Here is a 140,224-nt window from a genome sequence, read left to right on the forward strand (position 1 = left end):
CATGTGTTTTGTAATCGCAATTCGCACATTTAAAATCATGAGAATCGCTATGTTTTAAAATGTGTCGTTGAAAGTTGTTTCTGTAATTTGTCTCATAATCACAATTGGCACATTTAAAATCTTTCGAATAGGTATGTTTTAAAAGGTGTCGTTTAAAGTAGTTTTTGTCATTTGTTGCATAATGACAATGGGCACATTGAAAGTCTTTATCGGTATGTTTTAAAAGATGTCGTTTAAGACATTGTTCATTATTTGTTCCATAATCACAATGACCACATTTCAAATCTTTAGAGACCTTATGTTTTAAAAGGTGTCGCGTAAAGTGGTGTTTCGTATTCGTCTTGTAATCACACTTAGCACATTTCAACACCTTATGTTTCAACAGGTGTCGTTTAAAGTGGTATTTTGTATTTGTCTTGTAATCACAATTGTCACATTGTAGCACATCACGTTTGTGTATTAAAATGTGCCGTTGAAACAAATGCTTATTCTTTGTTCCATAATCACAATGAGCACAATTAAACCCTTCTGAAACAGTATGCTTTAAGAGATGTTCTTGTAGCGTTGTGTGTGGACCAAAGTCACATTCAAAATCCTTGGAAATTTTGAAATCAGTTTGTATTTCTTCATTATCGAGTGATTTGGAGCATTGTGCAGTGATGGTAATTTCTTCGTCCTTAATTGCAACCAATGCTTCATTGCTTATTAAAATGTTTGCTCCAAGATTGGAATGGATTACTTCCTCTTGTTTTGGTTCGATTTTAATGAACTGTACATTATTTCCGTCCATATCCAAAAGAAATAAAATTTATCTTACCAGTCCCAGTCTATTTATAGCTCTATCCTCTGGGTACAGATGCAATTTACTTTGCGCTGGAGACTACTCTATTCCATTTAAAATCAACCACAAGAAACTTGCAAGCAAGTAGTAAATTTTGTGAGGTTATAGTTGTTATCTTTATTCATTGTTTACACCTTAGATTTACACACCAGAAAATGAGATACGGGCGATAATGGTGGGCATGCGTCTGTTAAGTGCCCATTTGCTTCAACTTTTTTTTAACGAATTTTGTCCACAGGTTCAGTCGAGTATTATATGCCACAGTGGGCAAGTGGCTAGAATACTCGGCTTGCACCCTGGCAGTTAGGGTTCGAATCTTTGGTACGAAAAATTTTTTCCACAAAAATGCGTAGGTAAACAATTCAGCGAAGTTGTTTGCAGTTTTAAATTAATTTTTTTGAAAAACAAACAAAAACGAAGGGGTACATATATGCGCATGCCCACCGTCACCGCAGTTACTCTCTGTAGCCGCAGTGTTGTCACTTTTCTACAAATTCTATAACACGCGCTGTTGCCAATAAACTTTGTCTTGCTTCGAGATACTGGATATTTAAACGTTTCTATATCGGCAAACATTTTAGATTCGTAAATTACAACACGTCACCTTACTCTTTCCCCTTTACAAGACATTTGTTCCGGAATGTGTTGTTTAAGACATAATTTGTTGTGTGTTGCTTCTTAGTCTTATAATTACAATTAGCACATTACTAGAGAAAGTTTGTGTGTTGAAAGATGTCGTTTAAGACAATGTTTATAGCTTGTTCCATAATCACAATGAGCGCATTTAAAATGTTTGCAATCAGTATGCTTTAAAATGTGTTGTTTAAAGTGATGTTTGTTGTTTGTCTCGTAATTACAACTAGCACATTTAAAATCTTTAAAAGTGATATGATTTAAAAGATGTCGTTTAAGACATAGTTTATCATTTGTTCTATAATCACAATGGGCACATTTCAAATCTTTGGAAACTTTATGTTTTAAAAGATGTCGTTTAAAGTAGTACTTGTTCATTGTCTCATAATCACAATTAACACATTTAAAATCTTTAGAATCGCTATGTTTTAAAAGGTGTAGTTTAAAGTGGTTTTTGTTATTTGTCTTATAATCACAATTGGCACAATTAAAATCTTTAGATTCGATGTGATTTAAAAGATGTCGTTTAAAATAGTGTTTGTCATTTGTCTCGTAATCACAACTAGCACATTTAAATTCTTTAGAATCCGTATGTATTAAAAGGTGTCGTTTGAAGTAATATTTGTTCATAGTCTCGTAATCGCAATGAGCACATTTAAAATCTTTACAATCGATATGTATTAAGAGGTGCTGTTTAAGATACCGTTTATTCTTGGTTTCATAATCGCAATGAGCACAGTTAAAACCCGAAACATTACGCTTTAAAAGATGTTGTTTAACTTGTAACTTACTATTTGTTGTGTGTTGACCGAGGTCACATTTAAAATTGTTGGAAATTTGAGTTTTAATATTCCATCCACAATCGGTTTGTTGTACTTCACTATCGAGCGCAGTAATGGTAATTTCGTCCTTTATTGTAATCAATGGTTCGTTGCTTACTAAGATGTTTTCTTGAAGATCGGAGTGGATTTCTTCTTCTTGTTTTGGTTCGATTTTAACGAGTGGTACTTCATCCATATCTATTAGCATCACTAACTTTATCAAGCAACAATTACGTTTCTGTTTATCACATATAAAGTCTGGTATTAAACCTATGAGCATTATTTTTTACTGGTAGTACACAATACAAATTTCTCAACTGTCTCCAGGAACAGACCTAACCTAATAAAACTGGCTGTACCTCAAGTATCGGTTACGGTTACGTTCCAGGCTCGTAATCGTCTCTCCAGTGGCGTATCAATGGTTTTTATTTTAGAATGTCACCCCAAACTCTGCTTTTTCTTAAATTGTAAATAAATCTTTCGGCTTTGTGCAATTACTTTATTACTTTAAATGGCTTTCTATTACTTGTAGTGTACTTAACCTCTAGGTTCCACGCTAACTTCACACTACAAGAACACGGAACTAAAGCCAACCCGGCAACCGGGAATCATAAATCCGATTATGATTCCGTCCAAAACTAAACAAGATCCCGATTAAATTTTAAAAATGGCGCATAATAAAACACCGGAACTGTGAAAAGTTTGTTTAATAATGATCGCAATTATCATTGATTGTAAAAGCTCGGAAATTTAAGTCGAAATAAATTACATTGCAAAAATAAATTTTGAAATTGGTAGTTTGCCGAATAAAAAAATAGTGTGGGGAAAAAAGAACTTACCCAGAAAAAAAACCAGTCGTTAAATTAATATTAAATTGCGTAGTTAAATTAATTGTTTGTAATGATGTGAAACAACAATATCCACAAAATATGTAGCCTGTAGGCTTCAAGAGAGTATAAATGGTTAATCAAAACAAGTTTTGGGAACCATGGGTCAGGTAAGCAGGTGCCTAGTTTCTGAAAAAGGGTGAAATCCACAGGATGTGACTTATCTTTGGTACAATACAATCCTTTTGTTAAGACCAAGATGGAAAATTACACGACCTTATAGGCAAATTTAACTAAGGACAAAATATGTGAAAATCATTGAATCGCAATATACCACATATCGATTCTAAACCGAAGAGTTTTTGATTAGCGTAATCTACCAAATATGAGATTCTACATTAAGGTTATGGTTATTACATCAAGTTAATTTCAAAAACAAAGATTTAAACTCACAAAAATATAAAATGCTGCATAAAAATAACAAATACGATATAAAGAAACGCAAAAATTACTACCTGCATTAAATAACACAAAAACAACAACAAACATTTACGAGGCGACGCGTTCGCAACCGCCATTAAAGACAAAATGCCAAAGATAATCAACGTTCGTGCTCGCCAGATGGCGCAGGCCTCATTTCCCCTCCTAAAAATTAAAAATCACGTGGTTGCCAGCTTTCAAAAATGAGCGCATCGTCGTAAGTTGTATATATACAGGGTGGAACCTCTCATCAGTGTAATTACGCTACAATTAAGCGTTCGTTTAAGTGCAACCTTTTAACACCCACAAGCTCTCCCACATTTGATGTGTGAACAGTGTAATTGCGCTACTCACGGTATATCCACACTGAAGGATGTTCGTGCACTGTGCACACAGAAATAGTCATTTATTAAAGCACGACACATCGAAAAGCACTGATTGTTCAATTTGTGATCGGTGTAATTATGCCACGAATAGTAAAGAAAGGCTGTTTTAAGGCATAATCGACGTAAGGGAATGCCGGCGAGTTGTAAGAGTGCGTCGAAGCAAGTGTGAAAGGTACATAATGAGGAGGGGAACGCTTAAAGTAAACGAGCGTGGATTTTTAAGGGTTGCGCGGTTTTAGTTGGTGAGTATATTAGGGAACGTCTCTTTCGAACAAAATTGTATTGATTCTACAGCAGGTTTTTAATAAAATTGGCACTTAATTTGGTATGTGTTACTGGTTGACGTCAGTTCAAGTCTGAGAAGAGTCAGGAAGGTTCCAAATTTGTTCGACAATCGGATATGTGAGCCATTGATTAGGAACTCGTTTTTTTTCCTATAATTTGGCAATGAGGGGCCCTTTTCTTTATTTAATTGGTTGCATTAAGCCAAATGTCATCCAAAAGTTTAGTTGTAGTACTAAGAAAAGTAGCGATTTTTATTATGTTGACAAAATTATCTGTACCCACGATTACGCCATCGGTTCATTATCATTAAAGTGATTTTTATTGGCGTTTATACAAAGAAAAACACTTATTTCTCCTATATATCTATAATTTGAAGATAAAGAACAAAGATAAAGATTGAATGTTGTGTAAATACACATTTACAAGGTTGTGATTATTATAAACCAACCCCACTTAGAAACATAATCATCGGTGACTCCCTACAAGAGTGGTGGAACATTTTCCCGATACTTTCCCTTGAAATTTCCTCGAGGATCGTAATTGGCAACGACCCATACTTTTCCATCCTTTGCCACCGTACCGACGCCGAGCTGCTTCGAACTTTTCCAAATGACCTGCGTGAAATGTCCGGTTCCGGACTTGGTCGGCTCTTCGCCGAACGTGTACTTGCTTATCTCCTTGTACCAACGGTCAACGGATTTCTCCCCGTTTTCGGCGTAGCCCGCCTTGGACGACGACGCGTAGCTCAAGTTTTCTCCGTACTTGGGGGCCGGACGATGTTTGGGCTTCGGCATCAGCGATATTTCTTGGGCCCATTCCTGCGCGTAAGCCGAAAGCTGCAATTCAGAAAAAAAGGTCAAATTGCTCAATTCTAGACCTAGAAAAGCAATTTCCGCGATAGTAAACAAGGACGACCTTGACTCCAACAATTCAAAATGGCGGACCTATTTTTAAGAATTTGCCAAATGGCCAAATTCGTCATCGCGCCAAAATATGGCCTTTTCTCGTTGTTGAATTAGTAAACTTATTAGTATAGCACTTACCGTGTCATTTAGTACCAAGGGTGGACAACCATGGAGTTTTCGGTAGTGGTTATGACGGTCCAAAGATTGTTTTCTGAAGGCAGTTAAATCCGCCGCCCTTGGGTCGAGTTCTACAACAGACGCATCATTTGAGTAACAAAATTTATAGTCATATATGAACATGCATAATCAGGAAGTGTACTTGAACGTAAAAGTAAACAGTTAATTGTGTCTTACCTGCCGAAACCACCCCCTCAAGCACAGCTACCGAGCACAACACGAAAATTGAAACCTGAATGAGCATGTTAGCGATTTCAGCTTAATACCAGCTTGTGTCCTTTTATATATTTGGCTCAGTTTATCAACAAGTACCTGCACACTTACCTATGGGTTTATCATGAGATAATAGTTGAAATCTCATATATTTGCCAAACATTTCGAAATTATGGAAGTGTTTTGCGATTCACGCTGATGATAAATATATAGATAGACAGATAATGTTTAATTTGGGGTCGAAAACGAAAAACAATGTGAAATAAGATTAAAATAAGTCTTACGGAATATTGTATATAGTCTATTAAAAAAACAACACAAAGGAAAAAGAGCACACGGAAAAAAAGAGTATGACCGAAAAAAACCTTGATATCTAATTAATAAATCCAAGAATCAGAGTAATTTGTAAAATCAATTGTATAGTTATACCAAGTTTAGGGCACAATGGGTGCGGTAAGCAGGTAGCAAAATTTTGAAAGGGAAGAAGTGAAATGAAATTCTCTGTGAAAACTGAAAGAAATTTGTATGATCTGTGAGCTGTCCGTTTTCAAAATTTCAAACCACAAGTATTTCGGATGGAATATAATGGTAATGGAGCACTATTTTACATAGTTCTACGTTTTCGCAAAGATCGCCGACAGTATGACGTTTAAATTCTCATTTTGAGGAAAATGCTCCTCTTCGGGACGGCGAAGGGTTTCCACATGTGCGGATTGAAATTTTAAGACCCCTCATGGACGTTACCGCATATTTGTATTTAACTCAAAATCCCCCAAAAAACGCTTCACTGATGAGGTCATCAGTGCATTTTTTAAGGGTTTTTTTTTGCAAATTTAGGGGCGAAAGTTAAGACTAGATTCCGTCGATCACAAAATGCCGTGGCCACGTTCGTTGTATAGAATTATATTCTTTATATTGAACAAGTACCGTTGGCGTATATTGAGACACCGCTGGAGTTACATTAACCTTGAAATACAATGCTGCCATTCACGTTCAACTGGAAAATTACAGAGTTCAAATAAGGTTCAAATGTTGTTCATATCCACGGTCATTGCCTCTGGTGCATTTACGTTCATGTCCACGGCCACAGTAGTTTGAGTAGGTAGGTGATTTTCTTAAATCGACCGCTGTGTTTGCAATTCCAGTAAAAGCACTTTGTAATTATAGATTGATCACTATATTATCTATTACCTCATGATAAACTTGTGTATTTACCTGTTGATAAACTGAAACAAATAAATGTTGGCTTTATTTTGTAGATTGAATTATAATAAGAGATTAGATCTTCTGAATCTGAAAAATACAGATCTCACAATTATAGATTTTTGTTGACAATTGATAAATTATCGAAAGCGGTGTACTGATCTTAACCCACCCCAGGCTCGAAGTGAAGATGACAGATTTCACGGCAAAGTGGCAACGTTGCAATCCCAGTATCAAAACACGGTTCCCGCTCATTTCAAACAAAAGAATGGCGCCTGATTGGATCGTCTAAGGTAGGGCCCCCTTACGTTACACGAAGCTAATGCAATGACTCGGGACCCAGTCGGGCAGGAACACTCAAATAAAACGCTTTAATGTCTGCGAGTTTATTTATTATAAACTTATTCTGAAAACCCGAGAATTTGGATGCGATACATAAAAGCAAAGCAAGCAAAACCTAAAGGTGCCGAACTCTCGCAAAAGCAGCCTACCAAGGGGAAAAAGAGCGCGACTTGAGAAAAAACCTTGGCGTTGTATAAAACCCAAACTATGCTAATCACAAGCAAATTAAAACACCAACCACCTAAGCAGAACACGTAACTCTGCCTTAATTAATGAATGAATTCAAGTAGCAGGGTACGTTTGAACAGTATGCGTAGAGTATTAGTCACAACATGTTCCTTTAATCCCGGCTAGAAGGCAACTCACTTTTTAGTTAGTCGTTGGGTGGTGAACCTGGTTATTTGTTAGGTTAGGGCCAGCGTCTTCGCTTGATTGCCCTCCTGTTTCACGGTTATATGGTTAGGAATTGGGCTGGCATATTTGCCTATTAACCCGTAGCGCAGTTAAGATTGTTAGGGGCAACACATTCACGCATTTATTGATATGTCACCTTGCTAGTTATTCGTATCATTGTATATCGAATAGGGTGGTGTGAAGTTTGTAAAAACATGTCTGATCTATTATTCATGTTGTGACGTAGCAATAGGCAGTTATGACAATACACAGTGTGCTCGTGGAGCCCTCAATTATGCTCAGTTTCCACATAATGACATTGGTATAAACCCCAGACTTCCGGAACTACTACCTGTGCTTCGTAACACTCCCCTGACATTTGTCACGTAACGACACAAAACTGAAGATGGTTAAGAGATGGGTCGCCGCCCATGGGTAGGATGGCCTTGGTTACAGCACTTCATCCCTAATGTTGGAGGTTCGAGGGCTCTCGGATCCTTTTATGCCTTAGCTCTAGAATACCTTTCTATTCTAGCGTCCGAGCTCCCTCTCACGGTAGATAGATATGAGTTACATACAACAAGGCACACGCATTCGCGAATGTTACGAGTCACACTAAACTAAATACACCTAGCATTGCATGTCCTACTTCACGGAAGTCGAGGTTCTACATAGGTCCACACCCGTACACCGTGTAACTGAGTTAAACGTGGTCTAAACCTAAGATATCGTAGACTTCCACAACCACATGGATATTAGTTAACACCTCGCATGTAGTAAATTACATATTAGCACAATGGTAGATGGAAAATATCTGATATAACAAATGGCATAATTCATATAAGTACATAAGAGTAAACTACATAAAATGCTTTACCCGACACCAAAGTGATTGAATCTTACGCACAAACACAAAGCTAAACTCTATGAATACAACTCAAAATACAATAATCCCACCACCAACAAGCTTTAACAACCAACAAGTGACGCCAAGCCCCCAAATCCCAAACATCCTCCGGAAATTACGAAAAAAATATCGACAGGTGGTGATGGCGGTGGCTCATGTCCCCAGAATCTCCAACTACTTGACCGGTTGCATTCGACGTTGAAATATACAGGGTATTTAAAGGGATATAGACATCTCAGTTTCAATAGATGTATTATTTGCGTACTACATTTCCGATAGTAAGCGCTTTGCTCATATATACCTATTAAAGATAAAATATTCAATTTAATGAAATGTATCTAATTCTCTTATGTTAAATCGACATGACTTTCCACAAGTAAAGAAATGTCTGTGCTTAATTCTAATATCTTCTAACAGCTCGAGTTAAAATCTCGGAGTAAGAGACAAAAATGAAGAAAAATACGCTATGGAAAAATGAATATTATTTTTATGTTATGTTAGATCCCAATAAATTGTTAAGTGATTTGCTGCCTACAATAAAAAGAACGGGCCCCAAACATCTCTAAGTCTTGCTCTGAGATAATCAACACTTAAATGTTTCCAAATCCACTAAAATCCCTCCTGTGAAGCTACCACACTACAGAATTAATATTTAACTTAACGAGAAACTTATTCTTTGTGTGTTAAAAGGTGGCGTTTAAGCAAATGTTTATTATTTGTTCCATATTTACAATGAGCAAATTTAAAATCTTTAGAACCGGTATGATTTAAAAGGTGTCTTTTAAAATAGTATTAATTAGAAAATTTAAAATCTGTAGAAACTTTATGTTTTAAATGGTGTCGTTTAAAGCGGTATTTCATTTGTCTCGTAATTACAATTGGCACATTTAAAGTCTTTAGGAACTTTATGTTTTAAAATGTGTCGTTTAAAGTGGTACTTGTTATTTGTCTGGTAATCACAATTAGCACATTTAAAATCTTTAGAACCGGTATGATTTAATAGGTGTCGTGTAAAATAGTATTTATTAACTGTCTTATAATCACAACTAGTACATTGTTTATTCTTTGTTCTATAATCACAATTAGCACATTTAAAATCTTTAGAAACTTTATGTATTAAAAGGTGTTGTTTAAAGTAGTATTTGTTATTTGTTTGGAAATCACAAGTAGCACATTTAAAATCTTTAGAATCATTATGTGTTAAAAGGTGTTGTTTGAAGTAGTATTTATTATTTGTCTGGTAATCACAATTAACACATTTAAAATCTTTAGAAGCAGTATGATTTAAAAGGTGTCGTCGAAGACATTGTTTATTCTTTGTTCTATAATCACAATTAGCACATTTAAAATCTTTAGAAACTGTATGTATTAAAAGGTGTTGTTTAAAGTAGTATTTGTTATTTGTTTGGAAATCACAAGTAGCACATTTAAAATCTTTAGAATCATTATGTGTTAAAAGGTGTTGTTTGAAGTAGTATTTATTATTTGTCTGGTAATCACAATTAACACATTTAAAATCTTTAGAAGCAGTATGATTTAAAAGGTGTCGTCGAAGACATCGTTTATAATGTGTTCCATAATCACAATTAGCACACTTAAAAGCTGCAGGCTCTTTATGTTTTAAAAGATGTCGTTTAAAGCAGTCTTTACCATTTGTTTCGTAATCACAATTAGCACATTTTAAATCTTTAGAGACTTTATGTTGTAAAAGGTGTCGTTTAAAGTTGTATTTGTTATTTGTCTGATATTCACAATTGGCACATTTAAAATCTTTGGAAACTTTATGTTTTAAAAGGTGCACTTTAAGGTTGTTTTTGTTATTGGTCTCGTAATTACAAGTGGCACATTTAAAATCTTTACAATCGATATGTATCAAAAGGTGTCGTTTAAAGTAGTATTTGTCATTTGTCTCATAATCACAATTGGCACATTTAAAATCTTTGGAAACTTTATGTTTTAAAAGGTGCACTTTAAGGTTGTTTTTGTTATTGGTCTCGTAATTACAAGTGGCACATTTAAAATCTTTACAATCGATATGTTTCAAAAGGTGTCGTTTAAAGTAATATTTGTTACTTGTCATGTAAGCACAACTAGCACATTGTAGCACAATAAGTTTGTGTGTTGACATGTGCTGTTTATGTTTATTCTTTGTTATTTGTTTAACTTGTAGCTTATCTGTTGTGTGTTGGTCGAAGTCACATTCAAGGTCGTTGGAAATTTGAGTTTTAATATTCCATCCAACTTCTTCATTATCAAGCGATTTGGAGCACTGCGCAGTAGCAGTAATGGTAATTTCGTCCTTTATTGTAACCAAAGCTTCGTTGCTTACTACAATGTTATCTTCAAGATTGGTATGGATTTCTTCTTCTTGTTTTGGTTCGATTTTAATGAGTGGTTCGACATCGCTTCTGTCCATAGCTAACATCAATAACGTTATCAAGAAGTGTTACAATTAGATTTTGTCTATCATAAAATAAAATCTGGTATTAAACAAAGTAAGAAATCTTACACTGAGCATTGCTTACTATCATAAACCATGCATCAGTCTTAGAGAAGGATAGAGATATACTCACCGTCTATTTATAGACCCTCTTAAATGAATAACGCCCAGGTTGTAACTCACGTACCGGTATAGGTCCAATTCATGGATCATTAGGCCGGATGTCCACCGAATCGGGGCGACGAAGATCGGTTCAACTGTAGTCGTATCCAGATTGATCGGGCCGACTAAAATTGGCAATTCATGTCCATAGGAAGATCGCCTTTCGAACGATTTTTATCGGGTTGACAGTTGACATTAAATAAAATGTCAAGTGAAGCAGTTGTCATGCTTTTGCACCACAGGCAAAAGATAATTCACCACCACAGTTATTGGGTTCTTCCGTACATAACTAATAAAAGAAACAGAGGTGCTTTCATTTGTGCCCATGAACTTGCGAATCATGAACACAAATTTAAATGTATGTATCGTATGTCCAAGAGTAGTTTTTTTCCTTTGGCTGACATTGCTCGACCATTAATTGCCAAAAGGGACACCAATTACAGAAGATGTGTGACGGTAGAAAAAAGATTACCAGCACTTTTGATTATTATGACACACGACTGCCGACAAATCGTTCAAGAACGTCAGGTCGGGCGAAAATAGTCGGTTGCGATTTCGATAGGTCCCTGTCCCTGTGGACAGGCTTCAATAGGAGCACACGCGCGCAATCTTTATCGGGCGATTCAAATCGCACCGATCTTGGTCGTTCCGATGCGGTGGACATCCGGCCTTAAGCTGCATTCACAACCTCCAATTAATGTTTATTATTAATGAGTGAAATTATTACGTTAACTTTACGCAATCATTCGCAATGCCTGAAATTAATACGTGAAATTAATGTTTAAGCAGTGTCGCCACCTATGTACCGGCGAGGCAATTGGTTAATTGTTTATACAACAACTTTCAACATAACCTTGTAGCGCAAGCACAACAATCAGTGTTAGTGTTAATAGTGTCTTTTAACTATAACTAGCCTTATCCTAAAGTGGCAAGATACTTTTTTCTGTTCGCCACATTCATTGTATATGTAAACAAAATCAAAACAAACAAAACAGGGTTATGTCGGCTGTCATATAAAAGCACGCATGCATACCTCTGTTCATTTCCGTAAAATAAAGCGACGAAGATTGCAGTTTGCAAACTTCTGCGTTAAGTATTAATTTCGACGATTAATTTTCTATATTGTGAATGTTACCCAAATAGCTTTAAACATTTACGTTAATTTTCGATTGTTAATTGTAGGTATTAATTTTGAGGTTGTGAATGCTACTTTAGTGTATCTTCAATTACGAATACATCTTTCGTCGTTATTGAAGAAAAGATGGTGTTTGTGAAAATGTTAATTAATTTCGCTCGGTTAAAGTATATATCTCCTCTTTTTTGTGTAATTGCACTGTTCACAATTAAAACATTTTTGAACGGCGACGACGATTTCTTAAATTATCCCTTATTGTTGATTGCACTGATCGTAATTTAAAATTCTTAAAGGTAACGTGATAAAAGGTTCCTTACATCATGCTCGCCAACTTTACAAACATAGCAATTGGGCCGATCATAATTAGACTAGGTCTTCCTATTACGCACAGCCGCACCCAAAACAAGTCAATTTCACCTCGAGCGAAACAAACGCAAATAAGATCATCCTTAGTTACGTAACTGGGAAACCCCAGAACACCTCCTTGCATTACAAAACAAGTTGCCTAACCGGAAAAATCCCCTGGGCACGACGTTGTGATGTCACAAAAAGTGGTGGGGGATAGTGTATCTTTTCTACTCATTGCATTTTGGGTTTCGGTTTTTATTACAATTAGTCTCTACAGTATTGTAACAAAGTAAAAAAAAAGTTTTCTCTGTTACCTGTTGGTGATCTATACCGGGCGATGACTTGAACAACGCACCATAGGAGCGCTCTAAGTGCCAAAAATTCGGCCACAACTCTTCGGACTGTTGCAGTGATCCTAGTAAGATTTGTTCGGAAGGCACGCTGGTAGCTGAAGTAGTGACTGCAAGATTCTAAATAAAATTGCTTACCGCACAAATTAAATTTATTTTATATATGATAAATCCTGTACATAAATTGTTAGAAATAAACTAGCGTCGGCGGGAGCTACCGTCCGCCATTTTAAATTTTTAACTTAACGAGAAACTTGTTTTTTATAAGAACGGGTCGCGTGTGTTAAAAGGTGGCGTTTAAGACAGAATTTGTTATGTGTCTCAAAATCGCAATAAGCGCAATTAAAATCTTTAGAAACTTTATGTTTTAAAAGGTGTCGTTTAAGATATAGTTTATTTGTTGTTTCAAAAGCACAATTAGCACATTTAAAATCTTTTATTTGTTACTCAGTTGTAAACGTTGATTAACAAGACAAAACGCAAACGGGTAAACGTCATGTTTAAACGCTACTGACTTGTAAAACTGACAGCAGACCTGTGTAAAAATTTTACAAGTTAGTAATCTAGTAATTTCATTGGCCAGAATTAATGCGAAGTCTCTGTTACATGGATCACATGATATTTTAGACATTTCTTCAAGATCAATTTAAGAACTAATTATTTACGTTTACAAATGAGTAACAAATAAAATATTGTACATTATACGCCAGGTAATAGTTTTTACTGGCTCTAGGAGATGACAAGCTCGCCTAACGGCTCGCCAGTCAACTTCTCCTATCGCCAGTAAAAACTCACTTACCTGGCTAATAATGTAAAATACTATAAAATCTCTATGTGTTAAAATGTGTTGTTTAAAGTAGTATTTGTTGTTTGTTTGATAATCACAGTTAACACATTTAAAATCTTTAGCATCCTTATGTTTTAAAAGGTGTAGTTTAAAGTAGTATTTGTTATTCGTCTTGTAATCACAATTAGCACATTTTAAATCTGTAGAATCTTTATGTTTTAACATGTGTCGTTTAAAGTGGCATTTATTATTTGTCTGGTAATCACAATTAGCACATTGTAGGACATAACGTTTGTGAGTTAAAATGTGCCGTTGCAGCAGTTGTTTATTCTTTGTTCCATAATCACAATGATAACAGTTAAAGCCTTCAAAAACTTTACGCTTTAATTGCACCGCACTGTTTGTTGTGTGTTGACCGAAGTCACATTGAAAAGTGTTGTAAACATCATTTTTAATATCCCAACCACGTTCAGTTTGTTCAATATTGAGCGATTTGGAGCACTGTGCGATAACGGCAATTTCGTCCTTTATTGTAACCAATACTTCGTTGCTTACTAAAATTCTTGCTTGAAGATTGGAACGAATTTGTTCTTCTTGTTTTGGCTCGATTTTAATGAGCGGAACGGCATCACTTCCGTCCACATCTAGCATCAATAACGTTATCAAGAAATGTGTGTACAGACTGTAGCTCAAGTACTGTTATAGGTCACTTAGCATGCACGTTAGAATCTCACTTCCAGTGGCGTATCGATGGGTTTTATTTTATACTGAAAACACAGTGTTACTTACACACTACGAGTAAAAAATAAGAGGAGAGAATATAACGGTGATGGGAAATAGCATAACACGCGACGGAAGTCGTGAAAATATCACTTCCTTTGCGCTGGTCAGTTATAACGACTTGACTTATCATAAAACAGAAGAGACGATGTCAGTTTTGTTTTATTACACCACTGCCAATAATGACGCGTTTCTCCCCACTCTTCTAGCAATTTTATAACTTCCTTTTTGTTCATTTCCGTCAAGTCCCCTTTTAATGCAAGGTTCTCTCCTTTTATTTTTTACTCGTAGCTTACACATCAAACACCAACTCGCGCGCGAAATCGTGCTAGTCTTCGCCTGGTGAACGTAAGCAATGTTTGTGTCACTCATTTAGAGTGATTAATGGCCTCAGTTCTTCGTGTATGAATTTGCCTTTTTGAATGTCATTTGTTTCGCCGTTGTAAATGCCGAAGTATTTAGCGCCATTCCTCTCGAAATACAACTTTAGTTTAAGGTTACCGTGTCCAGTACCTTCTGGACTGAAGGTGGTCCGGCTAATTAACAATGTATTGCATATGTACTTTGTGTAAGAGACTTACCTTTCACAAATGAGAAAGGAAGGGAGTCGCTTTCAAATCTATTTGAGCGGGTAATTCTTTGGCTTATCACATGTATTAAATTAACGTCCGATTTCAATTATTCAAATTTAAAACTTATTGCAGATGTGATGTAAAATGTATGTTCTGTCTAAAATAGTAGGAACTCTTTCGGCATTTTGATTTATTTATTATTCAATAAACTTCCTTTTGCCTTTCAATAGATATATTAATTATTATTTGCGTACTACATTTCCGATAGCAAGCGCTATTAAAGATAAAATATTCAATTTAATGAAGTTTACCTAATTCTTTAATTTTAAAAAACTGAAATCCCTCCCATGAAGCTGCGACACACTATAGATTACAGAATTAATATTTAACTTAACGAGAAACCTATTATTTGTGTGTTAAAAGGTGGCGTTTAAGCAAATGTTTATTATTTGTTCCATAATCACAATGAGCACATTTAAAATCTTTAGAAACCTTATGTTTTAAAAGGTGTTGTTTAAAGTAGCGTTTGTTATTTGTCTCGTAATCGCAATTGGCACATTTAAAATCTTTAGAATCGGTATGATTTAAAAGGTGTTGTTTGAAGTTGTTTTTCTTATTTGTCTCGTAATTACATTTAGCGCATTTAAAATCCGTAGCAACTTGATGTTTTAATAGATGTTGTTGAAAGTGGTACTTGTTACTTGTCTGGTAATTACAATTACCACATTTAAAATCTTTGGAATCGGTATGATTTAAAAGGTGTCTTTTAAAATAGTATTTGTTATTTGTCTCATAATCACAATTAGCACATTTAAAATCTGTGGAAACTTTATGCTTTAAAAGGTGTAGTTTAAAGCTGTACTTGTTACTTGTTCCATAATCACAATTAGCACATTTAAAGTCTTTAGAATCGATGTGATTTAAAAGGTGTCGTTTGAAGTGGTATTTGTTATTTGTCTCGTAATTACAATTCGCACATTTGAAATCTTTAGAATCGATATGTTTCAGAAGGTGTCGTTTAAGATATCGTTGACTATTTGTTCCATAGTCACAATGAGAGCACTTAAAATCTTTAGAATCGTTATGTGTTAAAAGGTGTCGTTGAAAGTGGTATTTCTCATTTGTCTTGTAATCACAATTAGCACAATTGAAATCTTTAGAATCGACATGTTTCAAAAGGTGTCGTTTAAGATGTCGTGCATTATTTGTTCCATAATCACAATGAGCACATTTAAAATCTTTAGAATTATTATGTGTTAAAAGGTGTTGTTTAAAGTGGTATTTTTTATTTGTCTCATAATCACAGTGAGCACATTTAAAATCCTTAGAATTGGTATGTTTCAAAAGGTGTCGTTTGAGGTTTGACTTATTGTTTGTCATATAATCGCAATTAATACACTTGAGGTCTTTAAAATTGGTATGTTTTAAAAGGTGTCGTTTAAGACATTGTTTATTATTTGTTCCATAATCACAAAGAGCACATTTAAAATCTTTGGAACCAGTATGAGTTAAAAGATGTTGTTTAACTTGCAACTTACTATTTCTTGTACGTTGACCAAAGTCACATTCAAAATCGTTGGAAATTTGAGTTTTAATATTCCATCCACAATTTATTTGTTGTCCATTATCGAGCGATTTGGAACACTGTGGAATGGAGGTAATTTCGTCCTTTATTGTAACTAATGCTTCGTTGCTTACTAAAATGCTTGCTTGAAGATCGGAATTGATTTCTTCCTCTTGTTTTGGTTCAATTTTAATCAGTGGCACATCATTTTCGTCCATATCTAGCACCAACTTCATCAAGAGATGAGTTTACAACAAATTTCTGAGACGTAACAAAAGATATGTAGTTTATGTCTGGCTGTAGCTCAAATACCGGTATAAGTCAATTTCAGGCTCATTAGTGTCTGGCATCCAGTGGCGTATCGATGGGTTTTATTTATTCTGGTACTCTCAACCTCTGGTTTCTCTTCAATTGTTATCTCTCCTGACTCAAACACTCACAAAATACTTTATTCAAACAAACCATGCAATATATTACATCTTAAAGGGCGCGGTCAGCAGCGGCTTAATTTTGCACGCAGCAAATCCGCTGAACTGCTATGTCGCTGTTGTCCGCTTGATCGCGCCCAATTCATACAGCTACCTAACTTCATAACACTTAAAAACAATGTTGTCACTCTATAAAATTATACAGAAGCGCTGTTGCAAAAAACATCTCTTTCAACTCATGATCGCCTCCATACATTAAGGAAAAATATTACAAGTAAAACATTACTTAAGATGCGGAAGGTTTGATTTCGAAACCAAGATTTTATTCGAGATGATTCCAAGATACCCTCAGATGGGACACTTTTTACAACATACCTATTACTGATGCAACATAGGGTCCTTTAAATTTCGGCGGAAGTTTCTTATTGTACCCAGGCCTACAGAATATTTCGGCGGTGACTTAAGAGTCACTCTACTCCTGATATTTAACAATTTTTTTCATCTAAATTCCGTTCACCGTTATATTATCATAAGTCTTACGCACAATGTTATTTAATGCATATTCCCCACCATTCTCTACCTCATTCCAATGGTTTGGTTCGTTACAAAGTTTTGCCAACACTCTATTAACACGTTCTACCTGCCTATTAGCACGTGGCATACCTGCAACTTTTTTTAATGTACCTATCATTAAAAGCTAAAAATAATCTATCCCTGTAAAGGCATTATTCGTCACATAAGTTTTCCTAAGGTCGATAGCTACATGTCAATGTTGCTAAATTATAACTTGTTTTAGATGTGGTAAACATGGACATTTTAAGAGAGACTGCCAAGCAATATGAATAAGAAATTATTATTTCTTATTTCCTAGGCGTATTTCACATTCCAATGTCGTGTGCAAATCCATAAAGATCAGTAGATTGAAAATTGTTATTCCTTCATTGTGTGATGGGCTTTATTCCTATGGTGGAACTTTTTTCTAACGGTGTCTCTATATACGCCAACGGTACTTGTCGTTTTTACGGTGCCTCTACATACGCCAAAGGTACTGATCCTTTGAAATCAGACATCTGAATACTGTTGCTGTCATGCTATGTGAGTGTAAGTAAAGCCCGCTTGACATGGAGCAATAAAAATTGCAATTGCATGCAAGTTGCAATAAAAATTGCAATTGCATGCAAGTTGCAAGAAAAATTGCGAAAGGCATGCGCAGTTCAAAGCCAGCTGATCAATTGCTGCAAGAGACTTGCATGCAATTTTTATAGGACAGGTGCTATTTTTCTTGCATGAATCGTGCAATTCTAGGGATAAATCTAGTTGTTTTTGTGTCACCAACCTAGTAAAATACAGCGGCGGCAACTATGATGCTGAGAGACGCACTCATTACTTGTTTTTATTAATCTTATTTATTTTTGTAATTTTTATGTTTCTTCAAGCAATCAAAATTTAATTTTCATTTGAGGTTAACTACTTTGTTGACAAATCCATATGTTTCTTCTGTTGGCAGACATGTGGCAATTGAAATAGAATTGCACCATGTCAAATACCATGCAATGCTTATTGCATGCAAGGATTTGACCTTGCAATTTCTTTCTGCAAGTTCTTGCGCGTTGTATTGCTCCATGTCAAGCGGCCTTTAGAGATAATGAAAACTTCCATGTTAAATTATACTTCTTGCTATCATTCTTTACACCTGTTCACCATTTCATTTGGGTCTTCTTTATTTATTTAACCACAGATCTCATCAAATATTAACCAGAGGTAGGATGAAGTGGAATTAACATAATTACAATTGGGAATGTGGCGTAGACACCTTTAAATGCAAGTCTTTAATATATAAACAAGAATAAATACACATAAATTGATAAAGTCAATCTCATAACATGCAAAATCCATTCATGTTAACTTATGGATCCCGTATTTTGGCCATTATTTAAAAAAAAAGCTTTGTAGCTACATTATTAATAATTATATTTACCATTTTGTTTCTTTTACGAAAAGGCAAGTAATTCAACATGAATGTCTACAAACCTTTTTTCTAATCAGTCATCAATCTGCAGAAAATTAGACCGTAAGAATCTTTGGTATTGGTTTCCTATCCACGACTGCATTTTCGCCAGATCTTTGATGTCGTCCAGTGGTCCGTGCAGTTGCCTTAAACCAACCGTATAATTGTCGATCGTGTCGGTAGCGAATTTACCTGTACAGAAAGATTTGTCTCGCCGTCTTGGCACCGACGGACGGAAGTTTTTGAAGCTCCTTTTCGTTGCCTTTGTTTAGTACGCTTAGGATGTGGGCGTGGTGCGCGTGTTTGGCGTCCTGAGTCGACGGCGTTTTGCGTGGCGTGGGAATGGGAGGGCGTCTGCAACGAGAAGTGGGTTTACACGGTGACCGGGGGTGAAGTCTGGGTTTATACTTCGAACTGCTCCGTCGAGGTTTTGGTGAAACCTCCGTCCGATTCTTGCTGATTAGCCTTACGCTTTGCCGTCTGGGCGGCTGCTGGGTAGGTGGCGGGGGTGAGACCTTCTTTGACAGGCGGGCACTTCGTCGAGTTGTCGCCTTTTTCTCGGCAACCTTTGGAGGCGGTTTCTTGGGTACTTTGAAGACAAAGGCGTCATCGTCGTCGTCGAACTCCAGGCGTTTCGCAACGTTGGAGCACTGAATGGGACTGCTGCACGCCCGTGAGCGTTCCGTCGTTAGTTGCACGAACTCGTTTCGCACGATTTGCGACACTTCCGCGTGCAAACGCTGCCAGGAAAATCTAAACGTTGCGTAGTAAGCTGAGAAAGACAAATAGCGATCGCTTACTGTTGCTCGTCGATTTCCGCGCTGCATCGGGGCGCGTACGACTTCATCAGCAGCGGGAATTTCTCCATGATTTTGTTCTCGACCGCTTCCGTGCATTTTTTGACGATGGGACTGAAAGACGACAGTACGATCGTGCCGTCTCCGAGCGACGAGGCCACGCTCAACGCGGCCAAAGTGGGCGGAGTCTGAACTCCAGGCGTCCAGGTATGATTTACCTTCGGCGTTTTCGCGAAGCTCGGGGTATTGGGGCAGTCCATCGATTGATTTTGGCGCTTCAAGGGCGTCGGGCGAACTTTTACGGCCGAAGAAGGCGCGGGACGCTCGAACAGTGTGGGGTTCTTCTTCTGCAATGGTAATAGGGGAGTTCTAAATAGGACCTCAACTAAAGAGGGGAAAAAATCTAGGCTTCTAGAAGACTCGTAGAGATTCTTCCGGGATCTTGGAAAACGTTTCCAACCTTTTTGTTTGAAATTGGTGTATGAAAAGTTGCATAACTATTTTATTTTAATGGAAATCGCGTAAACCTGTCGGCCGCTCATCAAAATAAAGAAAGAGAAATTATAATAAGCTTTGTTCTTTACCTTCACAACACACAGTGCATTTTGACGAATCACCTATCCCTTTCTACTTAAAACCAATGAATGAGCATAAGCTCGCTCCCGGCTTCACCGTTATAACTTATGCACAAACACTTCACTTCTTTGATTGCACTCGATTTAGACGACAGATGTAAAATTGGCTCTTTGATGGTGGAAAAACTCCCTTTAACGGGTACTGAGAAAGGCTTCATATAAGCTTGATAAACACAACAGTCCGACTAACTCCTTTTTAGACTTTACTGCTTCAATCCGACATAAACATTCACTTTAAATGGCATAATAAAAATCGCCTTAACCACTCTCTAACTTAAATAAGCGGCTACGTTTCAAGGTCCACTAAAAAACAAAACAACAATTAACGTCCACCACCAAACAAGTGTTGGCAACAGGGAGATTGTGGGACTGTAGCGTGAGACGAGACACCACAGCAGCTGACCGTTTTAACAAAATAAATAAAAAGACAAGCGAATGTGTTTCGGTTTGGTTGTGTTCGCCTTTTACACAAACAACAATTAACGTTCAGCTCCAAAAAAGTGACGATTCACATTTTCCCCTGCCATTTAAAACCTTCTTCCTTCTCCCAGTTTCCGCCTCTCCTTGCGGCTTCTAAATTAAATACCTGTATTTTGCTATCAGCGCAACCTGCCCATCTTGAAACTAACTAGCTCGCTGGACGATAACCAATGTCTTATCGCGACGACCGGATTTAAACGAGATAACTTTAACAAAGCCCAAATGTCCCTTATCTTTATAAAATCAAAATACGCGACCATTTAAACAAAGTTAATTCTTCAAAGTCAAATACCATGATCGAAATTGAAAAATTGAAATTCAACATACAGGGTGACCCAACATTATTATGGGTGCAGATACCAAATAAAGTCCGCACTTTAACAATACATAGGGGGAATAATAACCCGCAACACATATGTCATAAACCTGACGTAGACGTAAATTCAATATGGCGTCCATAAGAAGTAGTAGCCTGTAGCTTCTACATCTAGCATGTTATGGAAATTCTGATAACAGATTCAGATTCTCCGAAAAAAAGTACCTTAGAAGGTGCTAACGGATTTGACCCACCCTGTACAACTGTAATTTCTCTTTAATCTAGCCGTGACTAAAGACACACATGTTCAGATTCAATGGGTCCCACTCACCTTATACTCCAAAATGACATTGTTCACCTCAGGCCTGTTTTTCACCCTCTTCGTTCCCTGCGCGAATTCGAGCGTCTGAATCGTCTCCTGAACGTCCTGCAGATCGGGGCTGACGCACGCGACGAGCGTGATAAAATTACGCTTACTCAAAGAATCCTGCAGCGTGGTCGTGATCATCGACTGACGGTACGGTACGTGAGCCACGTTCGTCGTTAACGCGTTAATAACGCGACCGATGTAGAACAGGCCCTTGTTGATGTTGACGCCCTCCTGAAACTGGGAGCCCTCGGTTCCGGTGCGGCGGACGCTCTCCGACCCGGCCAGGTCCACCAGATTTAACTTCGCTTCGGTTTCGTGGTTCCTAAAACACGCCCGGTTAGCGCGGACGACCAACAAACCACCGACTTACTCATTCTTAACGACGCAAGTCAGTGTGAACACGGCGTGCGAACGAGAACTGAAACGATTCTGCTTCGTCTCGCCCGTGTGACGATTCAAACTACCGACAGCGAGTAATTGGGCCGCCTCCTTCTGATTGTGCACTTGTATCGTTTCTAATCCATCGACTTTAAAACCTGAAACGTGTCCCGTGAGATTCGCGTGACTTCGTCGAGTAATCACCTTTCACAGGGACGTGCCCCTTCTTGTGGCTCAACAAATCGAGGACTTTCTCGTTGTATATTTCGTAAAAGGTAATCGAGACGGCCAGATCTCTGTAATCTTCACGATTGCTGAAGAGCTCGTCGCACGCGCGAGCGATAAAACCTGCTTCTGAATCGGACTGTAGACGAACAGTTTTACAACATATCTACGACCGATCAAACGTACCTTCGGATTACTGCCAATGGTGTACGTTTTCCCCGTACCCGTTTGACCGTAAGCGAAGACGGTGCAGTTATACCCTCCCAGCACTTTCTTAACCAACGGTTTAACCATAGCATCGTACACCTCCTTCTGAGAAGCGTTGTCGGAGAATATGTTATCAAAAGAGTACAGCTGTTTATTGGTAACATGGAGGACCTACAGTAGGACACTTAGAACAGGTTCATCGCGGAGGGGGAACCTACCGGTGGGTTATTGCTCACTACCGATACCGCAATTGATTTCTCGAAGACATTCGACGAAGGTCTAACTCTAATCGCCACGTTCACGCTGTCTTCCATTATTATTTAATTCATCGTGTGTAAAACTCACATATATGGTAAAACTGATAAAAAATTGTACGTTAAAATTCAAAAATTCGAAGAGTAACGGACTTCTGTCAAAAATTAGCATTACCAACCCTTAGATCATATATATTTTAAGTACCAACCTAACCAAAACCAATGGACGCAATCAGAAAACTTATACAAGGTGAAAAAATATAAAGAAGTCTTTCGAAATGATATTTACAGTTTTATCCCGGAAAGATTATAGGTGCATTCACAACCTCTAAAGGCCGCTTGACATGGAGCAATACTACGCGCAAGAACTTGCAGAAAAAAATTGCAAGGTCAAATCCTTGCATGCAATAAGCATTGCATGGTATTTGACATGGTGCAATTCTATTTCAATTGCCACATGTCTGCCAACAGAAGAAACATATGGATTTGTCAACAAAGTTGTTAACCTCAAATGAAAATTAAATTTTCATTGCTTGAAGAAACATGAAAATTACAAGAATAAATAAGATTAGTAAAAACAAGTAATGAGTGCGTCTCTCAGCATCACAGTTGCCGCCGCTGTATTTTACTAGGTTGGTGCCACAAAAACAACTAGATTGATCCCTAGAATTGCACGATTCATGCAAGAAAAATAGCACCGGTCCTATAAAAATTGCATGCAAGTCTCTTGCAGCAATTGATCAGCTGGCTTTGAACTGCGAATGCCTTTCGCAATTTTTCTTGCAACTTGCATGCAATTGCAATTTTTATTGCTCCATGTCAAGCGGGCTTAATGAATGTTTATAATTAATGAGGGCAATTATTACAACTTTAACTAAAGGAATCATTCGCAATGCATGAAATTAATGTGAAATTAGTATGTAAGTGTCGCCATCTATGTAACAGAGAGGTTAATACGGCAACTTTCACCATATTATCTTGTAGTGCAAGCACAAAAATCGGGCCGAATCCTAATGCGCCAAGGTACTTTTCTGTACAGCCCTTTGAATTTTCTTTCGAAATTGGTTTCTAGTCTATAACTTTTGATCGAGAAGTCTGATCGAAAAAGTACGAATTGTTTTGGATTCTACGCACCAAAATTAATAAGAAAAAGTGTTTTCCCAAGAAATTTTGGTGTAGTCGATTTTTGGTAAAAAAGGAAGGTTATACACTGCCTTTTTGTGAGGCCCGAAAAAAAAATTGTCTGGGATCGACCGGGAAAGAACATTTTCTTATAGAATTTGACCCGTAGAATCCATAATTTCGAACAGTTCCAAGTTCGGGCTACTAGATCAAAAGTAACAGCCCTTTGAATTTTTTGTCGAAATTGGTTTTTTGCCCATAACTTTTGATTGAGAAGTCTGATCGAAAAAGTACGAATTGTTTTGGATTCTACGCACCAAAATTAATAAGAAAAAGTGTTTTTCCGAGAAATTTTGGTGCAATCGATTTTTGGAAAAAAGGAAGGTTATACACTGCCTTTTTTTGAGGCCCCAAAAAAAATTGTCTCAGATCGACCCGGAAAAAAAATTTTCTTATAGAATGGGGCCTGTAGAATCCATAATTTCAAACAGTTCCAAGCTGCTAGTTCAAAAGTTACAGCCCTTTGAATTTTCTTTCGAAATTGGTTTCTAGTCTATAACTTTTGATTGAGAAGTCTGATCGAAAAAGTAATATTGTATATAATATACATCTTTATATACAATGGTAGTATGGATGGAATTGATCTTTTCTCTCACAAATACACTATACACAGCACTCCCACATTAGTGAATTGCGCAAAAGGACCTTGTTTGCGTAAATTCCACACAAAATTGCTAAAGCAGTGTTAAAACGGTCTACGTGTACCGCTAATCCAACAAAAACGTTAGAAATTATACGCATAATCAGTTATATTTTCTCACTGTACCTATTTAATTTTCATTGCTAGCTAAATTCAAATAAAGTTTGTAATTGGGCAAAGGTAAGGCGTTAAAATAATAAAATAAATAGGTCTATGGCCTGAAAGAATTAAAAGACTCCTTGCATAGGAAGCATAATATCACATTCCGGTGATTAAATATAATGCTGACAGTATCATGGTCTGTGTCTGGTGCAAAGTAATGACGTAATTCAAATCTCAACTTTGTTGTCAGTATATTTAAATAGGTAATACAGCGATACAACAGCACAAGATAGCAACACTTCCTTACAAGATTTTCTACTGCAACAATATCCTATCCCATGACATCTCTTTATATTATTTACTCTATGGCAAAGAGCAAGACCAAGTAATCAACATCAATAAACATAAATTAAGCAAGCATTACACCAAAAACGTAAACAATTACAAACAATAGCATAACGGTATCACATATGATTCTGCATTGCGGTTAAACGAAGTAAATTTCAAAAACAAAGATGGAACACAAAAAATATAAAATGCGGCATACAAAACACAAATACGATATAAAGAAATGCAAAAATTACTACCTGCATTAAATAACACAAAATAACAACAAACATTTAGGGAGCGACGCGTTCACGACCGCCATTCAAGGCATGATGACAAACGTAACCCACGTTCGCGCTTTCTAGATGGCGCAGGCAGCTTTTCCCCACCTAGAAATTGCATGGTTGCCAACTCTCAAAAATGTATGTATCGTCGTAAGTTGTATATACAGGGTGGAACCTCTCAGGGTATGGAATATCCCTAGGAATGGATTATTTGCTGATCGTTTTCAAAACGCAATTGTTATTATGGCTTTGTGAAAAAGGTAATCTCTGTGCTGGGGGTAGCGGTAATATAGGGGTATTTCATCCCCCCCCCCCGGCCCCTCCCGATGCTCCGTTCCCCCAAAATGTTTACAATAATGAGCATGTCCTATCGCAATTTCCTTTTTGTGGGAGAAGTTCCGTACACAATATTGGATTTAAAGGCTGAACGTTTTGGAAGATGTTACGGGTGTACCTAGTAACGAAGCTCATTAACGCCAACCATTAATGATTAACAACAATTTTGAGGGGAAATACATTTATAACAATTAAAACCTGTATATAATTGCTTAAAATTATTTAATCGGCATTTTTCTTAAGTGGTGCGCCTTCAACGATGAATAACAACGGCAATAAAATCGTTGCATGCAATCGTGTATAAGCAATAAAACGCATCGTTTATGCACCCATAAAACTGTTATCGATCAATATCTACGAGATTATTTTTTACTCGCAGATTAATATCGCATACCTACACGTCCGGGTTAAGTATACCTATCAAATAATTTTTGGGAGTGCACGTATATCTCAAGTGCGCGATTTTCTGTCCTCACTTGGTCGTGTAACGAAAATGCGAAGTAAGTTTTGTTGTTGTTTAAGGTGGATCTTTGCAGCGGGACGTTTTACAGATATCATCGAAATGCCACCCCTGATGGATTACCGACCAAATCCCCGAGGCATCGGGTATTTCTACTACGAGAATCTGACGAAGCATTCCGATAAAATTGCGCAAGTAAGCATTACCGCGGATTTCATTTAATAATTCCCATTAACTTAGATCGACGGTAAAACGGGCAAATCGGATACGTACGGGGATCTTTTAAAGCGCTGCATACGAACGGCGATATATTTGCAAGGGCGCAACGTGACCGAAGGCGATTTCATCTCCGTGTGTAGCCTCAATCACTTCGATAGCTGCACACCCCTGATAGCCTCCTTCTTTGTCAACGCCATTACGAGCGCCGTAGATCCATCTCTGTCTTCCGCCGACATTGCGTTTCTCTTAAGGCAAACGAAGCCCAAAGTGATTTTCACAGAGGCGGACTCGCTGAATCGCATCGAAGCCGCAGTGGAGCTCTTGGAGTACAAGGTGACGTTGGTCGTATTCGCCGATTCGTCCCAGCAACACGTCGCGTTTGCGCAAATTTTAAAGTCATACGATGACGATGAGGTGGACCACTTCCGACCCGTGCCCGTAGAGGACTTGAGCGAAATCGCGCTAGTCTGTTTCAGCAGCGGAACTTCTGGCCCACCCAAACCGGCAGCGCACAGCCACCACGGTCTCATGTACTCATACGCCAACAACGCGTAAGCATAACGCCCTTCACCCGCCTCACTCTACCCGAACCATTGCAGACGCTCGGCCTACAACTTCGGTTTACTCTTCGGATTTTACTCACCGTACTGGACGCTGTTCTCGCACGGATTGGGCACCTGCGTTTCGCTCGGTACCGCCCGCCTCCTTCTGCCCAAGTTTGACCCGGCGCACCCCTGGGAGCCGTTCCATCACAAGGTAGGCACGATTACCCAATCGATCTACACCGCTCTCATTTAGGTAACGACGGCCATATTAAACGTCTACCAAGCCATCCGACTGCTGTCCGTCGACAGACCCGAAGGTCTGGACACGACCAGCTTGGACGTTCTGGTTTTGACGGGCGGCACGATCTCCAACGAGCAGCTGGCGAGGGTGAATGGCCTGTTTCCGGGAACGAAGATCTCGAATGTTTACGGGCAGTCGGAGGTCGCGGGCTATTTAACTCAATTTCGGCTGGCGAACTTGGACGACGTCGAGCGGTGCGGCAAGAAATTCGCCTCGGTCGGGACCGGGCTCCCAGGCTGTTCGTATAAGATCGTCGACCTGGGAAGTGGTGCCATCGTAGGACCGTACCAAAGGGGAGAATTAAGGGTGAAGAGCGAGAGTCAACTCAGCTGCTACTATGGCGTGGTGGACGCGGACGTTTACGACGATGAAGGCTGGCTAAAAACCGGCGACATTGCCTACTACGACGACGATTATTGTTTCTACATCGTCGAGCGTGTGAAAGAAATGTTTAAATGCAGAGGATTTCATGTGATCCCGGCGATGCTCGAGTCGACCTTGTTGCAGCATTCCGCCATTGCTCTGGCGGTTGTTGTGGGAGTTAAGCATGAGATGGATGGCCACTGGCCAGCGGCGATTGTGGTCTTGCGTCCCGAAAGAAAGAGTATCGGCGCGGATGATATTCGCGATTTCGTTAACAATAGGGTCCAGGACCGGGAGAAGCTGAACGGTGGCGTGAAAATAGTCGACAGCTTCCCACTGACTGCCTCTGGTAAGGTAAATCGAAGAAGAATAAGGGAAATGTATGCAAATGAGTTAACAACCTCAAAAATAAACTGATTACATTTTCCAAATTCTTTCACTCTTTAATATTCCTCAAAATCTACTTCCTTTCTTCTTCATGTTTTTAACATTCTCCAAATGCAACATTCTTGTTTAGGAATTTTTCGTTTCTTTGAATGATTTTGGTTTTTCAAAATCTGGATTCTTTGCATGTTTCAAATTCCCTCAATCTCCTATAATCCGATTCTTCTAGTTCTTCGGATTTTCCAAAATCTTCAGATTCTTTTTTTTCGCTTTCTTCCTAGAAAGTAAGGGAGAGCATAGAACGGGGGGGGGGGGGTATGGAATACCTCCCGCACAGACATTACCTTTTTACAAAGCCACAATGACAACAATTGCGTTCTGAAAACGATCAGCAAATATTCAATTCCTGGGGGGTGTTGCACATCCCCCCAGCGCTACGTTTTCCGCTTAAACGTTCAACCCTTAGACTTTATGGTAATTAAATATCGTAAAGGAAGACAATTTGATGGCGGTTCCTAGAAAATAAATGAGAACATAGCACCGGGGAGCCGGGGGGGGGGGGGGGACATTACCTTTTTTACAAAGCCACAATGACAATAATTGCGTTCTGGAAAACGATCAGCAAAATTCATTCCTGAATTTCCGGGGGTTCCACCCCCCCCCCCCCCCAGCGCTACGTTTTCCGCTGAAACGTTCAACCCTTAGACTTTATGGTAATTAAATATCGTACAGGAAAAGACAATTTGATGGCGCTTCCTAGAAAATAAATGAGACCATAGCACCGGGGGGTCTGGGGGGTATGGAATACCCCCCAGCACAGACATTACCTTTTTTACAAAGCCACAATGACAACAATTGCGTTCTGAAAACGATCAGCAAATATTCAATTCCTGGGGGGTGTTCTACCCCCCCCGGTGCTACGTTTTCGCCTGAAACGTTCAACCCTTAGAATTCATGGTAATTAAATATCGTACAGGAAAAGACAATTTGATGGCGCTTCCTAGAAAATAAATGAGAGTATAGCACCGGGGGGTCTGGGGGGTATGGAATACCCCCCAGCACAGACATTACCTTTTTTACAAAGCCACAATGACAACAATTGCGTTCTGAAAACGATCAGCAAATATTCAATTCCTGGGGGGGGTTCTACACCCCCCGGTGCTACGTTTTCGCCTGAAACGTTCAACCCTTAGAATTCATGGTAATTAAATATCGTACAGGAAAAGACAATTTGATGGCGCTTCCTAGAAAATAAATGAGAGTATAGCACCGGGGGGTATGGAATACCCCCCAGCTCAGACATTACCTTTTTTACAAAGCCACAATGACAATAATTGCGTTCTGAAAACGATCAGCAAATATTCAATTCCTGGGGGTATTCCATACCCCCACACCCCCGGTGCTACGTTTTCCCCTGAAACGTTCAACCCTTAGAATTTATGGTAATTAAATATCGTACAGGAAGACAATTTGATGGCGGTTCCTAGAAAATAAATGAGAACATAGCACCGGGGGGTCGGGGGGGGATGGAATACCCCCCAGCACAGACATTACCTTATTTACAAAGCCACAATGACACATACCTCCCACACCCCCCCGGTGCTACGTTTTCCCCTGAAACGTTCAACCCTTAGACTTTATGGTAATTAAATATCGTACAGGAAAAGACAATTTGATGGCGCTTCCTAGAAAATAAATGTGAGTATAGCACCGGGGGGTCCGGAATACCCCCCAGCACAGACATTACCTTTTTTACAAAGCCACAATGACAATAATTGCGTTCTGAAAACGATCAGCAAATATTCAATTCCTGGGGGGTATTCCATACCCCCCCCCCCGGTGCTACGTTTTCCCCTGAAACGTTCAACCCTTAGAATTCATGGTAATTAAATATCGTACAGGAAAAGACAATTTGATGGCGCTTCCTAGAAAATAAATGAGAGTATAGCACCGGGGGGTCCGGAATACCCCCCAGCACAGACATTACCTTTTTTACAAAGCCACAATGACACATACCTCCCACACCCCCCGGTGCTACGTTTTCCCCTGAAACGTTCAACCCTTAGACTTTATGGTAATTAAATATCGTACAGGAAAAGACAATTTGATGGCGCTTCCTAGAAAATAAATGTGAGTATAGCACCGGGGGGTCTGGAATACCCCCCAGCTCAGACATTACCTTTTTTACAAAGCCACAATGACAATAATTGCGTTCTGAAAACGATCAGCAAATATTCAATTCCTGGGGGGTATTCCATACCCCCACACCCCCGGTGCTACGTTTTCCCCTGAAACGTTCAACCCTTAGAATTCATGGTAATTAAATATCGTACAGGAAAAGACAATTTGATGGCGCTTCCTAGAAAATAAATGAGAGTATAGCACCGGGGGGTCCGGAATACCCCCCAGCTCAGACATTACCTTTTTTACAAAGCCACAATGACACATACCCCCCACACCCCCCGGTGCTACGTTTTCCCCTGAAACGTTCAACCCTTAGAATTTATGGTAATTAAATATCGTACAGGAAGACAATTTGATGGCGGTTCCTAGAAAATAAATGAGAACATAGCACCGGGGGGTCGGGGGGGTATGGAATACCCCCCAGCACAGACATTACCTTATTTACAAAGCCACAATGACACATACCTCCCACACCCCCCCGGTGCTACGTTTTCCCCTGAAACGTTCAACTCTTAGAATTTATGGTAATTAAATATCGTACAGGAAGACAATTTGATGGCGGTTCCTAGAAAATAAATGAGAACATAGCACCGGGGGGTCGGGGGGGTATGGAATACCCCCCAGCACAGACATTACCTTATTTACAAAGCCACAATGACACATACCTCCCACACCCCCCCGGTGCTACGTTTTCCCCTGAAACGTTCAACCCTTAGAATTTATGGTAATTAAATATCGTACAGGAAAAGACAATTTGATGGCGCTTCCTAGAAAATAAATGTGAGTATAGCACCGGGGGGTCTGGAATACCCCCCAGCAGAGACATTACCTTTTTTACAAAGTCACAATGACAACAATTGCGTTCTGAAAACGATCAGCAAATATTCAATTCCTGGGGGGTATTCCATACCCCCACACCCCCGGTGCTACGTTTTCCCCTGAAACGTTCAACCCTTAGAATTCATGGTAATTAAATATCGTACAGGAAAAGACAATTTGATGGCGCTTCCTAGAAAATAAATGAGAGTATAGCACCGGGGGGTCCGGAATACCCCCCAGCACAGACATTACCTTTTTTACAAAGCCACAATGACACATACCTCCCACACCCCCCGGTGCTACGTTTTCCCCTGAAACGTTCAACCCTTAGACTTTATGGTAATTAAATATCGTACAGGAAAAGACAATTTGATGGCGCTTCCTAGAAAATAAATGTGAGTATAGCACCGGGGGGTCCGGAATACCCCCCAGCTCAGACATTACCTTTTTTACAAAGCCACAATGACAATAATTGCGTTCTGAAAACGATCAGCAAATATTCAACTCCTAGGGGGTATTCCATACCCCCCAGTGCTATGTTTTCCCCTGAAACGTTCAACCCTTAGAATTTATGGTAATTAAATATCGTACAGGAAGACAATTTGATGGCGGTTCCTAGAAAATAAATGAGAACATAGCACCGGGGGGTCGGGGGGGTATGGAATACCCCCCAGCACAGACATTACCTTTTTTACAAAGCCACAATGACACATACCTCCCACACCCCCCCGGTGCTACGTTTTCCCCTGAAACGTTCAACCCTTAGACTTTATGGTAATTAAATATCGTACAGGCAATTGTCAAATGGCTTTGATCTTGTAGTTTTTGGGAAAAGATAATCCAGTCCTCCTGGACTGGAGGGGGGGTATTCACCCCCCCTTCCCCAGTGCTACGCTTTCCCCTGAAACGTTCAGCCCTTAGAATTCATGGTAATTAAATATCTCACAGGAAAAGACAATTTGATGGCACTTCCTAGAAAGTAAGGGAGAGCATAGAACGGAGGGGAGGGTATGGAATACCCCCCGAACAGACATTACCTTTTTACAAAGCCACAATGACAACAATTGCGTTCTGAAAACGATCAGCAAATATTCAATTCCTGGGGGGGGGGGGGTTCCACACCCCCCAGCGCTACGTTTTCCCCTGAAACGTTCAACCCTTAGACTTTATGGTAATTAAATATCGTACAGGTACAGGAAAAGACAATTTGATGGCGCTTCCTAGAAAATAAATGAGAGTATAGCACCGGGGGGTATGGAATACCCCCCAGCTCAGACATTACCTTCTTTACAAAGCCACAATGACAATAATTGCGTTCTGAAAACGATCAGCAAATATTCAATTCCTGGGGGGTTATTCCATACCCCCCGGTGCTACGTTTTCCCCTGAAACGTTCAATCCTTAGAATTTATGGTAATTAAATCTAACAGGAGAAGACAATTTGATGGCACTCCCTAGAAAGTAAGGGAGAGCATAGCACCGGGGGGTCGGGAATACCCCTCAGCACAAAGATTAGTGTTTTTACAAACCCACAATTGCGTTCTGAAAATAACCCCCAGGACACAGGAAAAATTGATTACTTATTCTGAAAACCTACACTGATAGTTGCTGCGGATCAGAATTTGATTTCTGTTATGGTCTTTCATGGAACCAAACTTTTGACTCCACTTGTATCCACGAAATATACTCACTTGACTGAAGTTGAATGAACGCACTTCTTACACAATTGGAAATTGCACTGCACATATTTGCCGCACTTGTTGCAAAAAAGACAAATTACCTTAACAGTTATCAATAGCCTTTAATTGCGTTCTCTAGACTTTCGTAACAAGGCAGTTGTGATTTATATACCACGTTAGCCGACTATGAACAAAGTTAATGAACAATACTTGAAGGTTAGAAAATATAATGTATTTACATTATACACTGTAGGTAAGTAATATATTAATTGCAAAAGCAAAGTTGACTAGCATTAGTAAGAGCACTTAAAAGATACGCATACAGTGTGAACGTACCTTATATGCTGCCATGTATAGATATATATATATAAAAAGTGGTAACATTCGATGGCACCCAAATATACATCAAAATTTCAAAAAGTAACCGATCTAATTTTGGAATGTAGCCTTTGAAAAGGGAAAATAAATATCGCTAAGTACATGCACACCTCTTAAGATACAGGAACTGAAACGGATCAATTTACGAGTAACTTACTATAAAATAAATGCCATAATGGTAGATTCGTCCTTGGGCGTTATATACAAAAAAAAAAACAACAAATATATCCCAAACCGTAAAAAAAAAATAAATAATTTGTATCACATTCTAATGGGTCGTCTGCGTGACGGCGTCCTGCGTCACGACGTCTTCGGGCGACGTGAAGAGGATGTTCGCGGATATGATCAACGGGAACGTAATGTCCTTGTCGAAAGTCATCAGCTGCAGCTCTTCGGTTTTCGAGAGGGAGACGCTCTTGATGCCGGTCGTCTGTCGGAAGAGCATCTGGCGCTGCTCGTTCAAAGTGGCGACCGTAACTCTGAGTGGAGAACACAAAAATTTGCTTTAAGAAAAACATTGATTTTTGTCACACCCTGTACAGTATTTTTTAAAATGTGCTCTAATAACAAGTGAAGTCAGTGTCTGATCTCCCAAAACGTTCAACCCTTAGGACATCTGTGTAATAAATATCTCTCATTGGCAATTTTCAGGAAAAGGTTATCGATTCCACCCAAGTTGGGGAATTTGAAATCCGACGTCTACTGGATATTTAAAACCGCAAACCTAGGTCCTGATGCTCGAGCCTTGAGGCTTTCGTCATGAAGCTTAAAATTCTAAACCTGAGCCTTGACGTTTAAGTAAAGAATCTGTCAAATAAAATCTAAACAAATTTAAAGACCTAAAAGGCCTCAGAGGTTATGAAAGATTTTTGAAAACCCTTGAAATCTCTTAAAGGGTCAGAAAGGCTCTTGAAAACTCTAATCCAAAGAATCTAAAAAATCCTTAAAGACTCATACAAACCTCTCAAAAGCACCTAAAGACGCATAAAAGCTCTTTTACTAAAACATTAAAAAGGCTCTTAAGAGACTTAAGGCGATTCTTAACAACTCCTAAGGACACTGAGGACAAAATACTGTTTCTGAAGGGTCTCAAAAATGTTTAAGACCTTTTAAAACTTCTTAATGCTCTGAAAAAGACAGTATCTCAAGAACCCCAAAGACTTAAGGAATGATAAAAACTGTTAAAGGCTTTCAAAACCTTTAGAAGACCCTTAGAGTCTCTTGAAGACCTTTGAAAACTCATAGACTCTTATACAAACTTGACCGCCAACAGCTTCTAAGAACTTCTAAAGGCTTTTAGAGAGTTCAGATTGTAATTTACCTGATTGCCAAACGGCGCACCGTCTGAAAACTGAGCAGCTGTTCGAATTCGGGCCTGTGGTTGCGTTTAATCGACAGAGACGCCCCATCGGTCACCATCAAGAGATCCATGCCGTAATGGAAACCCGTCCATCGCCACATGTGTCGATCTTTCTCGTTCAGAATTCGGCCGCACCGCAAACTCTTGCTTAGAAACAGCTCGTCGACGAGCTCGCCCGACGGACCCTTGTCCTCGTTCTGGTTCACCTTGAGCATAATCTTCCACTGCTTCAACACGGCCGGATTGAGCCAACTTCTCGGTATGATATTGTCACGTTGCACCGCCTCGACGTCCATGTGATGCGAGATCAGGTTGTGCACGCGCAACCCCTGGAACGCCAAGATGAAATCCTCGCCCTGCTTCGTTAACAGATAGGGATTCTCGTCTGGAAGCAGTAACTCGAGGCACGGTGACCAATAAAAAATGTCTCCTTACCTGTTCGCGACGAATAAAACGTGTTGATGTCCTTGATCGAGGGGTCGCTCGTCAAATCGGGATGCACGTGCATGTACATCCAGAACTTCAGCATGACGTACAGCGAGAACTCCGTCTGGACGACGAAGAGGTCCGGATTCGCGACGAGCCTCGTCATCAGCGGTATCGGAATCGTACGCAGGTAGCATAACGAGCCGTAATAGTAGAACGTCATTAGATTCACTAGGAACCATTGCATGCAAGTCTCCTGTAGCTTTTTGTCGGCGTATTGACAGGCCGCGTTGTAGTACAACATCGCGCTCTGTAAATCGAGTAGAAACTTTGATAGATGAGTTCGCACGCGACTAAACAAGTCAAACAGGCCAAGTGCAAGGAAATTAAACTAACCGCAAGCTGTAGCAAACAAAAATCGACGTTCGTAAGAAGAAGAAGTGCGATAATGGTGGCCAGAACACGCAAAAAAAGAATGGAATCAAGGGTTCGACACTCGAAAACGGGAGGTAAAATACGAAAGGAAAATGACGGTAAAAAAGAGAGGAAAAAGGATAAAAGAAGTTTGATAAAATCGCAAACGGAAAGAATCAAAAGTGGACGAGTAATGGAAGAAGTGTGATGAAAAATTCGAAAATCGCGGAAGTGAAATAAAGAGGAAAATGAACATAGAACAAACGTAGGGATGCAAGATAATGACAGGAAAAGACAAGTATAAATTGTGCACAACTCTTGTGCAGATAAAGCGCATTTTTTTAACCGGAATAGCTTTTGTTTTGACATCACCAGAGGATATATTTCTTGCAGACGTCTCAATCGCCCTTTGTGAGTAACCTCTTCCGACAATCCGTTCTTGAGGTATAAGGGTATATACCCGATCACGATAAGAAGTCGAGGAGGAGGGCTATGGTTGATAGAAATTAATTCCTTTCGTTGAGACCTTTCATTAGAGTACCATGAAGGATAAAACTAGTCCCCCCCCCCCCCGTGCTTTGATAAGAGGACAGAAAGAAGGGCAGTAGTTGGTAGAAAACAGTTTCTTTCGTTGAGACCTTTAATTAGAATACAATGAGAAATAAAATTAATTTTTAACCCCCCCCCCCCCCCCTCTTCAGGCCCCGTCGCTCACTGATCTCGAAAAAGAGTCGCACGGGAAAGTTATACTTTGTACAATCCAATTTCTTTCGATGAGACCTTTCATTAGAATACCATGCAGGGTAGAACATGTGTCCCCCACCCCCTCCCCCCCATCCCATTTCCTAAAGTTTAACTTGGCACCACTAAAGGCATGCGTATGCAAAATCTGCGACCAATTACTATGCACGTTTTACTTTCAAAAACAGAATCTCAGGAAATAATTCGTGGGGGGGCCCCCTTTTAGACAGCGAAATTTGTTGGCCGTCTGGCACACCTTCAAGGTATAGGCTACCTACTGCAAAACATTCCAGGACTCTAGGACCATTCTCCTAGAAGTAGTTCGAAAAATTGCATGAGCAAGAGAAGAAAGAAAAATAAAGATTAAGACGTGGTGAAATTGAAGGTTAGAAGAAGTTTAATAAAGAAAAGCAAAGAAGAAACGAAAATGAAGGGACAAAAGAAGAATACAAAGTGGATGAAGTGTGAAGATGACGTGAAAAAAAAGGAGGTGTAGAAAAAGTGAAGCAGCCTAAGTTGTAAATGAAAACCAAGAGAGGAAAAACATAGAAAAAGGAAAAAAGAAGTTAGAACAAAAGAATACGGGGGAGAGAGGAGGCAAAATTGGCAGCAAGAATTCGTTAAAGAATTACAAGGGATACAGAAAATCGCCTCGGACGGAGAGGCGGACGGACGGAAAAAAAAGCTAAAAAAGGAAAATTAACGTAGAGAAAAAAACGCGATAGTGGAGACAAAGAATTTGTTAGAGGATTGTAGGATACAGAAGATGAACGAAAAGAAGTACGAAGACAAATAGAAATTGAAGATGACCTGAAAAAAGCAATTTTCTATTCTTCTCCTCACAAAATCGGGGGGGGGGGGGGTTGTAACATCTGCTACAGTAATGGTAAGTAACGGCAGTTTTAGACCGATTTGGGAAAGCCATCTTCAATGCAGTGAAACATTCAGGTGCTTTTTCAAAAAACTAAAGTGGGAGGAGTGGGGGAGGTAAAATGTCTGCATGGTTCGCATTATGGCTCAATGGTAGAGCGTTGAGTTATAAATCCGGAGGTCGGGTGTTCGAACCTGGGTTGAGGTAAATTTTTCATCTGTGGTAGAGATGGAAATTACCTTAGACCAGTTTCGAGCATTCTGCCGGCTACTCCGAATTAGTGTTTCCTGCAGTTTTCCTAATTCGTAAAGTGCATACCGGAGTAGTATAGAACAACTTAAGACCTTCTACAGAGGCACCTCTAAAAAGCATTATGCGGGTCACTCTGTAATTGGGCGGAAGCCTGTTGAGGGCCCAGAACAAGAGAGGGATAAATAAATAAATAAATAAAGTCAAATGTCTAGAGTTAATGATTCCCAAACAACTAATCTCGCCTCCCCTGACCCCCTTTAATAAACAACCTGTACTAGTTTTGGAATACGCCGCCACGCACACTGACGGAGGGGGGGGGGCAAAAATGCTGATGAGAGGTCTTGATGGAAGCAAAGTTTCTCCATTCTCAAATTTTTTCTATGTGGCTCGCCTTCCTACGACTTTCCGTTACCGAGATTCGCATTTTGGCGACGCCGAGCGCATTGCCGTCGCGGACCGTTCAAATCGTACTCATGGACAACAAACGGGTCGCGAAACGTCGAAAAAAAAAGTGGTCACAAACGGGTATATATACATGCATTTTAAAGCGCCGCGCATCCCTTAATATTTCCCTTATTTATCGGCCGATTCATATCAAATTTTAACTATAGCTGCGCCCGGCCGGGGGATCGCAACGGGATTTTCAAATTTTTTTCATCCCCTTCCCTTTTCGAGATATCGACACGCATCTGTTGTCTTTCGACCTACGGCCGCGATACTTCGGAATCACGCGTTTTTGAGACATTTCTAAACGATCTACACAAAAATTTTGGATCAAACACTTAAACCGCGATATCTCGAGAACGGAACGTCGTAGCTAGGGGTTCATGGGTGTCTTTTGAAAGGTCTCGACCTAACCTAACCGATAGGAGGAATGTTAAGCGCTATTCGAGCGAAATATGCACATCCTAGCGGAGACTTAAAATGCGAAGCACTTTTACCAACCTATACGATAAGATTGACTAAAGAAGAGCTCACCCATATATATTGGTCTTTTTTGAGCCGAATTAAATTTTTCCGATTTTTTGCCTTTTAGAATACGACACACAAATGTGTGTGCCGATATCGGCGGGGGATACCAAAACGGCGTTGGTCACGAGACGCCGTGATCGGTCAGAGCGAGCTCCATTCCGATCTAGTTTAAAAATAGTGGATCGAAAGGTCACAGCCCCCCTCCTCGACTCTCTGAAAGTATAACGTGTCTTAATTATGAAACAAGAGATCGTCTTCCACACAATTTAGCAAAGTGGGTTGGGCGGGTTAATATAACCTTCCTGGACATGTTATTATGGCACCGCGATAAACCCCCACAAATAATACCCCATATGCAAAGTGAGTAACAGTCAGAGAGCACTTGACGATTTAGCACATCAAGCGCAATTCTCAAAAAATGAAGGGAGGGTAAGAATGTCTTTAGGGTACTTTAATAGGTTCAACGGAAGCCATGGTAATACAAACCTTCCCGTAATATTAAAGATGCCTATCCGTTACCGTTAATAAACGAGACCGACGACTCCGATACCTCACGTAAGGGATTTGGTCCTTCAAAAAAACCACCCTTTATCCAAAGCTGATATGGGGTATGCTGCCAAGTTAGCTCCGAAATACTCCGGCCCATACGCGATTTCCGTCCTGTTTTACCCGTCCCGGAGTTTTGTTTGTTTTACGATAGTGTGCCAAAAAGAGTTACATTCTTTTCTTTTCTAGGAAAGGGGGAGGGGGGTGTAACAAAGCACCTGTTCTCCACTTGGAAATTAACGGCTTTAGTGATCACCCTGTAGATGAACACCTGGTATCAAGAGACGCTTTACTACTAAGAAACCGAAGTTTCCACGAATATAACTATGTACAGGGTGAGTCAACGATTGCGCGGAGTAACTTAATACCTTGAAGATAAATTGCCTTTATTTGCATGGCCACGTCACTATTATGTAAATTACATATAACTTATTTAAGAAACCAAGATATGTCGAAAACTATCAGAGATAGGTATCGGACATTATTATCAAAAGTTGAAGGTTTTTGGAGGAGCTAAAATGTGACAGAAAAATATACAGGGTGTTCCATTTAAAAAGTCACATTTTTTAATATGAAGTTTTGTAAATTTGGATCTAGAAAAAAAACATCCTGTAAGCTATTTTTTCAATGTTTTACAGTAGATGTATTTGACTTTTACTTAACCCAGGATAAAAGATATAAAACCTGGAATCAAAATTTAAGAAATAATTTTGACAATACACTGACGCTTGCAAATGCCCAATTTTTGAAAAAAATCGAATTATCTTTAAAACTACTAGTTTTTCGGATATTAACCATATAATAAAATAGACCTATTTAAAAAATATACCATTTGGGCGCCCTACTCTGTGGGCACACCCTGGATAATTCCAAATATTTTTAAATGGTGGAGAATATTCAACCATATCATAACACAAAAACACTCTATCGAAAAATCTTATCTTCCAAGGCATTAAGTTAGTCCGTGCAATCGTTGACTCACCCTGTACAGGTACAGCACACACAAAAAAACAAAAGATTTCAACGCTCTAATCATGCGAGAATACCTATAGGACCAATTTTCCATTACCCAGGAAATTAAAAACCCCAAATAAAGGTAATTGGGATAACAATAAACCACGAGATAAATTGCTTAGGGACGCTACCTCAACCAAATCTACAAGAGAGCATGGTGTATTGCGTGTTGCCTATTTAAAATTCAAAACAGTTCAAAAGACAAGCAGTACAAGCTCTCGGCTCTCGTCAACCAATGACATACCTTTGGATTGATAGTTTCGATCATCACCTCTCGACACTTGTCAATAATACTGTCCAACTGAAACATCGTCGCGCTAGCCAAGATCGGTACAATCTCCGTCGGATTTAACGTAATCTCGTCATTGTAGAGGGAACCGAACACAATTTTCAACGCTAAAATTGGACATTAACATTTCGGATGTCGACTCCTAACACAATATACTCACAGTCGATCGTTATTTGTGGATCGATTATGTCGATAACGACATACTTTTTGTCGTACTCCAACCAGGCGCCCCCGAACATGCTCGCAAAGTACGGACTTTGACACAGATATATCCGGTGCAGGTGGAACTGATGGCCCAACGCCTCGACCGTCAAGTCCGAATTCTTACCTTCCTCGTATAAAGTTTGGTAGATATACTGAGCGGTGGTTACCAGTTTTTTTCTACAAAGAAACGGAGGTTATTCGTTCAAGTGGGGGGGCGCATTTACCGTTTCGGGGTGTGCAGCGCCAAGTCGATCACCTTGTTAATCTCCTCGTCCGATTCGGTTTCGACTCGCTTTCGCTTTCCTCCGATCACGAATTGCGTCACGTTGTTCACGATGTGTTTCGAGTTTACGAGACTGCTGCTCAATAAACCACCCATTGCGGCATTCGATGGGAAGCGGTTCGCGTACACCACGATCAATTCATTATGGCCAATTAGCCCACTTGACGAGTCACTGAACTAAACATAAACATTTAATTAATAAATTAGCGTTAATTATGTTTACGTTGAGATCAAAAATTTGTATTTGTGGTGATCTGGTTCTTCCTTTACCACCCACAACGTTCTTTGACGTTTTGGCCCGCGCTGACAGCTCAGTGGCGTACGCACCAAAAAGTTGTTCGGGACAATAGGCAACCCATCAAACATCCCGCACCAACCTCGTCTATTGTACCGTTTAGTTTTAGTCTCACGTCGCTTAGCTTGTCAGTGCCAAGTCTCTGTGTCAGTAGCTTTGAAGAAATCTAGAATCCTCCTGGGAGCATCTCCATCTTCATTCTTCAAAGGAACCTGTCTCACAGTGACACAATGTAGGTATGCAGGGAGTTTTTACTTCCTCTTGGCACAATGGCACCACCTTGTAAACTGTGTCTATTTCAAAGTCCATATGGTTTCACTTACGATATGGTAGAAGTAGGGTTTCACCTCAGGGCTCTTCTTTGACGTTGTTGTGGGACTTGTGTGGTTCAATGACCCAGGGAGTGCGTAACGTCAGAGCATGGCTTGCATTATACAGTGACATTCATGTAGAAGTAGACATAGGGATTTCCTATGTCTACTTTTATATGATAAAATCTCCTGAAAGACGCCTAATTTTATGCAACCAAAACAACTTCTTGAAACAAATAAAGATCTGGTTGTCATATTAATTGTTAATTTGAATATTGTTGCTTTATCTTCACAGAAAATAAATCTCTTAAGCTCCTTTAACTTGTAGTGTACTTAATCCCCAGGTTCTACGCTAACTTCACACTACAAGAACAGGGAAATACAGTCAACCCGGCAACGTTTAAAAATGGCCACCCGAATGACGAATCGTAACTCAATTATCGTATCGCACATACATTCTCTGAAGAGTTTTGATTAGCAATCGCGCCCCCGCAAGATAGGTAGGGTTCGCCTCGAAGACAATCACGGGATTAAGTGTCATAGCTCAATTTTGACAACAGTTTTTACCACTGCCGTGACTGCTTCATTCGCGGAGATAATGGTTAGTTACATTTTTACAAACAAGTCAGTACATACATCAAACGAATCGGTAATTTCCACATATTAAAATAAACTGATAACGGTATTAAACATTTCATTCTGCATTGCGGTTAAACCAAGTAAATTTCAAAAACAAAGATTCAAACACACAAAAAATATAAAATGAGGCACACAAAACACATATACGATATAAAAAAATGCAAAAATTACTACCTGCATTTTAATAACACAAAATAACAACAAACATTTATGGAGCGCCGTTCACGACCGCCATTCAAGACAAGATGCTAAACGCTTGTTCTGGGGCTAAACGTTAAAACGTAACCCCTAAAGTCACTAAATATAGAAAGTACCGCAATCATCCGCCATTTTTGGGCAAATTTGTTGCCAACTTAAAAAAATTGACAAATAAAATCTGAAAAGCTGTAATTTTTTATAACCTAACTTAATAGTACTGTCATGTTTTATAAAAATATATACAGATATCTCCAAACAGGTGGATCAAACCCTAACATTAAAGTTACTAGAATCTGGCACTTCCGCCATTTTTGGGCAAAAATCATGCGTTCTCTCTCTAACACACGAGCCCAATGGATTGCGGTACTTTCTATATTTAGTGACTTTAGTAACCCCCGTCCGTGCTTTTTAGATGGCGCAGGCAGCTTTTTCCCTCTTAGAAATTGCATGGTTGCCAACTCTCAAAAATGTATGCATCGTCGTAAGTTATATATACAGGGTGGAACCTCTCATCTCTTATAAAAGGATCATGGCTGGGCAAGTAAAAACTTATTTGAATAGCGAAAACATTTTACCATCTTTACAGTCGGGATTTAGGGCAAATCATAGTTGCACGACAGCTCTCTTACAAGTTACAGATTCAATTTTTTCCGCTATTGATGGTAAAAATATCTTAGTTCTCGTTTTGTTGGATTACTCCAGAGCCTTTGACAGAATTAATCACGATATACTTTTCGCACTTCTAAATCATAGTGGTTTTGGTAGTTCAGCAGCTAAATTTATCTTAAGTTACATTAGCAATAGATCTCAACGTGTAGTTTTTAATACATGTGTGTCCAAATCTATAGCAGTACGTACAGGTGTCCCTCAAGGATCAGTGTTAGGACCCCTATTATATATTTTATACACTTCAAATTTTCATAAATGTCTAAAGCACTGTACATACCACATGTATGCTGATGATACGCAACTCTTATATAAAACATCTGATGCATGCCTAGATATGGACACCGTGAATATGCATCTCAGCGCTGATTTATCTAACATTCTGCAAACCTCTGAAAAGCATGGACTACAGCTCAATTGTAAAAAATCAGCTGTTATGTTATTCGGTAGATCGTTAATTGTTGACAAGTACAAGCATGCATTAAGGGTTAGGTTAAAAGATACGGTATTACCAATCGTTGATGAGTATAAAAACCTTGGTTTATTAATGTTAGACTCTAAGCTACGCTTCAAAAGACACATTGATCTAGTTGTTAACAAAGCTTTTATTAATCTTAAGATCATGTTTAATAGTAGGTTCATTATCAATCGTAACATTAAGATAATGTTATGTGAAGCATTGGTACTATCGCAATTTAACTACTGTGACTGTGTGTATGGTCCATGTATTGACCAAAGAGATTCCTTGAGAATTCAAAAGATGCAGAACTCTTGCCTTCGCCTAATATTTGGAATACGTAAATACGACCGAGTGACACATAAGCTAACGAACTTGAATTGGCTAAACATGAGTAATAGGAGATTGTTGCATTCCGCTTGTTTGTTCCATACCATACTGCAAACCAGAACTCTTACATATTTATTTGAAAAAGTAATCTTTAGGAGCTCCGTTCACGATTTAAATATTAGAGATAAGCTTTCAATAACGATACCCCACCATAAAACGACACTTTTTAAACGTTCCTTCAGTAACAATATAGCCAACCTCTACAATGAATTGCCAACTGATTTAAAACAATTATCTTCTTATGCATTCAAAAAGAAATTGTACCTCATACTCCTTGAAAGACAGAAACATGCTTAGCAACACCATTCTTTCTTTACTTTTTGTATAAATTTTTGTACTTTAGCTATAGATAGCAGTCTGCGCTTTTGCTTTTCACTCTTAGTTATAGTTATCTCTTTCTCTCTCTCATTACCGGGTCTTTAATAACAGTTGTTCTTGTCACTGTAATTAATACATATTGTTGAAGGGTTGAGTGGTAGAGCAGACGGGGTTATCTTGGTAGCTCCAATCTGAACTCCGCCCTATTGAGTTGTTCTTTTTTTTATAAATGGGTTAAAATACTGTCTTACTTAAAACTCAATAAATGTCATTATTATTATTATTAAACAACAATTTTAGTAAATAAACTAGGTTAGTTTTGCAAGTTATACCAACATAAAGCTAATCAGAAACAGTCACTACCAACTTAAAAAACCACACGATGGCGTCTAAGTCTTAACATATGTTGGACATTTTTGTGATATCATCATATGGTGATTGGCAGTCCATTTTTTTTAAGAGGTCCGTGACTGTATCGAACTAATTCTTATAAATAATTCCTTCTGCAAAACGACCTAAAAGTATTTGCGCCTACGCCACTGTACAATCGTGACATTTTCAAACAGCTGTTGTTTACACCTGGCTCCTCCTCCTAACCTAATTCTTTGTTTATGTCATCTCTTGCATAATAAGCAACTTTCTAATTAAAATAAACATTTCGTCATAACGAAATCTACATGTACTCCGTTCTTTTAAAGCGGCCGGCATACGCGCTGCCGCGCTTTTACAAATTGACCCGAAACGAGCGAAGGTTTAGCTTAAATTCGATCACGGACGCTCTCCGAGTACAGTCAGGTATATTTCGAATAATTTCCGAAAGCGCGCCCGTAGAATGCCTCCAAAAGTTCGTGATCAACGTCCACGACGTCACGGGTTTACCGTGGTGGGCGACCATCGTCTGCACCACGTTCTTTCTCCGTTCAACCGTAACCGTACCTCTAGCGCTGTACCAAAACTTCGTCATGGCCAAGGTGCAAAACGCGCAAGCGGAACTTATCGAGCTATCGAAGGAGTTGAAGAGGGAAGTCGCCGTCGCCGTCAAACTGTACGACTGGGACCAAAAGACGGCGGCGTACAATTTTAAACGATCTGTAACTCGTTCGCTTACCACCGGCTCGTATGATCAACGGCTAAGTTTCAGTTGAAAAAGCAATGGAAAGCGTTAATCGAACGCGACAATTGTCATCCGGCGAAGGCGAGCCTTTTAATTTGGTTCCAGTTGCCGTTGTGGGTTTGCTTTTCGGTCGCACTCCGAAACCTGGCATACCAGTTGCCCCATTCGCACGTGAACGCCGAGCTCGTTCATCACGATCTTTCCGTCGAAGGGTTCGGTTGGATCGTGAACCTAACACAGGTCGATCCGTATTTCGTGCTTCCGCTGAGTTTCGGGCTGATCAATCTGACAATTATCGAGGTAAATTACGATTGGGACGGCCAGTCGATTACAGTTTGTCGTAGATACAGGCAGCGTCGAGGAGGGGGTCTCCGTCCAAGTTTCAGAGGTTCGTTTTGAATTTTTTTAGAGGTGTTACGATCGTTATGGTTCCGGTAGCGGCGGGGGTGCCCTCTGTAAGTATGGTGCGTGGAGGGCTGTCGTTCATCTGTGTATTTCAGTGTATTACATTGTATTGGACCACGTCTAGTTTGTACGGGTTCGTTCAAAACTTGGTGTTAATGTCGCCGAAATTGAAACGATGGTGTAGGATACCGAAAACGCCCAACGACATAGATAAGCCATATAGTCATGTTATTAAAGGGATTAAGAATAAATTTGTTGTTTCGAAAATAAGTTAACTGTAAGGTGTGATTAAATTATCATTATTGTTTATTTTTTGAACACTTTATTAGGAGGCTCTGGAAACAACAGAAGGCTTTCCATAATTCTCCCAGACATGTACCATAGTTTTATAACTTTTTTCCAAAGCTTTTGAAAACCTCTTCAATCCTGAAAATGAGTTTAAAGGATTGGACCTCTCTATCAGCGTTTCACAAAGCCTATAACGCTATTTCAGAACATTCCCCTTCTCAGACCATTTTAGATCCTCTCCAAAATAAGCTCTCTTAGATGACTGTCCTAGATTCCTAGACCCTTCGCAAAGCTATTCATTTAGAAGTACCTAGACATAGGGATTTCCTCTGTCTACTTTTAAATGACAAAAATACTTCTGAAAGACGCCTAATTTTATGCAACCGAAATAACATGTTTCTTATGGAATTCTCTTCCGCACAAAATTAGAACATTCAGTTTCATATCCTCCGTTAAAATTGAGGGTTGTTTGTGGTGTCTTATATGGATTGCATTTAAATAACCACTAATTTTAAAGTGATCAAAGCTAGAAAATAAGTCTCTTACGCTCCTTAAACTATTACCGGCACTACTATACCAACTATATCACTGTATATAGCTAGGTCTTATCCAGGAATATGCTACAACGGTTTCCAGGACTTTTGTAAGTCCATCTATAGTTCTGGGTAGAGCATAGAAAAGGTCAGTAGCGAGCGTTAAATAAATTTTGGAAAGCCCTTTAAGCTCAAACCCTCGGAAAGCTTTCTAGAATAATTGAGCGATTTCTAATGGTTTATGGCTTTTCAAGAGTTTCATACCTCCAGGTTTGTTTAGATCCCGGCAAGGCTGATATACAGGTCTTACTTGGCACTCCCTAAGGTGTCTATACACACAGATCATTCTTCATTTCTAAAGGACCTTCTAGAATCTAGCCGATTGCAACTAGATTAGAAATTTTTGAAAAAGGTAGGGGCGGCTCTGGAAAAGGCCTACGAGAGTGGATGTTCTAAATAGTGGCGCTAATATTACTCACCCTCTCTTTAAACAAGAGAAACTAAGACTTGTTACTAAATATTAAAAGTTACCCACTTTTCATATCGATTAAAAATAAATGCGACAGAATGTCCTACAGTTATCTCGATTCTACGTTCTCCCTCAAAAAGTTCACCCCTAAACTACAGTGACTTTCCCTAAACATACTCTCGTAATACTTTTTCAAAAGGACCATCGAACGTATGCTTTCCTGACGACACAAACTCCTGGTGTTAAGTTCAATGGGCCCTTTCCTAAAACAAATGATATAAGGGTGTTAAACGATTTGGCGAAGAATGTAGAACCGGGGGTCGGGGGTATGGAACACCCTCCAGTGTACCATCTGAGATAATTGTATGGAAACAGAGCTGGGCAGTATTCTATTTTGTAAATACTTTTTAGTATTCAAATCCTTTAAAGTATTCAAATACTTTGTAAATAAATACCTTTATGGAAGCAGTATTTGTATTTGTAACTCAAATACTTTCACAAGTATTTGAATACTTAACCTTCCTTTTTTACCAAAATTCGACTACACCAAAATTTCTCGGGAAAACACTTTTTCTTATTAATTTTGGTGCGTAGAATCCAAAACAATTCGTACTCTTTCCATCAGACTTCTCAATCAAAAGTTATAGACTAGAAACCAATTTCGAAAGAAAATTCAAAGGGTGGTAACTTTTTATCTAGTAGCCCAATCTTCAAACTGTTTGAAATTATGGATTCTACAGGCCACATTCTATAGGAAAATGTTTTTTCCCGGTTGATCTCAGACATTTTTTTCCCGCCTCAAAAAAAGGCAGTACTTTTAAGTTATTCAAATATTTGAGAACAATTTAGAAATGTTTAGGGATAGTTTCCATTGTCACAAAATCAAATATAAAAATCCGATACAAACTGGTACACGTATTCTTAAGGATATAACTGGTATAAGAAAGGTCCTGGTAGGTACCTCCTATATAATAATATAATCATAATAATACGCTTTTACTCCCCAAAAATTTGTATATAACAATAGAAATATAAAAAAAACTAACCCCATACAAAGTATAACTTGATTTTTTAAGTAGTATTAAGCCTTTTATCTAGTATACTGTAACGGAAACGCTCCAGACGTGACGTCGCCTTTGGCGCTCTGGAATTTTCTAGGCGCGCGATAGTGGGAATGTTTGCGACGTATCTGGTAATTACGCGAGTGTTCTGGACTTACATTGCTTGCGTGTATAAATGGTTGCGGACCGAACATCGCAGGCAGTTTACTACCGAACGAGATCGAGTACGGATGAAACATCGAGTGCGGAAATATAAACTGCGAAGTGTGTGATATAAATAGTCGATATAAATTGTACAGTTTTTATAGTGTTTTAGTTTTGTTTAATAAATATTGATATAAATCGAACCCGAATTTATAAATCACGTTACAATACTATTTTAAATTTTTAATGTATTTGAGTGACAAGTAATTGAATACTTTTTATAGTATTCGAATACCTTTGATAGTATTAGAATACTTTTGAAAGTATTCGAATACATTCTAAAGTATTTGAATACTTTTCAATGTATCTGTATCTAGTATTCGCTTGTGCTGGACGTAGAAGTATTTAGTATTCAAATACCTTTGATTTGTGTAAAGTATTTACTATAAAAAGTATTCAAATACTTTTTGAAAGTATTCTGCCCAGCTCTGTACGGAAATGATCATTGAATTGTTCCCTACAACAATTAATGATATATATCGTCGTATACTCTGGCAGGTATTCATAATATCCCCAGACCCCCCGGTGCTACGGCCTCCCTCAAACCGTTCACCCTAAACACTGTCGTGATAGTTTTTCACGAAGGACCATCGAACATACCCTTTCTAACCCCACCAAGGTGTTAAGTTCAATGGGCCCTTTCCAAAAATTATGGTATACATGCTAAAGGTACTAATAAAGAGTAAAGATGGTATAACCGGGGGGGTCTGGGGGGGTATACGAAGACCATGATAATTGTATGAAAATGTACGGGTGGGGGATCCTTTCCGAACGAATATTGCACACCCCACACGTTCCTGGTTCAATGTAGAATGTAAGAACCTGGGGGGTTTGGACCCCCCCCCCCTAGTGTTAGTGGTATAATCAATACCCGAGGCCAAATTGTTGTGAAGGGGTCACGCCGCGACGCCTATACCTAGTATAAAAAATGCCCCCGAGTATGACAAATGCTTCTTCCATAAACTGCCTTGACAAATTCAAATTATTTGAATTTTAAATTGTAAGGGACGTCCTTAATTTTAAACGTGACTCATTTAAGGGAGTTTTTTTGCGATTTTATTTCTTCTCGTCTTTGTCGCGAAGTGCCGTGTTTGTATTTGAAACTTGGCGCCGGTGGAAAAATATTGATCGTCTATTGCAAAACTGATAATAGAGGTCGTTGTACCCCGCGGCGCTCAATAATTTCGTAAATTGTTGACTGTGACAATTCATGGCGCAACGCAAATGTAAAATTTCTACAATGCGCCCCCATTGCTATGGGTAATTCTTGCTGTAACCGAAAGAAGGAGAAAAAGTGAGCGCGCGCTAAACCGACGATGAGCAAAAATTCTAATCGAGTAATTTATCGTAGGAAAATCGTATTGCTGTTAGTCGGATTGGATAATGCAGGAAAGAGCGTCGCCGTCAAGGGCCTTGCCGGGGAACCTCTGGATACGGTAATGCCCACGGTCGGCCTATCCGTCACCTACCTAAAGTACGGCAGTTACTCGGTTAAGGTTTTCGATCTGGGAGGTGGACCGGATATTCGCGGAATTTGGCAACGGTACTTTGTCGATGTACGTTGAAAGGTATCAAATCTAGTTTTCTAAGACATGTCAAAATACGTGCATCGATTGATGTAACTTACCGCGCTTTTCTGGAATTTTAGAGAGCCTTCGGAGTTGCCAGGGCTAAGCAAGCCTAGGAATAGTGTAGAGGTGAGACAGAGCGTCTAGAAAACATTGAAGAATGCACTTGCTATGGAAACTCACTAATTGCTCTCCGGAGTCTTTAAGTGCTTTCGACAGCCCCCTCCATAGCATCCGAGTACGTTTTATACAGCTTTCGAAGCACTTATAGATCCTTTTAAGAATTTCCTGTACGTCCCAGTGCCAGATAAGCCTTTTAAAAGCATACCAAAGTGCTTCCAAACCTTTTCCAGAATGATAAAGCACTTTTTCTGATTGTCTTAGGCTTTATGGACCAATTTTCAGTTTTCTAAGCACCAACAGAACAACTTAGATTCGCAATTCTCCAGAATAAGGCGCTCTAAAGTTCTAGAAAGTGAAAAGTCCTCCTCTGAAAGCATCTTGAGAAGGTTTTGAAAACAGTTTCGGGAATAATAAGAAAAATCCAGAGATTCATTTTCGCCCTCTCACCCAGCGGTTTTCTTCTGGAACGAATCTAAAACAGGCCTAGAAAGTTGTAGAACGATGTACTGGAAGGTTGACGGTAGCATTTTCGAATTGCCGCGCGTTTTGAAACAAATGTGCGCGATCGTGATTTTCGTAAAAAACGATACTGTACAATTTTACAAAACAGCACCGACTTTCACCACAATATGGGTTTAGGGTTCTTCTTATCCTCTACTATAAAGTTGACTCTGTGCCAAGGACTGCTTTAACCCCTGATTCTTGGGATTGATTGAAAGTAAGCCCCAAAACGGATAAATTGACTGTTTGCATTAAACCGTATTTAGGGATGGACACGAACTTGAGCTAAACTCAACTCGGCTCGAAAGCTCAAAGTATGTCATTCGAATCGGTGTCTTTTTCGAGTCGAGTCGAGCTACTTGTTTTGAGCTTTCTAGCTTATCGAGCAGATCGATCGAATTTATAAGCGATGCAAGCTTTTTAGGGGAGGGTTATCAAGCATTCCTCCTTGAACAATGTGGGAGTAACTCTAACACCGTGGGGGTCGGGGGGGGGGGGGATTTCCCCAGTCACACACAGATACATCCCGGAAGAAATTTCTGTGAATCTTCCTAAGGAATTGATACTGGAAGCCGAGAGCTATGCTGTATACCTACCTATGTGTGGCTATACCCCCCAGACCCCCCGGCGTTAGACTTACCCCCAAATGGTTATACTTTTAGCACTCTTGTGAATTTTCAGAGAGAATAATAAAAATTCGAAGGATGGAAAATTATTGCAAGAGTACTAAGGGTTCAACAACTTGGGGGGGGGGGGCTGGAATATCCCCCAGCCACACACAGATACATTCCCTGAAAGGAATATTCTGTGAATCTATCTCCCTCACGAATGGAATCCATGAGCTATTCCGTATATTTACCTGCGCCTGGTTGGGGACCCCCCCCCCACCACCCGGTCTAGACTCGGCCGCAAATTTTCAGCACTCTTGTACCCTCATTGAAAAATGATCACAAGAGTACTACATGTTTAACAATTCGAAGCGGAGTCTAACACTCGTGTGGGGGGGGGGAGTCTAAATACCCCCACTCACACACAGATACATTCCAGAAGAGATATTCCATGAGCTTCCCCAAGAATTGTTATTGGAAGTCCCAAGAGCTATTCTGTATACCTACCTGTGTGTGGCGGGGGAATAGTCCATACCCCCCCGATTTTAGACTCGCCTCCTAATTTTTCAACTTTCAGCACTCTCATGAACAGTTTAAGAGAGAATCGTCAAAATTCGATTGCTCTCCTTCAAAATGATCACAAGAGTACTACAGGTTTAATAATTCGAAGGGGAGTCTAAGACCGGAGGGGGGGGGGGGCTGAATACCCCCAGCCACACACAGATACGTTCCAGAAAAGTGATATTCCATGAGCTTATGAACGAATTGTTATTGGAAGTCCAAGAGCTATTCTGTATACCCCCCCCCCCCCAGCACTCTCATGAACAGTTTAGAGAGAATCGTCAAAGTTCGATGACTCTCCTTCAAAATGATCACAAGAGTAGTATATGTTTAACAATTGGAAGGGGAGTCTAACACGGGGGGGGGGGGGTATGGAGAGGGGTATCCATACTCCCCAGCCACACACAGGTACATTCCAGGAAAGAAATATTCCGTTAATCTCCCTCAGGAATTGTTATTGGAACCGGAATAGTTTTGAGCCGAGCTGAACTTATTATTTTCGAGTCGAGTTCGACATCTATAGTTTCAGGCCGAGCTTGATTTTCAAACAGTTCGGGTCGACTCGATGCCATCCTTAACCGTATTCCCCCCCCCCCCCCCCTAGGGGAAAAGCAAGCCCTGGTCACGAAATGATCAACTGTCTTTTACAGGTGCACGGTGTAATCTTTGTCGTCGACTCCAGCGACTACCACCGTCTGGACGAGGCCAGGGACGTCCTCAACGATATGCTATCGCACGAGAAGATTAGAGGTAAACCGATCCTCCTGCTCGCGAACAAGCAGGACCGGCAGGAGGCGCTCGACGAGCTGGACATCGTCGAGAAGTTGGAGCTGGAACCTTTGGTGAACAGTCGACGGTGCCCCACCCTTGTCGAGACGTGCGCGGCGACCGATAAGTCGCGCCCCGATCCGGGCATACAAAAGGGATACCATTGGCTGATCAATTTCATCATCAGAAACTATCCAGTTCTCAACACGCGCGTGGAACAGGACGTCAGGCAGCAACGTCTCGAGGAACAGGCCGAACGTTTGGAGAAGATCGAGAAATTGCGCAAGTTCAACGAGGGTGCGCGAGTGGACGACGACCTGATCGAGTCCTATTCCGATTACGATCGTAAATTGAACGGTTCCGTAGTTCGCGACGACAGTCTGGACGAGTCCAAAGATATTTTTTACATCAGAACCGATTACATTAACCGCGGGGGAAGCTTTTCGAGTTCGAAATCGAACGACTCGTTCCCCTGTACGTATCACACAGAGGAACGGCCCAAGTCGGCCGTGCAATGGGTGAAAAACCAGCTCGCGAACTCGCAGAGTACGCTTCCGTTTGTCGGTCTTTTGGCCAATAAAACGACACCCGTCCATTTATACGGGGTGCACCCGCAAAGTGCAAGCGAACGTCGACGGCAGTTTGTCGGTAGTGTCAGGACACAATCGGCAGGCGCGAGGGTTCCGACTGTGGACGGTAGAAGCGAGTTGTTTCATTTAAATAACTTCCACGTACCCGGGACGAAGGAGAATGGCACCCGCTGGGCGGAACGGAGGAAAGTTTAGAATAAGTTAGGCTTAAGCGTAAAAACACTTTATAAATAAATTTATTTTGTAACAAATAATACAAATTTACATAAGGAACGAGGGTAAAGTAGGTGCACGATCGTTATAGTTTCAGGGGAGGGGGTTGGGGGGGTATCACAACCGCTGCACTGTCCTTTATAGTACGTATACAAATCTAAAGTGCCTAAATCTGTAAATAAGACTAACGAAAACAATAAAAATAAAGCGTATCACAATCTACCTATTAGATTAGAGGAAAAAGAATCGTCGGGCGATCAAAAGGACGATCATTCCAAGCAACACCCACATAACCATCTCCCACAGTCGATCTCTGCAAGGAACCATCGCAATTAGTGAGCGCCAAAGTGATTTTATAACGCAACTCGTATAGCTCTATCTTTTAAAGGTAAAAAGCATACGGTTTTCTGTAGAGTTTCAACCACAAGCATTAAAAAATTTCTGCGCCTGCGCATTTCAACTTTGGCAGATCGCGATTCCAAGTGAGACCCCTGGTGGCAGAGCATGGCAATACATGCAGTTAGGTGCAGACGGCGTTTCTTTACTTACACTGCACTTACGCAACCATAAATAAGCTGTCGTTAGAAAGTTATCTTGGTAGATTTCGTCTTCCCCAACGTTTTAATTGTGAACAGTGTAATTACACAAAAAAAATAGGAGATACATATATGTCATTCTGTAACACACTGCACTTTGAAAGACTTCAGCTGCAATCAGTGTAATTACGCTACAATTAATAACGTTCGTTTAAAGCGTCACCTTATAACTTACAATCTTTTCAAAATTTTTTTGTGATCAGTGTAATTACGTTACTCGCAATAAGCGCAACTTAAAGTGGCGTATGTTAAAACACTACTAATAAGATTTATGCTTAGTAATTGTAAAATTTTTCCTCGATTATTATTTCGGGTGAATGCTTTCCAAGTATGGTCCTATCGAGGGGATTTCATTGGTTGAGAAAAAGTTGGCTAATTGGTGGAACGCGGTCGAATAGTCGATGGGAGTAGTTCAAAAAAATTAGGGTGGTCGGTAGACAATCGCAGGGGGGTCAATGCGCGTTGAGCCACGATAGCGTTCGCATCGAGTGGGTAAGTTTGCGCGTGGTGCTTTTATAAATAGTGCAGATCACGGCTAGATCAGTGAATAAGATATAGCGTGACCGTCAGTGAGAATAAATCAATCACCTTTAATTTACCTCAGGGTGGATGTTATATTTTTGTGTTAATCACCTTCATGCATTTAAATGAGACAGTGTGAAGTCGACCAACCAGTGAACATTACTTGTTGAAAAGGGAAGTGCGTTTAAATCAAGCAGGGGAAAAAAGTCTCCGCGGTTTTTCAGTTATTCCTAATACAAAATTTCATACTGCCCCCCCCCCCACACAATTTTCTAATTTCACTTTTTTCTAGTGATCGTTTGCGCTTGTTTTGCGCCCCGAGTACCTTTGTTTGCACCCCCGTCATTTTTCAGTTATTCCAAATTCAAATACAAAATTCCATACTGCCCTCTCTCAGTTTTTGAATTTGAAGTTTCTTCTAATCATCGTATGCGCCCCCGCCGTTTTTCAGTTATTCCAAATCCAAAATTCCACACTGCCCCCTCCCCAGTTTTCAAATTTACGTATTTTTCTAGTCATCGTTTGCGCCCCGAATACCTTCGTTTGCATCCCCGCTGTTTTTCAGTTATTCCAAGTACAAAATTCCATACTGCCCCCCTCCCTTGCCGTTTTTTAATTATTCAAAATCCAAAATTTCATACTGCCCCCTCCCCAGGTTTCATATTTACGTTTTTTCTAGTCATCGTTTGCGTCCCGAATACCTTCGTATGCATCCCCGCTGTTTTTCAGTTATTCCAAGTACAAAATTTTATACTGCCGTTTTTCAATTATTCCAAATCCAAAATTCCACACTGCCCCCCCCCCAAATTTACGTGTTTTTCTAGTCATCGTTTGCGCCCCGAATACCTTCGTTTGCACCCCCTCCGTTTTTCTGTTATTCTAAATACAAAATTCCAGAATGCCCCCCCCCCCGTTTTCAAATTGCACGTTTTTAAGTAATCGTTTGCGCCCTGAATACCCCGCCACCGCTGCGTTTCAGTTAGTTACTCCAAATACAAAATTCCATACGCCCCCCCCCTCCAGATTTCAAATTTCAGGATTTTTTAGTGATCGTTTGCGCCCCCACCGTTTTTCAGTAATTCCAAATACAAAATTCCATACTGTCCCCTCCCCCAGGTTCAACTTTCGCGATTTTTTTTATCGTTTGCGCTTGCTTTGCACCCCGAACACCGTAGTTTAAGTCCTCAGTGTTTTCCAGATATTTCAAATACAAAATTGCATACCGCCCTCCCCCCCCAAGTTTTCAAATTTCACGTTTTTTAGTGATCGTTTGCGCCGCCGCAGTTTTTCAGTTATTCCAAATATAAAATTCCATACTGCCCCCTCTTCCAGGTTCAAATTTCGCGTTTTTCTAGTGATCGTTGGCACCCCCGCCGTTTTTCAGTTATTCCAAATATAAAATCCATACTGCCCCCCTCCACCCCTTGTTCAAATTGCACGTTTTCAAACGACACGTTCCATAGTGATAGTTTGTGCCCCGAACACCTTCGTTTACGCCCCCGGCGTTTTTCAGTTATTCCAAATACAAATTCCATACGCCCCCCCCCCCCGTTCTCAAATTTCACGTTTTTTTAATGATCGTTTGCGTTTGGTTTGCGCGCAAATACCTTCGTTTGCGCCCCAGCCGTTTTTATTCATTCCAAATACAAAATTCCATACTACCCCCCCTCCCGACAGTTTTCAAATGGCACGTATTGTAGTGATCGTTTGTGTTCCAAACAGCTTCGTTTACGCCCCCGGTGCATTTTAGTTATTCCAAATACAAAAATTCCATACTGCCCCCCCCCCCTCCAAATTTCACATTTTTGCTAGTACTCGCTTGCGTTTGGTTTGCGCCCCCCGCCGTTTTTCATTTAATCCAAGTACAATATTCCACACTGCCCCCCCCCCCTCACTAGTTCTCAAATTGCGGATGCGCACATTGAGATATGTTTGTTAGGTTTGATTAACAGTGAGCGGACTAAACTCATCGACATATAACAAATGGGCAGCGCCTGTCAATGATAACCGCGGATACTGCAGGTAAGAGAGAAGGGAAAACTAAGAGGGCAAACTGTCTTTTACGGTTGCACATCTGATTGGTTCTTTCAACTTCATTACACAACATGCTTTTTACCTTTAAAACCTTGACTTATGTTATCAAAAAATGGCACTTACTTATTTGATTGCGGAATACTATTGACAAACGCCTCCGGAACCTCCCCAACACTCGCACCAGCCGTTCTATGTCGAACCGAATCATTCGTCTTCGAATCCTCCTCCGCCTTCAGCGCGATGTGGTTCAACATCGAGCTCTCCTCGGTCGTCAGCGGATCGGAGGTCGCGCCCTGCGACAGCTTATCGCATATCCTACCGCAGATGGTGCACTCCCACGATTTCGACTTCTTCGCGAGCGCCTGCCTCTCCTCCTTCGTGTACTCCAGCGAGCCGATCGTGCCCGCCGCCGACGTTGGCATAAAGGCGATTAGGGCGAGCAGGGCGGTACGTATCGACCACGACGGCTGCCAACTTTCGGGATGGTGGCCCGAGATCGACAGGCAGATCTTTTTGTTTATCTCGAAGCGACCGTTCGGCTAGAAATTTTAAATATTCAACCGTTTGTACGGGCAAAGAGTTAAGTTTAGAGAGTAGCTCGCCCGGAGCCTTCATACTTGTAAAGGTATAAATTACCGTCAGTAAGATAATGTTAGGCGGCTGCATGGGATACTCGGACGGTAGCAGTATACGCCCGTGGTACACCCCATCTTCGAATTCCGTATTCGGCGGTCCACGAACCGTAAAGTGCCACTCGAACAGGTTATCTTCCAGCGGTGTCGCGAAGTATTCCTCTGTCGGATCTGCCAGTTCGCAGGCTTCTCGCATCAGTCTTTTGACGCCTTTTTCATAAACAAACAATTACGTGTACTTGTAGATGATTGGAAAGCACTTACCTGGACTTTTTAGGTTGTATTGCGATTTAAGCGACATACTTACAGACTAAATATTTACAAAAAGTACAGTTAATCGATCCGTTATTTCCTAAATACAGCGAATTTTGTAAATTTCAACTAATGTTTTGCACAAAAAATAGAAATTCACCCTGTATGCACAAGTTTCAGCTGATTAATGAGTATGAGTAAAGACATTGTTGCCGCATTAAGGTAAACAAAAACATACGACTTTGGTGATGTTGCCAAATGTATTCTAACATAAACCCTTGTCTACACAACAAAATAACATTCAAGCGTCTGCCGTCACATCGTTTCAAACATGGTCCCTGTGTCGCCGTCTATCTCGTTTTAAGCTGCATTCAAATTAATGAGTGAAATTATTACGTCAACTTTACATGAAGGACTCATTCGCAATGCATGAAATTAATAGGTAAAATTAAGGTGTAAATAGTGTCTCCATCTATTTAACAACGAGACAATTGGTTAAAACAACACCTTGTAGTGCAAGATACACTTTTCTGTTCTCCATATCATTGTAGACGTAACAAAATCAAAACAAAAAAAGGCATGGTCGTAATAGCTTCCATTCCATTTCCTATCGTTACATCATTACATGTGGAATTTCACATACCGACTGTCGAATTCCTCTGGCTAGTCGCTCGACCATTTCATTACCCTTAATCAGCTTTCACAGACTGTCAAGTTTCGAGTCAACTCCAGCACAAAAAAACCAGGAGTTTACTTGTGGCTATACCGTTATACACTGCCTATTTTTGAGCCCCGAAAAAAAAAATTGTCTCACATCGACCCGGAAAAAAATTTTCTTATAGAATGTGGCCTGTAGAATCCACAATTTCAAACAGTTCCAAGATTGGGCTACTAGTTCAAAAATTACAGCCCTTTGAATTTTTTTTCGAAATTGGTTTCTAGTCTATAACTTTTGATTGAGAAGTCTGATCGAAAAAGTACAAATTGATTTGGATTCTACGCACCCAAATGAATAAGAAAAAGTGTTTTCCCGAGAAATTTTGGTGTAGTCGAATTTTGGTAAAAAAGGAAGGTTATACACTGCCTTTTGTGAGCCCCGAAGAAAAAATTGTGTCAGATCGACCCGGAAAAAAATTTTCTTATAGAATGTGACCTGTAGAATCCATAATTTCATACAATACCAAGATTGGGCTACTAGTTCAAAAGTTACAGCCCTTTGAATTTTTTTTCGAAATTGGTTTCTAGTCTATAACTTTTGATTGAGAAGTCTGATCGAAAAAGTACAAATTGATTTGGATTCTACGCACCCAAATTAATAAGAAAAAGTGTTTTCCCGAAAAATTGTGGTGTAGTCGATTTTTGGTAAAAAAGGAAGGTTATCTATCCGTGTAAAAAACGAAACGAAATTCTAGAAAACAATATTTTTGCAAAGGTTCTTGATTTCTCCGTTTGTAATTCATTTGACAGGAACCGGAAACCTGAACACAAATGACAGCTAAATTTATAAATACCACAACGTGTAATTGACAGTCGACGCGTAGAGGGACATCCTTGCCCAAAAATAGACGGTCAATAATTCTGTGACCACATCGTAATTTCTTGGTGCGGCGGTAACGGAGCCACAGTCATCCACTGTGTTGTGACAGTTTTCAAAGTTTGGGGTTAATTTTATTCATCTTCTTAATAAATTCTTCCTTCTTTTGTAAGTCTACTTTTAACGATGGCGGTTAACGAATCGGGGAACACCCTTGTAAAGGTTGAATTAGAGCAAGAAGAGGAAGTCATATCAACTCTTCAGAGAGACGACTACGTCACCAATGAAACTTCAGTTCCGATAAAGCAAGAGGAAGAAGAAGAAGTGATTTTAAATGCTGCCAATGATGCAGACATGGTGTGTATTAGAGAAAATGTCAGTGTCGGTCGTCAACAACGAAGCTGTGATAGTGTCGATGCCGAATGCAACAAACGTAAGGTCATGAAGAAACACAAGGCTTTTAAATGTGACAAGTGCGACTTCTCGACGTCTCGTAAATTATACGTGAAAATTCACCTCGCGAAACACGACGGAGTTACGGAATTTAAATGTGACAAGTGCGACTATGGGACTAATTATCCAGCAAATTTTAAAAATCACGTTGTCAGGCATCAAGTTTTTAAAGATCTTAAATGTAATAATTGCGAATTCGCGACGAATAATGAACGTTACTTGAGACGGCACAAGTTAACACATGCGGATTCCAAATTCAAATGTGACCAATGCGATTTCGGTACTCAAGTTAAAATGTACTTAGACGAACATGTGAAAAGACATCTCATAAAGCCGGGAGTTTCTACACAGTATAAATGCGCCATTTGTGATTACACAACATATACTCCCTCAAATTTGACTCGACACGCCTCGATTCACAAATCTAAAGGTTTTAAGTGTAACGATTGTGACTACTCGACGATTAGTAAATCGCACTTGACACGCCACCTCTTGACACACAAAGTTTGTAAAGATTTGAAATGTGACTATTGCGATTATGCGACAAATTTTGAAGTGCTTCTAAAGAAACACCTTGTAACTCACAAGATTTCTAAAGATTTTAAATGTGATAAGTGTGATTATGCGACGAATTTTAAATCGTACTTCAACACACACCTCCTGGTACACAGTGATTCTAAAGAATTTAAATGTGATCTGTGCAATTACGCGACATCGAATCGAGTATACCTCAACAAACACCTCACGAGACACAGCACTATCAAACAATTTAAATGTACACAGTGCAATTACGCATCGAACACGCAAACGAGTCTATGTCACCACGTAGCAAAACACAAAGTCGCAAAGGACCTGAAATGCGAGCACTGCGATTACGCGACGAACAACAAATCGAACTTACGCAAACACATCACCGTGCACAACGCAGTCAAGGAGTTCAAATGTGACGTCTGCGATTTCAGCACGAACAACCGGCCGTACATGAGCGTTCACCTCTCGTTACACTCGACCTCCAAGGAGTTTAAATGTGACCGTTGCGATTTCGCCGCATCTAACGAACTCTACCTGAAACGACATCTCCGAAAGCACCTCGCGACGCAGGCGAAAACTTCGGGGAAATTGAAATGTGACAGTTGTAATTTTGCGACTTTGGTCAAGTGGCGTTTGGTACAGCACATGGCGACGCACCAAGTTGCGAGTACGTAGCGCGTGTGATAATTGCATGTCTGGGTAGACTGCCTATTAGAAGGGGCGGTGTTTAATCTCTCAGATTATTTCTGCAACAGGTGTGGAGGGTCCCTGATTCAAATCAGGAGTGAACCCCCTCACTTAAGAATAAAGACAGCATGCAGTGTAGCAATATTTATACTTGTTGACCTTAACTTAAATAAAGGTTACTATACAGGGTGTCAATTTTAAAACTTGCAGTCTGCCATATTTTCCAAACTAAAGAAGATATTGAAAATTGCGCAAAACCGTTTCGGGGGGAACCAGAATGACGTTATGAGTGACAGTCCCCCACCCCCCCTTAACCACCCCTCTTCCTAAATGGGAACCCCATACTTGTGACACATCGTTGGAAAGCTACTGAAAAATGCAGGAGGGTTGGGACATGTCATCTTCAGGACAGTTGACAATGCCCTCCTGCAAAGTCCTTCCGGCACCCGCAGAACAGGAACTGAAATCGGAGGGTTTACCATTACCGGTGGCTTCATGGAGGTCCCTGATTTTCCGCAACCCATCATACACTCGCAAATTTATTACCCGAAATGCCAACAATCGCCGTCGCCTTTCATTACTGTGATGAATGCATGTAATTAGCATGGGTGTTCAAACAAGTTTTCATCCTAATTTGTGTAGTCATCACATCATCACCGAAGGACGAGCGCGTCTATTCTCTCACAGAAAACTGGGCGGATCCCTCTCATTGTACCAAACCTCCCTTAACTAGAAGTGAGTCGCAAAAGGAATACGCGCACCGAGGCATTGTGCTTATCATTGCATAAACTTAATTACTTCCGTTTCCTCCTTCTGAAGACCACGTACGCTTCTCACAATAGACGAATTCATCATTGTAAACCGGCTTCATTTACGTTCAAGGACCTCCCTTGCATTGTTAAACGATGAGCTAATAGTTTAAAATCAAAGTTAGGAATCGCCCGAATTCTACAGAAAACGCCCCAACGTGTCGGCAAGCGCGGCCATCACAATCACGTATTGATTAATAGGCAAAAGGTCACCTAGTTTCCATTCTAGGTCATCTCCCAAGATTTGATTGAATCGAATCAAGAAATTTCTCAACCGAGCGCGCGCTTACGTAACATTCTAAAATTAACAACAACACCATAAGTAAATTATTTATTAAAACTAATTTCTACCATTATTCATCGTAGTCCATCATCATTCTAGATTGTACCTAACTGTTTACTTACAGCATGTGACGAGAATAGAATATGTAAACAGATTTGTTGCAACGTGGCGATTAGTTTAATTAGTCACAATATTATTAATTGATCTTTTATCATCAATATAAATATATCGCCCCGTCAACGCAAAGGAGCCCGATTGTAATTCGTGGAATTTATACTTGGTTTATTTGCCAAAAATAATGAGATTTTTTCATTTAAAAATAACAATTTTTTATGTTGCCGTGCCAATACGAAGTACTCGATACTATAAAGGGCGTAAGATCGGGTCCGTAATTAATTAGGGGGTTATCTCTCCCTACCTAATTTTGATAAAAAGTCAAAAATCCCAAAAACACGTTTAGAAGGATATTAATGGAAGGTTGACCTTAGTTTTAGCATCCATTCCCGCAACCCTCAACTACCCGCACTTTAAAATTGTCATATACACCCCCTCTATCGCGTGACACATAGTTTTTAAAGGCCATAAAATTCCCAAAATCAAATTACACTAACAAAAATGTGTTTATCTACATTCATGTTCATCACAGAATTTTTTTGAAGATCTGCCCTGTAATTCTCTCAAATAATGGCAAGATTTGCGTTTCAGCCAAAATTACCGTAAACAAAAGCCGTAATTAATTCGTCGATTGCAACCGTTCCCGGCAAGATACCTATTTCAATTATCTTCGTTGCGTCCGAAATCGATATTTTAGCATTTCAGCTCCGTTAAGCAGGTTACTTTGGTTGATTTAAATCGAGCATTAAAACTGCAAGGCCATGCAGGTTACACAGAGAGAATGCAGCGGGTGTTAATTGGAATTACGAATTAAGAAATTTTATCCGGCAAATTAACGTAATAAGCGGTAGCTAATTAATTCTACTAATTTCTACTAATTTCACTAAGCACTGTTAATTGATTTGTGTTTACTTGGAGCCTACCGTCGTAGACCGTTAATACAAGGTGCAGCATCCCTTGGTGGCGCCCGAGTGCAGTTCCGTTCCGCTGTCTCCTGCCGTCGTTTCGCCGTCGTTCCCCAACTACTGCTCCGCCTTGACTTGTAAATTACAATTGGATTTCCTATTATATTCATTAAAATCTCTTTTGTCAATTAACCTTATGATTTGATTTTACAAAGTAGAACCGAAACCACCGTTTGGGCGCGAGCAAGGGTGGGCGCGAATAAAAAGAGGAAGAATAAGGATCATTTTAGCTAGTAGAAGTGAGACACCATCTCCATCACTTTTTGTGACGACACAAGATCATGATCTTGGGATTTCCCCCGGGTAATGCACATATTTATTAATTTATTTTTTGGATTCAATAGTCCGATTTTCAATTTTCTGGGCGATTTGGATCCTTTTTTGGTTTCGGATATCTACATCTATATGCTATATCTATTTGCACTCAATCCGTGGACACACTGTATGTAATGTGCTATTTTTGATAAGTTATTGTTTACTGATTTTCTTTTGTTTCATTCTTACTTAGTTATATTTTATCCCCACTTAGTCTAATTTTTAGCTCTTTGTTCTTTATTAGTTTGACTTTTAGTTTCTCATTTTAATTGTTTTTATTGTTATCTTGAGTTGCGTTTCTGCCTAATTTTCTGACGTAATTTTAATATTCCTTTACTTATGCTCCTTTTTCATTTTTTGTTTGTTCTGTTAATAGCTGTTCCTTTAGCCCGCCTTTTACTTTTAGCTCTTTTCCGTTTCTGTTATCATTTTTAATTCCTTTTTTAGTATTAATTTTTTTAATTCCTGGCATTTAGTTGCAATTCTATTTCCCTTAGTTGAATTTTCTTTTGAGTTCCTTAGTGTTATTAATTAGTTTTTCTTGTATAATTTTTAGGGTACCTTTTAGTATCCTCCTTAGCTCTTTTTTAGCTATTTTTTTAGTTTTGTGTTTAGTTTATGTTTCTCTATCTGGCCCCTTCCTTTGTTTTTTTAAATGTGGTTTTTTAGCTTCCATTTCAGTTGCTTATTGGTGCTATTTTTAGTTTTTAATTCGTTCTCATTTCATCTATAATTTCTTTTTACTCCTTTTTTACTTATGCCATCTTTACTTCTTTTTGGTTCCGCTTTTGTTTTTTGGCTTTCTATTTAATTTTTTATTTCCTTGTCCTTTCTCCATTCTTTAATTTCTTATATTGTTTCTTAAGCATCTCTTTTATCTTCCTTATTGATCCTTATTTTTTTACTTCTCGTCTTAATTTCTTTTCAGTGCCTATTTGGCCTTCGGAAAATTGGTTATAACGAGACAGATCAAACGGGTACTATAAAGAAAGCAAAAGAACTAAACAGCGAACTAAAAGAAACGAAAATGAAATGTTTTTTTTTAGCTTTACTATATGTTCTTTATTTAGTTTCTGCGCTATTGCTGTTTTGTTTCTTTTATAGTATTTTTCCCATTGTAGCTTCTCTATTAGTCCCATTTTGATATTTTTTTTACGATATTTAGAATGAAAATTCAGAAAATCTTCTCAAAAAAAAAGAAAATTAAAAAAATTCATAACAGTACAATTTATAAGCGAAAATTTCATCGAATTCCAAAGAATTCAAAAAATTAAAAAAATTCAGGAAAATTTAAACTGCAAAACAATAAAAGCACAAAAAAAATGATCAAAAGGGCAAATTGCACCGTCAAATTTAATCCGGGTTTAGGGTTACCTATGGTTTAATAATTAATATCCACGGAAACGATTGTTGCAACAATTTGCAATTGTCGCAATTCGTAATTGAGGCTATAGAGTTCATATAGGAATCAACAATAAATGTAGTCTCATCCCCTTTTATATCAAGACTATAGGTACGTTCTCCGCGGGATATGTACCTACTCGCTCTGGTAGGTAATTCCCGTCGGAAAAACTTTAAATGTCAAATTTCGTTTCCCTTTTCCGTAGATTAAAAGGTCGTAAATGCAGGACGGTTCTCGTTAGTACTTTTTTTCGGTGAATCTGAATTTGTTATCAGAATTTCCATAACACGCTAGATGTAGAAGCTACAGTGGTTAGTATACTCTCTTGTTTCTTATGGACGCCATATTGGATTTTTACGGAACAAGAGAGAGGACAAAAAAACATTTGAATGCATCGCCATCATAGCTTTGTTGATTCAACAAGATCTACTTAGTTACCTTATATGGATGTTTTGTTGAGAAATGAATGTAAAATTTGTCTTCCATAAAAATCCAATATGGCGTTATTTTCAAAAATTTCTTTACTCACAACAAGGGATAACTTTGCCCCCATCGAGCAACGAATTTGAACCACCCCCTCACAAAAATTTGCTTTCGAGATACTGTCCCAGAGGACCCAGGTACATTTGACAAGGGAAGCAAATTTTCCGGGAGCAAACTTTCTGAGGGCGAATATTTCTGGGTGTGAATTTTATCACACACGTTCAGTTATACCATTGTATTATATTCGTTTATAAATAAAATGGTTATATAGACGACGGGATTAAAAATTCCGATGTTCTATAATGTTTTTCGCAAAGGTTTCGGGTAAATAATAAAAATTTGAATCTCATAGTCGCCATTTTTAAGGTGTTTGCAAATGTAGGTACATATTTTCAGTTTTTTTGCATTTTAATTAAAACGTTGTCTAATTAGAATTTATGCTTAGTACACATGCATAATTAATATTCAACAGAAACTAAAATTTCAATAACAAAGTCTGTCCCTTGTTTATTAAAAACAACGTGAGAAAGAAAGCTTTTTATGAAATTATATTTTCCGTCTGGCTGTCCGATGATGGTGCAATTTGAGCGTAGGTCAAATGGTGAACCACAAGAATTCATTTTCCTGCATTTTAATGATCCTAAATAAGTGACCGAAAGCACACACAGACGGATGGATGGATGGAATAAAACATCATCATCCTTGATTTCGTCATCGCATAGAATATTTCTACGTCATCAATTTATGAATCAATTCCAACTGCTCCCATCTCTTTCTGAATCACGTGCGATGGCGTCGTAGTTGGGGAGTAAGATTGCATCGGCGGTTTTGAAAAAATTGATGCTTAATTGCAATTTTTTAACTTCCGCCGAGCAAAACAGGCGGAAAAATTGCCCTTTCGACGTGTACGAATACAAAATAATCAGTAATTGATGCGTTGACAACTAGATCACTTGTACCGCTAGCTTTGATGACTCATCGCCCCCCGAAGAGAATCACACACTTTTTCAACCATGACCGTATAACGTCCCCCTCTCTCCACCCCGAAGCGCTCGGACATCGTAAAAATATCTAACAATTTTCATTGCGCAAACGTGAACCAATTTATAGGAAAGACATTTTGCGGATTCCTCAGTTGAGTTTGTGTGTTCTTGTAGTGAGTACGTTTGAACTACTGCCACCTTTAACAAAATGGGCGATATCGGTAAGTTAACATTTGGTTTATTGTCGGCTATTGGTGGATTTTGCCTCGCATTCAGTTGTTTTGTTTTTTGCCGCCAATTTTTCGAGGTACCCGGCGAAATTGGAAAATTTCTTGCGTTTCGACACGCCCATGATGGCCTCCACTGACCATTTCAACCTTGCGTTGCGCGTTTATTTTTAGAAACCGTGTCATCGCGTTATTCAACATTTAAATCAGACGCCCGATTACTGCATTATTTATAATGATGCCGGTAACTTAATCGCTATCCGGGTAATTAGCGCGCCCGGTTGCCAGGCAACCCGTTTGACACATTTCGCGCGCTGACCCCGAAAGTCTTTTGGGTCAGGGCCTACCTTGGCGTAGGCCCGTATTCGTTTTTTGGGCCCGGAAAATTGGCCGCGTTTATTCGAATTAATTAACGAAAGCCTACGTTAATCAACGGCATTTCTATGGGAGAGGCAATTGAAAATGGGTATTAATACAAATTCGACCTTCCGTTCTAATAATAGACGTTACCAAGATTTAATTTATTTGAAAAATCGGCAGATGTGGCTCGTAAATACGTTCGCGTTCGTTGTCCCCAAGGCATTTTTTGGCAAATCTCCACATAGTTTTAGGCTCTTAGTGGCAGTGCGAGCGAAAATAATGAACGAGTTCCGGAGTCCACTTAGCAGGTAAATTGGTTTTGACTTTGTACCATCTGGCTTTTTATTGCACCCGTATGGAACGTCATTTCATTGGTTATTCTGAAAATATTGCCATCATACAAATTGTTGTGCAACAAAATCTTACCAAGTAACATTGGAACGTAGCGGGGGGGGGGGGGGGCGTTTGATTGCAGGGACCGGGGGGGCAGCATAAAAGTTATACGTAGGGTACGTCCTCCCCAAGATTGCACACCTCTAAACGAGAGTATGAGGGGGGGGGGGGGGGGGCAGATAATATAAATAATGATTTCAAATGGATTTCAATATCTTTTGATCAAAATGCGCATGCGTAAAATTGATTTGGACGTTTTCCTACTGAAATTAACATTTTGACATCTTCCAAATCATGTTTTATGCACTTAAAATCAAGGTTAGGTTTTTCGTGGGTCAAGACACTATAACAGCCTTCAAATCTGTGAGAGTGGAAGTCTAAAGGAAATCAAAAGACGGCAAAGATTTCAAAAAATTTAAATATAAGTAACTTTATAGACTACAACGACCCTAAGATTTCATGAGTCCGAAGGACATTCTGGTAATTCCATAACCTCTACCCCCACCCCTCCCTTTAGCTACGCCACTGTGTACTGGTTCTAATTTGTTCATACACCAGCTTTGATTAATTTTTGAAACGATGCAATTGCAGCAATATACATTTTCAAAATTATTTTGACTTGCTGGCTAGGGGGGGGGGGGGGTTGCATTTAAAACATTTCTGCTTCACAAATTAGATGCAGCCGATCGTTATCAAAACAAAAACTAAGAATCCTTTGAGTTTTGTTTCTGATGGATTCAGTTGTTTCTTCGGACATTATTATTATCTTCAAAATCTTCCCATGTAGCAATATACACGGTGTTCAATTTTTAAAAGATGACTGATCGATAACACCTTGTTGCAGTTTTTCCATTACTATCAATTGTTTTGACGTTTTGTAGGGATGTAGATTGCGCATTCCTTTGTTCTTACTACTTATCTACCCTTATTGTTAAAGTATCACTTTATCCTTCCTTTTGTTGTAAACAATTTATTATAGTACTTTGTATGATGGCATTTTCAGAATAATGGCGCTTGCAATTTAACAAATCTTGACCGAGTGTGCACTCATTTTCATAACACACGCACTAACCAAAAGACTGCGAGGTAAAAACCACCGGCTCATTCGATTAACAATCTCGACCACCCCCTAATAACCATCCTCTTGCAGAACTAAACACCGAAGACAAACTCGAATACACCTTTTTCCCGAACGACTGCGGTTACGTGCGATTTAAAGTACGAGCGGCGAACGACGCCCATGTTGCGTTAACGTCGTCGGCCGCCGAATGCGATCCGATGTACGAGATCTTCATCGGCGGATGGGGCAATCAGAAGTCGGTGATTCGCAAAAACCGCACCAAGCCCGACGTCGCCGAAATGCCGACGCCGAACATTTTACATCCTGGCGAATTCCGTTCGTTCTGGATTCGGTGGGATAATAACACCATCTCGTGCGGATGCGAGAACAACTCGCAACCGTTCATCACCTGGACCGATAGCGAGCACGTACCCATCCGCTACGTCGGCGTCTGCACCGGATGGGGCTCGACCGGTTGCTGGATAATCAACCAGGGAGCGCCCCTGCCGGGATACGCGGAGGGAGGTTTCGGATCGAGCGCGTGCAGCTCCTGCTGGGTGGGCTCGAGCGGCGGAAGCGTGCCGCCGCACGCGTTCGTCGGCGGAAACGATTCCAGCGGCGAACCTCTCTACGTGGTGCGGTGCAACTACGAGGGCGGGCTGATCCCGGGCAAGCTAGTCGCGAGTCACGGAACCGCGTACGTACCGTGGGGCGGCAACGAGAACGCCGTCGCCGACTACGAAGTCCTCTGCGAGTTCGGCGGACGCTGGGTCCCCTGCTCGGAGGGCAATATTCCACCAAACGCGCTGACCGCCGGCCAAAGCGAGGACGGCGAGCCCCTATTCGTGGGTCGCGTCATGCACGAGGGGAGCCTCACCATCGGAAAGGTGCAGCAAAGTCACGGCTGCTGTTACATCCCATACGGAGGTCAAGAGATGAACTTCCACCAGTACGAAATTCTCATCTCCTAAGCTTCCTCCGTCGGCATACCTGCTACACTTGTTAATCGATAAAATATAATCAAAATTTTGCACGTTACGGCTTTTAGGTGCCTTATTGAATGTTATTAATGCCTTGTATCGGGTTTATTTTTGTATAACTTGCACAAATTTGTTACCGATAGTAGCAATGAGATTTGTTTGGAGACTGTTTGTACTCATTATTTAAATAATTTATTTTGATAACTTTAATGTGTTTGTCAATAAAGAGCTTGCACAAGAAACTTTGGTTATTTTAATGCGACCCCCCCCCCCCCCCAAATTGGGCTCTCTTGTTTGATTGACAGGGAAATTAATAGTTTCCGTGGTGTTTCCACGCGCCTAGACAACAAATTTCTACTTCCGAGTCACTTCTGCCCTTTGATACTACTCATACGCAAAATTTCATGTGATGTCCACCGAAGGTACAAAAAAAGTCGGCAGCAAAATTCAGCAAAACGCCTTAGCTTCAATTATCTGACCCGCGAAGGTCCGTACTGACAATTCATGATACAACTCACGCAGAATTTCATGTGATGTCCACCGAAGGTTTTAGCTTCAATTATCAACCCGTATACGAGTTCCGTATGGAGAAGAATAATTTTTGACTGGCATTTGCTGTTCATTCTCCCCTTATGATACAATTAACGCAAAATTTCATGTGATGTCCACCGAAGGTACAAAAAAAGTCGGCAGCAAAATTAAGCAAAACACTTTAGCTTCAATTATTGGACCCGTATACGAAAGTTCCGTATGGACAAGAATAATTTTTGACTGGATTTGCTGTTCATTCTCCCCTTATGATACAACTCACGCAGAATTTCATGTGATGTCCACCGAAGGTACAAAAAAAGTCGGCAGCAAAATTAAGCAAAACACTTTAGCTTCAATTATTGGACCCGTATACGAAAGTTCCGTATGGACAAGAATAATTTTTGACTGGATTTGCTGTTCATTCTGCCCTTCTGATACTACCTCATACGCAACATTTCAAGTGATGTCTGCGTAAGTTGCTGGGTCAGTAAATTTCTCACAAACAGCACGCAGCAAAATTCAGCAAAACCTTTGGCGTTGTAGTTCCAATTATCTGATGTTATCAATCGTTTGGACTGGAGTTTGTGAGATATTCCGAAGGCACACATCTCTCCCTTCTGACACAACTCATACGGAAAATTTCGGGAACAGTCAATTTCCCACAAACAGCAAAATTCAGCAAAACGAGTGCATTAGCACTTTAGGTTTAATTGTCTGACCCATATACAAAAGTTCTTTACGGACAAGAATCTTTTTTGAGTGGATTTGCTATCAAGAATGTCACGTGTTCCATTACCGAGCAAGCCGAAGGCGAGTTCGACACACATTTTACACTCCCGATACAACTCGTTCGTAAAATTTCAATTTATATGTGCTGGGTCAGTACATTTCTCATAAACAGCAAGCAGCAAAATTTAGCTTCAATTATCTGACTCATATAAAAAAGTTCTGTATGCTCAAGAATTTTTGGGTAGATTTTCTGTCGAAAATGTTAGATATTCCAATGCCGAGCGAGCCTACGGCGAATTTGGCACACATTCTACCCTTCTGATACAACTCGTAAGTAAAATTTCAAGTGATGTCTGCATAACTTGCTGGTTCAATAAATTTCTCACAAGTAGCAAATCAGCAAAATTCAGCTAACCGTGTGATGTACGCCAGCAAAATAAGACTCATACACAACATTTCAAGTCCGCGTAAGTCGCTTGCTCAGTAAAATTCTTACAAAAAAGTCGACAGCAACATTCAGCAAAGTGAGTGAGTTAGCGCCAATTATCTGGCCCATATAAAAAAGTTCTGTACGGACAAGAATAATTTTTGAGTGGATTTTCTTTCAAGAATGTTACTAATGCCGAGCGAGCCGAAGGTGAGTTCGGCACACATTCTACTCTCCTGATATGACTCATACACAAAATTTCAAGTGATGTCCACAAAAGTTGCTTGCTCTGTACATTTCTTACAAAAACAATAAGCAGCAAAATGAGTGCTCCCTCGGCAGACAGCGCTTAAGCTCCAATTATCTGACCCATATAAACACGTTATGTATGGGCAAGAACAATTTTTGAGTGGGTTTGCTGTCAAGAATGTTGTCTATTTCAATGCCGAGCGAGCCGAAGGCGAGTTCGGCACACATCTAACCTTCTGAAGCAGCTCATATGCAAAATGAGATCTGCATAAGTTGCTGGGCCCGTAAATTTGTCACAAACCGTACGCAGCAAAATTCAGCGAAAAGAGTGCCGAACTTGTCTTCGGCTCGATCGGCGATCGTTATCGCTGTAGCTTCAATTGCCTGACCCATAAGAACTCTTCTGTATGGGCCAGAAAAATTGTTGGGTGGATTTGCTGTCAAAATTGTTACATATTCCAATTCCACACATTTAACTCCTCTGATACAACCCATACGCAAAATTTTAAATGAGATCTGCTGGATCAGTACATTTCTCACAATCAGTAAGCAGCAAAATCCAGCAAAACAAGTGAAATTAGCGCTTAAGCTTCAATTCAATTATCTGACCCATATAAACAAGTTCTCTATGGACAAGATTCATTTTTGAGTGAATTTGCATCAAGAATGTTATGTATAGGCGAGTTCGGCACACATTCTACCCTCCTGATACAACAAAATGAGTGCCGAACTGGCCTTTGGGTCACTTAGCAATCGTTAGCGCTTAAACTTCAATTATTTGACCCAAGTAGTAAAGCAGCAAAATGGGATGTACGCCAGCAAAATTAGTTTTGCCCATACAGAACTATTTATTTCATCAGATAATTACAGTTAATTCACACATTCTGCCCTCCTGATACGACCCACACTTCCAGAGAAGTTGCATACTCAGTAAATTTTTTACAAAAAAGACGGCAGTAAGATGGGAGTCGAATTCGCCTTCGGCTCGCTCGGCAATCATTAGCGCTTAAGCCTCAATATGACCCATATAAATACGTTCTGTACGGACAGGACATTTGAGTGGATTTGCTGCCAAAAATGATAGATATTCCATTCTACCCTTCTGATACCAGCTCATACGCAAAATTTCAAATGATTAAAAGTTGCCGGCTTCAAATCATGTCCGCACAAGTTTTTTGGTCAGTAAATTTCTCACAAGCAGTAATCAGCAAAATTCAGCAAATTGAGTGTCGAACTCGCCATCGGCTCGCTCGGCAAGCGCATCATTTTTCCAAGCCTTCTGTTTCTTCGGTTTTCAGCTTCTGCAGATGCAGCCCCCCTCCCCCCTTCCAAAGCAAAAGCCGATTTCTCCAACCTAGTAGAGCTCTTAAACTTAGTCGTCCTCAAAGTAACCCAAACCCTGGTCTGAAAAAGAGCCAAAATCAAGAGCGGCTACGAGTGGTGGGGAAAACTCAACTTGTGTGCGAGGCACTGTTTGGCACTTGTACCATTTGGATTGTTATTAATGACCTTCGTTTTTCAGAGCTTAATACAGCCGACAGACTTGAATACACCTTCTTCCCCAACGACTGCGGCTATGTACGCTTCAAGGTGCGTACCTCGAACGACGCCCACATCGCGTTGACCACCTCGGCCGCCGAGCACGATCCGATGTACGAGGTCTTCATCGGCGGATGGGGAAATCAGCGATCGGTGATTCGCAAGAACCGCACCAAGCCCGATCGCGCCGAGGTGCCGACGCCGAACATCCTGAACGCCGGCGAGTTCCGCACGTTCTGGGTACGTTGGGACAACAACACGATCTCGTGCGGATGCGAGAACAACGCGCAGCCCTTCATCAGCTGGACCGACACCGAGCACATTCCGATTCGCTACGTCGGCGTGTGCACCGGCTGGGGTGCCTCCGGCTCGTGGATAATTCAGCAAGGCGCGCCCTTGCCCGGCTTCGGCGCCCCTCCCGCGGGCGGCTATCCCGGCGCGCCCCAGGCGCAGTACGGCGCCCCCGGTTACCAGCAGCCCGGTTACGGGGCGCCCCAGCCGCAATCGTTCGGCGGCAACTACGGCGGCGGTCACCAGTGGGTTAGCGCGAGCGGCGGCAGCGTGCCACCCGGCGCTTTCGTCGGCGGAAACGATACGAACGGCGAACCTCTGTACGTGATCAAGGGCCACTTCCAGGGCGCCGTAATCCCCGGCAAGCTCGCGCCGAGCCACGGTAGCGCTTACGTAGCTTGGGGCGGTAACGAGAACGCAGTCCAACAGTACGAGGTCCTGTGCCACTTCAACGGCAGGTGGGTGCCTTGCAGCGCCGGAAATATTCCGCCCAACGCCATCGTCGGCGGACAAAGCGAGACCGGCGAGCCCTTCTACATTGGCCGCGCCCATCACCAGGGCTCGACCACCATTGGCAAAGTTCAACGTAGCCACAACTGCTGCTACATTTCCTACGGAGGCCAAGAAATCAGCTACCAACAATTCGAGGTATTGATTCCTTAAATCTCAGGTGCTAAAAGAAAGCTTGGCTAGGTGTGCATAGTGTAGGTAAAAAAATACAAAAAAAAATGCACAATGTTTAGCTTGCGGTGCCTTAACTCACGTATTTCTATATTATATAAAAAATGCTATATATCTATCTATTCTTGTTAACTTTATATATACCCAGTGTATTCACTTAAGTCTTTGAGGCCAATTGTTAGGTATATAATATACGTATAAATGATGCCAATCTTGACAGTACTTTATTTTACACGTTTTGATTTTGTAAGAGTTTTATTATTCGTTGTTATTTTTATACAATGTTTGTTAATGACAGAAAAATGTATCTTTGGGTGTAATTTACTTAAATCATGTACGAATAAAATTTGCATTTGGTTAATCTGTCTTTTATATAAAGGCCTGTTGTACGAGCTATATCAGTTATTCCCTAAAAGCCAATATCTGAATCTAAACAGGTGGGCACCAGAAGATTTTGCAAAGGCATTTTAAAGATACGACTGTAACGCCAGTAAAAATAAGCTCAGCAAAGCCAGCACAAGTCAAAGAAGTTTGTTCCAAAATGTTACAAATGTGGAGAGTTAGGCCATTATAAGCGGGACTTTAAGAAGTCCAAGTCTGAGAAGTCAGTGAAATCTGTGAATTCACAAGTCAAGGACAAGTTAAAACAGTTTCTTGTTGAAGCGAAGATTCTTGGACACGTAGTGAAAGAGCTTTTGAGTGAATGAAGCAGTCACGGGGATGGGACTGTAGTCAAAATTGAGCTAAGACACCTAATTCTGTGATTGTCTTCAACCAGGGGCGGGTTACCTATCTTGCAGGAGCGGGATTTTGAGGCCGGAAAAAAAATGGTCTCAGATCGACCCGGAAAAAAAATTTCCAATAGAATGTGGCCTGTAGAATCCATTATTTCAAACAGTTCCAAGATTGGGCTACTAGTTCAAAAGTTACAGCCCTTTGAATTTTTTTTCGAAATTTGTTTTTTGTCCATAACTATTTATTGAGAGGTCTAATCGAAAACGTACGAATTGTTTTGGATTCTACGCACCAAAATTAATAAGAAAAGGTGTTTTCCCGAGAAATTTTGGTGCAGTCGATTTTTGGTAAAAAAGGAAGGTTATACACTGCCTTTTTTTGAGCTCCGAAAAAAAAATTGTCTCAGATCGACCCGGAAAAAAATTTTCTTATAGAATGTGGCCTGTAGAATCCATAATTTAAAACAGTTCCAAGATTGGGCTACTAGTTCAAAAGTTACAGCCCTTTGAATTTTTTTTCGAAATTGGTTTCTAGTCTAACTTTTGATTGAGAAGTCTAATCGAAAAAGTAAAAAAGGAAGGTTAATTATTCAAATACTATGCGAAGTATTCGAATACTTCTCAAAGTATTCAAATACCTTGCCAAGTATTCGATCACTAAATATTTGTGAAAGTATTTGAGTTACAAATACAAATACTGTTTCCATAAAAGTATTTAATTAGAAAGTATTTGATACTTTAAGGGATTTGAATACTAAAAAGTATTTACAAAATCGAATACTGCCCAGCTCTGATCTGCAATAAGGGAGTACCCGATCGGCGAAGCTCGCGCCGCAGCCAAACGGATCAATACTATATTACAGTTTATTATTGAATATATCTGATATACATATATCAAGTGATATATATCACTTGATATATATCCTCCGAACCCTGCCCAAACCTAACGAATAACCAGGTTCCCCACCCAATGACTAACTAAAAAGTGAGTTGCCTTCTAGCCGCGATTAAAGGAAAGTACATGACATGTTGTGACGAATACTCTACGCATACTGTTCAAACGCACCTTGCTACTTGAATTCATTAATTAATTAAGGTAGTGTCACATGTTCTGCTTAGGTGGTTGGTGTTTTAATTTGCTGTGATTAGCATAGTCTGGGTTTTATATTCAAGGCCAAGGTTTTTCTAATAAATAAACTCGCAGACATTACAGTGTTTTATTTGAGTGTTCCTGCCCGACTGGGTCCCGAGTCATTGTATTAGCTTCGTGTAACGTAAGGGGGCCCTACCTTACACGATCGGATCACGTGCCATTCTTTTTGAATTTTGAGCGGGAACCGTGTTTTGATACTGGGATTGCAACGTTGCCACTTTACCGTGAAATCTGTCATCTTCACTTCGAGCCTGGGGTGGGTTAAGATCAGTACAGGCTCGAAACCATGGGCGGGTTACCTATCTTGCAGGAGCGGGATTACGCTAATCAAAGCTCTTCAGTTTAGAATCTATGTGCGATAAATGAGTGGCGATTTAATAATTTCCACCTATCTTGTTTTTAGTTAAATTTGCCTACAAGGCCATGCAATTTTCCATCTTGCTTTTAACCAAAGGACTTAATTGCACCAAAGATGAGTCACATCCTGTGTATTTCACCCTTTCTTAGAATCTTGATATCCGCTTCCTGACCCATAATTCCCAAAACTTGTTTTTAACCTATATGATACCTCTTGAAGTTTACCTGCTACTTTTTGTGATGTTATAATTTTATGTTACGCATTCACATCATTACAAACAATTAATTTTACAACACAATTTGATATTTATTTGTAAGTTCTTTTTTTCCCAGCCTATTTCCATTTTTATTCGGTGAACTACTATTTCCAAAGTTTATTTTTGCAATGTAATTTATTTCGACTTAAATTTCTGAGGTTTCACAATCTTAATAAATGCGATCATTATTAAACAAACTTTTCACAATTTCAGTGTTTATTTTATGCTCTTTCCCTACTGTGCGTCAGGTCAAAGCGTTGTTTACAACTAACGTAAGGGGGCCCTGCTTTAGATGTTTGATCACGTGCCACTTTTCAAATTTAAGCGGGATCTTGTTTAGTTTTGGAGGAAACAGTCATTCGAGTGGCCATTTTTAAACGTTGCCGGGTTGACTTTATTTCCGTGTTCTTGTAGTGTGAAGTTAGCGTAGAACCTGGGGGTTAAGTACACTACAGGGGGAAGAAAATGAAGCAGAAGTATCCTAAAAAAACGATCCAGGGTTAGTAATGGATCCGATGAATTTGAAGAATCTGAGAAAATTGAAGAACAATTCAAATATGGCAAAGGATCAGATGAAACTGAAGCAGACAAATTCGAAGAATTTTAATCTCAAAAATCGGATGAATTAGACGATGTGATAATCCACCCTGATGGTTAGGCAACACACGTTTACAGCTGAGACAAAAATATAATATGCTCTGTATATCACCAACGACCGTTTTGCGCGGATGCCGAATACTAGGGGATTTTGGTAACGAGGGGAGAATGGAGAAGATGGCGGCGAGGTCGACCGGAAGGCACACGCTTTCCCGGTTTTTTATTATTCTTGATTATTTTTGGTGGTGGTGTTTTGAAGGTGTATTTACAGGTAGTAACCATTTTATTCTTTCTTGTACTAGATATTAATCATTGAATTTCTTGCCACAATTTGATATTATTTACATTTTGCTGATTTTGCATAAACTACGATATCTGAATCATGGCGTACTCCATGCCTTTGTTTCGAGTACCGTTAGATGAATCGTGTTTGTAATACTGTACAGATGATTATGCCATTATTTTGTTTAATTAAGTATTTACTTCTGTTATTCATGAGGAGTTGATTATCGGTGTGATGTTGTCTGTTCGATTGAGGGAAGTACCTAATACAGTTTGATGGTTCGCTGTATCTGTTACTTTCTGTTTCGTGGCGCGCTGCAGTTCTTGCGCGTTAGCTATTACGAAAGGGGGGCTCTTTTATTTGATGTTTCGATGCTTGTGTGTGCGAGTGGGTCATTCTGTCTCCGTGGAGTAGGTACCTAATGCAGTTCGATCTTTCACTGTATCTGTTGCCTACTCGCCTCGTGCGGATTGTAGTTCTTAACATCTTAGCAATAAAAGTGGGGGCCCTCTCATTAAAATTTCCTCTATTTAAAATATGTTCTGTTTGAGCGATAATCGATTTTCACATGAATACTTGCTATTGACCAATGGCATTCTCACATGTACTTTTCGTGGTAAATTAAATTATGTGAACGGAAGGCTGGAGTAGAGCCACACCATTTACATGTTTCCTATGTACATGCAATTTGTTTATTTGACTAGTTGTGTTATCTCTATTGATCGTGCAGGTATTTTGATGTGTTTTTGTACTGAATTGATTTATCATGTTTTCCACTGCATTTATGATGTCTTATGTATTTTGTTTTTATGAACTTGTTTAATTGCATTTGATTTGATTATCTGATTTTTATCATACCATTTGAGAGGTTTTATTTATGTGTATTTTCTCTTGCATTTTATTGCTGTAGGTGATTTATTTCATGTATTTGTGTGGCCTGTGCCAGGGTTTTAGTCCCGTAGAAGGTTTCCCTGGCATGGTCTTGTGTGTGCGTTCATATATTTATTTGATCTTGTCATTTCTTGCGCACAAAAGTTCTGTCTTTTATTTAATTCCCTTCCTCATTATGTCTCACGTCCCTACACATAAAAGAACCGATTACACAACGTAGGAGTTCATTCGTGCCACCCATATCGAGCCGACTGCCATCTAAATTCAAAAGTGCCGCGAGACTACCATCGTTTCGACTTGAAAGGTAGGTGGCTCTGCTTGTAGTTTTTGCCAGAGTTGCCAACCGTAAGTATAGGGTAAGTCAACGTTTTCCGTGTCGGCTTGATAGACCCCCCTAGGAACATTACAACGAATTCCAAAAACCGGATGAATTTAAAGAAACTGATGAATATGAAGAAATTGAACAACTCCAAGAATAGGAAGAGACGAAAAAATACGAAGAATCTGATGGGAATATATGAAAACTGAAGAATCCAATTCTGAGAAATTTGAAGAGGATCTGAAACATTTAAGAATCCAAAGAGAGAAATTGAATGGAGAATTGCAAGAACGCGCAGTGCCTAGGCGCCTTTAGGCGGGGAGGGATCCGTAACCCTCACGCAAAGTAAACACATTGTGATTAAACAAAGATTGTATTTAAGTCACACTTTTCCAGTAAATTTGTAATATTTATTGTAATTGTCGGAAATAATCTTGAACATTTCCGTCGATGCGGCGCTTAAGATCCGTTTTAGAAACGCCACGCCGTGCTCGTCGCACATCGGCATCAGTTGGTATACACTGTTGCCTAGGTGAATCTGCAAAAAAAAATATTCAATTGGAGAAAAAGATTCGGGGTGGGCTTTACCGACCTTTACGTTCGGATACAGGGTGACCTTCTCAAACTGATTTAAGATGTCCGCGATAACATACGGCGCGATACGCGTCATCGACTTATCGAACACCTGCAGGGCCTTCGTTAGCCGCTCGAACCTGTGCGCGCAGTTCGCCAACGTCCGAACGGCTTCGGGGTCCAATTTTAGGTTTGTGTTGCTACGGGCGCACAAGTGGGTTAGTACCGTTCGATAGCGCTGCAGGTACGGCGGTAGGTAGTCGCTGATTACGGTCTTGCGATGTTTCACTAAGGTCTCGAGTAGCGATATGCTCAAGTTGAGCGACTTGATGAAGTTAGTGTAACTCGCGTTTAGCTTCGAGATCGTAATCAAGACGACTTCGATTAGGGACGGTGAGAGCACGAACTGAAACATGGCCGTAAGGGTCTGGATAAGACGAGGGGGAGCTTACATGCGAGTTTTTGATAAACGACATTTGTAGGGTGATGATGTCTTCGAAGATGGTGTCGCTGTACTCGGTGTTGGTCAAAATCGTTCGGCATAGCAAAGATTCCAGGTTGTTCTGCCAAATTTTCGTTTGGGCAGAGTTGAGGTCGCACGCAGAGATTGCGTTCCACATTTTGACTTCGTCTCGAATTGTTTCTTTGTGGTCAATCGCCTTTTCCTAAGAAGTTGCATGATTTTCAAGAACAAAACAGAGGGCTACGTACGCAGCGGCTGACGAGGTCAGATGAGGTTTTCGCAAATGTTTCATGGGTAATCATTTGAAGGGTCACCTGAACCACTTTAACAAAGCGCTCGTGGTCCTCGTCGTTCACTGTGAGGTGGTTGCAGCAGTCCCAAACTTTTAATGCCACGTCATCGACTATACTTTCAAAGGTTGCCTTTTTATGTATCATCACTGTCAGCAGCAGGATCGAGCCTCGTATGGGATTAAGAACTTGAACCTAAGAAGTTGTAAAGACCAGCCCGAATGCATTTCCAGAAACTACTTGTACTTACAAGTGCATCAAGATACTTCGGTAGCAATGGTAACAGCTCTTCCAGTACTTGCTTCGAGTCGCTATTTAAATAAAACTTTAACGTTAACGCGTACGCCTCCAGCGTGTCTTCCGCACTTAAAGAATTCTTTAACAAAAACGGCAAAAGACACTTGCAGATTTCCTCGCGATACTCGTTATGGAGATGCTTCTCAGTAATGGCCACCTTGGTCTTCACCTGCAAATGAAAACGTTGTCTCCGCAGTCGAGAGCTCCTCAGTTTACCTTATCCACATAATTTAAAAGGATAACTGCACAGTCCCTATACCTTCGATTGTCGATATTTCGAGTAAATTGCCCGACAATCTCCCGAAACAGTTCTAATCGTGACTTATTCTTGAGCACTCCCTCCATGATGATCGTAAAAATATCCGAGTACGCTTCAAAGTTGTTGACAATCGCGAGGATCACGTTCGGTTCAAAGAATCGGTTTAGAATGGCCGAGTTTTGGAGGATTCCTAAAAATGACGTGACCACTTTGAGTCAGCTTAGTATACTGACCGACCAATGACAATACTCTCCAACAGCTTCGTGACGTCGCCATCTTGCAGCGCGCAGCAGCGCAAATCTAAAGAGAGACCGATCAGAAACATCAAAACCGCCTCCTGCATGCTTCTGTCGTCTAACTGCGGAATCGGAACGGACTTGATCATCTGCAAGTATCGCGAGATCTTCCTTTCGTTAACCTGCAGGGTCTGGTCCGCTCGATTCAGCTCGCAGGCCATCTCCGACGCACGGAACGTGACCTTATCGAAGCGGCCGAGCATTCGTGAGGTTGCGCATGCGCCGCGCGTTTTCTTCGCGAACGCGCCGTTCAGTTTGTCGAAGCAAACGCGGAGGATTTCGCGAACTAGGGGAATGTTGGCGTCGATCGTTCGCAATTGGTCGAAATCGCCCGACGCCGCCGACGTCTTCACGAGAAGCTCGGCGATTTCGACGCCTGAGCTCGGCACGATGATGTTGTTCAGTACGAAGTTGTCGAAGAGCAAGTCTTGTTCGTCGATTGACGACATGAGGTTAGCCGCGACTGCTGTTGTCGCCTCGCTGCTGACCTCGGCCTCAAACAGGTTCATCGCGCGCAGCTTTTGAACGCATAGACTATTCTGCAACTGAAACTTGATTTAGTGCCCCCAAAAGTCGACGTTACCATGATTTTCTTGCAAGGTTTCTCCCCGAAGTTCGCGATCCTCTGCGAAATTAGGCGCCACTGCGCCGTGTTCAAATACGAGTGCAAGTAAGTAACGTTGCACGCCGAGGGATCACTATCAAGCTGCCTCTTGAGCCGCACATCGCTGCTGTAATAAGCGAGCACCATGTAGAGCTCCCCCCATTTAAAACACACGTTCAAGTACAGACGCATCAAGCTCGGCCTCTGAAAGTAAAGAGCGTAAACGATCGCACCTCTCGACGCGACACTTACGTGCTCGACGCCGACCAAGGTCGTGCCAAACTTTCGCAGAACGTCCTTCAATTCGAGCATGAGCTTCTCGAAGTTCTCGACGATGTTTGCGGGAACCGCGTGATCGGCTATGCGAACGCTCGACAGGAATTCGCACAGGAAGACGCTGATAAATTGGAGATAATTGTGGTTAGTGCCTGAAATGTTAAATCTAAAGCTCGGGAGCACGTTGAACTTACGCCTGTTTAGCAACACACTCCCACGGCATTGTTTAGCTACTTTATAGTACTGAACTACCCTTCTCTTGGCGCCACCGTATCCTTCGTTTTCTTGAGGGAGCTTTCCTGAGCCAAAGTTTGGCTAGGACAAGTCTCTGGTGATCCAGTATTCGGGGGAGGGGGGCTGATTTTTTACCTCATGTGTTCGGGGGGGGGGGGTGAAGCGAGGAACACGATTTTTTTCTTAAATCCTAACTCTAAGATTTCCTGGGGGTTGTAGCAATTTGAAATAGTGTATAGAGATGGTCAGGGGTAGTTAGGGATGGTCAGGGATAGTTTAGGATAGAGATGAACAGTTTAGGGTAGGTCAGCCTGTGTATAAAAAGAATTTTATGCTATCGGATGCATCAAAATATTATACAACGAAACTTGCTCCTAAATATGCAGGTCCTTTCTATATTAGCAAACGTTTATTTAAATCCGTGGAATTACGAATTAAAGGATAGAAATGGAGCTAAAAAGGGAGTTTTTAATGTAAAAGATTTGAAGCCATATGTCAATGGTAGCCCAAATTAGATGAAGAAACTAAATTTAGTTCGAAGTTTTCGTTTTACCTGTGTTGCATTTTCTTGGGGGCGAATGTTTGGAAGCAAGGATTCTTTAACGTGCATTTTGTCGAAGGCAATGTGTAACGGGAGCCCTTTAAAGGAGATTTTTCGCGGGAAAATTGTACCTGGAGTGAGTTTTCATGGGGGTGGATGGCGAATTTTTGTTAAGGGCAATTCTTTTGAGGTGCACTTTCCCCGAACCCGAATTTTGGTTAAGGCAAGTTTCTGGCGAGGCAGTATTCCAGGAGGGGAGGGGGCAGAATTTTTTCAATGAGAAAAAATCCCATCAGCGAATATTCTAGAGGTTTGGGAAAATGTTACCTGCGACAAGTTTTTTCTGGGGTGGATTTTAGGGCGAAGGGCGAATGGGGGGGGGGGGAGGCAGACATTTTCTTAGGGGAAAATTCAACAAATACTGTAGGGGCAAATTTTCCGTGCGCAAATATTACCTGGGGTAAGTTTTCTTGAGGCTGCATTTTGGAACGAAGGACGAATTTTGTTACAGGCAATTCCTTTAAGATTTTGAAGCTTTCCTAAACGACAATTTGGTTGGAGCAAGTTTCTGGTGAGCCAGTATTCCAGGACGGAGGAAGGTAGAATTTTTCTTATGAGAGAAAATTCCAAAAACGCATATTCCAGGGAAGAATATTTTCCGTGGAAAAATGATACCTAGAGTGAGTTTTCTTGGGAGTGGATTTTGGAATGGAGGGCGAGGGCAAGGGCAAGGTTCACTTTTACTGAACGCGAATTTTGGTTAGTGGCGAGCCAGTATTCCAGGAGGGGAGGGGGCAGAATTTTTCCTATGGGCAAAACTTCGGAGGGCGAATTTTTAAAATGCAATTATTTTGAGATGCAGCTAGAAGTGGAAGACGAATTTTTGCTACGGGAAATTCTTTGATGTGCAACGAAAGTTTCGGGGGGATTTTCTTGAGGGAGGCGAGGAGCATAATTTTTCTTAGGAGAGAACTTTCACAAAACATATACACTAGGAGCGAAATTTCGTAGCAAAATTATACTTGGGGTGATTTCCTTGGAGTGGATTTTCCCCTAAGGGTGAATTTTGGTTGGAGAAAGTTTCTGGTGGGCTAGTTTTCCAGGAGGGGGGGGGGTGTTTTTACGGTCTTCTTGTAAATTTTGAGGCGTCATTGGAACAAGGCTCTGGGGAGCCATTATGTCGGCGGGGAAAATTATTTCTTGCGAGAGAAAAATTCAAGAACACTAAGAGAATTCTATGAGAGAAATTTCTGGGATAAAATTTTACTTGGGTTGCAGTTTTTTAGGGAAACGAGATTTCCGCAAGACGAATTTTTTGTCGGAGGCAATTCGTAACGGAAGTCCCGTGAGGGGTTGATTTTTTTCATTTAGGGCACCTTAGTGTTAGCGGTTAGGTAGTATACAGGGCTGGTTATTCGGAAATGTCGTTATATGTTCATAGTTTCCGAATTCATTTGGCGATCTGTAATTTTATGGGGCCACTGACCTCCGTGTGCATCATGACCTTATAAAGTCTTAGGGAAGTTAACGGTGTCAGTCTGATGGGCGTTAAGAGTTGATAAGGCTATCTTAATGGGGTTTACGTGTCCAGGGCAGCGAAGTTTGAATTTAGCGGAATGATTTCACTTCGAGTACATGGGAAGCTATGAATCTACAATATTAAAATACCGTGAGTATGACTAGCGCGCGCGTAATTCGTGAGGCTAAATGATCCGCGTTAACTAATTACCATTTTGTGGGTCAAGTGGAAATGAGTAGGGACGGGGTCAAGATTAAAAAAATTAAGGCATTCGGTTTTGGGTCGTCAAGGAGTTCGGGTCGATATTCGCTTTTGGCCCACGAGAACGTGAACTAGGTGGTTCAAAATCTGGTGATTCTTTCTGCAATTAGCCATAGAGCGGACAGTTACGTTTTTCAGTCTCGTTTTTTACACGCTGGAAAATAACTCCAATTTCAAGCCGTGCGAATTTTCATAACAGTGCACGAGATTTTTTTCCAAGGTTGGACGACTAGAGGGTAATTTAGACGTAGTAATCCAAAACAGATTGTATCCTTCAAGGGCTTTGATAAGTGAAATGTTGAGTCTTGAACCGTAAATTAAAGATACTCTTGAACGATTGAATCTAATTAAGTATATGGTGTCTGTTTGATATGATAAAAGCAAAAATCTTTTCCATAATATATAAATAAATTCAGTTAGAACTTCAATATTAAATGGCGAAAGTCTTCTAACTGAGTCACATACATATATAACAAATTTCCAATTGTGTGTGTAGCAACTAATATTCCATTGTAGGCAACCTCTTGCTCGAACAGTGAAGAATGATCTTTGGATCAAGCAATAACCCAACATTGTTCAACTATAAAATCTTTAACCAATACCTAGGACCTTACTACCCACCTAATTGTACTTACCTTCACCTAAATTACCAACAGCCTTATCCAGGTTTGTCAGCAAAATTTTAAATAAATCGAGACCCTGCCAGCTCGGCAACGTCACGACGCTCTGCGAAAAGAAGCTCAACACAACGGTCGGGATCGTCAAGTTGTGCTCGACCGATGTTTGCAGTACCTCCATCATCGCCGTTAGCAAATTCGAAACGCGATGCAATTTCGCGAACACCTCGAACAGCAACAGCATAAACGTCGCGTATTCGTCCTCGACCCCGCCGCTTGAGTGCAACAAAATGTACCTCAGAATATCGGTCAAATTCTTCTGCATCAGGACCGGATCGAGCGCGATCACCTCACGTAAGAGCGCGTACGTCGCCTTAGACGGGGCGACCTTATCTATAACAAGCTTGACGATTTTCTCGAAAGACTCATTGAATCGAGCACCGTCAACCTTCGCGTTGACCTGCGCGCCGCACTCGCCTAACACGGCGCACAGCACGGCCAGAATTTCGACCGAGTTCTGGGCCTCTTCCACCAGATGCGCGAAACACGCGTAGATCACGTTAGGTTTGGCGTAAGACTTACAGAACGCGTGGAACACCAAGCGGTACAAGTGGGCGTTGTTCGTACTGCGCAAGTGCTCGAAGAGCAACTTCGGAAACTCCCCCTCGCCACTGGCAAAGAACGTCGTAAAGGCGCTAAAGTTTCTCGTAAATAGAACATTCTCCAGCAGCTTAGAGGCCTCTGCAAACAATTGCTGGTCGTCTGTTGCGCTAAGGCTTAACGGTATGAGCACGTGACTAACGAAGTTCTTATAAAAATCTTCACCGTAAGTCATATTTCGAGTAAACAGTTGCTCGTTGGTTAGAACTTTGTGTAAGAGTTCGGGCGACTTGATTTTCAAAAGTATTTTGGCGATAAATTTGCAATGCTCCTCGATGTTGTGCTTGAAATACAGTTGAAAATTGCGATTGTTTATTATTTCCAAGATGCACTCGGTCGCAATCGCCTTAGACTCCGGGTACCTCAGTCTTTTGCATAGCGTCTAAAAGAATAGCGTTAGTTGTGTTTCGTTTACAGTAGGAGTCTAGGGTCTGCGATAGTAGTGATAATTGGGTTTAGTAAAAAATCAAAGAAATCAGCTCCTTTGGTTAAGGCGATGAATACCATGAAGGGTAGAATCCTCCCCCATCAAATTGAATTTGTCATTATTGTTTTAACCTATGACGTTTGCATCATAAATAAAGCTTATCTGCATTTTACAGTATTGATTTAAAGATATAATTCAGGTAACGTATCGAATTTAATCTTTCTGGGGTATTTAAAATCGGGTTTTGGGTATACCAATACTACATTATTTATTTATCCTATTATACATAAACAGATATTTTTTCGGCCTGGCTTTGACTACAAAAGGAGACCTGCATTCCTAGGGCGCTCATCTCCAGCCCATAAATAGTGGTCAAAAGATCAAACAGTGTAAGGGACGAAAAGAAGTCGCATAAAAAAAAAAGGTCCAGAAAGATCCAATTCCCACCCTCAATAGCAACTTACCTACCAAAAACGTGTTAACAATACTTTTTTCTATCATGTAGATACATCAAATGGCAATAATTGGAGTCCGTAACCCTCGAAACTATGTTTACACATCCTGGAGGGTGAAAACTTTGTATGTCTCTGTGGCATTGTTAAGAGAGAGAAAACGCTACTATCACAGACCCCAGATCCGATCGATACAAACTTACAGCGTTCAGATTCCGTAGATCCGCATAGTTCACATCGCTCCGGTTCAGATTTTGCACTTGAACGCTTTGCAACCACTTCAAAAGCAAGTCCCATACGTCCGAGTCGTTCGTTTTGGTTAACTTGGTCAACCAGTCCAAGAGGACAGCCTCGCGGTGTTGTATCGGTAGGTTACACGATTTAAAGGCGTTGTCTGCTATCTTAAGACGTTTAGGTAACGGTTCCACATCGTTATTTAGCAACGTTAATAATTCTAAAAAAGTTTTATTGCAGAAATTAGGTCGTATGTATCAGATTTACCTTGTAATAGTGCCATTTAAACTTTAAAGCTCATTTCTGTTTGGAGGTTATGTTACAATAACAAACACACGTGCGTTGGTACCATAGCCACAGGCAAACGTGGCTATTGAATGGCCATTATGTTATACAGGTATGGAAAAAAATTATTGCGAATCTGACTTATAACATTGATTGTTGTGTGTATAATCAATGCTTATAAGCTATATAGATTTTCAGAGCCTTCTTCCTAAGTTCCTTATACAGTTCTCTAATAAAAATAATGCGCCCCTCCAAATTCGATGCTAACTTCAAAAGATGGTTACAATTTTAATTTGCTAACGTCGCGATTGTTTACTACAGCAGTTTTTGGGGGGGGGGGGGGTCTTGTCTAAAATGGAACTAATATGCAGGACCTGCTTGAAAGACGAACAGGAGCTGTCCCCAGTCTTCGACACGGAAGCGGCAAGCATGTTAGAAGACTGTCGGTTCATGAAGGTAACCCATTTCCTTTTGTCATACCTCGTGCGACGTTTCTTGTTCCAAAGGTGTCACCCCAAGACAGCCTCCCGCAAAACATCTGCATCAAATGTTACCAGCTACTCGTCCAGTGCTACAACTTTAAGAAACAATGCGAACAATCGGAGATCACGCTGGCACAAATGCAGAAAGTATACCCCTACAAACGTTCGAGCGTATTCGATTGTTTCTGTTGCAGATCGACGCGAAGACATTCCACTGCGGCGCGTGCGGGAAAACATTTGACTGTAAGTCGGACAAGCGAAAACATTTGAATCGATTACGTGGTTTTTAGCAAACGCCAAACTTAAATCTCACATGTTGTCGGTTCACGAACTTCGGTGCTTTAATTGTGATGGTGTCTTTGTTTCGTCGTACGATCTCGATAGTCATTCTTGTGGCTTTAGAAGGTAAAATTTACAATGGTTCCATATGTACAGGGTGGCTCGAAAAGTTAAAAGCCTTTGCCCACTAGAGGGGATAAATTTGGCTCTCTCAAACCCTTTATCCACTAGTGGGCGTTTCCCATAATGCAGTTGTTTTTTGTGAATAATAGGTGACGCTTAATTGTAGCGTAATTACACTGATAACAAATATACAAAGTTATTCAAAGTGTTTCAAAAGATAGATATATCTCCTATCTTTTGTTGAGTAATTGCATTGTTCACAATTAAAGACTGGAAATATGCGTTAGACGACTTTTTAAATTATCCTTATTGATGGAAGTAATGTGACGTTTTAAACTACCCTTGCTCTGTAAGGTGTAATTACATTGATTGCAAATGAAATTTTTCCAACTGTATTTACTTTTACAGCCGTAAAAACTACAATAATGATTACTTTTGGTCATTATAATTTAAAAAAATGGCGGTCTTATCCCATCAATATTAACTACAATGTGCTGCCACCAGAGGTCTCACTTTTAATCTGAATCGCTAATAACCAATGAATAAAGAATACCAGGAAGGAGCATTACTCAGGTTGTATACGAGAGAGAGTGCGACGGAAGTCGGCCATTTGCAAAAGCCACTTATGACTCATTTTTGTTGTGGTTTTTGCAGTGACATAAAACAATGGTTAGTTGTTGTGCTTGTGGTTGCTCCAAAACGGAAAAAAATAAAAGTTTGGGAATTACATTTCATGTCAGTATTGATACCAATATTATTTTTATATAGTACATATAAATTTACAAATTTTTTATCGGAATGTAGTTTGAGGTTAGTTAAACAAAAGTCATAGGCGGAAAATTATTTCCTAATACGTAAGGTAGGTAAATTTGCCGCCATTTGCAAAAGCCATCGCGGTCGCACGTATATTGTTGATATTCTCCTTCCTGGTATTAACACAAAACAACTAAACACTCTCAAATGTTACAAAATGAAGACATACGCCACCTATTGGACAATAGCAAAATTATTTCCTAATACGTGAAAATTTGCATTTGCGGAAAAAATTTACCACCAACTTCAAAAACACCTTCTGAAATTTTGCCATTACCATCACCTTGAGTTCTTCTTACGTTTTTCCAGTGACAAAGAAGACTCGCTCACTCAGGATGACCTGACGGCATTTTTGGACGCAGAGGCGCCTCCGCCCTTGCCTTTTCAATGTACCGAATGTACGCACTCTTTCAAAGTGCAGGACGATCTGGATTTACATCTGTCCACGCACTTACAGGCGGGCGATTATGCGTGTAACCGATGTCAAAAACAGTTCGCAAGTGAGTAACAAGCTGAGAGTGGGCGGGACTTGCAAACCTGACTTGAGTTGTGGTGGGTTCGCAGTTTGCACGTATCAAATACTCTTCACATAAACATTTATTGCATACCATGTCAGTACAGATGTTCTGGGGACGAAGAGGGCGTGCCTACACCAAGTCAGATTTGCGAGAATATTCTGATCACTTCATCATACTTGAATATGACTCATCGATGTATGTCGTAATAATAAGCATACTTTTCACTGTGTCTCTTACAGTCTGACACATACTACTTATAACTTGTTAGAAAAGGATGACACTTCACAACTTAAGTCTGCTGTGCCATTCGTATTGCCGGTCCAAAACGTACTTCTTGCATTTGCATTAGTTTTTCGTCTTGTCATTTCGCGTTTACCCGGTTATTGTTTATTTTTACGTTTTTTCTATAAATTTCTTAAAAAACACATTTTTGTAGTGTTTAATTGGATCATGGTAGAAATTTTATTTAAACAACTCATGTTGCTGCCCATCGGGTACGGTTCTTGGGGTGCTCAGAATAAAAAGTGCATGTATTGCAAAAATGTTGGACATTCAAAAGAAGACTGCCATAAACTTGCAAAATATAACCTAGCACGCGATACTAGTGAGGGCAGATCCAATTCAGAAAACGCGATCACTTCAACTTCTAAAGCGATCAATGAAGAAAAAAGTATCCAACGTTCCGACGAGAACTGTTCAGCTGATTCGGCGGAATTTAGGTTTCATTGGTTGAGAAAAAGTTTAGCTGATTGGTGGAACGCATTCGAATGGTCGATGGGCGTAGTTAAAAAAAATGAAGGTGGTTGGAATTTAATCGTTGGTGGCAATGCGCGTTAAGCCACGACAGCATTCGCGTCGAGTGCGCAAAAAAAGTTGAAGTTAGTTTGCGCGGGATGCTTTTATGAATTGTGAAAATACATATTAAGCCGCGTTGGAGGTCGCGGCGACTTCCGTGAATCAAATATAGCGCGAACAATCGGAAGGGGCACATTTATTTAATAATAATTTCTTAGGCAAACACCTAGGCAGAAAAGTCTCCCTCGAAAACCTCTACGCATGGCTTTCGGCTCGCTCGGAATATTTTGCAATTATAATTTGTAACAACACACGCAGAGTAGAAGCTCCTCGAGTTCGGCACATATCTAGGCATACAAGTTCCGCTCGCTCGGGGCCTAGGGAATTTAGTCGTCGGTGGCATTGCGCGTTAAGCCACGATGGAATTCGTGTCGAGTGGGTAAAAAAGTTGAAGTCACATATGATATCTCTTCTCTCGTGTTGATTAGTCGTCCACGTTTTTCCATCATTTTTAACGTACTTCCAATGAACTAACGGTACTGAATAAATGTACACAACTAACCACTGTGAAACACTAATTTGCGCGCCATTGTCTTGCAACTGGGTACTCCTTTGAACGCGGGACTACTAGTGCGCGTGCGAGCCAAAAGTATAAGTCGGCCGACATCGTCGGAATATTAAACCCCTCGATTTTAAAAATGAGTCATACCCAAGTATACGTTGTTCATAGTATAGCAACAAGCTTCATGTTTCACATTTAGCTAGACAAATGCTGAAAAGGCACATCAAAATCCACATGGTCGACAAGCCGCACGTCTGCAAGCAGTGCGGGAAAGGTTTCGCCGAGTCCCACGCGCTTACGAAACACACGAAGAAGCACTTGGGGCAGCCGAGAGAGAAGAGGCACCTGTGCACGATCTGCGGTCAGCGCTTCGGCGAACCGTTCTACCTGAACATTCACATGAGGAAGCACACCGGAGAGCGACCCCTGATATGCGCGACGTGCGGAAAGTCGTTCGCCGATCCGCGCTCGTTGAAGGCGCACCATATGACTCACACCGGCGAAAGGCCGCACAAGTGCAACCTCTGCGGGAAGGCCTTCAGTCAGAGCGTGAATCTTATCAAGCATATACGAATACATACCGGCGAGAAACCGTACGTTTGCTCCGAGTGCGGGAAGTGCTTTACGCAATCGTCGAGTTTGGACAAACACGCCCGTACGCATACTGGGGAAAAGCCCTACAGCTGTGAGCACTGTCTGAAAAGGTAATTTGTAGCAAAATTCCAATTTGCCGGTCTCTTATTTTCTGTTGCAGGTTCGCCGAGAAGGGAACGTTGGTGCACCACATTCGCACGCACACCGGCGAAAAGCCGTACGTCTGCGACCAGTGCGGGAAGTGCTTCGCCAGTTCGTACGAGTTGAAACTGCACGATCGCAAGCATTCGGGAGTTAAGGCGAACATTTGCAGCGCGTGCGGCAAGGACTTCGCCACTAAGAGCAACCTGTCGGTGCACATGCGCACGCACAGCGGAGAGAAACCGTACCAGTGCGCCGTGTGCCGGCGAGCGTTCGCCGATAACGGCTCGTTAAAGAAACACCTCAAAGTGCACCAAAGTGTTCCGATACAAACGCTACCTGATCCGTGCGTCGAGATCGGATTAAACGAACGACTTTATTTCAACCTCTCGTAATACATATCTAGTTGTACTATTCTATGATAATTACATCGTCGTCGGAAGACTCTTTGTTTTCATTTCGCCCCGCCTTAATTACGCTAACTTCCATCGGTAGGTTGGGAGGTAGGCTGAGATCGGATACGGGGGCGGTCTTCGGCTGCGTTTTTTGTTTCGTGTTACCAGAAGCCCGCTGGTCTAACTGGGTTCCCACCTACATTTCAAAAATCAATTTGCGTCACTGCGATTAGATTCGACATACTGCCGTAACCCTATTTACACTAAAGAGACTAAAATTAATACATTCAAGCTGTCATCTGAAGATGTCGGTAAAGGGTAAATTTTATTCAACATTTATACATGTACCGCTTGGTAGCGAACATGAACAAAAGTATGCCTCGAAATAAAAAACGCGTGCATTTTCGACACAGGGCGATCAATAATCCTATGCTGCGCCGCTCTTATAAAACATCACATTAGTAATCATTTGCCGCAACCAGGTATATGTGCACCAATACAAAACATAACCTATAATTTATTCTTTAGCCTTATTAGTTTCGTCGATCTTTAAAAACCTTTAAGAGCCTTCAAAAACGGTTAATGGTTGACCCTTTAAGAGTAATGCGAGCCTTCAAGACTTTTCAAGGGACATTTACTCTTTCAGAGCCTTTAAGAAGTCCTTGACATTCTCTCGTATGAAGCGAACCTTTATAACGGGTGGTCTCTTTAAAATTTCAAAAATATTTTCTAATTTGTTTTGTTCAACACAGGGAAATTTCCCTATGTACCGCTTCATAGTGAGCGTGAAAAAAAAATATCTGGCGATAACCAGAGAGGTGCTCGCGGTTGCCACGATCTCTTGGCACCTAAAAGTTTAGTATGGCGAGCCTTTGCGGTCGTTCCTGATACAATGAGAGCTTTTAATAGCCTTAAACGCTTTATAAAAACCTTTAAGAACCTTCAAAAACGGTTAATGGTCGACCCTTTAAGGATAATGTGAGCTTTCAAGACTCTTCAAGGGACATTTACTCTTTGAGAGCCTTTAAGAAGTCCTTGATATTCTCTCGTATGAAGCGAGCCTTTATAACGGGTGGTCTCTTTAAAATTTCAAAAATATTTTCTAATTTGTTTTGTTCGACATAGGGAAATTTCCGTAGTACCGCTTTATAGTGAGCGTGAAAAGAAATATGTCTGGCGATAACCAGAGAGGTACTCGCGGTTGCCACGATCTCTCGGCCCCTAAAAGTTTAGTATGGCGAGCCTTTACAGCCGTTCCTTATACATTGAGAGCTTTTAATAGTCTCAAACGTTATTTAAAAACCTTTAAGAGCCTTCAAAAACGGTTAATGGTCGACCCTGGAAGGGTAATGCGAGCCTTCAAGACTCTTCAAGGGACATTTACTCTTTGAGAGCCTTTGAGAAGTCCTGGACATTCTCTCGTATGAAGCGAGCCTTTATAATGGATGGTCTCTTTAGAATATCAAAAATATTTTCTAATTTGAGTGTTGTTCAACATAGGGAAATTTCCGCATGTACCGCTTCATAGTGAGCGTGAAAAAAATATGTCTGGCGATAACCAGAGAGGTACTCGCGGTTGCCACGATCTCTCGGGACCTAAAAGTTTACTATGGCGAGCCTTTACGGCCGTTCCTTATACATTGAGAGCTTTTAATAGTCTCAAACGTTTTTTAAAAACCTTTAAGAGCCTTCAAAAACGGTTAATGGTTGACCCTTTAAGAGTAATGCGAGCCTTCAAGACTTTTCAAGGGACATTTACTCTTTCAGAGCCTTTAAGAAGTCCTTGACATTCTCTCGTATGAAGCGAACCTTTATAACGGGTGGTCTCTAGCATTTCAAAAATATTTTTTAATTTGAGTGTTGTTCAACATAGGGAAATTTCCGCATGTACCGCTTCATAGTGAGCGTGAAAAAATAAGTCTGGCGATAACCAGAGAGGTACTTGTGGTTGCCACGATCTCTTGGCACCTAAAAGTTTAGTATGCGGAGCCGTTCCTTATACATAGAGAGCTTTTAATAGTCTTAAACGCTTTGAAAAACCTTTAAGAGCCTTCAAAAACGGTTAATGGTCGACCCTTTAAGGATAATGCCAGCCTTCAAGACTTTTCAAGGGACATTTACTCTTTGAGAGCCTTTGAGAAGTCCTTGATATTCTCTCTTATGAAGCGAGCCTTTATCACGGGTGGTCTCTAAAATTTCAAAAATATTTTCTAATTTGTTTTGTTCAACATAGGGAAATTTCCGCATGTACCGCTTCATAGTGAGCGTGAAAAAAATATGTCTGGCGATAACCAGAGAGGTACTCGCGGTTGCCACGATCTCTCGGCCCCTAAAAGTTTAGTATGGTGAGCCTTTACAGCCGTTTCTTATACATCGAAAGCTTTTAATAGTCTCAAATGTTTTTTAAAAACCTTTAAGAGCCTTCAAAAACGGTTAATGGTCGAGCCTTTATAGCATTCATGTATGTATCTCCAAGGCCTTTCAAAACCTTTAATACGCATTTACTCTTTGAGAGCCTTTAACAACCTTACCAAGTCCTCGAGATTCTACATGAGACGAGTCTTTTACGGGTCACAAAACGAGTGAATGAATTTCTGAAGACAAACCAGAGACGATTGAGCTCAAGACTGGTCGGTTTGGAAAAATCCTCCCACGCCCCTAGGGAACAATCACTGGGACTGCAATTCCGCTACGGACAAGCGATATAAACTTCTGTCGGTCAAAAGGCGAATATTTCACGAGTAATCAAGCGTCTGCCGCCAGGACACGAGAATCCAGAGCGTGCTCGACAGCAAGTGGTTTGGAAAAATCTTGCTCGTCCCAAGAGGATGATCACTGGACCTGCAAATGAGTCCATTGGTCAAGGCGTGTAACGGGAGCCCGTTTCGGGTTTAAATTTATTTGGGTTAGTAAATAGATACAAATGAGGGCCTGAGATTGGTGAAAAGGGGACACTGGTCAAATTAAGTTTTGGATATATCAATTCTACATTATTTACTCAATCAGACCTCATACACCATGGTATTTCAGTTTTACACAACGAGTTACAACCTAAGGTGCAACTACAAGTCAACGAGTCAATAAGTAAAATCAGCACCATTGGCGTAACAACGTGGAGGACAACATTTTCAACCCTATACATCGTGAAATATCACAACGCCATCTTTTCAAGGAAGGGCAGTACCGCTTGTACTCTAGGGAAACCATTCATTCGCGAAAACACGATAATTAAGGTAACGTAATCTTGTTTGATTTGTTTTAAAAAGAATGATCTCTTCCCTACGAATTGGGCATGTGAGAAGGCGAGTGAAATTAACACCATGAGTGTCTGCGCGCGGATTTACTGAATTCAGTGTAAATTCATCAGAGGACAGCTTAAATGAATTTGAATTTAGTTCTAAAGGTCAATCAATATTTTATACTAACCATTTCGCTAACTACACGATACATGCTAGGATTAACTATTCTACGCTTATAAAACTATGAACGATCATTACCTGAGTAATAGATACTCCAGAATCCAGGGAAAATGTTGGCAGATTAACATGCGGAATACTACTAGGTGAGGAGAAGTTTGTAGGCTGAACTCTTTTACCTTTTTCCAAGTTCTTCTTGATCGTATGCTGTTTTTGTTTATCGGCCAGTTTCTCCTGTAACGTTTTTCCCGTCGTAGCGTACGGTTGGGGAGGCGGCGGCGGCGCGTTCGCCTGCGTCACGGGAATGATAGTAATATTCGGCCGTTCGGCGAACATGCTGGCCGCCGCTTTGAAATCGCCGGGTAATTTTCGATCCTGAAACGGACGGTGTTAAGGCCGATTTATAAACTTTGTCGCCCGCGCTCTGGCAGTTCGTGTAATTGACCAATGGAAAAAGAGTATCCAGAGTTTGACTTTGACACGCCCAATGGGTACTCTTTTCTATTGGTCAATTCTGTGCGAGCGCGAGCGACAAAGTTTATAAATCGGGCGCGAGGGGCGAACCTCGGTTTTTGTCTTGAGCGACTCCTGTTTTGATGTCGACGGTTGAAAGTGGCTGCCGAAACCGGCCATGGTGTAGGTCGGCTTCGGTTGGCTAGTCGACGGGGTGGGCGTCGACTTTTGCTTGAGCGTATCGCTACCCAGCCAGCTCGCCAGGTTGGCGTTGAAGCTCGGACTGCACTGGTCGATGATTTTCTTGAGTAGGTTGGGGTTCAGATTGCTAAGGCTCTGCGCGAACTGGCTGATCGCTAACGGATTAATTCCGGCGCTCATCTGCGACATGGTTTGAACTAGCTGGCTGGGGTTGAGTAGCGAGGGTTGGGAGGTGGGGTGAGTGTATTGGTTGAACTGGTTCTGAAACGTCATCTTCGCCAAGGTGTTATACTGACGCATGAGTTCTTCTTGGTAATCGAGCATGTACTTCATCGATTTTTGTTCGTACATCATCTTCTGCCAGGCGGACGAGTTAGGTGCAGAGGAGGAGCCGCGACCTCTCGACGTTCGCATCAGTCCCGGCTGTTTCGGGCCCGGCGGGCGCCCTCGCGGTCTTCCTATGGGCGGACGTTTCATGGGTTGCGTGTTTGCCGTAACCGTCGAAGGAGCAGGCAGCACGACGGGCTAAAATGCACGTTGTCATTTGGGAAAGCGCCGTAATTTACTTACAGCTCCCGAAACGACAGGTGGCGGTGGTGGCGGCGGCGGCTGCTTTTGCTGTTTCAACTTTTCCGCCGCTTTGTGTTGCTGGCAATGTTTGACAGCTAAATCCAGTACACTCACATTTTCGGGTAGCTATAAACAATTAAGACACACAATAGCAGTAGTTTTTTAACTCGCAGTTGAAACAGAAACCTCCTAATTTGAATATTCGACGCAACTATTGTCGCCACTGTCTATAGTCACTGTAGTAAATACCGGAAGTTGGCGCCATCTTGTTTTTTTTTTTTAAAATAGAAACATATTTAAGATTTACGTAGTACCTAGTCATGGTTCTTGACATTTTTTTGTCAATTTTTCTTTAAAAAATTTGGAGACGAAATGGTTCATTTAAAATGCCGTGTGAAATTCTTTAAACGTTTAAAACTCAGGGTTTTTGAGACCCTCGATAACCTTGAGAGGTTCCACCCTGTATATACAACTTACATTTTTGAGAGTTGGCAACCATGCAATTTCTAGGGGAAAAGCTGCCTGCGCCATCTAGAAAGCTTATACAAGAAGTATAACTACATAGGTAAACCTGAAATTGGTGTAAGGTGTGTTGCATATACTGCAAAGTGTTTAATTACCACAAATATTGAAGGATATTTGGCCTCGGGCGGTAAATAATTACTATTTTAAACAGGGAAACCAGTTATACTTAGGGGCCCTTTGTTTTCCTTGTTTATCAGAGTTGAACAGTGTTGTCATATTTACCAGATCCTTATATGGTAAAGTTTGATTGTTTATTATGTAAAGATAATGGTCCTTCGAATAGTTCTTATTAGATTAAACTACATTTTTTACTTTATTTATTGTTCCTTATGATCTTACATTTGAGATTGATTCTCCCTTACACAATATTGTTATTGGCATTGAATAAAAGCTTATTCAATATTTCACTCTACTTTATTCAAACTCAAAGCGCTTGCCAAAAATCTGGCAACGTTGGAATTTTAAAGAAGTAAAGAAATCTGTAAAGTCGTTAACTAGCTTTAAATTTGTGGTTCACTTTCCCCACAACAGAGGGACGACAGAATCCTGGGCAGATTTTCTTATTTCATCAGTTAACACAGGCGTTATACTTCTTTAAAGTGCTTATTCAATGATCTTGTTTTGAATGGCGGTCCCGAACGCGTCGCTCCATAAATGTTTGTTGTTATTTTGTGTTATTTAATGCGGGTAGTAATTTTTGCATTTCTTTATATCGTATTTGCGTTTTGTATGCGGCATTTTATATTTTTTGTGTGTTTCAAATCTTTGTTTTTGAAGTTTACTTGGTTTAACCGCAATGCAGGATGACATGTTTAATACCGTTATCCTAGTGTTTGTAATTGTTTACGTTTTTGGTGTTAATGCTTGCTTACTTTATGTTTATTGATGTTGATTGCTTGGTCTTGTCCCTGAAGTTACATTCATATTAGTTTTGATCATTTCACAATTTGAGTGTTTTATTTTAGCGTTCCTTCCCTACTGTGCTTCAGGTCAAAGCGTTGTTTACAACTAACGTAAGGGAGCCCTGCCTTAGATATCTTATCACGTGCCACTTTTCAAATTTAAGCGGGATCTTGTTTAGTTTTGGAGGGAATAGTCATTCGGGTGGCCATTTTTAAACGTTACCGGGTTGGCTTCCGAGTTCTTGTAGTGTGAAGTTAGCGTACAACCTGGGGGTTAAGTACACTACAAATATTTTTTCGACCCTCGAAAAAGAAACTCCTAAAACCACCGAGGGTCTTGAACCATTGAAATTCCGGATCTCAGGAATTTCAAGTTTCAGAAACCTGAATCTTAGGGGTTACTAGTACCCTTAATGGAGTCTTTAGTGTTTGGAAGCCTTTAAAAGAGATCTTTAGAATATTAGAAAGCTCGTTAAGACTAATAAAAGCTTTAAAGGCTTCTGCTTAATCACAAAGGCTCTGAAAACTCTTCGAGATTAAAGGTTCTTTTAGGGTCAACTTTCAAACACTCTTTAAAACCTTCAAGGATTAATCAATACCGTAATTAAAACTTCGGTCCTTAAATGTTTTTGAAGACTCCTCGGTCCTCAAAGAGAGAAAGGAATTCCATGAACGTTAAAAGTGGGTGTCTAACTTTGACATGCGTGAAAATCTGAAACTTTTTATCGTGGGGGTTAAAACGGATTTTTTTATACGTTAATGGCGGATTTTACCCCCTCAAATGGTGTCTAAATAAATACCATTTTTTGGGTGGTACAAAATATGAATTTGACAAAATATGAATTTGAAACCTTTTTTGCGTGGGGGGGGGGCAAGCTTTTTGTTACTTTCCGTTTCAGGGGGAGATACTGTTTCGCTTTCCTACATTTGCTTTACCGTAGATACCGCTACCGAATCCGATTATTTACTGTTCCCGCTTTAATTTCGTTTTAGCCTTTTAGGCGGCTGCTGCTTGTCCTTTAGAATTCGTGGCGCTGTCGTTTACTCCGTTTGAGTTCGCCCGAGGCTTCCGAGACCGATCCGCCAAACCGCTGCCACTGCCGACCTTGGCCAGGGGCAAGGCCGTACTCTTGGTGGCGCTCGAGTCCGTCCGTTCCACGATAATTTGTAAGTTTAATTATTTTTTTTTGTAAATTAGTTGCAATTTAACATGTTGAAAAATCGCAGCAGCTCTGGAAACATTTTCAAAACTTTCACCGGTCACTCAACAAATTCTTTAGACTTTATAGATTCGATTATAAAAAAGAGCACTCACGTACCTTGAACGGCTTAAGAGATATGAATTTTTGAATGGACTCCAAATTGAAAAATTGACATCTGTCAAAAACTGTGACAGTTAGTTACGCAAATCTTAAATGCGTTGAATTAAGAATAAAATAGCGCATTTAGAAAAAAATAAAAAATGGTGTTTCTATTTCAAAATGGCGCCAAATTCCTGTATTTCCTAAAGCGACGCCATTTTGAATTTTTAAAATTTCAATTCGCAATAGTCACACTTCCGCCATCGTCACCTAAAACTTACCTTCTCGACCAAAGTTTTTTTATAAACCTCCCCCAACATCGCGGCGAACGTCGCTTCCTTACTGGGCACATGTTTCTGAATCCTTTGATACGAACGAAATATATCCATAAGCAGCCTCTGCAGGGATCCGGTGCTATTGGTGCTCTTCACTTGTTCGCGAAGCGCCTGAACGCACAGCGAAAGCGCCTGCTCGGAGAGTTGCTCGCGCTCGTTGTGCCGTATGTATACCCTAAATTCGCACGATATTTCATTAAGTCCTAAACGACAAGCTATACTTATCGGCGTCGGGTATTCGTCGCAATTGCAGGCAAACGTCCAAGAGCGTCTTGTGGTCGTTGCTCTGCCGCAGCACCTGCAGGAGGATGGTGACGCACCTGGCCATATGCGCCGACAGCGAACCGGGTCGGTCGATCTCGCTCGACGGAATCCGCCAGACGCCCTGCAACGAAACCGTAACGCAACCGAAACTGACACCGCCGCAATTCAGACATTAAAAAAATTGTTTAACTTCCGATCGGAGAACAGTCCGGAAACCACCGCTCCATTTTTGCACTTGTACTCGTGCAGCAGTAAATGTCTGCACTTCGAGAGATCCTTTCGCGCCTTGTAGTGGAAGTGCAGGTGGACCAATCGGTAGAGCGCCTTGTAATTCTGCGGGAAGCGTATAACGCACTGCTCCAGTCCGACGATGCAACGGTCCACCAGGTTGAGAATGTCCGAGTTGGAAAGGTGAGGGCTGGTTTCGGAGGAGGTGCTCGAAGACGACGAGCTCGAGTCGTCGCTGTCCGAGTCCGAATCGGAGCTGTCGCTCGAGGACGACGTGGTCGCCTCGTCGATGGATTTCTGAAACGGGACGATGACGTCAATCATTACCTAGCAACTGCTCACCCGAACTTCGACATCGGGCGCCTTCGGCTCGCCGTCTTGCATCTTCACGACCTGCGCGAGCATGTCCTCGACGCACTTAACGATCACGGCCATGTCGTCGCCCTCTTGCTTCTCGGCGGTATCGCCGGCGAAGTGCGTGGTAGTCTCGTACAGTTTGCACGTGTCCAAGCACTTCTTCAGCATTTTCCCGATCACCGTCGTAACGCTCTTGCCCTCGTGCAGCTCCAAGTACTTCAAGATCGACGCGTGTATCCTGTAGTGGATCTCCAACGCCTCGATCGACAAATGCTGCGGATTGTGATAGTTTATCTTGTCCGGGTAGATGGCGTTGTTTTCGTTTAGCAGCGCGGCTGCCTGCGCATCTTCGATTAGTGGAAGCGTAAATATAAACGATACTGTACCGTTAGGTAGTTCTGCAAATATTCGACGGGTTCCTTGCGACGTTTTTCGGCCACCTTGCCGATCATATAGTTGTGTAGCCAACGTTCGTCGGCCTCCGTCTGCTCCGGTCGGTATAGATCGAGCGCCTTCGTGAAACTGTTGCCCGCACTTTCCAGGTAATTTTCCTTTTTGTTTTCGAGAATTTCGAACCTGCAAGTTACATACGGAAATAATTTGGCGACCAACGTGGGGCCGTGGTATATGGCCACATTATTGCACACAGACCCACACAAAACTCCCCGGCGACAGACCCCTAAAACGAGCCCCCCCCCCCTTCGTTTCGCTGTAAAGGGGAGCTCGTAACTTAAAGGATGGAGGTAAGTATAACAGAATGTGGAATTGCGGCATCCTGTTGCTAAGAAGAGACCTTGTTTTATGGTGCAAGGTCATACCCTTGGATTTCCCCACGGTCGTGGCCGGGATTTCTCGTCATTATAAAACATAGCATTCGGAATCTTATTTACCTTTTTAGAAGATAGCGTTAGGATGCCAAAAGGCCTTTTGTGTTTTCGCGGATTTAATTGAATTAATTGAATTATTTCTTTGAGGATACTTTGATTTTCCATTTAAAAAGAGCGGTAGAGAAAAGGAGATGCCACATTGCAAAACCCTAAGCTAAGCTAATATTCACCCAAGAAAGGATTGACAGAAAATAATACGCTGATATTAACGCACGCGTCTGCAGACGATTGAAGACTAACAAGAAATGGAAAGAATTTCTTGACAAAGAAAAAAAAACAAAGACGTAACTAAAGAGTGACCTTGTTTTGTAGTGCAAACAAGTGCTCTGGGATTTCCCCGGCGAAAAATTCGTAATCTTCGTGAAAGGAATTACCCGGTGACGTAACTAAGGAGTGACCTTGGTTGTCTTTCAGTGCAAACTCGCGGCCTTGGTGAGGGAATTCCGCGAAAAAAGAGTCAAATTTCATTTCGCAAAGGGTATCAGAAAGATGTTCGTTTACTAGGGGGTGTTCGATACCCCCCGGTAATACGTTCACCCCTTAAGATTTCTCTAATATTCGGGTGTAAGTGCTAAAGGCTCTAAACGTTTTGGTAACGAACCTAGAACCGGGGGGGTCTCGAATACCCCCCAAAATGGAAAAATGCAATGTTCATTTCTCTAGAATTATCAGATCTTCGTTTACAGACCGCCCGGTGATACGTTCACCCTCAAAACGTTCACCCCTTAAGATTTTTCTAATATTAGGGTGTAAGTGCTAAAGGGTCTAAACGTTTTGGTAACGAACCTAGAACCGGGGGGTCTCGAATACCCCCCACAATGGAAAAATGCAATGTTCTTTTCTCTAGAATAATCAGATCTTCGTTTACAGATCCCCCGGTGATACGTTCACCCTAAAAAAGTTCACCCCTTAAGATTTTTCTAATATTAGGGTGTAAGTGCTAAAGGCTCTAAACGTTTTGGTAACGAACCTAGAACCGGGGGGGTCTCGAATACCTCCCAAAATGGAAAAATGCAATGTTCATTTCTCTAGAATTATCAGATCTTCGTTTACAGACCCCCCGGTGATACGTTCACCCTCAAAACGTTCACCCCTTAAGATTTCTCTAATATTAGGGTTTAAGTGCTAAAGGCTCTAAACGTTTTGATAACGGAACTAGAACCGGGGGGTCTCGAATACCCTCCAAGATGGAAAAATGCAATGTTAATTTCTCTAGAATTATCTGATCTTCGTTTACTGGAGGGCATTCCATACCCCTCAGACCCCCCGGTGATGCGTTCACCCTCAAAACGTTCACCCCTTAAGATTTTTCTAATATTCGGATGTAAGTGCTAAAGGCTCTAAACGTTTTGGTAAAGAACCTAGAACCGGGGGGTCTGGAATACCCCCCAAGATGGAAAAATAATAATAATACTAATACACCCCGGTAATACGTTCACCCCTTAAGATTTTTCTAATATTCGGGTGTAAGTGCTAAAGGCTCTAAACGTTTTGGTAAAGAACCTAGAACCGGGGGGGTCTGGAAAACCCCCCAAGATGGAAAAATAATAATAATAATACACCCCGGTAATACGTTCATCCTCAAAACGTTCACCCCTTAAAATTTTTCTAATATTCGGGTGTAAATGCTAAAGGCTCTAAACGTTTTGGTAAAGAACCTAGAACCGGGGGGTCTGGAATACCCCCCAAGATGGAAAAATAATAATAATACTAATACACCCCGGTAATACGTTCACCCCTTAAGATTTTTCTAATATTCGGGTGTAAGTGCTAAAGGCTCTAAACGTTTTGGTAAAGAACCTAGAACCGGGGGGGTCTGGAAAACCCCCCAAGATGGAAAAATAATAATAATAATACACCCCGGTAATACGTTCATCCTCAAAACGTTCACCCCTTAAAATTTTTCTAATATTCGGGTGTAAATGCTAAAGGCTCTAAACGTTTTGGTAAAGAACCTAGAACCGGGGGGTCTGGAATACCCCCCAAGATGGAAAAATAATAATAATAATACCCCCCGGTGATACGTTCACCCTCAAAACGTTCACCCCTTAAGATTTTTCTAAAATTGTGGTGTAATTGGTGAAGAATCTAAAACCGGGGGGGTCTGGGGGGAGTAAACGAAGATCTTTTTGATAATTGTAAAGTGTGAAATGGCATGCAGAGCAAGGGACTATAGGCGTGTACTTACTTTTCGATGCTGAAAGTATCCGAGTCATACTTCAGAAGGCGCGAGCAAAACGAGTGGGCCATGTACTCGAAGGCGCCGAACTCGATCCACAAGGTGATGTGCTTGGGCGCTATCTCCAACGCCTTCTTAAAGCAGACGCACGCGCTCTTCGCCTTGTCGAAGAAGTCGTTTTCGTTCTTGAATCGCTCGCAGTGATTGAGCTTATTTTCGAGCTGACTGCCGATGCCCAACGCGAGATCGGCCCACGTGTCCAGACGAAGCGGATTGACGCACAGATCGAGCAGGAAATACTTGACGCTGCGCCCGATCTCGTTTTGCTTAAAATAGTAGTCGCCGAGTAGGTAGTAGGCGGCGCGAATTTTGTTGGGGAACCCCATCGGATTCGGCAACTCGTCGCAGTGGCCGTGCACGAAATCGGAGGTCTTCGGGACGAGCGGTTGAGGATCGCACTTGCCGGGGACCAGAGCTATGATTCGTTGCAGAAGCTGCTCGACATCGGATAATATCGACAGCGACTTGTACGAGTCGAACTCGGGCAAGACGTCCGGGCAGAAGAACTCGTAGAGTTGCTGGGCGCGCTCCCACACTAACGGTAGGGGGTTCACGTTGTGATCCGCCAGGTGGCGGGACACCTTGTTCTTTTTACTGGGATGCTGATAAAGGCAGAAGAACGCCTGTTCGAGGTGAATGTCGATGCGTTCGCGTAAAGGTTCGAAGATCGGCGTGTCGAGACGATCCAGAATTGTGTCGATGATGAAATGCAGCAGCTCCCCCTGAGATGTCAGGCACCAGCTCTTGCGACCTAAGAAGTCGTGCGCAGAGAATAAGACGTTTATGGACGGCGGCAGCTCCCTCTCTTCCCCTTCGCCCGCGTCGTCTGGGAAATTCGGCTTGCGCTTCTTTCGTATGTGGCTCACCGATTTCTTCGCCTGCTCTCGGTGCTCCTGCCTGCAACACCATCTCTTGGTGAACACCCACTACGCCGACCCGATCCACGTCGTCAGCTATGGACACTACGTCTGCAGTTATGGTTAGTCAACAGAAAAGAACGTTGGCGTTTGATTCAAGAACATTCAAAGTATTCCAAAGATTCGAGGAATTCAAAAAAAGGTTCTTCAAAAGGAACAAGCAGAGGAGAGGCAGGGAATTCAAAAAACTCAAAGAAGTTCAAAATAATTAATGACGTTCAAAGCGTTCCAAAAATAGAGAGAGTCACCGGGATGACCAAGGGGGGAGGGGGGGGGGCTCTAGAAAATAATCATGACAATGCCAAGGATCCTAAACGTTAAGGGGTGAGGGTGACCATGGGAAGATTTCATGGTTCTTTCAGAAAATGATCGTGACAATTGCATTCTGGGAAAAGGATGACCGGGGGCCTGAGATACCCCCCGAGCAAAGAAACAGTTTCGTGGCTCTCTCAAGAAGACAGAAAGAGTTTCATGGCTCTGTCAAGGATCCTAAACGTTCTGGGGGGAGGTTTCAGTTGGCATTGAAAATGGTATCTTGTGTTTGTATATGTATGTTTATAAATTGTAATGTGTACGGTAGAACTATAACACCCTGTAGATCGGTAACGAAGCGTTTGTGGGCCTATGATATGAACCTTTAGTCATAAAATAAACCAAAGAATTATCACATTGCGCATTTACATCATATTTAGAAACACCTTGTATATTATATCATATTTTTCAAATGTTTAAAATAACCGTCAGTCATTTTTATTGGTTGGTATCGACTGCCTTAGTTACCATGGATACAATAAACAAAACAAAATCTCCATGGCTTCCTATTTATTAATATATTTATATTTAGGAACACCCTGTATAATTAGGTACTTACCTAAAAAATATAGGTTGCGATACATCAATGTAATGTTAAACTAACTCCTTCCTTTTCTAAGCATGTAACTATGAAAAATAATGCAAAAAATGGACGTTAATATATACGGGGTGTTGCATTTAAAAAATACCAGCTTTGCCTAAAATCTCAGAAAAGGTGGTCCAAACATTTTTTCGACTACGCCACTGGATTTGACGTAAAAATATCTAAAACGGTCAGTTTTTACCTTTTTTTTCTATCTTACATGGATAGTAATTGGCTTTTCACCCTGTATCTGTTTGTGGTATTAAAAGTTGCACAAAAAAATTGGTACCGCAAGTCTGTATCTTTAAAAACAGCTGAGATATACTGCAGTCCAGAATAGGACACCCGGTACATTATTAGATTCAAGAGTATTCCACAGATTCAAGGGATTTGGGAGATGAAAAATTGAGGATCAAGATTTGGAAAGATTCAAGGACTGGAAAGCAATAAACTCGCGAGTATTGAAGCTCAGGTAAGGAGGTACACACGAAAATCATAATCACACCCCAAGGATTCAAGAAAAATTCAAAACAGATTCAAGGTTTCTATTAATTTAGGAGCTTCAGGACGTTAAAAGTTAAAAGACTAAAGAAACTCACGATTCAAAACAGCTCAAGAGGTGGATTCAAAAGAATTTCTTAAAAACTTTCGCAGATGGTGTAACAGGTAGTTGCTTTAGAACTAAAAAAGCATTTTTTTTCGAATTTGGACTCTATTCGGTATAGGAAAATGTAGACATGTACCGCTTCATAGCGACCGTGAACGAAAGTATGTCCAGCGATAACCAAAAACGTATTGCGATAGCCACATCTCCAGGGGCCTAAACTTAGGGTAAAAACGTGGATTGAAGATGATTCAGAGGGAGTGAAGGGATGCAAAGCTTTCTAGGATGATTAAATGAATTCAAAAATAGTCGCCGTAGTATCCACGGTGAACGATTTGGACCATCGGGTCGAGTTAGTGGGAACTATTCGGCGTAACGCCACGCCTACCGTAAGAGCACAAAATGCAGCACCATCCACGGTAAAATCGTGCCCAACGGAATGCCGGCCCTCTCCGAATTGAGCTGAAAGCAAACGGTGCGGCACAAATTCTCGATCAGGCGCACGTTCTGTTCGGGCGGCAGCACGTCGATGATCGCGACCGTTTCCGTCTTGATAACGTCGTGCATCATCTCGAGGCACTTCTTCAGGACCAGCTCCCACTTGTCGGCGTCCTTCGGCGGATTGGTGAAACGCTCGACGGCCTCCTGGAAGCACTTCTCCGACCACAGGAAGCACTCGGCCTTGTCCAAAAACCAGAGGGAATCCATTAGCATTCCGAGCTGGGCGGGACGGCCCATCCTGCCGAACGTCGGTGGGTTGCCTATACACACGAACGTTGCCTGGAGAATATTCGTCACCTCTCTGTACGATTTTGCGTTGTACAGGTGCTCCAAATGACTCAAAGAATCAATTCTGTTGAGAAATTTTTAAAATCCGCATTTGTGGTTTGGTTTTCAAAAACAAATTTTAATTAGTTGCTTCAACCATTTTGATTTAAAAAAGCTACCCAAACATATACAAGATATCTCTGAAATTTTCTGTTGAAAAATGATCACTGTTAAATATATTCCTTTTTTGAATTTGTAATTTTTCAAAAAATGTACGTATTTATTAAAATACCTTTTTTTAAACTTTAAACATCTGCATTTGTGGTTTTGTTAAAAAAAAATTTTTAATTAGTTGCTTCCACCATTTTGAATCCAAAAAATTTCCAAAAATATGTATACGAGATATCTCAATGAATTTTCTGTTGAAAAATAATCACTGTTGATATTCGTTTTTTGAAAATGCAATTTATCAAAAAAATGTATGTATTCAAAAACGTTTTTAAAAAACTTAAAAATCCGCATTTGTGTTTTTGTTTACAAAAAACATTTTTAATCAGTTGTTTCTATCATTGTGCAAAAAAGTTCTCAAAAATATGGAATATGCAATCTCAAAGAATTTTCTGTTGAAAAATAATCACTGTGAATATTCCTTTTTTGAATTTGCAATTTTTCAAAAAAATGTACGTGTTTATTGAAATAAGTTTTTTTTTTAAATTTTAAAAATCCGCATTTGTGGTTTGGTTTTCAAAAACAAATTTTAATTAGTTGCTTCAACCATTTTGATTTAAAAAAGCTACCCAAACATATACAAGATATCTCTGAAATTTTCTGTTGAAAAATGATCACTGTTAAATATATTCCTTTTTTGAATTTGTAATTTTTCAAAAAATGTACGTATTTATTAAATTACCTTTTTTTTAAACTTTAAAAATCTGCATTATTGGTTTTGTTTAAAAAAACATTTTTAATTAGTTGCTGCCACCAATTTGATACAAAAAAATTTCCAAAAATATGTGTACAAGATATCTCAATGAATTTTCTGTTGAAAAATAATCAGTTAATATTCGTTTTTTGAAAATCCAATTAAAAAAAAAATGTATGTATTCAAAAACGTTTTTTTAAAAAACCTAAAAAATCCGCATTTTTCGTTTTGTACAAAAAAAACTATTTTAATTAGTTGCTTCCACCATTGTGATTCAAAAAAGTTCTCAAAAATATGAAATATGCAAAATCAAAGAATTCTCTGTTGAAAAATAATCACGCTAATATTCCTTTTTTGAATTTGCAATTTTTCAAAAAAATGTATGTATTCAAAAAGGTTTTTTTAAAAAAACTTAAAAATCCGCATTTTAGAACTTTTCTTGAATTTTGTAGAATTTTTTCCAAACGCACATGCCTCCACGATTTATTGAATTTTCTACATTTTTTGAAGTGGTTTACCCCTCGTTTGTGGTTTTGTTTAAAAAAACATTTTTAATTGGTTGCTCACACCATTGTGATTCAAAAAAGTTCTCAAAAATATGGAATATGCAATCTCAAAGAATTTTCTGTTGAAAAATAATCACTGTTAATATTCCTTTGAATTTGCAATTTTTCAAAAAATGTATGTATTTATGGAAATACGTTTTTTTTAATTTTAAAAATTCGCATTTATGGTTTGTTTAAAAAAAAACATTTTTAATTATGTAGTAGTCCACGAAGTAAAATTTTTGAAAAAATGTGTTTGTACCTACATTTCCAGATGTTGCAGTAACTTTTCGGTTATTTCCAAGTTGATATAGACGTACTTGTCGTAATTGTAAAACCGTATTTCGTAAGTTGTCTTTTTATCCTCCTCTTCTTTCATGATCATTTCTTGTACCTATTGTTAAATGAAGCGGTAAATGTACGGTTCAAAAGTTACCCTGTCAAGTTGGAAGTTCACTCTTTTGTTTTTAGGACACTCATTACTTTAGGTCCGGAATATCGTCTCCAACTTGACAGATCTGCATTAGTCTATTACCAGTTGCAAAAATCGCACGGCGAGGGCGTTCTCGTGATTCTTCCTAAAGATGTGCGCGCGCAACCAGTGCACTCGCACGTAAAAAGACGCACACTCGTCCCCCCAGTGCTCGTCCCACGCGCTCAGCAGCTGCAATTGGCCCAAAGTGGTCGGACGGACCCCCTCCGATGGGTCGGACTGTTTGTTGTAAAAAATCAGCTCGTTATACAAGAGCGAGACGAGCGCGTCCTCCTTCAGCTCGCGAATCGTCGAGAGACCTCCGTACAGTTGAGGGTGATCGAAATGCTCCCTGAACATTTGGTACGCTTCCAAATAAATCGACACAAGTTCGAACGGCCACTTGTACGACCAGCGAATGGCCAAAGCCTTCACAAACTGTTCGATCAGAGAAACGGCGTCGCAGCACTCCCATTCCATCGTCCAAAACTGCAGAACGTCGTCTTTCTCCGCCTGTGATCCGAAGTACTCTCTGAAACGTTCCCCCATTTAGTATCACGCCGCGATCGCACTACTGTACCTGTCCTTGACGGAGGAGGGAGTCATGTTAGGTTCGCCGATTAGAAGCTTGTACATGTCCACTGTATTCATAGATATTTCGGTGCTTTTCGATTTTTGGACTTTTAGGGCGTTTGGCCTGAAAAATTCATTTTTTTTTAAATTGTAAAAATCAAAATATTTCTAATTTTCAAAAATTTGACTTGAAAACTTTTCTTGAATTTTTTTAAATTTTTTCCTATCGCACATGCCCATTGAGTTATTATTTTATACAATTTTTAAAATTTACTAGAATTTTTTAGAATTCCCTAAACATTTTTTAGAATTTTTAAATATTTTAGAATTTGTTTAAGGATTTTCTAGAAAGTATTAGAACTTATCTTCAATTTTCTAGAATTTTTAAGAATTTGTTTAGAATTTGTCTTAAATTTTTTTAAATTTTTTCCGAACGCACGTGCCCATACAGTTATTTTATACAGTTTTTAAATTTAATAATAATAATAATAATAATAATAATAAATATATATTCATCCTGTAAGACAAACAAAGTGTATAGGACAAGTCAATTAATAAATAAAAAATAAAATTTACTAGAATTTTTTAGAATTCTCTAAACATTTTTTAGAATTTTCAAATATTTTAGAATTTGTTTAGGGATCCTCTAGAATTTTTTAAAAATCGTCAGAATTTTTTAGAACTTTTCTTGAATTTTCTAGAATTTTTAAGAATTTGTTTAGAACTTTTCTTGAATTTTTTTAAATTTTTTCCTAACGCACATGCCCATATAGTTATAGTAATAATAATAATAAATATATATTCATCCTGTAAGACAAACAAAGTGTATAGGACAAGTCAATTAATAAATAAAAAATAAAATTTACTAGAATTTTTTAGAATTCTCTAAACATTTTTTAGAATTTTCAAATATTTTAGAATTTGTTTAGGGATCCTCTAGAATTTTTTAAAAATCGTCAGAATTTTTTAGAACTTTTCTTGAATTTTCTAGAATTTTTAAGAATTTGTTTAGAACTTTTCTTGAATTTTTTTAAATTTTTTCCTAACGCACATGCCCATATAGTTATAGTAATAATAATAATAAATATATATTCATCCTGTAAGACAAACAAAGTGTATAGGACAAGTCAATTAATAAATAAAAAATAAAATTTACTAGAATTTTTTAGAATTCTCTAAACATTTTTTAGAATTTTCAAATATTTTAGAATTTGTTTAGGGATCCTCTAGAATTTTTTAAAAATCGTCAGAATTTTTTAGAACTTTTCTTGAATTTTCTAGAATTTTTAAGAATTTGTTTAGAACTTTTCTTGAATTTTTTTTAATTTTTTCCTAACGCACATGCCCATATAGTTATTTTATACAGTTTTTAAAATTTACTAAAATTGTTTAGGAATTCTCTAGAATTCGTTAGAACTTGAATTTTCTAGAATTTTTAAGAATTTGTTTAGAACTTTTCTTGAATTTTTTTTAATTTTTTCCGAACGCACATGCCCATACAGTTATTTTATAAAGTTTTTAAAATTTACTAGAATTTTTTAGAATTCCCTAAACATTTTTTAAAATTATTAAATATTTTAGAATTTGTTTAGGGATTTTCTAGAATTTTTTAGGACTTTTTAAATTTTTTTCCTAATGCACAAGCCCATACAGTTATTTTATACAGTTTTTAGAATTTTTAAATATTTTAGAATTTGTTTAGGGATTTTCTAAAATTTTTTAGAATTTGTTTAGGGATTTTCTAAAATTTTTAAGAATTCGTTAGAATGTTTTAGAACTTTTCATGAATGTTTTTGAATTTTTTCCGAACGCAGATGCCCATACAGTTATTTTATACAGATTTTAAAATTTACTAGAATTTTGTAGACTTCCCTAAACATTTTTTGGAATTTGTAAATATTTTAGAATTTGTTTAGGGATTTTCTAAAATTTTTGAGAATTTGTTTAGAGATTTTCTAAAATTTTTTAAAATTCATTAGAATTTTTTAGAACTTTTCATAAATGTTTTAAAATTTTTTCCGAACACACATGCCCATACAGTTATTTTATATAACTTTTAAAATTTACTAGAATTTTTTAGAATTCCTTAAACATTTTTAAAAATTTTTAAATATTTTAGAATTTGTTTAGGGATTTTCTAGAATTTTTTAGAACTTTTTTTAATTTTTTCCTAATGCATATGCCCATACAGTTATTTCAGACAGTTTTTAAAATTTACTAGAATTTTTTAAAATTCCCTAAACATTTTTTAAAATTTTTAAATATTTTAGAATTTGTTTAGAAATTTTCTAGAATTTTTTAGGACTTTTTTTTAATTTTTTTGAATTTTTTCCTAATGCACAAGCCCATACAGTTAATTTATACAGTTTTTAAAGTTTGTTAGTTTTGTAGATTTCCCTAAACATTTTTTAGAATTTTTTTAATATTTTAGAATTTGTTTAGGGACTTTCTAAAATTTTGGAGAATTTGTTTAGGGATTTTCTAAAATTTTTTAGAATTCGTTAGAACTTTTCAGAACTTTTCATAAATGTTTTTAAATTTTTTCCGAACGCAGATGCCCATACAGTTATTTTATAAAGTTTTTAAAATTTACTAGAATTTTTTAGAATTCCCTAAAGATTTTTTAAAATTAATAAATATTTTAGAGTTTGTTTAGGGATTTTCTAGAATTTTTTAGGACTTTTTTTGAATTGTTTTAAATTTTTTCCTAATGCACAAGCCCATACAGTTATTTTATACAGTTTTTAAAGTTTACTAGAATTTTGTAGAACTTTTTTTAAATTTTTTCCTAATGCATATGCCCATACAGTTATTTTATACAGTTTTTAAAATTTACTAGAATTTTTTAGACTTCCCTAAACATTTTTTAGAATCTTTAAATATTTTAGAATTTGTTTAGAGATTTTCTAGAATTTTTTAGCACTTTTCTGGAATTTTTTTAAATTTTTTCCGAACGCACATGTCCATACAGTTATTTTATAGAGGTTTTAAAATTTACTAAAATTTTTAGAATTCCCTAAACATTTTTTAGAATTTTTAAATATTTTAGAATTTGTTTAGGGATTTTCTAGAATTTTTTAGAATTCGTCAGAATTTTTTAGAACTTTTCTTGAACATTTTAGAATATTTCAGAATTTGTTTAGAACTTTTCTTGAATTTTTCACACATTTTTCAGAACGCACATGCCCATACAGTTATTTTATACAGTTATTAAAATTCACTAAGATTTTTTAGAATTCCCTAAACATTTTTTAGAATTTTTAAATATTTTAGAATTTGTTTAGGGATTTTCTAGAATTTTTTAGAATTCGTCAGAATTTTTTAGAACTTTTCTTGAACATTTTAGAATATTTCAGAATTTGTTTAGAACTTTTCTTGAATTTTTCACACATTTTTCAGAACGCACATGCCCATACAGTTATTTTATACAGTTATTAAAATTCACTAAGATTTTTTAGAATTCCCTAAACATTTTTTAGAATTTTTAAATATTTTAGAATTTGTTTAGGGATTTTCTAGAATTTTTTAGAATTCGTCAGAATTTTTTAGAACTTTTCTTGAACATTTTAGAATATTTCAGAATTTGTTTAGAACTTTTCTTGAATACACAACAAAAAGGAAATTGATGTATTTACAGAGTGTTCCAAAAAAGTTTGACTTAAAAACACATATAGGGTGATACTTACATTAAAGACGCCGGAATGATCCTTTTAAGCGCATCTTCGATGGTGAGATCCTTCTCTGACTTTCCCTTCTTAACCGCCTTCCGCTTACTGTGCCATCCCCATATTTGGAGGTCGAGCAGCAAATCGCGTCGGCGTTTCGTACCGCGCTTCTTAAACGTCTTCTGCTCGACGTTCTCCTCCTGATCCTCCGTATCCTGATCGATCTCGTCGTTGTCCTCGGCCTGACTGCTGGTAACGTTCTCGACTCCGGAGTCGGTAACGTAACCGTTACCCTCGCTGTTAACCGACATACGCCGTTCGGGATTATTGTCCACGTCGATGACTTCTTCAACGACATGCTCGGTATCCATCGGTACGGTCTCGCTCTTTGGCTCTTCGGGAAGATCGCCCTTGGTAACGCTTGTCTGACTCATACACTTCGTGAGATCGACTTTACAAAAGTGGCTCTGAAATTTGATCTCGTTAAGCGCACTCGCCGCCGATGGTAGTTACCATATTGTTTTCCGTTATGTATAGGTGAACATCCACAACTGTACGACCGAGTGCAATCCACGTGAAGCTTTCCAAGGGGGTCGGTAACGATATACACGGCAGCGGTTTCGACTCCAAAGCCTTTTCCACTTCATTAATTCGATCGCACAGCTGCCCCACCTCTTGCATGCACTCCTTACGGTACGCCTCGTCTATTTCCACGTCTAAATCCGGCTCTAAAATGCTAAACAAAGATTAACGCCAACCCGCGAACGTTCCCTCACTAGTCCGGATTGTACAGCCTGTAGTACTCGCGCGTTGCGGAGTTCGCCTCGTAAATCTCCCGTCTGAGCACGAGACCTCGTCCGTAATCGGGATCCAAAATGAGCGCTTTCGTTATGTAGCTCAAGCAGCCGACGGTGTCGCGTATCGCGAACAATAGCGTAATCAGCTTATCCAGACAAGGCCAGTGCGACTCGCTGCACTCCAAACCTTGCGAAAACGCGAACGCGGCGTGTCGAAATCGATCGCGCCGCAGCGCCAGAGTTCCAATTTTGTACCACAAAGTTACATCGGTCCCGTCCAATTCGGCGGCCTACAATTACTAAACTAACGAAAGTTACGAGATAAGAAACGTACGGCGGAATAGTTCGTCAGGGCCGAATCGAGGTTGTTCCTTTCCTTGGAGATGTTGCCGAGATTCGTGTAGCACGAGTATTTAAGGGTGGACATCGTCTTCGGTAAACCGCCTTGGCTTTCCAATTGCGGGATGTTCTCTTGCAAAAGTTGGTTGAGTAACGCCTCCGCCTCTTCATAATTCTTATTACATTGTAAACGTAACGCGCTGTTGTACAAATCTAAGGCGTTTTCTTCCTGTAAGAACAGAATCAGAAGCAGTTGAACGGTTTTTGAATAAGTTACTTGGGCTTCTTTACGAATTGAAGGCGCATCTTCGTCCGATAAAGACTCGCGATTTAAAGGACGTATTTTCAACATAATTCACTAATTTTTGTTGCTAATATTTACATTTTAAACATTTATTTTAATTACAGTTAAAAAAAGCTTTAAGGTTATGTTGTTCATTGTTGTGGTAAGAGATCAATTATCATACATGTCAATTTCCCTAAAACCTTTGCTGCGATACTTCTTCATTGTTTCTAACCGATACACAGGGTATGTTGAAGAATTTTTTTCCAGTGATATATTTAGATATTGCAAACTCAATTATTTTAAATATGTGCTACTAGCATCTTTTATTTTAATTTTAAATGTGTTAAATTCAATCATGTTCCAATGGTGTAAACTTTTTATTTGGTAATGTAAGAAGATCTCTGGGTTTGATGCTTCGATCGTCTTGACTAAGCAAAAAAGCCTTAAATCAAACCTGCAGCTTAAACCGATTCCCCAGGTCCTACTTTTCAACAGTGCAATTGCTACAATTACGGCAGCTCAATGTTAAAAAGATTATGCATTGGCTGTATAGACCGTTTTCTAACTCAAGGAGCGTTGATTTTTTTACGGCGTTCTAGAGCTTTATAGTGTCTTTCTCTTGCTCTGGAAAAAGACGAGGAAGCTCTCGAGAAATTATAAATCCATTGTGTTTCTTTTCTGTAACGACTTTAGTTTTAGGGGAACTGTTGATAGAAAAAGCAAATCACCAGCCCTTAATGATTTGAAAACTGTCATGTTGCCTTTTGCCATGTTAAATTACATTTACAACTGTTTGCCATTCAATTCATGCAAGACTTCTTTATTTATTTAATCGCAGATTTAATTAAAATGTTACCTAGAGGACCCTCTGCTCGTATACGCTAAGACACAAGAGGTGCAGTCCCCACGAGATGAAGGTGCAACATATGCAGCCTGGAATGGTTAAATGGAAACGCACAAAGCAAAACCTCATTGGCAAAACCCAAATAAACATTGAGAAAACCGGGAAACGCGCGATGCAAACTGTCGTCGGCTTTAATAACTCTCTTGCCAAACTTCGTGTAAATCCCAGACTGTTTGTTTTTGTATACACAGAGCGTTTCGTATTTTTTCCCATATTATGCTGCGCACTATGTTTTGCCTAACAATAGAGCTATGTGATGTCACCACAATATTGAAGTGATAAATGATAATAATTTATAAATGTGCCTGCAAATATAAATCAAATGGATAATTGATTTTATATAAATAAATTGCGTATTTAAATTTACATTTCAATTTTGAATAAGTAATTAACATACCAAATAAAGATTAGATCCATCAAGGCCATAATTGTGTTACAATATCTTTTGTAACAAAGTTACAAATTAGTTAATGTGGTCGCCCCTTGGAGACGCGCATCGCACGCTTTCATCCCAATCCTGAATTGTAGATTTTTAGGAAAAGAGCCTTTTTTATGTAAATCGATTCATGAAGTTCTCGATTTTATAACACGTTAGCTTTCCCTAATCTATTTTTGATTGCGATTGTTGAAGATTATCAATTAAGGGTAGTGAGTTATATTTAAACGTAAGCGAGTTGCGTTTCACCTTGTGTATCAATTAATTTAAAAAATACGTAAATAATTAAGCGCCCTCTTTCAAAATAAAGTACGAAATTATAAACATCGAAGTAGGCGGGAAAAATGCGCGTCGACGCGCCACCTGCGCGCAAATTAAACGAAATTGAAGTCGAAAAACAGAAATGGCCGAAAAACCAAACATGGATCTGTCAGGTTGTCGGCTTTCTGTTTAAAAAATTTTAAATCTCCTCATTTTTACACATTTTTTAAGCGAATACGCCGAAATATTGTCCACGAATGTTTCGAGTGTGATATTTTAATAAAAAAACATGGGGCAAAACGGTGAAATGAACGACAACGCTTGTAGACTGTGTGAAGAAACAAGCCCCATAATGCATAGTGTTTTTGAAAGGGTTCCAGAGGGACAACAAATTTTGCAACTTATTAAGGATTTCCTGCGAATACTCGTAAGTGTTTTGCCTCGATCTGTCCGCGTATTTCGTCTTAATTTCTCTTAAAAATTTAAGATTTATCGAACCGATCCTCTACCTAAACAAATCTGCGAAGACTGCTATACGAATCTCGCTAACTTTAGCTCGTTGAAACGGATCAGCTGCGAGACGTTGGAACGACAGAAGGAACGGCTGATCGAGTGTAACGACGAGAACATCAGCGTTCAACTGTTTTTAAACGCATTAGAGCAGGATAACGTTAAGGTAAGCGCGAGGGGTTTGTTAGTGTTATTGTCGACGAAAATGTTAATGATTTGGCAAGTTGAAAACGTGAACCGTGGAATTAGCACGTTTTTCTACATCGTTTACAGGCAATCTGGATTTGAAAATTATGAATGCTGACATGATCGTCCAGAGTGTCGATCGTGCACCGAGTAACATGGCAATCTATCAAAAAAATGAATAAGGTTATAATGAAAGTGCATTAAGTTTTGCATACAGGGTGTCCCATGACGAATAACGGCCATCCGTATCTTGAAAAGTAGACCATGGAATATTTTGAAAGTTCAACAGTACAGTATGTCCCAAGATAACTAACATTTTTCTTTTATGGCGCGTTTCTACATCCCGTACGAAACTGATTTGACATTGTGATTTTAGATACCAACATCAAGCTTATTTTTTTAAATACGAACCTGGATTTTTTTAATTTTTAGTAGCTCTCCCAAAACTAATGATGTATAATACTTACGGGCCTATCTCTTTTTAATAAAAGACCTATCGCAGTATTTTTGCTAGCATTCACCATTTTATATTGTTTTACGGTTGTGTAAGATGTTGTTTTACTTGCTTGATTGTCGTGGTTGTTGTAAATGTCGTTGGAAGGCGAAAATAAATTTGATTTGGCACAAAAAAGGACCAGAGTATTTTAGTCAATATCATATAGGTCGGTAAAAATGCTTCGCATTTTAAGACTCCGCTGGAGTGAGTTTATTTCGCGAACATTCCACCGCAAATTTAGTGTTTTGTATTTGTAACTTTAGTTCTGCGGTGTAATATACAGGCTGTTCGTAAATAAGGAAGGGGCTAATTCAGCTTATTTTATTACTAAAAGTTTTATAAACATAGGTGCGCAAACGCTTCGTTACTGATCTACAGGGTGTTCATTTCAAGATTTTTTTAAATTTTTTGTTTATATCTTGCAGTTTTTGAGATATTTTGCTCAAATTTTAAGTTGCGCTGAAGTGCTTACATCATCGGCCTTGTCAGTGGTAGTGAGAATTTGTGTTGTTTTTTTTTCAGGAATCTTGTTCCATTTTATACCCCTAAACTTTCTTTCGGTTCGCCACTGGTAAATTGTAAAATATGATTTTCTGATTTGATTTCTTGTAATTTTGTTGTTAAAAAAATCCACGCGTGTTAATTTTGATGAGCAGCTGCATTTTTGTTACTACTTTTGGCGTTGTGGCCCAAATTTTTTTTCAAAAGGCTCAACCGGCACATAATTCGTGCTTAGGATGGGTCACAGGTGAGGTCGGGAGTAGAATCCTCTAGAAAGGAAACATTTGTTTCTTCCGCAGAGGATGATTTCGGGGCGAGGGGGGTCTGGGGGCTCCCAGCAAAGAAAGAGTTTCTTGGTTCTCAAGAAAATGATCATCACGAGTGCGACGGATCCGAAACGTTAGGGGGGGGGGGGGGATAATATTTAATTGCCCAACAGAACAAAAATTATTCCCATTACAGGACAATGGTGTATGGAATACTCCTCAGTAAACGAAGGTTTTACCTCAGTCGTAGGTAAATGAAGATTAAAGGGGGGGGGGATTCCATTTCCCCCACCCACCACATTATTCTGCAAAATGTCCAGGACCTTTACAATTACACAATAATTTTTGAAAAGAGTCTTTTGAAGGTGAACGTATCACCCGGGATCTCTGAATACCCCCCGTATACAAAAGTCTTATGTCAGTTGTAAGTAAATGAAAAATGACTCTTTTTCCTGGGGGTTTTCCATACTCCCCAGACCTCCCGTGTGTACAGGGTGACCAAAAGAATGCGAGGTACTGTATCTGGGAACCTGTCCATCGCAGAGGCTTGCGGTAAAAAAAGTTATTACTAAAACGGCCACGAGAAAAACCTGGAACATATATTTAAGTTTTTGAAATGACCGCAAGGGGGCGTAACGGCAATCTGGAATTTAAAGTCACTAGATATAGAAAGTACCGCAATCATCCGCCATTTTTGGGCAAATTTGCTGCCAACTTAAAAAAATTGACAAATAAAATCTGAATAGCTGTCATGTTTTATAAAAATATATACAGATATCTCCAAACAGGTGGAACAATCCCTAACATTAAAGTTACTAGAATCTGGTAACTTCCGCCATTTTTGGGCAAAAATCATGGGTTCTCTCTCTAACACACGAGCCCAATGGATTGCGGTACTTTCTATATTTAGTGACTTTACTGGAATGTAAAAAAGTGATTTTTCTGTGAATTCCGCTATATTTACTTTCAAAAACAGCATCTCAGGAAATAATTCGTGGGGGGGGGGGCCTTTAGACAGCCAAATTTGATGGCCGTCTGGCACACCTTCATGGTATAGGCTACCTACTGCAAAAAAATTCTAGGACTCTAGGACCATTCCCCTAGAAGTAGTTCGAAACGGCAGAAGTGGGTCCGGATGGACGGACAAAGCACAAACAATAGCGCTAAAAATGGCCGATGCGCCGATACTTTATAGAAAACGAGCATAAGTGCCTAGGACTTAAACGTTCTGGTGGAGGATGACCAGGGGGTCTGAGAGGTATTCAATACCCTTCAGCAAACAAAGAGTTTCAGGGCTCTCTCAAGAAAATGATCAGGAAAATTGCCATAACGTTCTGGGGGAGGGTGAACGTGGGGTCTGAGAGCAAAGAAAGTCATATGCCAAGGATCCTAAACGTTCTGGGGGGTGGGTGAGCGGGGGGTATGGCAAAGAAAGAGTTTCATGTTCTCTCAAGAAAATGGTCATGATAAGTGCCTAGGATCCTAAACGTTCTGGGGGAGGGTGACTGGGGGGTATGGAATATGGTTCTCTCAAGAAAATAGTCATGACATATTACTAGGATCTGAGACGTTCTAGGGCGAGTTTTTGTATCAGATCATTTTGACGTTCAAATGTTTTTTTTCATTAAATTTTAGCAGTGCTGTGGAACCTCGACTGCGCCACTAAGGGTCCTTGGTTTGTATCCGGGTTCAAGCATGGATATTTATAAATGTATAGGTGGTTGGGTTGGTAGAGCAGCCTTGGCTGAAACCACGCCCTCTCATAAATAAAATAAAAAATGGCCGATACTTTATAGAAAACGATCATAAGTGCCTAGGACTTAAACGTTCTGGGGGAGGATGACCAGGGGGTCTGAGGGGTATTCAATACCCTTCAGCCAACAAAGAGTTTCAGGGCTCTCTCAAGAAAATGATCAGGAAAATTGCCATAACGTTCTGGGGGAGGGTGAACGTGGGGTCTGAGAGCAAAGAAAGTCATATGCCAAGGATCCTAAACGTTCTGGGGGGAGGGTGAGCGGGGGGTATGGCAAAGAAAGAGTTTCATGTTCTCTCAAGAAAATGGTCATGATAAGTGCCTAGGATCCTAAACGTTCTGGGGGAGGGTGACTGGGGGGTATGGAATATGGTTCTCTCAAGAAAATAGTCATGACATATGACTAGGATCCTAAACGATCTGGGGGAGGATGACCAGGGGGTCTGAGAGGTATTTAATACTCCCCAGCAAACAAGAAAATGATCATGAAAATTGCCAAAACGTTCTGGGGGAGGGTGAACGGGGGGTCTGAGAGCAAAGGACGTCATATGCCGCATGCGCAAAGGATCCTAAACGTTCTGGGGGGTGGGTGACCGGGGGGTATGGCAAAGAAAGAGTTTCATGCTCTCTCAAGAAAATGGTCATGATAAGTGCCTAGGATCCTAAACGTTCTGGGGGAGGGTGACTGGGGGCTATGGAATATGGTTCTCTCAAGAAAATGATCGTGACAATTTCCAAAACGTTCTAGGAGAGGGTGACCTGGCAAAGAAAGTGTCATGGTTCTCTCAAGGAAATAGGCATGACAAGTGCCTAAGATCCTAAACGTTCTGGGGGGTGGGTGACCGGGGGGGTATGGCAAAGAAAGAGTTTCATGCTCTCTCAAGAAAATGGTCATGATAAGTGCCTAGGATCCTAAACGTTCTGGGGGCTATGGAATATTAACGAAATATTAAGAAAGTTTTCTAATGACGCCCAATGTTGCCATTAAAAAAAAATTCAATACGGCGGTTGCGCTCAAAAACCACTTCTCAAAAAGACTTTAATAGGGAACCTGTATACTTAATCGTCTAAAAATTAATGCGATGGTAATATTGAAATTTAATCTAGAAAAAAGGTTACTTAGCGGTCAGAATGATTCATATTTGTTTGCTGTGATTATAGTCTTTTGTTATTTCGATCAAGTTGCTTCGTAAATAAAAAGTACGCATGCGCTGTACGATCGTCGTTTGCTTTTATTAGAGGAACCTACCGTAAAAATTTCGATCGAATTACTCCACAAATAAGAAAGCTGTATACTGCGCATGCGCCGTACGATTTTTCCTTCCTTCCTTCCTTCCGTAAAAATTTCGATCAAATTGCTTCAGGAATAAGAAAGACCACATCTCACGCATTTCTAGGACCGATTGACACATTACTCGGATTCGCCTCGCACATTAAAACACACAAACAATATAATAAAATATTTCGATAACGACGCTTACATTGAGACGTTTACCAAAAAATGTCTGCAGCATTTTCCCATGTTTAGTTGTGATAAACATGGCGATGCCGTCATAGGGCTACCTATGCCAGATATCACGAGACGCTGAAGCTTCTTCAAACTCTCCACAGGTGTATTCAATAGAAACAGGTTTGTCGGACTCAATAAAACTGTTTCTTTGTTACCTGTTTATTGTTGATGTTGGAGACAGTTGAACTGTAATAAAATGTTACAATAGCGTCTTTTCTTCACAGAACAATCAGTACAACAACATGAGCGAGTTCGGCGATAACAACGAATCGGAATTGTGCGACGAACTGCAGCAGGCCATCCAGGATTCGCTACGCAAGAGCAAGATCCAGGAGAATCACATTGAGGAGACGAAACTGTTGAACGGTTATTCGGAATCGCAGGACGACGACTCTCAGGCCAGTAGTCAGAATAAGTTACACGAGACCGACAGTTCGTTTTCGATGTCGCACAACGCCGAGTCGCAGAGCGACATGGAACTGTGCGATTCGGACAGTGAGGTCGCGCCGCGTTTCGGTAAGGTCACGGGTAAACGGCTGCACGGCGACAAGCAGATGATGAGCCCGATATCGAAGCGGCGGCGTTTTATCGGGCCGAAATCGCGCGTCAAACAGCGCAAGGATAATTATTTGAGGTTGTATCGGGAGCAGCAGGTTACGAAGAGCGCGGACGTTCGGTATAATCCGCTTTCGCTACTCGCGTGCGCCCTGAACGTTATTAATAAGGAAAACGTGCCCGATTACGTTTACGAGTATTACGTTAGAGAGGAACTGGACGACACCTTCGCCGACGCCGAGCTCGAGGAGGAGAATATTTGTAATTATTGCGAGAAGTTGTTCATGAACGAGAATTCGTTGGCGCTGCACGAATGGAAGCACATGTACGTCGTGCTCGGCGATAAGGTCGACGATCCGGTGATATGGAACGGCCGTAAGTCCGACGTTTTAGTACGTAATAAATGGTATAGCAGTATTAATTGCGATAACGAGACCGACGACGATCCCCCTCGCGAGGAGGAGAACTTCGAGGATAGCACAGGTCGTGTCAACGTTATCAATCCCGAAGATGTGCTCTTCAGGGACACCGAGGAGGCGGACAACGATCACCAAGACCTGCTGGTGGCGCGCGAGGATAACGTTCTAAAAGGCGAAGTCGTCCTCATCGACACGAAGGCGACAGTTAACGGTATGTTAATTACTAACATTATCAGCCAGTTTGACAAAGAGTAGCCACAGTTGAACGTCATCTAATTGTTTGCAGGTTTAGCAGTGTTGCCAATTTTATCAAGTTATATAATTTTAATATCTACTCCCGAAACATTTGAGGTTTTTTCTCTATTTTTAAAATTTAGGTATTAAGTTCTATTGAAGAATGAAAGCCTATAAGCAGAAAAACGCAAGGACGATTGGCGAATATAAAAGTAAGTATCTTTGCTTCGAAAGAAATTGTTACTACATTGGTTACGACGAGTAAAAGATCTAGCCACCCAATAGCACTTTTAACGGTATGCAGTTGTTACACATGCATGCCATATTATGTATATAACATTAATAAATAGTACCCACAAAACACGAATAGAAAAATCTGACATGAAAATTATCTGAACCTTCGATTCGAGTAAACACATAATTAACTGATTGACAATGACAAAACACATCAAACAAATTAGAACAAAATCCCCGAAAGAAAAAAACGCTTACAAAGATTGTTTGGATATAATACCCCGCACACAGGCGGTCAATAATAACGCGTCCCCACTTACGCCGAACTAATACGCACGCACGCATCTCTCTTCCAACGGCGATAAGAACACGTGTTAATTAAATTTCATTCGAATACAAAACTTCTTATCGAAAACGATTATGTGCCCCTACGCAATTTCACGATTTACAATTGAATACACAAATCTAAAAAAACAATCAAAGAATTGCGCAATTACAAAACTTCTAAAAGGAAAAACAACACCGAGATACTAATTCAAATACAATAAACCAACTTTGTGCTTATTCATAGATAATCCCCCAGATTTACACTTAATAAAATTGAAATACTCTCATATACATGGTGTCCCGTCATTATTTTTGGTATTTAGACCGTAACAATATACACATTCAGGCTTGAATGGAGTCCTAGGAATTGTCATAATTTAGCGCGTATTTTTGTCATGATTTATTTATTTATTTATTGTCCCTCTTGTTCTAGGCCCTCAACAGGCTTACGCCCAATTACAGAGTGACCCGCATAATGATTTTAAATAAAAGTATGTTTGTATCAACCTACATTCATCTTATCGGTGTGAAATTTATCCTTCAAATAAATAAACCATTTGAGAAAGAACAAGGTAGATTTCTGGAAAGGAAAAGGTTCACATCCCACTCCCACCAATTATTTATCAATAGAATCATTAACTCAAACCAAATTGACGAACTGAGACGCAGTAAAGGTAGACGAACAATGCTTATATCAAACAAAATTGACTACACGTATGTTGAACCGCTAAAGCTCCAGCGGTTGATTTGAAATGTTCTTGCAATATTTACAATGGAAATAATCCCTAACTTAAATCGAGTTCGTATCTAGGTAACCCTCTGGAAACGCACGTATCGCTCACAGAATTCAGTTAGGGATTGTTCCGAGTGGGAGCGGCGATCGTAAAACAATCTAATGTAATTATGCGCAAGTATTCAGGGTGGGAAAGTGCGAAAGCCACGAAATCAAACGGAATTGTTTTTTCGCGTGTCGTGATAGCGTTCACTTGTCAAAACCTGTTCTGGAGAAGATGTTGCTGCTAAACTGGGTACCACAGAGGAGCGGGTTGCTGACATACTCATTCCAAAAATTTGAAAATATTCACTCGCTTAAAAGATCGAGGGAATATAAAAAATTCAAAGGAATTTAATGTTGGTTCAAAAACATTCAATAAATTTTCTAAATCCAAAAGTGTTTTTGAAATTTTTTTGAATCACTTGAACCTTTGCGAATCTTTTTTAGGGGTATTTTTTTAAAGAAATTCTCCTTATGTATGGTTTTGTCCGTCGATCTGTCTGTTCCTTGTGTTAACTTGAGAACGAAAAGAAAGAGCGATGTCAAACCTTCGCCAATCGATTTCTGAGAGGCCAAGGATCAGTACTATTGAATATGAGCCGGATTAAAAGTCCTGTTGCCAGCCAGGTGTCAAAAAATGCCCCTACTGGAAATTGTATACGATTCTTCTTTTTTAATATCATCCTAAGTATGTTATAATTCTGAAAAGGAAATTTAATATACTATCTTTTTTGGATTAAAATATATAGGGCGTTCCATTAAAAGTACATGGTTAAGTCCGATAATTTTTTTCTCACCCTGTACGTTCACTTTGAAAAGGGCAATTATTCAAGAATCAGTGTACGTGGTCAGGTAAAAAAGTTATCAGGCGTAACCTCATTTTATGAAACGGAACACCCTGTATATTTTATTAATTTAGCATAGTAAATTCTTTTTTCAAAAATGTAACACTAAAATATACAAAAAAATTCAATATTGGCTCAAAAATATTCAAAAATGATTTTTAAAAAATGTCTAAATATTAAAAAATCTTTTTGTTTGTTTTAATCATTTGAACCTTTTTGAAATTTTTGAATCCTTTTTAATATTAATAAATTCAATGTTGGTTTAAAAAGATTCAAGAAAGATTTTTAAAAAATTTTAAACATTCAAAAATCTTTTTTAAATTTTTTTTAATCGTTATTCATTTTCAATCTTTTTTGAATATCGTCCTAAGTGTGTTATAATTTTGAAAAGGGAATTTTAATGCCGACTTTTTGGATTAAAATACATATAGGGTGTTCCATTTAAAAAAAATCTATGATAAAAAAAATGGTTCCTGTACTTCCAGTGGAATTTTTTAACGAAGAAGTTACCAACTTCGGGAATGGCTTTCAGCTTCCAGACTAAGCGATGCAGGAACAAGACGATAGTACGAATAAAATGCCGAAAACCCAAAAGTACCCCAACCCCAACCTTAAACATTTGTATTGGTTTTTAGAGGTATAGGAGGTTTTCGATAATTTGTATTGGTCAGTTCTTTTATTTGCTTTTGGGATCTGAAAATCGTTTAATGGTGACAAAGAATTTTCAAGAACCCCCAACAAATTACAAGATAACTGTGGCTACTCTTCACTTTTTTTTTGCGCGCGGCAAATTTGAAAATTGCCCATTTTTGCCAACAGGTATTCCCCTGGCGGAAATAGCGAAAGACGACCGCCGCACCCTCTACAAATCAGTCACAGTCAACGGCATCAAGCGGAAATTCTGCCCGTTATGCCGCTACACGTTCAAGGACAACTGGGCGATCGAATCGCACTACTTCTCGACGGCCTGCCATTACACGTGCCGGTTTTGCGGGGTCCGCTTCAACAAACAGAGGCACGAGTTCGATCCGCACGTCAAGCAGCACATCCTCGCCGGCGATACGCACACGACGAAAATATTCGCCTCGCGCAAATTTCAGTCGATACCGAGGGTGATCAACGAGAACAGGCTGAAGTCGAAACCGCCGCCTCTCGTTCGACAGACGTACACGCCCAAAATTCAGCCGTTAAAGATGAAGCAGCTGTTCGAGAGGACGATACCGAAAATCGAGATTAAGAAGGAGCCCGGTACGGAATCGCCGACGTTCGGATTCGACGGCATGCGGTCCGAGGGCAAGCCGCAGAACCAGGCGTACTTCTGTCGCAAGTGCTATCAGGTGTTCTTCAAGTTGAACGAGTTTAATGTGCACGTAGTCAACTGTAAGGGAACGGCATTTAAGAATACGATTCCTTCTAATCCCTCAACGCCAAAGCCCTTCTCTTTAATGGAACGATCTTCGAAGTATTTAGGTAGGTAGTTAGACGGTAGCCGCAACAGATAGCTAACTGAAGACAATTTAGAATTGGTCTGTGCAACTAGAGCACCTTCATAGGTCCTCCTCTCCCTCTTTCAGGAGAGGGACTGCAATTGGTTGGAAGTTCTCCAAGCGTTGGCATGACATATCTATGTGTCGTTTCCTATCGCTTACAGAGAGCAAAGTATTATTAAGATCCTCCCTCCCCACAAATTAGTATAACTAATCTCAGTAGCTGGAAGGAGGTGAAATAGTTTGCCCCCTCCCCCTTATAATCAATGGAAACAAAATTAAGAAACCCCTACTTTAAAAATCACTCACCTTATATAAAATTCCAAAATTTCAGCAAGGAACCTGGATTTTCCAGCCTTCTCTACAAACTGCTCTAAAATGAAGCCTTTCTTTAATTAATTTCTCGGATCCCAGACGTGAAAAAATTTGAGACTCAAACGTCAAGATAAATAAGCGCGCTTCCAATGACACCAAGCACACTCCAATCAGCTGCCATAACACCTCTAATTTACTACTGCTATTTATACAAGTCCAATAATACCCATTGTTTCTTGAAGTTTTCGACTTTATCGTAGGCTCGCGATATCTTCGCACACTTGGGCGTCGTTGCCCGTTTTATTCTGATTCTGGCAAATCGGCGATTAATTAATAAACGGAACCAAAACTGTTAAAACACCAACGGCAAAAAAATCCCCTCTAAACAACTGCTTTACCTTATTTGGGAATGTCGGTTTTCCACCCAGCCCAGTGTAATCGGGTAAGAACGTCCACAAATTAAATCTTCTTTCATTAATTGTTCTGCCTGCTGGCGTCCTAAAAATCTGCAATTGGTCTTAAAACTCAAATTAATTAAGAGCGCTTTTTTTGAGACCACTCACAACGGCATCGAATGCTGTTTTCTGCAACTCATTAACTGTTCCCTCCACTCATTTAATGTACAAGATGAATTTTAAATGTTTACTTCTAATTAACCCCCATTGTCTCTTGGAATTTCTCAGGTTGGTAAAACTGACTTAACGGAGCTGACATCTAAAATATTAATTCGTCTTCTAAATGACGAGGGCTTTCGAACGCAACAACGATAATTGAAATATCTCGACAGAAACGGTTGCAAACGGCGAATTAATTACAGCTTTTGTTGTGAAATTAAATCAATTACTTTAACCTTCTGTCTTCAACTCATAGAGCCAACATAAATAATTTCGACATGTTTCGTAACGAAGGGCCTCCAGATACCGGGTGTTCATTAAAACTGGTAAACGTCAAGGCGGAAAACGAACGCTTCGTTACACAACAAATTAAAGCAATTCATTCTTGCCAACTCCCGGAGGATAAGTAAATATATCCGGAAATTTACTGTTCGTAGAATGAAGTTGGTTGCATTTATATACAGTGCGTTCATTATGTCTGGTAGATTTCCCAGCGCAAAACGGGTGTTTCATACTATTTATCTATCTGTCACTCTCTTCTCTCAAAACAACCATTTGGGAAAACTAAGTCCTGTTGTCTTCGGGGCTTAGTTTCTAGGAAAAAGTAGGCGTGGTTGGGCGAATATGTTCCGAACTCACCTTCAGAGTTTAATTTCAGTAAACAAAGTAGGCGTGGTTGTCGGATTTGTGCCGTACTCGCCTACGAACGTTAATTTCAGAGAACTAAGTAGACGTGGTTGGACGGATTTATTCCGAGTTCACCTTCGGCTCGCTCGGTATTCGTAGATACATTATTTTGGGTTTAAAAATGTCTTCTGGACTTAATTTTTAGGTCAAAGTAGGCGTGGTTGGGCGGATTTATGGCGGACTCGCCTTCGGTTCGCTCGGGAATCGTAGATACCCTTTTTTTGGGTTAAAAATGTATTTGGGGCTTAATGTCTGGGAAAAAGTAGGCGTGGTTGGGCGAATATGTTCCGAACTCACCTTCAGATTTTAATTTCACTGAACAAAGTAGGCGTGGTTGTCGGATTTGTGCCGTACTCGCCTACGAACGTTAATTTCAGAGAACTAAGTAGGCGTGGTTGGACGGATTTATGCCGAGTTCACCTTCGGCTCGCTCGGTATTCGTAGATACATTATTTTGGGTTTAAAAATGTCTTCTGGACTTAATTTTAGGTAAAAGTAGGCGTGGTTGGGCGGATTTATGGCAGACTCACCTTCGGGAATTGTAGATACCCTTTTTTTTTGGGTTAAAAATCTATTTGGGGCTTAATGTCTGGAAAAAAGGAGGCGTGGTTGGGCGAATATGTGCTGACCTCACCTTCAGAGTTTAATTTCACTGAACAAAGTAGGCGTGGTTGTCGGATTTGTGCCGTACTCGCCTACGGGCGTTAATTTCAAAGAACTAAGTAGGCGTGGTTGGACGAATTTATGCCGAGTTCACCTTCGGCTCGCTCGGCATTCGTAGATACATTATTTTAGGTTTAAAAATGTCTTCTGGACTTAATTTTTAGGTCGAAGTAGGCGTGGTTGGGCGGATTTATGGTGGACTCGCCTTCGGTTCGCTCGGGAATCGTAGATACCCTTTTTTTGGGTTAAAAATGTATTTGGGGCTTAATGTCTGGGAAAAAGTAGGCGTGGTTGGGCGAATATGTTCCGAACTCACCTTCAGATTTTAATTTCACTGAACAAAGTAGGCGTGGTTGTCGGATTTGTGCCGTACTCGCCTACGAACGTTAATTTTAGAGAACTAAGTAGGCGTGGTTGGACGAATTTATACCGAGCTCACCTTCGGCTCGCTCGGCATTCATAGATACATTATTTTAGGTTTAAAAATGTCTTCTGGACTTAATTTTTAGGTAAAAGTAGGCGTGGTTGGGCGGATTTATGGCGGACTCACCTTCGGTTCGCTCGGGAATCGTAGATACCCTTTTTTTGGGTTAAAAATGTATTTGGGGCTTAATGTCTGGGAAAAAAGTAGGCGTGGTTAGGCGAATATGTTCCGAACTTACCTTCAGAGTTTAATTTCAGTGAACAAAGTAGGCGTGGTTGTAGGATTTGTGCCGTACTCGCCTACGAACGTTAATTTCAGTGAACAAAGTAGGCGTGGTTCTCGGATTTGTGCCGTACTCGCCTACGAACGTTAATTTCAGAGAACTAAGTAGGCGTGTTTGGACGGATTTATGCCGAGTTCACCTTCGGCTCGCTCGGCATTCGTAGATACATTATTTTAGGCTTAAAAATGTCTTCTGGACTTAATTTTTAGTTAAAAGTAGGCGTGGTTGGGCGGATTTATGGCGGACTCTCCTTCGGGAATTGTAGATGCCCTTTTTTTGGGTTAAAAATGTATTTGGGGCTTAATTTCTGGGAAAAAGTAGGCGTGGTTGGGCGAATATGTGCCGAACTCACCTTCAGAGCTTAATTTCTGTGAACAAAGTAGGCGTGGCCGGACGAATTTGTGCTGATTTCAGCGCGATTTGTGCCAAACTCACCTTCTGACCTTAATTTGTAGGAAAAAGTAGGCGTGGTTGGCAGATATGTTCCGAACTTACGGCCGGTTGCAGGAAAGCGAATTATAATCAAAATCCTACATTATTTGCCAAATTTGAATTTACACAAGAATTTTGACATTTGATTGGCTGCCTACTGCAATATAAAGCCAATCAAATGTCTTAATACCGGATTGAACAATAATCCTGGATTATTTTTTTTTGTGCAACTGGTCGTTAGGGGCTTAATTGCAGTGGTTAGGCGAATCCTAAATACGTTACTTTATGGTTAAAACCACTGGCCTATACTGGAACGCGTACTGGCGGTCTCCCGGTTACGCCAATGATGTTGATTTTTCTTGCTGACTTGTTGACTTGTAGTTGCTCCTTAGGTTATTAACTCGTTGCATGGACTTTCGTTTTTTGACTGCCTATATACATACCCGTAACGTATTTTGTAGTAAAGAGCTAATGTGGTTTGGTATATCTAAAACTTAATTTGGGTACATTTAAGAAGAATTGGGAACGTGGGGCTAAAACAAAGCGCCAAATTTAAATTCCCATCAAAATCGATACGTTAGCTGAATTATATCTTCAAATCAATAAACAGTGTAAAATGTAGGTCTGCTTTATTTATGATGCAAACGTTATAGGTTACACTTTAAATAAAGTAAACAATTCCTAACCGAAAAATCTAAGTTAAATCATTATACAATTCTAATGATTAATTTAATTATATTATAATAGACGTACCTTATCTCAAACAGCTGATGTAACTGTGACGTCACAGGAAAATAAAATGCAGGTAAATGACTGTGGTTTCCACAATTAATCAATTATCTGATAATTAATGATAATAATAATAATAATAAAATAGTGACTTTTTAGAAATAGATGGCGTTTGTGATGGTATAAGCTAGACTTTCTTGGGTTAGCTATCTGTTGAGTTCGTTTATGACTTGTATGTAGGCAAACACAGAATTTAATGTTTCGATTTAGAACGCGAAACTGAAAAATTCTCACCGACCGGACGGCCTATGCGCAACTGCGTCCGCGAGATCGGCACCTACGCCGACGATCCGGCGGAGGAGCTCGAGATGCCGCTCTCCCAGATGAAGAAATTCACCCCGCCGCCCGTCAAGTCGAATCGCGGCTTCGAGTGCGGCATGTGCAGCTCGTGTTTTCCGACCGTTCACTCGCGCAACAGCCACATGCGCATCCACAAGGCGGCCCTACAGCAGCTCAACTCGCTCTCGCGGAAGAGCATCAACATCATCAAGACGCGGCCGGACAATCTCGCGAAGAAGATGGTCAACATGGGGGGCGGCGTGCAGTCGTTCGCGAAGTTCGCCGACATCAAGATCAAGCAGGAACCGATGGAGCCGATCGTCGAGATACACGAGCAGCCCTCGCCGACGAACTATCCCAGCTCGATCGGCGCCGTTAGCATCACGCCCATTCCGAACTCGTCGCATACGACCAAACTCGATCCGAGCATCATGAAGCTGGTACAGAACAACCCCAATCTAACCATAAAATCGATGGTCGAACAGAACTCCAAGCAAAACATGGCGCAGGTCTCGAACGCCATGGATGGCGACACCAAGTGCTACCGGTGCCTGAGTTGCTCGAAACCGTTCGCGAACAAGTCTAACCTATACTTTCACAAGAAAAACCAGTGCAGCGGGTCTAAGTATCCATGCCCGTTCTGTAAGAAGCGGTTCGGCACAGAAGCCGCCTACAGTTCACACATTTACTATAATCATCCCGAGTAAAGGGAGCCGTGTGACGTATCACACCACTTTTTTTTTCACCTTCAGGATACTTCGCCTTTTTTCCTGTTTTTTTACACGTAATCACTTAAACTCCTCACATTGTAATAAATAGGGCGAAAGATGCGTGAACGAGGCTGTTTAAGTGAATCTCTCTGTCTCTCTCTATCTAGTTTATTAAGTCTTAGAAATGATAACCTCAATCCGCGTTGTGTGTGGATTCATCTCGTTTGCTTAATTTTTTTATATTTAGTGATGAAATACGTAACTGGAGTGTGTTTGAAGTTTGCTATTTAGAGCTAGTTCCTAAATTTCGAATTAGATTATTTTTTTCGTCTGCATTAGCAAGTAAGGTATGAACGTGTATTCGTATTACTCATATTTGTATATTTTTGATGGCTGTATTTGATTCAAAGTGATAGGCTTAATGAAAATATAATTTAGGCAATTTTAACCGGTCGATCTCGATCGCTTCTACCGCTTAATAGTCTTTATTATTTAAAAACGTTTTTGTTTTCGACCTCAGTATTTAATGACAGTGCGTTTTTGTACAAAAAAAAAGTCATACCGGATGCCATTTTTTTTACAGCGATCCATCAGTGTATATACATTTAACGTTACGATGACTTTTTAAGTAAATTTTAATTAACAAATTGTGTTGTATTACTAAATTAGTTTAGAATGGAGTTAGATCTGAACTAATTAGGTAAACCCCATCATAATGTCAATGTAATTTATAGAGCAGTGACATTTATTTATTTAAGTCTCAGTTTAGTAGTTATGACATTGTATATATATTTATGTAATGTAGTGACAATTGTATTATGGAATATATCGAATATTTAATACATACAGTTTGCTCTAAGGTGACTGTTTCAGACCTAGTCATCACCATCACCTAACAGTATACGGGCGTCACTAAATTTGATATTAATTTCACAGGAACTGTAAAATCTCGGGCAATCACAACAAAATGTATATGATTGTCGAAACTAGCTACTGAATAAAATACGATTATTTACTAAGTTGTGTTAAGAAAATGCATGCCGTGACGGATGGTTAGGGAATCAAATGATCAAAACAATTATTTTTCATTTTTACAAATTCCCAGTTATGATTTAACCTCATGCATAATTGCGCGTTTGATACCGTTAACTTCTACTGTTCGTTTTTATTTTTGGTGTCATGTGTGCTCATTTTATGGTTTTGTTTTGATCATTCTTTTAAATATGTGGTAATTATCGAATTGTTTTATGTTTGTACTGATTTGAACGAGTGGCAGGAAGGTGACCTAAATTCAATAACGGGGCTCCGAAGTCTTGTCAATTCAGCTCTACCATGTATGTCACAACTTAACTGCCTAACGTGATATCCTAGGTTTTTTCTGCTAAAGCAAACGGTTTGCGTTCATTTTTGCTAAATTTTTGTTTTAAGTTTTGATTACAGTCCTGGTCCCAACCTTTGATTATAAGTCTATATTCAAAGGTCCCAACTTAGATCTATATGTTAAAATTATCGAATTGTTTGATGTGTGTATGTGTACTTGATGGTATTGCCACGGGGGTTGCAAAAACTGTAAGCAAATGACTTACGGCACTCAATACCGGAACAGACCTCGGCAAGCAACTGTAGGTTCGAGAGGTCTAATAGAAAAAGTTTTTTCCCGAGAAATTTTGGTGTAGTCGATTTTTGGTAAAAAAGGAAGGTTTATACACTGCCTTTTTTTGAGGCGCGAAAAAGAAATTGTCTCAGATCGACCGGGAAAAAACATTTTCTTATAGAATGTGGCCTGTAAAATCCATAATTTCTAACAGTTCCAAGATCGGGCTACTAGATCAAAAGTTACAGCCCTTTGTCTTTCGAAATTTTTTTCTAGTCCATAACTTTTGATTGGGAAGTCTAATCGAAAAAGTACGAATCGTTTTGGATTCTACGCACCAAAATTAATAAGAAAAAGTATTTTCCCGAGAAATTTTGGTGTAGTCGATTTTTGGTAAAAAGGAAGGTTATACACTGCCTTTTTTTGAGCTCGAAAAAAAAATTGTCTCAGATCGATCGGGAAAAAACATTTTCTTATAGAATGTGACCTGTAGAATCCATAATTTCAAACAGTTCCAAGATTGGGCTACTATTTCAAAAGTTACAGCCCTTTGAATTTTCTTTCGAAATTGGTTTCTAGTCTATAACTTGATTGAGACGTCTAATCGAAAAAGTACGAATTATTTTGGATTCTACGCACCAAAATTAATAAGAAAAAGTGTTTTCCCCAGAAATTTTAGAGTAGTTGAATTTTGGTAAATAAGGACGGTTATACACAATGCAGCACCGATGTCTGTGTGGTTGCCTACATACGTATTCTCTTCCATTGATTGCGTGATACTTCCACATTGCTTACAAAAGAAAAGGAACAACAGTTTTTTTTTCCGTTTAATAAAATAAGTATAACATCGAATAATTTCTAAAATCACAATGGAATGTACCTTGTATTCGTCTTAATACGGAAACAAAATCATTTCTCCTTCTTCTCTTCCAATTCACCTGTGGTGACACCGTCGTCACGTCGAGTTTCGTCAACAGGATACAACCTAAAAGAGTAACATAAGCAGATTCACAGTCGGATTCGATACTTACCAACGTTGATATAAATAAATAACAAAAACAATGTCATCCCTGAAACATGCCACTCTATGTGCGGTCGGCATGGTGATGATAAACGCAAAGATGTCATCGATGAAAGTGTTAAATGCACGGTACATAAACGCTCTCCAAGGTAAAGCTGCCACAGACTTCAATCGGTAATTGACAAACAGTTGTGGTAACATAAACAGAAATCCGAATGCGTACACCCCATTTACCAAACTGTTAATCGTCCACGAGTACCAGCTCTTATGAGACTGATACACGAGCGAGTAGATCGCGGCCCCAATGCAGAGCGGGTAGAGTACGAAACTCAAGTACCGCATACACTCTTCGTCGTACTCTCGCGTCTTCGCCTCGGCGTGCGTCTCGTACTTTATCTGATCGAACCGTATGCGCGGCAGACGGTTTTCCCACTCGATCCTCGCCTTCAATACTTTCTTTATCTTCCAAAACTGAAAACCGACTTGCAACGCATTGCGGATCGACAAAACTCGCTTACCTCGATAACAGTCGCGACCCCGCACGGAATTAAAACCAGCAGCGACGTTCCCTCGTCCAACAGGAAGAGAAATACGACGGTCTGCGAGAACGCCCTCCATAGTACGGTGCGCGTCGACAGACCGGCCATCGAGCTATTCGACTTCCAAAAGCTGACGTCGTTCTTAAACGACAAAAAGTCGAACAGCAGCTGCAAAACGTGAATTTCACCGTTCGTTCAATCGTATAAATCACCTACATGAACGCTGCCGATGAAGAAGGTGGCGCACAGCAAGTACAAATTCGTATCGGCGAACACGCCCTTGATCTCGTCGAGATCCTTCTCCGTAAAGCCGAGCGAAAGGAATTGGGTTAGGGTCGCCTCGATTTGAAGCAAAAATCTTATCTTTCCTATCGATGACGGCGCGTACGTAAACGTAAACGCCATCTCGCGCGAGTCGCCGGTTATTTCGATTAGGTCCTTCAGTCTCGTCTGCATGAAGTCCTGCTGGACGATCGGCAGGAACTGCTTGTCGCTATTGATCTGAATGTGTCTGAGCAGCTCGACGGGGACGTTGAGCGATCCCATGTTCAATTGGTCGACGCACATAGTAATTGCGAAACGTCCCTTTAGGTGGGCGACCGGTTTTATCGTCTGCTGCTTCTCCTCGTCCTTAAGTAGATTGAAGGTGGAACTTTTCGGGACGGCGTAATGTGTCAACTTCTTCTTTAAGTAAATCGCGTCGCGAGCGTGGGCCGCCTCCTGTAACCGTAACGCCTTGTCCACCTTTCGGCGCGGCATGATAATGACGTGTATGTAAAGAGAACCATTGTTGCGTGTTTTCGGGGGAATGTCGATGGATAGTTCTCTAATGGAGAGAGATAGTTAGAGACGATACTAGTCAGAGGGTTACTTACTCATCGAGCTGCTTGAAGTAGTCGAAGTTGTACGAGTTGTATATCAATATCGCGTTGCTGGGTGTAACAGTTTCCGAAGTGTAAATCAAGAGCTCCAGTGGGGGCTCCGAATTCAAATAGGATGCAAAGCAGGTATCCCCCTTATTGCATGGTGGAGCTCGGAATATGTCTATTAAGTTCCACAGTGAATGGCAGATGAATAACATGAAAATTACGATAAATAATAACGTAAACGATGGCCTCATTTTTACAAATTTCGAATTAATTTCGGCCGGTACGATACACGTCACTTCATCTTCATTGTTTTTATGGGCGCCATTTTTTTAAATTTTAGCGCAGTTCCCATTTGATCAAATTCCCAAAGTGTGTCGGACGCTAAATCGCATCCCAACGAATCAATCACTGTTGAAGGAGAGGTTTGAGGAGCAGATCTTTTTCTTGTTCATCCTGAAGGCACATACCCAATTTTAATTTGACCAGAATCCTTCTGAGATCAATATTTATTTATTGTCCCTTTCTTGTTATGGGCCCTCAACATTCTTAAGTGATATGAACAATTTGGCATTGTCACGCAGTTCAAGGATCTGAGACATTTCAGGGTCCAAGGAGAAAATTGAAATCCTAAGAAAAACTGAAGAATTGAAAAAGAATTGAATCTCGAGAAGACTTGAAGAAATCGAAGAGCTGAAGATTTTGAAGTTTTTAAGTGGGTAATTTGAAGATTGTAGAGAAGCCAAAGAATTCGAAGCACTCAAGCGGAATTGAAGAAGCGAAGAATTTCAAGATTATCGTGGAGAACCTGAAGGATCCGTAACGCAGTTAAGATTGTAGGGGCAACACATTCATGCATTTATTGATATAAGTCACCTTAATAGTTATTCATATCATTATATACCGTATAGAGTGGTGTGAAGTTTGTAAAAACATGTTTGATCTATTCTTCATGTTGTGACGTAACAATAGGCAGTGTGCTCGTGGCGCTCCCAATTATGCTCAGTTTCCACATAATGACATTGGTATAAAACCCAGACTTCCGGAACTACTACCTGTGCTTCGTAACACTCTCCGGACATTGGTCTCGTAACGACACAAAACTGAAGATGGTTAAGAGATGGGTCGCCGCCCATGGGTAGGGCGGCCTTGCTTACAGCACTTCGTCCCTAAAGTTGAAGGTTCGAGGGCCCTCGGATCCTTTATGCCTTAGCTCTAGAATACCTTTCTATTCTAGCATCCGAGCTCCCTCTCACGGTAGAAAGATATGAGTTACATACAACAAGGCACACGCATTCGCGAATGTTACGGAAGTCTAGTTACACATTCGTGCACCGTGTAACTGAGTTAAATGTGGTCTAAACCTGAGATATCGTAGACTTCCACAAGCACATGGACCTCGCATATTGTAAATTACATATTAGCACAATGGTAGATGGAAAATATCTGATTTAACAAATGGCACAATTCATATACTTAAGTACGTAAGAGAAAACTACATAAAATACACAAAGCTAAATTCTATGAATACAACTCAAAATACAATCATCCCACCATCAACAAGCTTTAACAATCAATAAGTGACGCCAAGCCCCCAAATCCCAAACATCCTCCGGAAATTACGAAAAAAAATATCGACAGGTGGTGATGGCGGTGGCTCATGTCCCCAGAATCTCCAACTACTTGACCGGTTGCATCCGACGTTGAAATATACAGGGTATTTAAAGGGATATAGACATTTCATTGTCCCTCTCTTGTTATGGGCCCTCAACATTCTTAAGTGATATGAACAATTTGGCATTGTCACGAAGTTCAAGGATCTGAGACATTTCAGTGTCCAAGAAGAAAATTGGAATCCTAAGAAAAACTGAAGAATTGAAAAAGAATTGAATCTCGAGAAGACTTGAAGAAATCGAAGAGCTGAAAAATTTGAAGTTTTTAAGTGGATAATTTGAAGATTGTAGAGAAGCCGAAGAATGCGAAGCACCCAAGCGGAATTGAAGAAGGGAAGAATTTCAAGATTATTGTGGAGAACCGGAAGGATCCGAAACATTCATACATGTGATGAGAAAAAATGAATCTCAAGAAGGACGGAAGAATTTGAGAAATTTAAAAAATGTGGAGATTGTGGAGAAGCTGAAGGATCCGAGACATTTAAGGGTACAAAGAGAAATGGGATTCCGAGAGGAATGGAAGAAACGAGGAAAAGTAATTTGAAACATATTAAGATTGTGGCGAAGGTGAAGGATCCGAAAAATTTCTAAGAAGAATTGAAGAAACTACAACTGAAGAAAAATTGATTCTCAAGAAGAATTCACGAGAAGAACTAAAGAATCGAAAATTGAAGAATCGCCAGATTTTCGATACTTAGAAAATTTTGAAGATAGTGAAGAAATTGAGGGATTTGAAACCTTTTAGAATTCAAAGAGAAAAATTGAATCCCAGGACAATAAAGAAACGAAGAATCCCAGGAAGAAAGGAAGAACTGAAGATTCATGAATGAAAGATCCTGTTAGAGTTGAAGAATGCAAAGCATTTTAAGAATCAAAGGGGAAAAATTGAATCCTCAGGAATGGAATAAACGAAAAGCTAGAAAAATTAAATCCAATCAAGAGTCAAAGAAACGAAGAATTGAAGAAACTTCTAACATTCTTCCGATTCCTAGAACGCATCGGAGGAAGAACCGAGTCGAACTTGTAAAATTGTGAAACACCCCGAGGTGTCTTACACAAAGACCTCAAATACATCGTTAATTAGCCCGTTCTGCTTCAATCCAGAATGTATCTAAGGCCCTGGATACGGTAACTCTTAGACTAAAGTTGTATTTCGACATGAATGCCGCTAAGTAATTTTGTAATTACGGCATATACCTTTGCAAGATAGAAAAAACCGCTGATCGCTCATTAATAATTAAGTTTAAAAATCAAATGAAAATTAACAAATGGAAAATTCAGAGGTTATAAGCAGCTGAAGGCCACATAATTTACAATAAAGCGAGAATTACAATTAAAACTAAGTACATTACCTTTTGTTACAGCACAAAACTGAGAAATTTGAATTGCTAAAGCTGTGTCTCTATTTACGCCAACGGTAATCGTAGCTTGAATTTTGAAATCGAGCGTCTCAAGTTTAGTACCAGAGTTTAGCTCGCTGACAATTCATGTAACCACATAAACGCAAACGTCACAAATTTGACAATAAAAATTTCCAGTATGTCAAGAAATGGCCGAGAGTGAAATAAACTGCAAACTTTTCGGAATTCCTACACTTATCGTATGGCGCGAAGTCGTATCTCCGCACTCCTTTCACCATTTCACGTTTTAGAAGGAGCTGAACAAGGCGGCCGAAATTCTACGCGCATCCCCGAAATGTACAAGTACCCAAAAGTGCATTAGCACGCTCAAATTTGCACGTTATCACATACTGAATTGTATAAACAACATCAAGGCGAATGAAAGGAGTACGGGGACGATAACTTCTACTGACGGTAAGTCGCCACGGACCACACCCGAGTGACATTCCGATCCCCAGATCTCAGGCGAGATATTTTCCTGGCCGAAATGGAAGCGGAGTACGAGCACATCAAGATCGGGCACATTCGTAACGAGTGGTTGCAGCACCAGCACACTCTGGCGGAGTTGCAAGAGTGTTACTTTCGGAAGCGTCGCCTTCTGTCGATACACGGCACGTACTGCTCCGCGCAGGGGGCCACCTTCTGCTCGCTCATCGCCGTAGTGCTCCACCAAGCGGACGCCATGCAATCATTTATCAACGACGTAAGCCGATCGCCGTCCGAGTCCCATTTAAGCGAACTGTCCACAGAACGACAAACTGATCGGTTTCGCGAGAATCGCCGAGGAGTTCCTGAATTCGTTTTCGATCACCTACTCGATCGAGCCGCCGCTCGAGGATTCGCCCGATTACAAGTTCGCGATGGGCGTCTACACGTGCCTGGCGATGGTCGCGGGCGACGTCGCCGGACGCATCTTCCTAATCGCGGAGAAGCGGTGCCGCGACTGCGTCTGGGGCACGGTCCACCACCTCGCTCGCGTCCGTCACGAATCGATGCGAAGGCTCAAGATGTAAACCACCGCCCGCCGCCCGTTCGCCTGATTAATCGCGTTAGTCTTCAGGCTCGTTTGGACCTTTTTCCACAATTTGACGGCGGATCCCGACGGAATTCTCCTCCTACAGGGCTGCCCGACGATGCTGGCGCGAATTAACGACTGCTTGGAGGGCGATTACGACGGCGAGCTGTGCAAGCGGGCGCTCGAGATTTTGGAGAGGCTGAGCGGCGCGATTCCGAACGTTCGTTATTTGAGGGATATCGAGAGTAACGTGAGTCCGTCGAGGTGTTCTCAGTGGTCGAACAGCGGTCTTTTGTAGATTGACATGCGTCAGCTGAAGAAGCTATCCGATCCGTTCTACAAGGGGGTGCACTTGTTGCCGAGGCGGATATTCAGGAATATCGGCCGTGCGGCTAGTGATTTTCTACACAATAACGCGTATGGAGGTAATTGGTATAATTAGATTAGTAGATTCTACTTGCAATCGTTCAGATTTTTGGATTCTGTTGATCCTCTAAATCCTCTACTTGCTCTAAATTCAGATCCTATCTTGACCTTACTAATACTCTAAAATCTCTTGGCCCACTAGATAGCTTGGGTAAATTTATGGCAATAAAAAGTGGGAAAGTTGTTCAGATAAAGCGCCAATTTTAAATATCCCATCAAAATTGATACGTTACCTGAATTATATCTTCAAATCATTAAGTACTTGCAAATGCAGGTAATACATCGTCTGATTTTTTAGGTTCTGTAGATTCTTTAAATCCGCTACTTTGTCTAGATTTAAGTCCTATAGACCCCCTAAAATTTAGATCGTCTTGATCTTCATTTCAAAACTCTAGGTTTTCTAGATCCTTAAAATACATCAGATCTTTTAGATTTTCTAGATCTTCTAAATCCGTCGCTTTCTCCAGATGCAGACCCCCTAAATGGTTTACAGTCTAGATCGCCTTGACCTGCTTTAAAACATCGATGTTTAGAAAGCCTTATGCATCTTCTAGACCTTGAAAGTTCTTCCGATTCTTTGGATCTTTCAAATCTTATAGATTCTGTAGATCCTATAAATCCATTACTTATTCTAAACTCAGATCTGTCAGATACCATAGATCCTCTACGATCTAAACCGTCCTGATCTTATACTCTAAAACCGCGATCTAGATCGTCTACAATCTCAATCGTATTGATCTTATATATACTCTAAAACATCGACGTTTAGTCTACCACACCTTCTGGATCTGTGAGATTACTCCAATTCTTTAAATCTTGCAAATCTTATAGATTTTGTAGATCTTCTAAATCCGCTACTTAGCCTAGACTTAGATCCTGCACGATCTAGACCATCCTGATCTTATACTTAAAAACCTCGGTGTCCATTACATCTAGATCTTTAAAATCTTTGTGATTCTGTAAATCCTCTAGATTTGGATTCTTTAGATTTTTTAGATGTTATGACTTCTAGATAGATCTATCAGATTTGTTTAAATTCTCTAAATCACCTATACCCGTTACTTCCTCTAGATTTAAGACCTTTAAGTCCCCTAGATTGTTGACAATCGACATCGTCTTGATTTTATATATCTCTAAAACATCAATATGTAGTAGAGACCTTCTAGATCTTTAAAACCTTTCGAACTTTTTAAGATTTTTCAGAACTTTTAGATTTTGTAGATCTTCTAAACCTGGTACTTACACTAGATTGCGATCTCTTAAATCGTCTGGGTTCTGGATCATCTTGATCTTATTCTCTAAAATCTCAATGTGTTCTAGATCCTCTAGAATCTAGATCTTTCAAATTCATAGAATTTAAATCTTTTACATTATGTAGACCCTATAAATTCTCTAGATTTAAATCTTGTAGACCCTCTATATAGTCTAAAATGTATATTGTCTAGATCTCTAGATTGTCCTGATCTTTGTGTTTACGATGTATAGGTAGGGTTGAAAACTACTGGGATTCTTTAGACCCTAGATCTTTAAAATGCCTCCTCTTTAGATTCTGTAGATAGACTAAACTCGCAATTTAGATCGTGTACGATCTAGATCGTCCTGGTCTTATACTCTAACACCCCCCTTCTAGACTCTCCAGATCTTAAAAACCTATGGGGCTATTGATCTTTTAAATCCTGTAGATTTTCAAAACCGCTACTTTCTCTATATTTAAACCCTGTAGAGTTTCAAGATCGTCCACAATTTGGATTGTGTAGATCTTATATATCCCCTAAAATCCATATGGGTTTTCTAGATCCTCTAGATTTTTAAAATCCCTCGGATTCCTTAGATTTTCAAATCTTCCAGATTTTGTAGATCCTCTAAATCCGCTATTTAGATCTTTTGGATCGTGTACGATCTGGATCGTCCTGATCTTCTACTCTAATACCTCGTTAGCCACTATACACCTAGATCTATATCTTTAAAATTCTTCTTCAGATGTTTTAGATTCTGTAGATCCTCTAAACCTGCTTTTGGATCGTGTACGGTCTAGATCTAGATAGTTTGGGTAAATTTATGGTAATGAAAAGTGGGAGCCTTGTTCACATTAAGCGCCAATTTTAAATATTCCATCAAAATCAAAATCGATACGTTACCTGAATTATATCTTGAAATCAATAAATATTGTCAAATCACCGTCTGATT

General features: G+C 40.1%; 15 protein-coding genes across 21 annotated transcripts in view; 8 read left to right on the forward strand and 7 right to left on the reverse strand.

Moving 5' to 3' along the window:
* Positions 1–4,599: 4,599 nt before the first annotated feature.
* On the reverse strand, positions 4,600–5,673 carry LOC116181286 (Golgi-associated plant pathogenesis-related protein 1-like). The gene is made up of 3 exons (XM_031501595.1): positions 5,533–5,673; positions 5,317–5,426; positions 4,600–5,109 (listed from the first exon to the last, which is right to left on the reverse strand). Exons 1-3 carry the CDS (start codon positions 5,597–5,599, stop codon positions 4,753–4,755), a joined length of 534 nt encoding a protein of 177 aa, XP_031357455.1. The 5' UTR covers positions 5,600–5,673; the 3' UTR covers positions 4,600–4,752.
* Positions 5,674–18,692: 13,019 nt separating this feature from the next.
* LOC116181406 (kinesin-like protein Nod) lies at positions 18,693–22,807 on the reverse strand. The gene is made up of 9 exons (XM_031501766.1): positions 22,614–22,807; positions 22,375–22,566; positions 22,168–22,327; positions 21,956–22,121; positions 21,547–21,907; positions 19,788–20,131; positions 19,396–19,740; positions 19,180–19,341; positions 18,693–19,133 (listed from the first exon to the last, which is right to left on the reverse strand). Exons 1-9 carry the CDS (start codon positions 22,707–22,709, stop codon positions 19,022–19,024), a joined length of 1,938 nt encoding a protein of 645 aa, XP_031357626.1. The 5' UTR covers positions 22,710–22,807; the 3' UTR covers positions 18,693–19,021.
* A 3,058-nt stretch (positions 22,808–25,865) lies between these two features.
* LOC116181133 (4-coumarate--CoA ligase 1-like) lies at positions 25,866–27,842 on the forward strand. The gene is made up of 5 exons (XM_031501409.1): positions 25,866–26,020; positions 26,072–26,175; positions 26,221–26,750; positions 26,799–26,955; positions 26,998–27,842. Exons 1-5 carry the CDS (start codon positions 26,014–26,016, stop codon positions 27,823–27,825), a joined length of 1,626 nt encoding a protein of 541 aa, XP_031357269.1. The 5' UTR covers positions 25,866–26,013; the 3' UTR covers positions 27,826–27,842.
* A 4,734-nt stretch (positions 27,843–32,576) lies between these two features.
* On the reverse strand, positions 32,577–40,790 carry LOC116180284 (protein germ cell-less). 2 transcript variants are annotated; one of them, XM_031500191.1, is made up of 7 exons: positions 40,448–40,790; positions 40,166–40,401; positions 39,898–40,118; positions 39,693–39,844; positions 34,648–34,948; positions 34,174–34,597; positions 32,577–33,331 (listed from the first exon to the last, which is right to left on the reverse strand). In XM_031500191.1, exons 2-7 carry the CDS (start codon positions 40,318–40,320, stop codon positions 33,121–33,123), a joined length of 1,464 nt encoding a protein of 487 aa, XP_031356051.1. In that variant the 5' UTR covers positions 40,321–40,401; positions 40,448–40,790; the 3' UTR covers positions 32,577–33,120. The 2 variants fall into 2 exon arrangements, with proteins under 2 accessions (XP_031356051.1, XP_031356050.1); XM_031500190.1 differs by having other exon boundaries at positions 40,166–40,790.
* A 3,290-nt stretch (positions 40,791–44,080) lies between these two features.
* Positions 44,081–45,326, forward strand: LOC116180286 (cytochrome c oxidase assembly protein COX18, mitochondrial). 2 transcript variants are annotated; one of them, XM_031500194.1, is made up of 4 exons: positions 44,081–44,589; positions 44,640–44,912; positions 44,957–45,067; positions 45,113–45,326. In XM_031500194.1, exons 1-4 carry the CDS (start codon positions 44,176–44,178, stop codon positions 45,290–45,292), a joined length of 978 nt encoding a protein of 325 aa, XP_031356054.1. In that variant the 5' UTR covers positions 44,081–44,175; the 3' UTR covers positions 45,293–45,326. The 2 variants fall into 2 exon arrangements, with proteins under 2 accessions (XP_031356054.1, XP_031356055.1); XM_031500195.1 differs by having other exon boundaries at positions 44,963–45,067.
* Positions 45,327–48,766: 3,440 nt separating this feature from the next.
* LOC116180285 (ADP-ribosylation factor-like protein 13B) lies at positions 48,767–52,509 on the forward strand. The gene is made up of 3 exons (XM_031500192.1): positions 48,767–48,866; positions 48,924–49,128; positions 51,584–52,509. Exons 1-3 carry the CDS (start codon positions 48,829–48,831, stop codon positions 52,484–52,486), a joined length of 1,146 nt encoding a protein of 381 aa, XP_031356052.1. The 5' UTR covers positions 48,767–48,828; the 3' UTR covers positions 52,487–52,509.
* LOC116180287 (ubiquitin-conjugating enzyme E2 J1-like) lies at positions 52,510–57,285 on the reverse strand. Of its 2 annotated transcripts, XM_031500197.1 has the most exons (5): positions 56,553–57,285; positions 56,293–56,498; positions 55,780–56,195; positions 52,728–52,817; positions 52,510–52,688 (listed from the first exon to the last, which is right to left on the reverse strand). In XM_031500197.1, exons 1-4 carry the CDS (start codon positions 56,587–56,589, stop codon positions 52,736–52,738), a joined length of 741 nt encoding a protein of 246 aa, XP_031356057.1. In that variant the 5' UTR covers positions 56,590–57,285; the 3' UTR covers positions 52,510–52,688; positions 52,728–52,735. The 2 variants fall into 2 exon arrangements, with proteins under 2 accessions (XP_031356057.1, XP_031356056.1); XM_031500196.1 differs by having other exon boundaries at positions 52,510–52,817; positions 56,553–57,284.
* Positions 57,286–58,147: 862 nt separating this feature from the next.
* On the forward strand, positions 58,148–59,934 carry LOC116181206 (zinc finger protein 808-like). Its single transcript, XM_031501502.1, has one exon. It carries the CDS (start codon positions 58,261–58,263, stop codon positions 59,731–59,733), a length of 1,473 nt encoding a protein of 490 aa, XP_031357362.1. The 5' UTR covers positions 58,148–58,260; the 3' UTR covers positions 59,734–59,934.
* A 5,235-nt stretch (positions 59,935–65,169) lies between these two features.
* LOC116180732 lies at positions 65,170–72,899 on the forward strand. Its single transcript, XM_031500850.1, has 4 exons — positions 65,170–65,320; positions 67,230–68,108; positions 68,836–68,958; positions 71,578–72,899. Exons 1-4 carry the CDS (start codon positions 65,308–65,310, stop codon positions 72,546–72,548), a joined length of 1,986 nt encoding a protein of 661 aa, XP_031356710.1. The 5' UTR covers positions 65,170–65,307; the 3' UTR covers positions 72,549–72,899.
* A 4,615-nt stretch (positions 72,900–77,514) lies between these two features.
* LOC116181453 lies at positions 77,515–85,562 on the reverse strand. Its single transcript, XM_031501829.1, has 12 exons — positions 85,428–85,562; positions 85,130–85,380; positions 83,406–84,429; positions 80,192–80,367; positions 79,919–80,143; positions 79,277–79,874; positions 78,997–79,229; positions 78,734–78,949; positions 78,442–78,678; positions 78,183–78,395; positions 77,750–78,136; positions 77,515–77,695 (listed from the first exon to the last, which is right to left on the reverse strand). The coding sequence occupies exons 1-12, from the start codon at positions 85,441–85,443 to the stop codon at positions 77,540–77,542; spliced, it is 3,732 nt and encodes a 1,243-aa protein (XP_031357689.1). The 5' UTR covers positions 85,444–85,562; the 3' UTR covers positions 77,515–77,539.
* Positions 85,563–85,738: 176 nt separating this feature from the next.
* Positions 85,739–90,182, forward strand: LOC116181454 (zinc finger protein 501-like). The gene is made up of 7 exons (XM_031501830.1): positions 85,739–85,901; positions 85,952–86,074; positions 86,122–86,170; positions 86,218–86,332; positions 87,452–87,642; positions 89,217–89,721; positions 89,772–90,182. The coding sequence occupies exons 1-7, from the start codon at positions 85,800–85,802 to the stop codon at positions 90,145–90,147; spliced, it is 1,461 nt and encodes a 486-aa protein (XP_031357690.1). The 5' UTR covers positions 85,739–85,799; the 3' UTR covers positions 90,148–90,182.
* Positions 90,062–112,763, reverse strand: LOC116181451 (calcineurin-binding protein cabin-1-like). 3 transcript variants are annotated; one of them, XM_031501827.1, is made up of 19 exons: positions 112,600–112,763; positions 112,318–112,551; positions 111,963–112,273; positions 111,700–111,922; positions 111,208–111,653; positions 107,529–107,645; positions 107,012–107,480; positions 106,743–106,870; positions 104,630–105,094; positions 101,775–102,722; positions 99,086–99,275; positions 98,691–99,038; positions 98,286–98,639; positions 98,072–98,235; positions 97,797–98,025; positions 94,788–94,913; positions 94,128–94,742; positions 93,645–93,938; positions 90,062–90,343 (listed from the first exon to the last, which is right to left on the reverse strand). In XM_031501827.1, exons 1-19 carry the CDS (start codon positions 112,672–112,674, stop codon positions 90,164–90,166), a joined length of 5,916 nt encoding a protein of 1,971 aa, XP_031357687.1. In that variant the 5' UTR covers positions 112,675–112,763; the 3' UTR covers positions 90,062–90,163. The 3 variants fall into 3 exon arrangements, with proteins under 3 accessions (XP_031357687.1, XP_031357686.1, XP_031357688.1); XM_031501826.1 differs by having other exon boundaries at positions 98,685–99,038; XM_031501828.1 differs by having other exon boundaries at positions 90,182–90,343; positions 93,743–93,938; positions 98,685–99,038.
* A 1,562-nt stretch (positions 112,764–114,325) lies between these two features.
* On the forward strand, positions 114,326–129,809 carry LOC116180539. Its single transcript, XM_031500582.1, has 5 exons — positions 114,326–114,636; positions 114,697–114,885; positions 119,656–120,616; positions 123,640–124,290; positions 128,725–129,809. The coding sequence occupies exons 1-5, from the start codon at positions 114,499–114,501 to the stop codon at positions 129,498–129,500; spliced, it is 2,715 nt and encodes a 904-aa protein (XP_031356442.1). The 5' UTR covers positions 114,326–114,498; the 3' UTR covers positions 129,501–129,809.
* A 2,097-nt stretch (positions 129,810–131,906) lies between these two features.
* Positions 131,907–133,934, reverse strand: LOC116180932 (cleft lip and palate transmembrane protein 1-like protein; the record flags this gene model as incomplete). Its single annotated transcript, XM_031501118.1, is given in 5 exon segments — positions 131,907–132,082; positions 132,129–132,589; positions 132,637–132,825; positions 132,874–133,483; positions 133,533–133,934. Coding segments are annotated over 5 exon segments (1,581 nt in total). The 3' UTR covers positions 131,907–132,006.
* Positions 133,935–136,661: 2,727 nt separating this feature from the next.
* The window catches only part of LOC116181125, a 4,442-nt gene continuing 879 nt past the window's right edge, over positions 136,662–140,224 (forward strand). The window contains exons 1-6 of one of the 2 annotated variants that reach the window (XM_031501401.1): positions 136,662–136,796; positions 136,848–137,010; positions 137,055–137,299; positions 137,346–137,605; positions 137,657–137,861; positions 137,910–138,036. In XM_031501401.1, coding sequence (XP_031357261.1) covers positions 136,746–136,796; positions 136,848–137,010; positions 137,055–137,299; positions 137,346–137,605; positions 137,657–137,861; positions 137,910–138,036 — 1,051 coding nt within the window. In that variant the 5' untranslated portion in view covers positions 136,662–136,745. The remainder of the gene's footprint in view (positions 136,797–136,847; positions 137,011–137,054; positions 137,300–137,345; positions 137,606–137,656; positions 137,862–137,909; positions 138,037–140,224) is intronic. The other variant, XM_031501402.1, reaches the window with a different exon arrangement.

Source organism: Photinus pyralis, unplaced genomic scaffold, assembly GCF_008802855.1.
Source record: "Photinus pyralis isolate 1611_PpyrPB1 unplaced genomic scaffold, Ppyr1.3 Ppyr1.4_LG9, whole genome shotgun sequence".
Taxonomy (NCBI): Eukaryota; Metazoa; Arthropoda; class Insecta; order Coleoptera; family Lampyridae; genus Photinus; species Photinus pyralis.

Coding starts and splice junctions, on each gene's coding strand:
- LOC116181286 (XM_031501595.1), bottom strand. CDS start 5,599: ATGCTCATTCAGGTTTCAATTTTCGTGTTGTGCTCGGTAGCTGTGCTT. Junction 5,427..5,532: donor TGAGGGGGTGGTTTCGGCAG/GTAAGACACAAT, acceptor CGTCTGTTGTAG/AACTCGACCCAAGGGCGGCG. Junction 5,110..5,316: donor CCTTGGTACTAAATGACACG/GTAAGTGCTATA, acceptor TCTGAATTGCAG/CTTTCGGCTTACGCGCAGGA.
- LOC116181406 (XM_031501766.1), bottom strand. CDS start 22,709: ATGGAAGACAGCGTGAACGTGGCGATTAGAGTTAGACCTTCGTCGAAT. Junction 22,328..22,374: donor CCATTGGCAGTAATCCGAAG/GTACGTTTGATC, acceptor GTTCGTCTACAG/TCCGATTCAGAAGCAGGTTT. Junction 21,908..21,955: donor ACTTGCGTCGTTAAGAATGA/GTAAGTCGGTGG, acceptor GGCGTGTTTTAG/GAACCACGAAACCGAAGCGA.
- LOC116181133 (XM_031501409.1), top strand. Junction 26,176..26,220: donor ATTCCGATAAAATTGCGCAA/GTAAGCATTACC, acceptor CCATTAACTTAG/ATCGACGGTAAAACGGGCAA. Junction 26,956..26,997: donor GGGAGCCGTTCCATCACAAG/GTAGGCACGATT, acceptor GCTCTCATTTAG/GTAACGACGGCCATATTAAA.
- LOC116180284 (XM_031500191.1), bottom strand. CDS start 40,320: ATGGGTGGTTTATTGAGCAGCAGTCTCGTAAACTCGAAACACATCGTG. Junction 34,949..39,692: donor TCGAAACTATCAATCCAAAG/GTATGTCATTGG, acceptor CTCGATTTACAG/AGCGCGATGTTGTACTACAA. Junction 33,332..34,173: donor GTGCGCCGTTTGGCAATCAG/GTAAATTACAAT, acceptor TTCTCCACTCAG/AGTTACGGTCGCCACTTTGA.
- LOC116180286 (XM_031500194.1), top strand. CDS start 44,176: ATGTACTCCGTTCTTTTAAAGCGGCCGGCATACGCGCTGCCGCGCTTT. Junction 44,590..44,639: donor CGTACAATTTTAAACGATCT/GTAACTCGTTCG, acceptor GCTAAGTTTCAG/TTGAAAAAGCAATGGAAAGC. Junction 44,913..44,956: donor TCAATCTGACAATTATCGAG/GTAAATTACGAT, acceptor AGTTTGTCGTAG/ATACAGGCAGCGTCGAGGAG.
- LOC116180285 (XM_031500192.1), top strand. CDS start 48,829: ATGGGTAATTCTTGCTGTAACCGAAAGAAGGAGAAAAA. Junction 48,867..48,923: donor AACCGAAAGAAGGAGAAAAA/GTGAGCGCGCGC, acceptor AATTTATCGTAG/GAAAATCGTATTGCTGTTAG. Junction 49,129..51,583: donor GGCAACGGTACTTTGTCGAT/GTACGTTGAAAG, acceptor TGTCTTTTACAG/GTGCACGGTGTAATCTTTGT.
- LOC116180287 (XM_031500197.1), bottom strand. CDS start 56,589: ATGTCGCTTAAATCGCAATACAACCTAAAAAGTCCAG. Junction 56,196..56,292: donor CTAACATTATCTTACTGACG/GTAATTTATACC, acceptor TAAAATTTCTAG/CCGAACGGTCGCTTCGAGAT. Junction 52,818..55,779: donor AGTATTCCGCAATCAAATAA/GTAAGTGCCATT, acceptor GGTTCCTTGCAG/AGATCGACTGTGGGAGATGG.
- LOC116181206 (XM_031501502.1), top strand. CDS start 58,261: ATGGCGGTTAACGAATCGGGGAACACCCTTGTAAAGGTTGAATTAGAG.
- LOC116180732 (XM_031500850.1), top strand. Junction 68,109..68,835: donor GTACGAAATTCTCATCTCCT/AAGCTTCCTCCG, acceptor AAAACACTTTAG/CTTCAATTATTGGACCCGTA. Junction 68,959..71,577: donor TCATGTGATGTCCACCGAAG/GTACAAAAAAAG, acceptor TTCGTTTTTCAG/AGCTTAATACAGCCGACAGA.
- LOC116181453 (XM_031501829.1), bottom strand. Junction 78,950..78,996: donor TTTTAAATTATGTGGATAAG/GTAAACTGAGGA, acceptor TTTCATTTGCAG/GTGAAGACCAAGGTGGCCAT. Junction 78,137..78,182: donor CGTTTATCAAAAACTCGCAT/GTAAGCTCCCCC, acceptor GCCATGTTTCAG/TTCGTGCTCTCACCGTCCCT.
- LOC116181454 (XM_031501830.1), top strand. CDS start 85,800: ATGGAACTAATATGCAGGACCTGCTTGAAAGACGAACAGGAGCTGTCC. Junction 86,171..86,217: donor GTGCGGGAAAACATTTGACT/GTAAGTCGGACA, acceptor CGTGGTTTTTAG/CAAACGCCAAACTTAAATCT. Junction 86,333..87,451: donor CATTCTTGTGGCTTTAGAAG/GTAAAATTTACA, acceptor ACGTTTTTCCAG/TGACAAAGAAGACTCGCTCA.
- LOC116181451 (XM_031501826.1), bottom strand. CDS start 112,674: ATGTTGAAAATACGTCCTTTAAATCGCGAGTCTTTATCGGACGAAGAT. Junction 106,871..107,011: donor CCGTGCGATTTTTGCAACTG/GTAATAGACTAA, acceptor ATTTAACAATAG/GTACAAGAAATGATCATGAA. Junction 98,236..98,285: donor AGTTAAACAATTTTTTTAAT/GTCTGAATTGCG, acceptor GTTTCGTTGCAG/GGCGTCTGGCGGATTCCGTC.
- LOC116180539 (XM_031500582.1), top strand. CDS start 114,499: ATGGGGCAAAACGGTGAAATGAACGACAACGCTTGTAGACTGTGTGAA. Junction 114,886..119,655: donor TAGAGCAGGATAACGTTAAG/GTAAGCGCGAGG, acceptor TTTTCTTCACAG/AACAATCAGTACAACAACAT. Junction 124,291..128,724: donor ACGATCTTCGAAGTATTTAG/GTAGGTAGTTAG, acceptor GTTTCGATTTAG/AACGCGAAACTGAAAAATTC.